General features: G+C 41.8%; 2 protein-coding genes, 1 long non-coding RNA gene and 2 pseudogenes across 9 annotated transcripts; 2 read left to right on the forward strand and 3 right to left on the reverse strand.

Annotated features, from left to right (window-relative positions):
• Positions 1 to 32,087: 32,087 nt before the first annotated feature.
• LOC109253311 (uncharacterized) lies at positions 32,088 to 68,980 on the reverse strand. Of its 3 annotated transcripts, none has more exons than XR_008417184.1 (4): positions 68,526 to 68,980; positions 46,813 to 46,901; positions 41,189 to 41,249; positions 32,088 to 34,011 (listed from the first exon to the last, which is right to left on the reverse strand). It is a non-coding gene; the product is annotated as an uncharacterized LOC109253311 (long non-coding RNA). The 3 variants fall into 3 exon arrangements; XR_002074337.2 differs by having other exon boundaries at positions 41,189 to 41,252; XR_008417183.1 differs by lacking the exon at positions 68,526 to 68,980 and adding an exon at positions 53,216 to 53,326 and having other exon boundaries at positions 41,189 to 41,252.
• LOC128773004 (60S ribosomal protein L32-like) lies at positions 45,577 to 46,929 on the forward strand (annotated as a pseudogene).
• A 2,788-nt stretch (positions 68,981 to 71,768) lies between the features above and the next one.
• On the reverse strand, positions 71,769 to 76,255 carry NKX2-1 (NK2 homeobox 1). Of its 5 annotated transcripts, none has more exons than XM_019426122.2 (4): positions 75,948 to 76,255; positions 75,430 to 75,661; positions 74,364 to 74,749; positions 71,769 to 73,398 (listed from the first exon to the last, which is right to left on the reverse strand). In XM_019426122.2, the coding sequence occupies exons 1-4, from the start codon at positions 76,018 to 76,020 to the stop codon at positions 72,662 to 72,664; spliced, it is 1,428 nt and encodes a 475-aa protein (XP_019281667.1). In that variant the 5' UTR covers positions 76,021 to 76,255; the 3' UTR covers positions 71,769 to 72,661. The 5 variants fall into 5 exon arrangements, with proteins under 5 accessions (XP_019281667.1, XP_019281668.1, XP_019281671.1 ...); XM_019426123.2 differs by having other exon boundaries at positions 75,568 to 75,661; positions 75,948 to 76,253; XM_019426126.2 differs by lacking the exon at positions 75,948 to 76,255 and adding an exon at positions 74,847 to 74,991 and having other exon boundaries at positions 75,430 to 75,539.
• A 41,684-nt stretch (positions 76,256 to 117,939) lies between these two features.
• LOC109253284 (60S ribosomal protein L39-like) lies at positions 117,940 to 126,019 on the forward strand (annotated as a pseudogene).
• A 10,169-nt stretch (positions 126,020 to 136,188) lies between these two features.
• On the reverse strand, positions 136,189 to 138,348 carry NKX2-8 (NK2 homeobox 8). The gene is made up of 3 exons (XM_019426074.2): positions 138,227 to 138,348; positions 137,762 to 138,023; positions 136,189 to 137,097 (listed from the first exon to the last, which is right to left on the reverse strand). The coding sequence occupies exons 1-3, from the start codon at positions 138,323 to 138,325 to the stop codon at positions 136,532 to 136,534; spliced, it is 927 nt and encodes a 308-aa protein (XP_019281619.2). The 5' UTR covers positions 138,326 to 138,348; the 3' UTR covers positions 136,189 to 136,531.
• Positions 138,349 to 144,179: the final 5,831 nt, after the last annotated feature.

The following is a 144,179-nucleotide window of genomic DNA, read 5'->3' on the forward strand; positions in this document are numbered from 1 at the left end:
TTTTTTTTTAAATTACAGACTTTTATTCTATAATTCCTGTAGTTCTTTTCTCTTTTAATATCCCTTGGGAGGGTGGCATCTTCATTCTGGTATCAATACTTTGATTAAGACAAATATCCACGTATTCGTTAAAAGTTTCTCTCATATAAAGGAATTCAATTTTTTGTTGTTGTTGTTGATTGGTGCTAGACTCACAGACAGACAGAAATAAGCTGCCATTCTTCTATTTGATAGCCAGACGCTGCCAGTTGTAGCCAGGGCAGTCATGCTGTTAAATTAGGTCTAATGAAGGAGTAATTGCTTTAGATATAGTGAACCATTTCAAAGAAAACAAGGATTCTAATTGATTTGCAATTTGTTTGGCACATTGCATTGTCTGCAGCTATTGATTAGTCTTCTGGATTTCACACTGCATGTGTTTCCCTTTATTAAGGGAATAACAGGTTACTGATTACTTTCTTTCTGGGTTTAATGTAGCGGTTAATGTCTACTTTGTTCTTGTGTCATGTCACAGGCGAGGAAGGAATAATAGGCAAGTGGGTGGCCCTTTGCTAAGCAACTTCCCTGCTGTTCTGAGCTGTGTGCTCTGAGACAGGCTGAAAAGCAGATCAAGAGAAAGGGTTAGAATAGCAGGACTCACAAGTTACAGCCTGAGTCAGGCTAGACCCGGCTCGAAACTTGGCTTTCCCTCCCAGTCAAAGCATAGCATGGGATGAAGCAGCTGGTGGTAGATTTGTTCTTGTATCATTCGATTATTTGTAGACAGGATATGAACCTATGCCCATTGTTTTGTTTAATAGGTATGCATACTAAATGGGTGCGGAAAAAGAATATTTGAGGCTGAGGCCTTTTGGTTCATTTAACCCTTTGGGAAGTGACATTTTGTTGGCACCTGGGAAGCACTTGTTGCTGAGGTGTCGATATGATCATCAAAATGGCTCTTATGTTTATACCAACTGCAGGGGAGGGAGAAAAAGTTCTCAGGGTTGTAGTCATTTCATTGCCCTCAAAGCACAGCAGGAATTATTAGCTTACCCTGGCGTGCCCCTTTGTTTTCCTAGGGCTTTGCTCCTCCAGCAGATACTCATTTAAGGCGAATCCACTGCTTTCTGAAATGTGTTTTGCAATGGTGCACAGAACAGGCACTCACTTAGCGGATCTAATCCTTTCACGGCTCAGCTTGTTAATGTAGCCAACTGCTGAAAATGGGAAATGGATTCTTTAATGAGACAGGTCTCTCTGTGGCTTTATTCTCCCAGTCCAACCCCCAGGCATTCATCCAAGCCCCCCTTCCCTTCAAGCCAGGATCAGGCACCCCCACTTCCCACCCAGCAAGCGACCCGTTTTCCAGCTCACAGTCCCCCATCTCTAGGCCCCTCGCTGCCCAGCCACCTTCCCAGAGCTCACAAATAACAAACGGGTGTGGGCAGTAAAAGGTTCCCCTTTCTCTGCATCAGTTACCTCCTTCCTAAGCTAGAGCCCATCTTTTCCTGAGCTCCCAATGTCACCAATGAGGTTATAAAGAGGAGTTACATTCAGAGTAGCAAGTGCCCAAGGATTGCATCTAAACTTTTCAAGTAAACACAACTCTGCTCTACTACCCGAGACATTTTATATAGTTAATATTTTTCTTTAATATAGTTTTTGTGCTTAATGGGCTTTATACAGTGATCCACACTGCAAGGGTTTGAAATGGAGCAAAGCAGTTAAGGTAAACCTGGGCTCTGGTCTTAAATTTTTTCTTTTACCATTTTTGTTCCTGTGAGTCTTCCTGAAGCCTGTGTTTTTCTCCTCCAGAAACTTCACTGCTTCCCCCTTATCCCACCCCCCAAATTTTAAGCAGGTAAAATTCAGGTTAAAAGGAATATTAAAGGCAATTTGGAAGTCATGATGGGGTAGTCTGCGGTTTGAAGTACATATTTACCAGAGAAAAATGGGGATAGTTCTGCCTGTTTTGCTTCAGACTCAGGTGATTTGGGAAGTCAGTTAGATATACATGAGTTCAGGTCTTCCTTTAGTCTGAGTTTTTAACTTTTTCTCCTGCGTGCCATGGAATCCTTTGGCAATCTGATGAAGCTTGTGGACCTCTTCTGAGAATGATTTTTTAAATTCACAAAATAAGATACTCAGAATCACAAAGAAAGCCAATTACACTGAAACAAAGTTATCAAAACACTAAAAAAACAAATTTATATATAGCAATCCCTTTATTATTATTTATTGTTAATGATTTAATTGCTTTAAATAATAAGATCTATGGATAGGTCTAGCAAGTCCTGTAATTTTGAAATAATAGTGAGAATTAAATTTTGAATTTCAATAACTTTAATATGTTATTTTTAAAAATCTGTGATTTCTCTTGATGTCACAATCACAAGTACTGATGGTTACTGGTTTTTGTTGCCTGAGCCTATAACTAAAATAGATTATAAAGATGAAGATATATGTTTTTTTCCATCCAAATTCATGGACTTCCTAAATTTTATCCACAAATCCACAGGACCCCTGCCATCTACAGTAATAGCCTCTTGTAGTGTTCAGTCAGGTGCCCAACAGCCTGTTGTTATAGTTCTAGAAAAGGGAAAGAGAGAAGAAATGAGCACTGGAGATGCCCAATGGCTGGTGCCCGGATCTGAGTCCTCCACCATATAAGTATATACTAAATTTCATTGGGCGAGAATGTCCTCCATGCTTTCCTAGACTTCTGCTCCTCCAGTGTCCCCCATCTATGAAACTCGGGTCTATTGAGGTTAAGGCCATACACCATGGACACACGGAGAGGGGAGAACCTGGCAAAAGCAAAATAGAACAAGCACATGAATTGTGCACCTTTTCATTATATGAGTCTAATTACAAGACCTACAAATTCACAAGACGTACAATTAATAAATAAAGTCTTTCTGGGAATTGGTAAGATGACAAAGTCACAAAGTTAAAGATATTATCATGGAGAACTCAGCTCACATTTAGTTAACTAGGGTTGCCAGATTTAGCAAATAAAAATACAAGTATTTCATGGAACATACTTACACTAAAAATTATTTCTTGTTTATCTGAAATTCAGATTTAACTGGTTGTTTTGTATTTTATCTGAAAATCCTAAATTAACATATTGTATAAAGGCAAGTAAATCTAAGCATAGATTATTTATTAAGTGACAGGAGAGAACTTTTGTTTTACTGGTCAATTTGAACTAAACGACGAAGTGGCAAGTTTTTGGTGATTTGTTTTAAAATCAAAAAGGATTTTCAGGATCAAAGGGCAGTAAAGAGATGAGAAGGAAGGAGATGAGTCAGAAAGCAGGAGGAGGGGTGCCTGGGTGGTTCAATCAGTTGAGAGTCCGATTCTTGATTTTGGCTTAGGTCATGAGCCCCACATCAGGCTCTGTGCTGACAGTGCACAGCCTGCTTGGGATTCTTTGTCTCCCTCTCTCTGCCTCTCCTCTGCTTTCTCTCTCTCTCTCTCTCTCTCTCTCTCTCTCTCTCTCTCTCTCTCTTTCTCTCTCTCTCAAAAGAAAAAAAAAGGCAGGAGGGAGGGCAGCTAAAGACAAGCTAGAGAATTCAGGGCAGGTCAGCTTCTGGTGGGACCTTTAAGTGTTGTCTTCCTCTCTCTGGACCAGCACGCTGCCCTGACTCTTTTGAAATGGATAAATCCAGTGTTGCTTAGGTTTCTGCTTAATTCTCACAAGACATAAGGGAACCAAGGCTCAGGGAAGTTAAGCAACTTCACATAAGCACCAAAGACTTCATGCTTGCCACCATACCTCCCTACCTCTCTCAGAATTAATACTCCAGGATTTTATTCTCCTTGATACTTCCATTGCCACCTCTCCTATTTACTGAAAAGGGGGTTGAAGCTGTCAGGGCTGGTAGGTTTGTGTTGTATGTCAAAAAGCTATGAAAGCCCCACTCTCCAGAGGCCTTTCCATTGTCCAAGGGAGAGCAATTAAATTAATCAGTTGGAAAGCTCACTTCCTGAGAAGGAAAAGGCAAGCTCAGTCTAGTTCCTTATTAACAGCCACAACAACAGCAATGGTAACAACAACAATAACAAAGCAAAGCCCCACGTGACAGAAGAGCCCAGCCTCTCCTTTATTCCCGGGTCCTGGAAATTTAGATCTGGAGTACTGAAACTGAAGAGGGCAGGTTCCGATCTCAAGAGCTGCCTGTGGACTTGTGTGCTCTGAAATGGCTCGTCTCTCCCATGGTGATGCTACATCCCAGAACTGCCTGGGGAACCATGTTCTAGAGGACCCTAGACACAGAGCCCTTACAGCAAGGGCAAGTGTTAGTCTATTAATTCTTTTTATGCCTCAGGGCACAAGGGCAGAGGGAACCACAAGCAAACTTCAGACCCTGTCTTTGGAAGTCCAAACTTGCTATAAATCACCTCAAGATGGCGATGCCTATGTCAGCTCAACCAGGGCGTGCCTGTGTTTAAAGCTGCTCCAAGGAAAAGCTTCCCCAAATGACGTCTCAACCAGCAGATCCCCTCTTAACCTGGGATCCCACTGTCCTGTGTGGATATTCAGATATTTCCTCCCTTTGTAGAGGCATTTTCTCTTGCTTTACCACAAGTGGTATCAATAGGTTATTTATATTTTGAACTCTTATTGAAAAGAGGATTATACCAGGACATTTAATTTTAGTTAAGAAAATATAGAAATTACTCCCATGTATGAAAAGCAGTGCTTTAAAATGAAAGAAAATAGTTCACTTCTCGCTGTCACAGCAGTAGCACTGCTAAGTACTTCTAAATTGCCCCACTTTGCTATTGTCTGAGGTCCTTGATAAGCATTCTGCATTTTAAGCTTTATCTATTTCTCATCATTAAAAAGCTCATTAGTTAGTCAGCGTACTGGTACTTTCTTTACAGTTCATAAATTCAGATTATAACCTTGTGTCCTATAAATGGTGCCACTCATTAAATCATCCAAAACACTAGTGTGGAGACATTTAATGGTTAGATTTAAAATTAGATTTCTACATTTAGAAGTGTCATTAAAATACCCTGACAGCCTAAAGTTTTTAAAGGGAGACAGGAAATCAGAAGGATTTTATTGTGTGAGCTACTGCAAAGCCTAGGTTAGGTAGCCTGGGGTCAGCACTGCTTATATAGTACCTGAAAGAGGACGTATGGAGTTAGTGAATCCAAGCTTAAATTCTTGATGCTAAGTTCTTCTTTTCCTGATCTAATAGAAGTAGTATTTCCTATTTCCACAGTAGTCAAATTTTGTAGTGATCTTCCTTCTAATATGGCTTTATTGTGAAGCTAATGTCTCTTCATTTGAACCTGGGATTCTTGAGCACAATTAGGACAATCCATATACTAGAAAAAGCCCATCAGTCATAGACTGACAAGCCATGGGTCAGATACAGACCCAATAACTCATTGACCTTGATCCCACCCCCAGGTAACCTCAAGATGCAGGAAGTCCTCCAAGAATATGGCACAGTGTTGCATGTCTCGTTCTGATAGTAATTTATTGGGATGAAGAGAAGAAGGTGACAAAAAGCACATTGGAAAAGTGGAATCCAGACAAGACATTGTTCTGTCATCCTGGCTTAAACCAAGGAGCAAATGCAACTTCACCAATCTAAGTTCTAAGTGGAAGCAGAGGAAACTAAGTTCCAATAAAAACTGGGATTGACACCAAGTGAAAAAGAATCAAGAGAGCAAGCATTTCTGAGGGTCCCTAGAACACACGCACACACTCACACACACACACACACACACACACACACACACACACCAACTCCTCTTCTTCTTTTTGATATTTTGCCCTGGACTGGATACCATTGATCTCAATGGACTCATAATACATTTATACTGCCATCTTTCCCTAAAATGACCTACCCAACTTCTTTTTTTTTTAATTTTTTTTTAATGTTTATTTATTTTTGAGACAGAGAGAGACAGAGCATGAACGGGGAAGGGTCAGAGAGAGGGGGAGACACAGAATCCGAAGCAGGCTCCAGGCTCTGAGCTGTCAGCACAGAGCCCGACACAGGGCTCGAACTCACGGACTGCAAGATCGTGACCTGAGCCGAAGTCGGACGCTTAACCGACTGAGCCACCCAGGCGCCCCATGACCTACCCAACTTCTAATGCCACTCTGTGTCTTCTGATGGTGAGCTATCTCCTGGTAGAGAGGAATGAAATATTGAGGCTAAACAATGACAGCAGAGACTTGGAGGTGGGGGGCAAAGGTGCAAGTTGTTCTGTGCATGCAGGACGTTCTGTGCATGCCTCTGTGAGGCATGGCATTCCCCAGCAAAATGCTCTAGCTGGGTATAAAGTTTCTTAGGCTGGAGAGTTTCAGGAATTATGCTTTCTCTCCTGTGCTGCACTTGACAATAGACAAATTAAGTAATTTGAGCATGAATAAACTTGACTGTTTATTGCCCCTCTCACAAAAACTATCTAGAATGAGGAGAGTCATCCCTTCCCTGGCCACTTAGCTCCCTTTCCTTCCGTTTCATTTCTAATGACTTTTGACAATTTGCCTTCCTTCAGCCACCCCTGAGCACAAGGTAGCATTCAGTTTAATAATTTTTATTTGTTGAAGCCTGTCTTTGAGAATCGTCCATGATGCTTAAGACCTGGGATTACATGGTCCCCTGTGTCATAAGGAGCATATACGCTCCTCTTTGGAGTTGGCCTCTTTCTCTTCCCTGTCACCCTATCCCCACTGCTCACTTTACCACCTTCCATGACCACACCACAAGGATGTTGGAGGCAACATCCTCATTTTACTCCTATCCCATATTGTGAACATGTAGCCCAAAGAGACCAACATCAGGATACATTCAGGAATTCTAGGTTCTATTCTCTACTCCACCAGGCCTGCCTCTGAAAAACCAAACTATTTTCTAACACACTGTGTCTTGAATTCTGTAAATGAAAAAAAAAAATAATGACCTGAATACTGAATACTAGTGAGGAGCCAACAGTGAAGAAAGTGCCAGGTCACGGATAATGACAGCTATATGCATGCTCTAAGCCAACTTAGTTGTTCCATAAAGCCACAGTCATTCTTACATGAAATAAGGGAAGTCCTATAGTGAAATGTCTCCTTATTGGAACACATTTTTCCTTAAATGTATTGCCCAACTTTATTGCCTGCATTCTAATGATCTTGCCTTACCACCAGAGACGTTTAGTCTTTCCCAAACTTCGTCTCCACATTTTGGCCAGCCTCTTGATTGAGGCCGACGCCTTGAGATGTTAGCAAAGCATTAAGTTTCAGCTCCATGTTTCTCCAAAATTTTCTTGGTCTACTGTTTTTCAAGAGCCTTAGCTTGAGTGGATGACTCACTTTATGCAACAGATATGCTGTGGGGGATGGACAGTACATTTTTGGTGGATATAATTCTGTTTTAAATACACAAGAGGAGCTCACTACATCAACAACCTATTTGATGAATTATTTTGCAAAAGAAAAAAATCCAACACATTTCTATTTAGAAAAGTAGATTTTCTTATGACAAGTGACAGACACCTCAGTACCCAATCTCTTCTTGTTGCTTGGCAGGGGGCCTCTGAGACTCTGTGAGATCCACCTCAGTTAAACTCAGTGGTGATTTGTTCTCTGGATGTTTGATTTCTGACTGCCGAACTGTTCTGTGCAGACTCTGTTCATCTAGTTTCCTTCCACTTAAACAATATACTGCTGTATATGCTGCCACCAGCCAGGCCCTAACCTCTGCCATAGCTCACTTCCCTAATTTTTCCTGCTAAGTAAGCCAGGCCCTCCTCAGCCTGTTCAGCCTGCAGCCGGTCCCACAGCCTGATTCCCTGGGCATATCAAAGTGTCTACTGAAGCCCTTCTGAGCCCTGACATTGAGCTCACACTGATGTGCAGATAAGGTGTCAATACTTCTCAGGAATCCAGCACTTTGCGTCCCCCATCCCTGCATTTTAGAAGTCAGGGCTGGGCTGCGGTGGGCAGTGTTTCTTCATGTGGTTCAGAGTTTCTGTGGCCAGCAGTCCGTGTCACTTGTTCACACAGTCAGCAGCATACTGCATCCCAGCGCTGTAAAAAAGCATGGTACACATGGCAACAGCTGTTAGCCAGGCTAAGCCTGCACTCTAAAAGGCAACACTCTTATCGAGAGAGTAGAAAGGTGCTCCAGACCAGAAGCCTGGGAGCAACAGGACAAAGGATGGCCTGCATTGGCACTGAAGGGGAGTTAAGAAATCTGGCAGGGGAGGGCCATAAGCAGTTGTCATCTATGGAAGCCATGGAAGTCCGTTAACCCCCGACCCCATCCTGCCCCCCTCCACTCCTAAATAATGCAATTCCTTGACGTTAAATGTGCAATGACTCATTCACAACTGTATAAAAGCACAAATTTACCATATGTATAGTTTTCATTGGTTTGCCTGATAGGCAGAATAATGGTCCTCCAAAGACGTCCACATCCTAATCCCTGGAACCTGTAAATACATGAGCTTACATGGCAAAAGAGATGGTGCAGATGTCATTAAATTAAGGACCTTGAGATAGGGAGGTTAGTCTGGATTATCCAGGCGGGGCCCAGTGTATCACATAAGTCCTTACAAATGGAGAATCTTTCCCAGGTATGATCAGAGAGAGACGTGAACTACAGGTGACTGTGGACAGAGATGTGACGTTGTTGGTTTTGAAGGGGCCACGAGCACAGGGGTGTGGGCCACCTCTAGAAGCTGGAAAAGCGAAGGACACTAAGCCTCCAGAATGGAATGCGGCTCCGGGGACTCCTGGATTTGAGCCCAGTGAAACCCATTTTGAATTTCTGACCTCCAGAACTGTAAGAAATTGAATAGGTATTGTTTATGCTACCATGTTTGTGGTGACTTATTGGCCACCATAGGAAACTAATACAGTTTGGAATTGAAGTTTGTTACATTCGTTGCTACAGTTGATCTTATTGAATGCCTCAAGAGCCTTCATCATATCTCCCTCTCCCAGAGATTTTCTAGAGACAAATTACTCCTTTGCCTTTTAATTTTTTTTTCTTTCACATGTAGGCTGAGATTTATTCAGGCTTTTGCCACTGAAAGGCTCTAGCAATATTATCTCAGCATATAGCCCCAGACAAGAACACTCCTCACAGGATGCTACATTTTCTCCCGCGGTAAGGCGGGCAGGGTGGAGGGCGGTGTGTGGGGGCGGGAATGCATTAACCAAAGACACACACCAGGGAAGAAGGATGAAAAGAAGATGTTTTGACCAGCTTGACTGTGGCACTCCATCCCTTGAGTTGTTCCCTTGAGTCTAAATTGCCGCTGACTGGGCAGTTTTCCTTCTAAAAGCTTTAGGATGGCCGAGTGTGCTGCCCTGGGGAAGAAGACAATAGCTGTGAAAGACTCCTAGATCTCACCCTCACCACTGCACTCCCCAACGAAGAAAAGTTGAGAAAACAATCAAATGTGTGCCTCAGAAAAATGCCTAGTCAGGCTGTATTTTCACCCCTGCCTGTTGAACATTTGGGTCGTCCGATGCAAGTGTTAAAGCTGTGTTCAAACCAGAAAAAATAAAAATAATAAGCTGTCAGAATAATTACTAAGAACATGCAAGGATTATACAAAGTAAACTGCAGCCTGCAAAAAAGAGAATTGCATGTTAGCTAATTGTTAATTTTAGCAATCGCAGTGGCTAATTACCACGGCACACATTGACTATTAGCTTGATGCCCCGGCACCTGCTTTCTCCAATGAACAGATTTCTTCATCGCTAGCACAGGAGCAAAATGTGTAATTATTGGCCATCATTGGGGCGATTTTTCAGTGATTCTTTTGTGCGATGTGAATAAAGCATAATGACATATTTTATTAGAGGGCAAATAGCTGTTTGTTAATGGAAATGATTTGAAATCCAAAAAACTAGAAGCTAGGAGCATGTTTTCGGTATCAGCGTGAATTCAAATGTATTTTCTTTTAACTCTTTATAAAAGGAGCATAGAAATCAAATCTAAACTGAGTATAATATATTTAATGATATGTACAAACACAGCATTGATTAATTACCTCAAATGCTTTCAGTGGTACACCATTTATTTTGTTTCAGTCATGTATTAAATTTTAGTATTTCATATTTAAATTCTTATTTCTTGGTCCGAGAGTCTTGGTGAAGCTGGCCTGCGTCACACCTCATTTCCTGGAGAACTCTCTTTTTATTGGTATACGTGGCACTTGCAAAGAGTGGTCTAAAAATCTAGGCTTCGTTGCTTTGAAAGCTGGGCACATCAGTGTCTCCCTGATGAGCATGAATTAGGTTATCAACACCCAACTGTCAGCCACCGGGTAGATTGTACGTTGTAAATAAGTTGCTCTGAAGACAAGACTGGAACTCTTTTAGACTTGGAAATGACATTCTTTTTCCTTTCATGACACAATTAATAGATCTACTACAGGAGCCTATCAGAGAATAAAAGCAATGTCTGTCTTCATCCAAGACAGATGAGTGATCATATATGGGTAGGTGTGTGTGTGTGTGTGTGTGTGTGTATCTACTGGAAAACAGTACTTCTGTTGGTAATGATGCAACACAGGAAATAGGGTCTTTTCTTTCAACTTTGTTTTTGACAAGATTCTCAAACCTCTTTCTGCCTCCATTTTCTCCCCCTCCCCTGCCACACTCTTTGTATTTTTATAATAGTTCTAAATATGGTGCTATGGAGCTTGAGTCTAAAGTTCTCTGGAACTCTCAAATGAAAGAAAACCCTTTGAGAATGGATCAATGAAGAATTCATATTAATATGATCAACATATCTCTGTTGTTTTGATTAAGCTCAGGGAAAAAAAAAGCTGGTTTGAAGAGAGTGTTTAATTGTGTTTAATTCCACCACGTCTTTACACCTTATTTGTATTTCTAACTCCAAACACTCTGTGCTGAATTCTTCCTAAACCATAACATGAGAAAATGTGCCTCTTGTTCTCGACAGGCAAGATTAAAGGGCTGCGCTTGAGCTGTGTGTTTGCTGAGCTTTCGTCACTCCATTCCACTTGTAGGTTCAGTTATGAAAATCGTGTATTTTCAAAGGTCATTGGAAGGCAACACACCTCTGTTTTCTGAGTGTGGAGAGCTTGCTCCTAATTGCCAAGCTTATTGTTTTATTACCACTGTTTACAAACAGGGAGAAACTCCCTTGAATGGGCACTTCCTTTCTTACCACAGGCTTCCCCACTATTTTAAGATGTAGATAAGTTCAGTATTCAGGTTCACTGTTTGACCCATTAAACTGGTATTGAGGTATAATTTGTGTGTTTTCCCAGTACCATGGCACATAGAATGGGGTTCATTTCCACACGTTTGAATAAATTTATCCAGTTCAGTGAACCTGTTGTGAAGCTCAGCAAAACTCAGTAGGTGGCTCTAAAGTCCTGTAATTAGCCCATTACAGAAAATCTGTACTTTGGATTTTTGCACATTGGTTAATAAGCATAACATGCTTCATATATAAATAACATTACATTAAATGATGCAATATAAAGGAATTAAAGGCCAATGGAGTTAAACAAAATACTTGAAAGAGACCTCAAATTAGCATGTTTAATTCCAACTCACTGCACAGGAAAAGCCTCTTGCTCTTACTGTACCAGTTCCACACGAGCTTAGAATAACACGCACTGTGCACAAGGTGCTGGGCCCGCTATTTCCATATCCTACCAGTCTTTCGTCAGCTCTGTGAAGCTGGGGCTAGATTTACCTTTACCTTGTTTCCTCTCATTTCTGATCATAGACAAGGAGACAAGTTGAAGGGGTAGAAGAACAAAAACTTCCCAGCTGTGACTTCCTGAGATGGTATTTGCATGAGCACTTCCTCCTTGAGTCACAGGAGGCCGAGTGGGTCTGGCTCTTCCATCCTCTGCTTTTCTCAATCACGTGTGTTTGACAATCACTTCGGAATGAAGTACTGTGTGAATGTCACATATTCAAGAACTTACCTTCAGACGTTTAATCACTTTATAAGAACATTTACCAAGAAACAACTCTAATACTGCCTCACTCTGGCCTATTTGAAAAAAAGCTTTTTCACCTTTCTATGGAATGAAGTTATATTTCCATTTAAATGGCCCCCAAATATAGGGTAACAGCAAAGTAAACCTGTTCCTGTGAATTTAAGAACAAGTACACACATAGATGAAGTCACACTATAGTTGTATAGCCAATAATAGAAAATTCGTGAACTACAGCTCATCTAGAATATAAGCTTCATGAAGCCAGGAGCACTGATGGTCTTGTTTCCCTTTGAATTCCCCTCACCCAGCACAATTCACTCGTTCATTAACTACTTATTGAGTACCTTCTGCAAGCCAGGCACTGCAACAGGTTTTGAAGTTACAGCAGTAAATAAAAGAAACCTCAAATAAAAGAAACTGGACAATTGGCCAGAAATGAACCTTGCACAATCAATTAATCAAATGCTCAGTTTTATTTTATTTTATTTTATTTTATTTTAATTTTATTTTTTTATTTTGAATTTGAAATAGAGCACACATGAGCCAGGGAGAGGGGCAGAGGGAGAAAGAGAGAGACTCTTAAGCACACTGAGTGTGGGTCTGACTCATGGCTCAGTCCCATGACCCTGGGATCATGACCTGAGCCAAAATTAATAGCTGGATGCTCAACCAAGTAAGTCACCTAGGTGCCCCAAATTATCAATTTGTCAAAGTTACCAAATGCATATAATTTACAGCAATTTGTTCGTATGGTCTTAGTTGATCAGTTTTCTTTTGCTTTTTATAGCAGCATTTTGAGGCATTTTACTTTAGTTTTTTTTTTAAGTTTGAGAGAGAGAGAGAGAGAGTGTGTGTGTGTGTGTGTGTGTGTGTGTGTGTGTGCGCACATGCAAGCAGGGAAGGGGCAGAGAGAGGGAGAGAGAGAATCCTAAGCAGGCTCAACTGACAGCAAGGAGCCCCTCATGGGGCTTGTCACAGGGCTTGAACTCACGAACCATGAGATCATGACCTGAGCCAAAATCAAGAGTTGGATGCTTAGCCACCTGAGCCACCCAGGTGCCCCTTGAGGCATTTTAATTTGTCAAAAGCTAAAGGTAAGTTACTCTTCTTATAGACACATTTTATATCCATAAAGTATTTCATATTCTACCCCAAATTTTAGTGGGGTATTCAGTCTCCTATAGATTTCTTTTTTCAAGTTATTTACAGTTTTGCCAACTATTTAGCATTCATAGGATTGTTTTTGCCTGTTTTCTAAAAGAAATATTGTCCTTGGTGTATGATGTTGTTGCTTCATTATTTCCTAGTTCATTTCTTATTTTAGCTATCTTTTAGTATCTTTAGCATTTTTAGCCAATCTTTTAAATCTTTTTTTGCAGATTTTAGTTTTATGATAATATATAAATCAAATTTGAAATTTTATCACTTATTTAATTATTATGCCAATCCATTCTTCTGAGCCTCCTTACTTCCTTTATGCATATTTGAACGTTTGCCCTTTCATTTCAAATCTCTTACCTGCATACAACTGAGATATCCTCCTTGCGAAAAAATAAAAATTGAGCATTTCATCTTCAGCTACTTGTAATTTCTGTAATTTTATAATTTTTTCAGATTGTAAACATAATAATATTTTTATTACAATTTCTTGGTGGCATGGTAGACTTAATTCTTGTTCCTAGCAATTAAATTTTAAAATTTCAGCATTACACATGGGATGAGAGTGTTTGGATTGATGTAGAGTTTTTCCCCATCACCCTCCCTCCTCTTCCACCCACTCCCCATCAACCCTCAGTTTATTGTCAGTTTTTAAGAGTCTCTTATGGTTTGGCTCTCTCCCTCTCTAACTTTTTTTTTCCTTCCCCTTCTCCACGGTCTTCTGTTAAGTTTGTCAGGATCCACATAAGAGTGAAAACATATGGTATCTGTCTTTCTCCCCATCTTTCTTAATGTCATTTAGAATTTCTCTATGACCATTATTCCATTCTTTCTTTTTAAACATTTTTTTAATGTTTTTTTTTTATTTTTGAGACAGAGGGAGACAGAGCATGAACGGGGGAGGGTCAGAGAGAGAGGGAGACACAGAATCCGAATCAGGCTCCAGGCTCTGAGCTGTCAGCACAGAGCCCGACGCGGGGCTCAAACTCACGGACCGTGAGATCATGACCTGAGCCGAAGTCGGACGCCCAACCGACTGAGCCACCCAGGCGCCCCGACCATTATTCCATTCTTTTACCGATGCCTCCAATGGCTTATCAGCCTTAATTTTTTTAATGTTTATTATTTATTCTTGAGAGAGTTGGAGAGACAGAGCATGAGCAGGGGAGGGGCAGAGAGAGAGGGAGACACAGAATCTGAAGCAGGCTCCATGCTCTGAGCTGTCAGCACAGAGCCCAATGCGGGACTTGAACCCATGAGCCACGAGACATGACCTGAACCGAAGTCGGACGCTCAACCAAATGAGCCACTCAGGCATCCCTTATCAGTCTTGATTTTATGTGACTAGTGATTAATGTCTAAATCTCTGCATGTTATGTTGATTTAGTTCCTCTGAATCCTTCTTTAGCAATTTAATATTTAAAGGAATGAATATTAGAATTGGAGTACTAATCTTAAGTAAAGTTTTTGTTATTGATTATTAAATACTCTTTCTGAATATTAAATATTTGCTCTAAAAGGCTAAGCCATACTATGACCTTTAGGTGTTAACAGTCAAACATTCCTTAAAATACTATTTTGAGGACAAAATTAAAGCTTCACAGAAATCATCAAACATTCTAATACAATTTGCTGTACAATTTATAAACAGAAACATAATCCACTCTGCTAACTGGTACATTGCTAAATGTGGCAAAGTGTCATTCAGAAAACTGGATTTCAGGAAATTATTTTTATGAGCAACTCAATGCTAAAACAAAAACAAAAAACCCCAAGCACGTTCCCTGCTTTCATGGAGCTCACAAGTGAGGGAGGCAAGCATTAATCCAGGAACTCCATTTGTAGGTTAATGATGCCATGAGGGCATATCTGGGGGAACTGACCTCATTAGGGAGGCCAGGTGTTGAAGAATAAAGTTAACTAAGCAAAGTCGGGGATAGTGGCCTTCCAGAAAGTAAGAAAAGCATGTGCATGACCCAGGACCTAGCACACATACATGAGGCGTCTACAACTGTTGAATGAACGATGTTCTGTTGTAAGAGATTTCAGATGCTCTGCCAAGCTCTCTTTCAAAAGATGGCCCTCCTTGAAGCTTCTGCCTGCCTCCCTCAGAGTGTGCCTGGAAGGCCTGTTCAGCTAAGACCAGTAGGGAGCACAGAGGTGCATCCTCCCACCCGCACACAGAGAAAGCTTCTCGGCCTCTCATCCCACCCTCAGTCCTATCTCAAACTTTTCCTAGAAGCAGGTGTCGCAGGAGTACAGGAAACTTTTTGGTAGCAGCTTCAGACATTGTTGACCGCCACCAGCTCTCCAAAGAAGAGCATTCCTACACAAGCTTCATCCTAAATAACCCCACAGAACATCAGCTCTGTGAGCACTTGCCTCACTCCAGGCTTGTTTTCTCAGAATTTACTTCACCGATCAAGGATGTGAGAATCTCTCTTGGTGTCATCTAAAATGCACAGTCCAGGAGCTCACCCCAAACCTACAGAATCAGACTTTTAGGAGAGGGGATCTGGGTATCTCTGGGCATATGCATTTTATTTGTTTGTTTGTTTGTTTGTTTGTTTAAAACCTATTTATTTATTTATTTGCTTATTTATTTAGAAGTAATCTCTATGTCCAGTGTAGGGCTTGAACTCATGACTGACCCCAAGATCAAGAGTCGCATGCTCTTCTACCTGAGCCCACCAGGTGCCCCTGGGTATATGCATTTTAACAACTCTCCCCCCATTATTTTACACCCTAAAATTTGAGAACTGCTAGTGCAAATGTTGAATAAATAAAAGTTGAAGAGAATATTGTGGCTGAGTTATCAAGATGGGGTTTTGCCTGTTTCTTTGAATAAATTGTTTAGTCTAACTCTCTCCCTTACTGTGGAAAATTTGTCAGGGTGAGGGGCATCACTGTTCTGTCTGTCCTAACACCACACAGAAGACTTTTCCAGGCACTGGGTTCTGGAATCCATATATCAGCATGGATTCACCTTGCACACACTGGGGTTTTGGGTATTCTGGGCTTCAGGTCCAGAGCCACAACTCCCAGGGGGGCTAGGGGATCCTGTCTTTCACCCCTCAGTCCACCACTGGGGTAGAAGCCCATTTGGTTGCTTAGTTGTGTGATAGCACCCTCCCTCAGAAGTGAAGAGAAACGTTTGTGCCTTCACTCAGCCTCTTTTCCTTCCCCATAACACAACCCATGTTACATAAAATTAGGGACAAATGTGATCTAAGGCAATTATTTTTGGTTAAAAATGGTATTTTTGGTGGACACCCTGGGGCATCATTGCCCATAGCCCCTGGAGTTTGGTTTACTCTTGGTAAGCAGTTTCCATAAAGGTGGATGAACACCATCTTCAGTTAAAAAATTCCATGGAAAGTGCAGTAAGGAGAGGGGTGAAGGAAACTGCGAGGCTGGATTTGTGTGGGAATAGGAGTAAGAGCTCAGGTTATGGATCTAAACAGACCTGGGTCCTGATTTTGCTCTTTCCCAGAATGGTAATATCATTTGGAAAGCCATCTGACCACTCAGCTCAGTTCCCTCCCGGGGATATGGCGGCAATAATAGTTTCTCCCTCATGTTATGTTGTGAGGATCAACTAAGACAATATTTGCAAAAACTTCGGTACAGCTCCTGGCAGAGAACCCTCAAAAAAATGTTAGTGACCTTTTACTGTGTTGGATTTTTAAAAATTATTTTTAATAAACTTTTTCTGCCAGATAACCAGAATGGCAAATAAACATGCATGAAAGAAGCTGTGGTCCATTAGAGTTTATCTACCTTTAACCAGACATGGGACAAAGTAAGAAATCCCATGATGGCACTCCGTATTATGCACCAACTTTTTTGCCATAGGCAGAGGGGTGCTGTAAGAACCTGGCCATTTCACTAGGCACAACAAATGTACAATGTGTGTACCTTGAAGTTTTTAGACCCTGAACAATGTGAAAAATCAGGCTCAATAGAGCATAAGCATCAGAAAAGAACTGGGGGAAAACCAGTTTAAATTTATATTGTAGTTACTCAATATAAAGGAATTTTTTTTAATGTTTAAAATGTTGAAGGAAGGAAAAACCAAATTATAGGAAATTGTTCTGAAACAAGTTCAAAGCCTAGGACACTGATCCAAGTGGAGAGACCATTTGACAAATCTCCTCTGCATATGTCCACAGTCTTCATTCTTAATAGGTAACAAAAGCTTGTTCTGGTATCTTTCCAGGAGTCCTACCCCAGGGAAGTATCCAGAATGCCACAAATAAGACAATCATCATTGTGCCCTCAGGATAAGGAGGCAGCAAGCTCTATCCAACTCAAGGCATTATGCAGATTTTCTTTTTACATCTCAAAGATTCAGAGCCCTTGGTACATTTAAAAAATACTTTAGTCACATAATGTACCCTCAATACAGGAGAAATTGATTTCCATCAATAACACCATCTCTCAATAATCCAAGTTTAAAACAGAGTAAGTTGTATTTCATAAGTATGTGGATGAGCTCTCACTTTGGTGTATACACGTGTGGATGTGATATTTCTTTTTTTTTAATTTTCTTAATGTTTATTTTTGAGAGAGAGAGAGAAGACAAAGCATGAGTGGGGGAGGGGCAGAGAGAGAGACAGACACACAGAATCTGAAGCAGGCTCCAGGCTCTGAGCTGTTGGCACAGAGTCTGATACAGGGCTCCAACTCACCAGCCATGAGCTCATGACCTGAGCCGAAGTCAGGCACTTAACCGACTGAGCCACCCAGGCGCCCCATGATATTTCTTTTTATACCACATCTCAACCTGTCACCTCTTGGGTGTGTTGAGAAGAAACAAGTAGCTAAATTGTAGTAGAGATACATACTCAACTATTCATTCATGTAACCAGCTTTTATTGAACACTTACTATGTGCCAGGCCCCAGTTAGGCCCTGGAGATACACAGAGAAATAAGATTTGGCCCTGCCCTTATGTTGTACATAGTCTAGAGGCAGAAGTGTTTTCCAATTTTATAGCGTAGTGAGATATGAGTTAACAAATTAGCCTGATTCCTCAGAACTTTCTCAGTTACAGTGCCAGAACTTTCTCAGTTAAAAATAAGAGGGATCCATCATCATCATCATCATCATCATCATCATCATCATCATCATTGTTATAAGCAAGATCCTGGGCCATTATGCACAGTTGAGTATAAAAGAGTACCACATTCTAAGGGGGCACAAGTCACTTTATAGACTTGGTGTTTATTAGATAATTTTAGATAGATGGGAAATGGATGCTTTTTTCCAATAAATACACAGGGCATCATGTACCTCTTGGCAGTCCAGCCTAAATAGTACTATTTTCCTATCCATTAGGCACTTAATCATTTAACCCTTCAAACAATTGTGAGGAAGGCATTATTGTTTACAGATGGGGAAAACTGAGGTTTAGAAAGATTACCCAGCTTGTTTAAGTTCACAAAGTTCCGTCCAAGCGATGTTCATGATTGAGGGCTGTTTAAAAACTAATTCATATTCTAAATTGCTTTGCACAGCAGCCCTAGAGGTAGCAAAAGATCCAGCTGAGTTGCATACTAGTTTGTCTGATTCAGACAAAGCAAAGGCACAGGAAATTGCCTGTCTGGAAACTTACAAGAAAACCAGAAAAGCTCAATGCTGTGTTCTAGAAAAGAGATCATTCCTGGAATGTTTACATTTCGTTGGTTGTTTGTTTAACTCGTCACCATCTATAATCATGGATCACTGACCAGAATCTTATGGTAAAATCTATTAACTCAAGAGGTATATATTGAATGTGTATGGTGTGTAAGGCATCGTAATTGGCTCAGACATGGATCCTAATTCCAGGAAGCCTACAGTCAAGCAGAGACGATGAAATGTACTTAAATAACCACAAGGTAGAAAGGTAAATTGCTCTCATTGTTCAGAAGAGGGAGGGATTCCTTCAAAGTAGGATGACAGAGAAAGCTTCATGGAGGAGAGAACATTTGACCTAGACCTTGAAAAGTCTAGGAGGAGAGGGAATTGGATGACCAGAAGTGAGAATGAGGAGAAGATCCCAAAAGATCACTTCATCCCAAGTGAAGGCAGGATATAGGAGAGCAAGAATAGATATGGGAAATGGGCAGTCATCCAGCCTGAGCCCACTGCATGGACATTTCCCAAGGCAACTCTAGGAATTTCTTGAGACTTCCCTGGTGTAACAGGAAAAGAAGTTTCTTTCTTGGTGTAGATACTCAAAACAGGAAGTAGCCCCTACATAGGTGCTCTATTCCATGTTTGGAAGAGAAAGTTTGTACCTTGGTAAATGTTCCAAGTGAAAACATTGTTATTAGATGTTATGGCAGTGATATAATAAAACTCACAATGGTGTTGAGAATAAAAGTTCAATGTACAACAGATTTTCACTATTTGTGTCATCTTTTTTTTTTTTTTTTTTCTTTTTTCAATGAACTACAAAACCTCCTATATACCTCTCAGGATGTGGTGAAGATTTGTTAGATGAGTATAATGACATGAAATATCTTACAAAAAGAATTATCCAGCATCTGACTCTTGATTTTGGTTCAGGTCATGATCTCACGGTTTGTGAGTTTGAGCCCCCAGTCGGGCTCCTTGCTGACAGTGTGGAGCCTGCTTGGGATTCTCTCTCTCCCTCTCTCTCTGTCCCTCCACCTCTCTCTCTCTCTCTCTCTCTCTCTCTCTCTCTCTCTCAAAATAAATAAACTTTTTAAAAAAGAAAAGAATTATTCAGGTGATCACCATGACCAGGGCAATATTCTTTAATAATAGCAATATAAAAACACAGTTGACACTGCTCTCTCTCTCTCTGTTTTAACCTACCAGTGTCTTTACTCATACAGTTATATATGGCATTTGCATATGCCTCACAAAGATATGGATTAAATATTACCCTTAGTCCACCACATTCTTCTCCTTTGGAAGGTTTCAAGAGGAACATTTCAAGAAAGGAATAATTAGAAAAATTTTATAACTCACATTCTTTCATTTCATATATATAATTTTAAAAATTAAATTTATCCTTGTTAGTCAGCTACCTGGGTTTACTATAAATCATTTTCAAAACTATGATTGTGGATCATGAGGAGTTAAAATAGGACAGAAATCATGTCCAATTCTGGCCAGTGGCTATGCATTGTTTACAGATCTTGAGCATAACCATCAGATAAAGACAGCAATATAATAACCCAGCCCCCTCCCTGGGCCTTGTTGTGAGGAGTATAACTTGTGTGTAGAGTGATGGATTGGTAGCTCCTTGCTATGTGAGAACATCATTTTACCCAGATTAGAGTAACAGTAATTAATTGGGGCTATTTCCAATTTTGTAGTATCATGGGTTGGACTTAATACATAAGTTATGTCATTTGATGATGGGTTACCTTCAATATAGCCCTGGAAAAAGAATTTCTGGCATCATTCAATGATAGAAAGAATATTAGTTTGAGTAAAAACTTGTATGTGCTTAGGTCTTAGGTGAAATAAAAATTGGGGTAGACTGTCCAGTCACCCAAAAAATAATTGAAAACCATGATTTTAAAGACAAAAACTTCTTGAACTAGAAAAATTGTGAAGGAAAAAATGTAACAAAATTCTTGAAATTTAAGATATAGAATATGTATGATTAAAATATGTAAGCAAAGTGTGTGGAGGACTAGAATCACAAGAAAAGACGTCAAAATGTGGGAGGAGAACATGTAAGAAACTGGCTAAAGTAATTGCATGTGGATGATAATCATGACTTATACTTTATTTGACTGTATATTATCTTTGAATTTTAAAACTAAAAATAACTTTTAAGACATTAGTCAGGTGTCCTTGGTATTTGTAGTGTTTACTTTCTATATATATCATTCACTCTGTGCTTGCCTCAAAACAGTTTTTGGAAACTGTTGGATTACCAATGATTAGTGAATAAATAAATACACAAAACTCTGTGAGAAAGCAGTTGGGGTGCAGTAGGCTGAGGGCGACTAAAACAAAGAATTTCATTGCTCTGACTTTTACTCATCCCTCTTTCATATTCTGCATTCTGAACCTCATAGAATCTCTCTGAAGATTTCATAATTTCAGTTTTACCCAACTCATCCACCTTATAATTATGAATATATGGACATAATTAACTGAATCACTTTGAGAGAGAAAAAAATACCCTACTTAAGGCTAATTAGATGAATCATGAATGCCTGGAAGAATGCATTTCAATAAGGTGAAAAACTTTGGATAAAAATTTAATGAAGTTTCCAATTGCATTTGACTACAGAGGATATTGATAAATGTTCATTCCATGCAGATTATTAAATTGTATTGGTTTAGGATCTCAAAGTCTAAATACCGCCATTGCCTCCAGAGGAGACCTGATTGCACTTACATGTCACATTCATAAAAAACATAGTGCACTAATTGGGAGTCTCCCGCCATCTGCACACTTGCTTCCAGGCGCACATAAAATGATCAATGGGAAAGCAGGGTCAATCCAGGCAGACTGCGAGTGAAATTAAAATAATAAAATGTCCAAACATTTAACTGCAAATAGGAAATCTTTATACCCACCCACACCCTATTCTGTAGCATAAAGCTAAGGCACAATTATTCATATACCTCAAGTAATTTGCAGGCTCCATACAAAATCTCATTTAAAATAAGAAATTGCTATTTCTGCACATTTATTCTACCAAATGCCAGCTAATTGCTGCAATGGCCATTATAAAGAATAATTTTCGCTTAGTGAAAAAAAAAGGAATGAAGAGAACATTTTCTGGTTTTGTTCCTCTGCGAAGGCTCTATTCAGTGAATACTGAATGCACAGCGTTTCACTGCTACATTTATTATGCTGAGAGGTCAAGTATTACACAGCATCTTGTATTACGCTTTGCATGCTAAGTATTTCACTTCACAAATTGACCCTCCGGTGTACTTGCTACATAATGCTTTAAAAACCCAGCTAAAACGCAGGACAATTAGCAATACTTTTACTCCCAGTTAACAATGGGAACACCAATGTAGGTGATTGCATTTACAGTGTAGCTTTCTTCACAAAACATTTTTGACACATTAAGGTACTTCGGAATTGTGCAGTACCAGTCCTCTCTTGTGAATGGCTTTCCAGCATTTGCAGAGAGAAACAGTTACTGTATGTTAGAGCTTAATTGAAAAGAATTCAACCACGGCCTATGAAGCACCAATTACGGTGATATTATATCATAAAAAGCTGTAATATCCATTTTCAGACTTACGCATCAGCCAATACAAAGTAGGACACAATTAAAAAGATATACAGTTTAAACTCTTGAAACTGTTAAATTTAATTAGGAGTTCAGTACGAGGGGGAACAAAAGTGTGTTTGTGTGGGATGGGGCTGGGGTGGCAGAGAAAAGGAAGTTCGCTGCAGGACTGGAGACCAGCAAGCACTAGCAGCCCAGGAGGACCACGGAAGTTGGTCCTCTCCCTTTAAACCACTTTTAGTTGATGTACATCAAGTGTGGGGTGTTCGCCTTGCCCCACTGACTAGTTTCTGAGGTCAGATGAATATTCATGCCAGTCAGGAAGTGCTGCTGTCCAGTAATTCTGGTGTCCGCTGATGTCTGCAAGGGAGAGGAGGCAGGACCATGGAAGCGAGAGTGTGGTATTGATGTTCTCTTGCTCACACAGATCAAACACAATTAAAAGAGAGTTAACTGCATTGCTTTTCATGAGAAAAGACACAGATAATTGTGAAGTAAAATGGACGTGGCCAGATCAGCATAAGTGTCTTTGCAGGCTTGGCTCTGAATGTAATATTTAAATACTGGAACCTGCATGAAATCCCACTTTGAGGTGACAGCCGGCAGGTAATTATCAGTAAAACAACATTATCAAAGTTCTCGTGCGTAGCATGTTTGACTGACTGGAGTGCTTCTCCTTACAAATCCCGCTAATATCCATTTCAATCTGCTTTAATATGTTCACAAGTTGGGGCTTATTTTGAATTCCACTGGGTAAATGAGGACAGCACACTTTGAATTTGCATACTATACACATTCCTTTCATTTGTGGAAGGTTTCCAGAGTATTTTTAAAGGAAACTGCTAATATCCAGAATCCAGAAAAACTTTTTTGCTGTAACTAGAATGAAAATAGAAAACAGCTCATGTATCTGTTGTATTTATTTCATTTGAAGCTATACAGGAGGTCTATGAAAATGATCCTTATTACGTTTGAAGAAGGAAGGTTATTTTAAAATTTACCAGTGATATGCAGTTTTCTAAGGTATTCAAGGTATTGAAACTAAAAGTTAATTTTTTAAAAAGTCTGTGTTTGATAGCCAAATTAAGGAGTCTAAATTTCCATCAATGAATGAATGGATAAAGATGTGGTTTATATCGGGGCGCCTGGGTGGCTCAGTCGGTTAAGTGTCTGACTTCAGATGCTCAGGTCATGATCTCACATAATCTCAGGTTTGTGAGTTCGAGCCCCGCGTCAGGCTCTGTGCTGGCAGCTCAGAGCCTGGAACCTGCTTCAGATTCTGTGTCTCCTTCTCTCTCTCTGCCCATCCCCCACTTGTGCTCTGTTTCTCTCTGTTTCTCAAAAATAAATAAATGTAAAAGATGTGGTTTATATATACAATAGAATACTACTTGGCAATGAGAAAGAATGAAATCATGCCATTTGTAGCAACATGGATGGAACTGGAAGATACTATGCTGAGTGAAATAAGTTAGAAGAAGACAGATAACATGTTTTCACTCATGTGTGGAATTTGAGAAACTTAACAGAAGACTATCAGGGAAGGGAAGGAGGAAAAAATAGTTAGAGGGAGGGAGGCAAACCATAAGAGGCTCTTAAATACAGAGAACAAACAGGGTTGATGGGGGCGTGAGGGCAGGGGGAGAGGGGAAAATGGGTGATGGGCATTGAGGAGGGCACTTGTTGGTATGAGCACTGGGTGTTGTGTGTAAGTGACGAATCACAGGAATCTACCCCCAAAACCAAGAGCACACTGTATACACTGTATGTTAGCCAATTTGACAATAAAGTATATTTTAAAAAAAATAATAAAATAAGACTGAAAAAAAAAAGTCTGTGTTTGAGAGGAGCCTCGGTGGCCCAGTCAGGTGAGCATCCGACTTCAGCTCAGGTCATAATCTCGCAGTTCATGGGTTCAGGCCCAGTGTCAGGTTCTGTGCTGACAGCTCAGAGCCTGGAGTCTGCTTTGGATTCTGTGTCTCACTCTCTCTCTCTCTCTGCCCCTCCCCTGCTCATGCTCTGTCTCTCTCTCAAAAATAAACATTAAATATATATATTATATATATATAATATATATATATATAATATATGTATAATAAGAAGTCCATTTTTGAAAAATGCAGATGGAAAAGTCCTCATCTCTGGTTTGAGGACTCACTCTCTTCAGTCCATGAGGTTACTTCAGGCCTTTTTAAATTTCCACATCTTTCCTGTCCAGTGAAAAAGCAGAACTAAAGTGACATTTTATTGATGAGATAAATTTGAGTTTGGGATTATCTAAAATCAAATATTCCATGTTCCCTTCTTTCTCAACCAACTCTTCATGACCTTTAAAAAATCAGCAAACAGAGGTATCTCATCAAAGATCCAAGGATGGCCCACTCTCAAACCTAGTGACAATTCCTGATAATTCAGAAGACATAGTCATTACTTTGGAGCAATTCAATATCTTGAATTAAATTAGGACACTAATAAAATAGTTACTGATATCATGGAAACCTATAGTAAGTTACATTAAATTGTACAGGCTGTTTTTGTTTTATTGGTTGCACATATACCAAGAGGCATATTTTTTACTGGGAGATTCTGCCTTTGAAAACTAGGCCAGTTATCAGACTTCCGGGTGGTAGTGGGATCAAGATGTTTTCTCTTTTAATGAAAATGGAGCCCAAATGATAAACATGATTAGCGTAAGAGGGATTTTAAGAGACATGAATGTGTAGGAGTTTAGATAATGCCGAAGCAATTGCATAGGAATTATACTCTGAACAATCTGGATTCTAGACTTTTCTGTCCAACCACTTTTCTGTGTTAGATACTCTTTTCTAAATGAACAAGATGGGGGAGGTTCAATTAGAAGGTTTTATTGACAATTCGGTAACTTGTTGTATCAAGATTCTTCCTAAGTGACAGGATTTTGCAAATGTTTTCCCAAATTCATTTTCTGACTAATGGTTTTTCTGAAATTCTCACCCTATGAAGGGGCTGAGAGAATCAATTATCCCATGTGGTCTGGAACTGAGTTGATGATGAAAATTGCTGCAGAGGTATCAAAGATCTATTTTTATTCTTTTCTGCAGGAAGAGAAATGTCTTTTCCTCTACTAACCAGTTTTGTCAAAAAGATACCAAAGGGCTTAGACGTCAGTACCTTATTTTTCCTTCCTTCCATAGTGAGTTACATTCTTTGGACCCAGACCTCACTGTACCCTACTACTCAAGAAATAATCAAATTTTCATTCACTACAGCCAGGGGTCACACATTCATATACAACCCTGGACCTGTGGGAAATGTAAATGGGCAAAGTGGACTGAGTGTAAGAAAACAAGTTGGGGGGCACCGGGGAACTAGAAAATGTAGTGATTCAGCTCTGGAGATTTGGGTCATGCAGAAATATAATCTCATAGTTGCAAGGTCTTCCAGTTTTTCCAAGAGAAGCCAGAAGTGTGTGTGTGTGTTTCCTTGATTTTAAAACATTGTAATCAAAGTAAAACACATCTATGGCCCATGTTTTTTGGTGCAATGGGCCATCAGTTTGCAATCGCTGATATAAATCATCATCTTCAAATGTGTTCTAAGTTTCCTTCCTTATGTTAATGGACTATCATCTTATCATTGTGAGATGGTTTGCATTTTTATAGGCATTAAACTTTTAGCTACAATATTTAGCAGGCAAGTCAGATATTTCTTCTGGTACATGTGTCTTCTTCATAACCTGACATTAAACCATATGGCCAGAGGGGCACCTGAATGGCTCAGTCAGTTAAGCGTCGGACTTCAGCTCAGGTTATGATCTTGAAGTTCTTGGGCTTGAGCCCTGCATCAGGTCTGTGCTGACAGTGTAGAGCCTGGAGCCTACTTTGGATTCTATGTCTCTGGCTCTCTCTGCCCCTCCCCCCTCCTCTCAAATAAATAAACATTTAAAAAATTTAAAAAAAAAACAATATGGCCAGAAAGCCCTGTCTCTAGACTTGAGAGTGGCTTCATTATCGTTGCTATTTGCTAGGAATTTTAGTTATATTGCCTAACATTTACTGATCTGTAACTTGGTTCCAAGTTGCTTTAGAACATGTGTTTTTCCATGTATTATCTGACCCAAGCCTCGCAACAATCCCATCAGTTAGAATGAGGTAGGTGATAGGCAATAACAACCCCACAGCTCTGTGATTTAACATAACCAAAGTTTATTTCTCACTGATTCTACATGTCCAACATGGATCATGAGGGTGGCTCTGCTCATCATTGTCACTTAGGAACCCAGGCAAAAAGAAGATTCCATCTCATCAGTGCTTCTGCCATCACCAAGATAGGGAAGAAGATGAAGCACATTATTCTGGCTCCTAAACCTTCTGTCCAGGAGACACAGCTTTTGCTTACACTTATTGGCCTTAAAGTTTACTTAAAGGGACAAATGCCTGAAAATATAACCTGATCGTATTTTTTTCTCCTTTTTAAATTTTAATTCCAGTACAGTTAACATAGTGTTATATTAGTTTCAGGTGTAAAATATAGTGATCAACAGTTCCACACATCACTCAGTGCTCATCATGACAAGTGTATTCTTACTCCCCTCCACCTATTTTGCCCATGCCCCTGCCCACCTCCCCTCTGGTAACCATCTGTTTGTTTTCTATAGTGAAGAATCTGTTTCTTGGTTTGCCTTTCTCTTACTCTTTTTTTTTTTTTTTTTTTTTTTTTTTTTTTTTTTTTTTTAAATTTTTTTTAACGTTTATTTATTTTTGAGACAGACAGAGACAAAGCTTGAACAGGTGAGGGTCAGAGAGAGGGAGACACAGAATCTGAAACAGGCTCCAGGCTCTGAGCTGTCAGCACAGAGCCCGACGCGGGGCTCGAACTCACGGACCGCGAGATCATGACCTGGGCTGAAGTCGGCCACTTAACCGACTGAGCCACCCAGGCGCCCCTCTCTTACTCTTTTTTATTTCCTTCGCTCGTTTGCTTTGTTTCTTAAATTCCACATATGAGTGAAATCATATGGTATTGTCTTTGTCTGACTAACTTATTTCACTTAACATTATACTCTCTAGCTCCATCCATGTTGTTGCAAATGACGAGATGTAATTCTTTTTTATGACTAAGTAATATTCCTTTGTATATATACACCACATCTTTATCCATTCATCTATCAATGGACACTTGGGCTGCTTCCATAATTTGGCTATTGTAAATAATGATGCAATAAACATAGGGATGCATATATCTTTTTGAATTAGTGTTTTTGTATTCTTTGGGTAAAAATCTAGTAGTACAATTGCTGGGTCATAGGGTAGTTCTATTTTTAACTTTTTGAGGAACCTCCATACTGTTTTCCAGAGTGGCTGCACCAGTTTGCTTATCCACCAACAGTGCAAAAGATAACCCAATTGTATATTATATTTTTTAGTTTAGAAAGAGAGAACACACGGGGGGGAGGGGCACAAAGGGAGAGAAAATCTTAGCCGGGCTCCATCTCACAACCCTGGGATCACGACCAGAGCTGAAATCAAGAGTCGGACACTCAACCAACTAAGCCACCCACGCACCCCAATCCAGTCATATTTTAAATAGAAAGAAAAGAAGAATAGTTAGGCATAACATCCATAATCAAATATCAGACAATCTCATAAAGGCACTAAAAACAAATCAGATATTTGCATAAGAATAGATAAATCAGTAGAAAGGATACAGAATCCAGAAATAGATCCTGAAATATACGAGAATTTAATATATGATGAAGGTGATAGACCAGTTCAGTGCAAAAGGGTGGATTATTTTTAAATTGTATAGAAAAATTAAGTTGAACCCCCTTACAGAAATGACTTTAGATGGGTTAAAATCTTAAGCATACAAATAGGGGCACCCGGATGGCTCAGTCACCTGAGCTCTGGACTTCAGGTCATGATCTCGCGGTTCACGGGATCGGAGCCTGCTTTGGATTCTGTGTCTCCCTCTCTCTCTGCCTCTCCCCCACTCACGCTCTGTTACTCTCTCTCTTTCTCAAAAATAAACATTAAAAAAATTAAAATAAAACCTAACAATAAAAATGTTGTAAGAATGTACATGTTTGGGGACATTGTTCATAACTAAGACAATAAACCTAGAAGCTGTAAGAGAGAAGATAGGCACTTTCAGGTATATTAAAATATGTATTTCAAATGAGAACAAAAATAAGCAAATGAGAAATTTAGAAAAAGTTTTGACACAAATGAGAGATATAAGATCATTATGCAACGAGTTCTTCCAATATACAGCCCAAAATAAAAAGAAAGTAGCCAACTTGCAGAGGAACAAAATCAGATAACCTACAAATTCATGAAAAGATTTAAATTACTAGTAGTTAGGGAAATGGAAAATAAAGTAACGAGTTTAAGCCCATTAGTCTGGCAAAAATAAAAAAGAGTAATATCCATTTTGGTATGGATGCAGGGACAAATGACGCTATCATTCCTGGTGGAAAGGAGAATTGTTAGAACGTTTTTTGGAAAACAACCTGGCAGCATTTATTAAAATTAAATAGCCACACCCTTTGGCTCAGAATTCTCGTTTCTAGAAAGCTATCCTATCAAAGTAAGAGCCCCAGGACCCAAGGACAAATGACCCAGGGAGTTAATCCCAGCATTGTTCAGTACAGCAGAAAACTGCAAATGAAGCAATCCGTGGTACATCTACACCACAGAAGTAGTAGAAAATGAAGTGGAACTATGCCAGTTGACTTGGAGACCTTCTCCTGAGGTATTTCCTAGCGAGAAAGACAAATGTAGGGCAAAGGGTATATAATATGATCTGAAAGGGTATTTACTATGATTTCTAAAATATGGCTCCCAAAACCCATGTATGGGAATACATATACCTTCTGCATACATACATATTTTTGCATAGGATTATATAAGCATGGGTAAAAAATGTACAAAGATACAAGCTAGTTTGATAGCATGGGTTGTTGTGGGGTTGGGGATGGCAGGAAAACAGAAGAGGAGGGAGGAGGTTTACAAAAGGAAAAAAAAAAGTAGTTTGCACCCAAAAACCCCAACATGTATGCTATAATCCCATTTATTCATTAATGCAAAGATTTATATATAGTGTATATGTGCGAATAATTGCTGAATATAATAAAAATATATAAAAACAAACAAAACATCTCAAACTAGTTGTACTTGACTATGACATAGGCTTTAGATTGACGGAAGTCAATCACTTGTCCCATTGAACATTATAAATGACTTCAGTTCTCATATATTTCAGGGTCATGGGCTCGAGCCCTATGTTGGGTGTAGAGATTACTTAAAAATAAAATCTTTAGGGGCATCTGGGTAGCTCAGTTGGTTAAGTGTCCGACTTCAGCTCAGGTCATGATCTCGTGGTCCATGGGTTCAAGCCTCTCATCGGGCTCTGTGCTGACAGCTCAGAGCCTGGAGCCTGCGTCAGATTCTGTGTCTCCCTCTCTCTCTGCCCCTCTCCTGCTTATGCTCTGTCTCTCTCTCTGTCTCTTAAAAATAAATAAACATTAAAAAAATTTTAATAAAATAATAAAATCTTTAACTGATATTACACTGATATTAACTGATGTTAACTAACTAGAATTTAAATTAAAACTTGAAGCGAAAATAAACAAAAACTTTTTTTTTTAAGTTTGTAATGGAAATTGGTGTCCATTTTGATGGACCTTCGATAGGAACAAAACCACTCATTTCACAACAAAGCAGACTCCAAAAAGCTGTTGAACTTGGATGCAGCCTGGAAGTTTTAATAATTAGTAGTCTTTCTATAGATACTAAGTAATTTCTTTTCTTTAATCATGGACTTTGTTACCGCTGCAAATCCTTTTCAGCCTCTAGTCAACCACACTATAAGCAGAGAGATCTTCACCAAAGAAGACAATTCCATTCTTAGTGCAGATATTCAGGTGTCTCTCAAGGCTGCCCAACAATTCAGAGTAATAGAGAAGCCAGGAAAGGAGCTCATGGATTTTGGATTTCCATCACCTAACCTAAACTTTCTCAGTCAAGCCGGTGAGACAGAGAACAAGAGATTGAGTCTAGTGCCAGCTCTGCAGTGCTCAGCTCAGTGCAAGTCACTGTCACTCTCTACAGTCTAGTGTTGTCCTGTACTCTCTAACACGTGATCTCAGAGGATCCTGCTCTTCTACTTAATAATGCTCATAAAAATATGTAATTATATTCTTATGTGTATGATTGTGGGTTTCATTGCTGTTTCCTCCACTAAAACATAATTCCTCTACGGACAGGGACAATATACTATAACCTCAACACCTAACACACTGGCCGACACACACTCAAATTCAATAAAAAAGGTATTAATTTAATGGTTAAGTGAATGTATAAAATGAGAGAAATGATCTCAGAGTCTCCCACTGACTCTTAACGGTATATGATTCTCTAAATGCAAGAAACTTTTGTGTTTTTTTTTTAATTAGGCCATAATTCTGTCACTCTACCTGAACATCATCTAGTAGATTAAATGCTTAAAAGACCACAGCTCTGTTCTATGTAGTTAACTCAAAAAAATAAAAATAAAAAAAACCTAGACCTGTTAGTCATAATCCCATATCTCTGTAGGGGTCTGTAAGATGCCACTTCACCTATAGCTTTTAGTAGAATTATAGTTTGTGCAAAATAGGTATCTGTTGTGTCTTCTAAAATATCTTCAATCTCCCTTGCTGTTTCATTTCTGGATCTTGAAATCCCAGAAGTAATTGAAGAATTATTAGAAGGAAGAAATTCACAGAAGGAAGAGGACTTAGAATTGTCTAGCTCAATGGTTTTCAAGTTATGTTTTATCAGTAGAACCCTATTTTTCAAAAAGAACTATTATACAGAAACTTGCGATTTCTGTATGTTAAATTATATTGATATAAATATGTATAACTTTGGAAGGAGGGAGGAAAAGAAGGAAGGAAGCAGAAGAGGGAGAGGGAGAGAGAGAAAAAAACAAAAGAAGAAGGAAGGGAAAAAGAAAAAGGGAGGGAGGAGAGAAGGAAGGAAGGAAGGAAGGAAAGAAGGAAGGAAGAGAAAGAAAAGGAAGGAAAGCAAAGATTTGCCTTGGTTTAAGTGAAAAAGGGAACTAGAGCCCTCCCTTCTCAAGCTTTGCCTTGATCTTCACATTGGGCCATCACCTTCATCACCCTCCTACCCTGCCTGCTCCATAATGCCCTCTAATGTACCACCTAGACCAATTTGAAAGCCATCAGTTTGAATGAGTATCTCCTTTTAACAAATAAGGAAACTAAGACTTGATGACTGAGTTACATTCTTTAGTGTTCCAAATCCTTTCTTCCAAAGGTAAATCCATTTTATTTTTGTTTCTTTTTTAAAAGTTTATTTTGAGAGAGAGAAAGGGAGGGAGAGCACAAGCAGGGGAGGGGAGAGAGAGAATACCAAGCAGGCTCTGTGCTGTCAGTGGGAAGCCCAATGTGGGGCTCACAAACCGTGAGATCATGACCTGAGCCAAAATCAAGAGTTGGATGCCTGACTGAGTCACCCCGGTGTCCTTATTTTTGTTTCTAATTAGTAGATGATTCTGTACAGTATTCTCCAGAATAATTTTATATGAATCCAAATCATCATTGCTCATCATATTCTTCTTTTACTTAAACCACCATAATTTAATTCTACCCTTGTGATTTTTTCCAATAAAACAATTTTGAAAATATCAAAATTCTATAAGCATTGCCTTCTTGTGGCAAAAATATAAAATTTATTTTAAAAATTTAAAAAGTTGACCTTCATAATCACAAGTCTACATTTGCTCATGTTTATTATGAAGACACAGAGGTGAATTAAAAGAAGATATCATGTAACATTATCAAATGAAACAGAGTGTACCCAAGTGGAGAGGAAGTCAATGTGGTTACTCAATATAAAGCAAAAGCTATGTCTCCCAAAGAGCAGACATGCAGTTATTGATCTAGAATTGGCACAATGACAAACTACTCTGCAAATTTTCCTCTTCCCAATTAAGGTGTCTCTCTTGAACTGATTGAAAGCCGTTCGATAAGTATACTTTTTTCAAGATGGTGTGCTCAGTTGGGGGTCTTTTTATTAAACTGAAATTCCATCATTAGCTTTGACTAGCACCAGCTGCTTTATAAATTCTGTGTTGATGTAGGCCTCCACCAGTATTCCAAATATTGCAGGTGAATCTCTGACTCCAAAATCATCAATCATGCAGTATGAATAATTAACATCTGATAAATGCAGAATAGAAAGAGCTCTCATTAGAAGACACAGTAGTGGGGTCATAATCCTATCTCAGATTCTCAGAGCACTGATCCAAATAGGACTTTAGTTGTTGTTGTTTTTCTTTTAAGTATTTCTCAATCTCCCCACTTCCTAATGTTTCCCTATACCTGAACATAAATGGGAAAGGTAGGACCCAAGATGAAACGTTTTTGTCCTGCAGTAAGATCCAGCACATTCTAATGGATGTTTACTTGACTGTTTTAACTCCAAATCAATTCCCACGAATCTGGGGCTTACATCAGCCATAATTATTCTCCCTTCTAAATAGTTTACAGTCTATCACTATTTTAGTGATGCAGTCTATCACTACTTTAACAGAAAATAGAAACTTTCTATTCATGAATCTAATATTATTTCTGTGAGATACATGGTAAAAATGTAGCACAAAATAAAAGTTCCTTGTAATGTTGCATTTATAAAAACATTTATTTTGTGTACTAGGTGTGCCTAGTAGGGCTTTTTGTAAATACAGTTGGCATGTTCAGGAGATAAGTTTTAAACCATGATAAATTTGAATTTGTGAAATAATGAAATACATTAAAAATGAAACATAGCATGATAGTTCAGTGGTTGAGAGCAGAACATTCTGCATTCAGTTCCTGAGCCTCAGTTTCTTCATCTGTAAAATGGGAATAATATTAGTGTCAGGCTCATGAGGCTACTTCAGGTACTGAGAGAAGGCCTATATGGTAGTTAGCACGGCACAGTGTATTCATTTTCTATAGCTGCACAACAAATTAACACATACTTAGTAGCTAAAAGCAATAGCCATTTATCATTTCACAGTTTCTACAGGTGAAGGCATGGCTTAGATGGTCCCTCTACTTACAGTCTCACAAGACTGCAAGCAAGGTATCATCTGGACTGTGTTCCCACCTGGAGGCTCAACTGGGGAAGAAATACCTTCCAAGTTCACTCACATTCTTGGCAGAATTCATTTCCCGGCAGCTCTAAGATCAAGGATCCCAGCTTCTTCCTGGCTGTTGTCTGGAAACTGTCCACAGTTTCTCACCATGGGGTTTTCCCCAACATGGCCGCTTATCTCATCAAGCCAGCAAGGACACTCTCTAGATTGAGTCTTCCAACAAGACAGAGTCTTTATTATGTAATCAATCACAGAGGGGACATTTCATCACCTTTACTATATTCTGTTGGTTAGAAGCAAGTCATATGTATCCTGCCCACACACATGGGTAAACACCAGAAAGCAGGGCTCACTGAGGGCTACATATGCATCTGTATGCCACAAATAACAAAGTGAATGAATAAATAAATGTGTAAATGAATGAAGAAATGAGTGAATGTGTATACCAACCTGGGTATAAATGGAGTAAGCCATAGCCTCTCAGACATCAGCAAACATAAGAAATAGTTCTAAATCCAGGATAAACAGGTGAACAATGGACTCTGTAGGTAACTGCTCTGTTAAAGTCATAGGAAAAATAAAATAAAAACAGAGAGGAAGGCAAACCATAAAGAACTCTTAAATACAAAGAACAAACTGAGAGTTGATGGGGGTAGGAGGTGGGTTAAATGGGTGACAGGCATTAAGGAGGGCACTTTTCGGGATGAGCACTGGGTGTCATATACAAGAGCTGAATCACTGGGTTCTACTCCTGAAGCCAAGACTACACTGTATGTTAACTAACTTGAGAATTAAAAAAAATAAAATAAAATTCAATTTAAAATTTTTAATTAAATTAAATTTAAAACAATAAAGTCATAACACAAGTGTTCAACCTTTGTGAAAATAATATATTGAAGAGTTATGGGACGTGGACTCCCAGGCCCAGAGAACGTCAGTGTAAGATCTCAAGGATGGTGGGGAATGGAATCCTCAGGGAAAATTAGGGGTTTTAGTCCCTTAATTAACTTTAAGGTGATAATCTTCTTATAATTGAAGCAAGAAAAGAAATGTGAAGTGGAATAAAATGGTCAAATGTAGTTATAAAAAATTTTAAACTTCTAAACAACAAAGTAACAATAAAAACAAAAGACTATTCACCACAAATGGGAAACTGTTATCATCTTCAACCATATGAAAATTTATTCAAACATATTTATGAACATTACCAATTCAAACACATTTATGGGTAAGTGGGCAGAGGACGTAATTATGTGATTCAGGCACAGGGTATATTATTAGTAAATTACATTTGAAAAAAGTTTAAATTTCATATGGATGGGACAGAAACATTACAAACAAAATTTTTTTAAGTACTTATCTATAATTTTTGTTTTACTAGCTGATCACTCTGACATGAGAGAGTAAACAGTAAAATAAATTGCATTTGTATTATTAATTTTTTAATGTTTTTTATTATTTTTGAGAGAGAGAGAGAGAGAGAAAGAGAGCAAGCAGGGAAGGGGTAGAGAGAGAGGGAGACACAGAATCAGAAGCAGCTTCCAGGCTCTGAGCTGTCAGCACAGAGCCCAACATGGGGCTCAAACTCACAGACAGCGAGATCATGACCTGAGCCAAAGTTGGCCGCCCAACCAACTGAGCCACCCAGGCTCCCCACATTTGTATTATTCACCACAGTTGTCCCAACTTGTAACTGACCCTCGGTGGATGGGTATTTGATGATAATTAACTCTCAGTCAGCAGTAAGAGAGTTCATATGGATGACTGCAGTAGCCAGATCATCAAAAACTTTCAGATTTAGGGTCATATTAGTATGAAACCAATTTAGGGGATGGGAAGCTATTTAAATTTCTTTTTAATTTACTTCCACTACCCTCATAGCTGAAACACATTAGAACAGATCCAGATCAGACTCAAGAAGAACAAAAATATGAGTCAAAAGGACTGGATACTCCACAGGATGAGAATCTGCCTAAGAATGAAGTCAGTGCCTTTATTTTAATGAATATTCTTAAGACAAGACCTTGACCTCTAATGGCCTCCTCCTTTGTTGCTGGCTTACAGATGTAGCAAGGCAAACACCATTCCTGGACTTGGCACAGAAGCAGTGAGGCAGGTAGGTTTTCTGCTTTCTGCTTTCCTCTCCTGTAGGCCTGTTCTGGGTCCACAGGGGGCATTAGTTTTGATGCCAGTGATAATGTGCTAATACATTTGTCCACACGTGTCATCGAATCTTTTCAGGAGTAGGTTATAGCATATCCCTTGTCATGGCCAGGAATGGAAGAGCCAACAATTAAATGAATGACAGTGAGCACTCACTAAATATATGCTGTTGTGAGTAATGTATCTTCAGTGGGAATGAGGCAGATAAGGATCATTTGTTCCTGGAGTCTAGATGTGCTTTCTTGTGGTGTCAGGGAGGCAGGTACTGGGGACAGCTGCAGTGGAGGGTGGTAGTAGGCAGCCCAGCCAGATGAACACGGCACCTGAAGATGGTGGTGACAGATGGGCAGCAGATAGTGTCTGGGAGGTCTGACAGCCACAGTCAGGGCCTGTGTTTGCAAACACAACTCCAGGCTGGCTGGCTCTGGGAGATCTGGTAAGCTCTTCAAACCAGTGCCACCCACCACCCCCACTCATCAAGGGCAGGGTATTCAATGGGGGGGGTGGTCGAGGACGTGAGGCAGTGCTGGGGGCCAGGAAGGTAATATGGTAATGGGGCCAGGAAGGTAATAAGGGTCAAGAGGGAAAGCGGGGAGGAAGTCACAGAACCAAGCAGGCTGCTCTCAGAAATGTACTGGTACAGTACGTCTGGTGAATCTTAAGCATGCATGCCTGCATCAGTCTTTCTTGGACTGTAAACTTTTAAAATGCAGTGATCAAATCTATGTAGTTCTCCACAAATAGTGTGTAACACTATAAGCAATAGGTGGTTAATATTTTTAAGATGAAGAAGATGATGCCCAGTTTAAAGAAATTAAAACTGGAAATAATATATAATATATATTTTCTGGGTGTGGTTTATGCCAGAAAGATGACCTGGGGCTTCAGTTCTAGGCATGTACCTCAAGAAGAGTCCTTAGCCATACATTGAAAGATTGGTAAAATAATGCACATTTATATAATATTTTATTGAGGTGATATTCACATAACATGCAACTAACCATCTTGAAGTGTACAATTCAGTGGCATTTAGTGCATTCACAATGTTGTGCAACCATCAAGTCTCTCTAGTTTCAAAACTTTCTCATCACCCCAGAAAAACACTCCTTAAGTAATCATTCCTCATTCTCCCCTCCCCGGTTCCCTGGCAACCTCTAAACTGTTTATGTTGAAATAGAACAATTAAAGCATGTAGATAACATTTTTTTAATGATTCTCCACTTTATTGACTTGTTTGATTAATCTATTAACTATTGATCTAACTCAAGCCGGATGAGTGTGCTATCCTTACAGCTCTATTATTTTTGTGTATTTAGTTGCCTGCCTCCCACCCCCAGGCATTGAGTGCTTTGCAGCAAGGTGGTGTTCAAGGTGCCTGTCCGTCTGTGGGTCTACAGCACCTGGTACAATGTCTGGCATACAATGTGCTTCATATTTGTGGGATTACTTCACATTACCAAGAAGTCAATTAATTTGTCTAAGGACTTACAGCTAGTAAATTATGAGTCACAAGTTAAGCGTAAGTCTCTCTCACCACGCACTAGGTCGCAAATGGGGCCTGTTTGGGAGGCAAATTTAGACAGCATTCATACCAGACTTCATACTGAGGAGGGTTAACATGTACCCAGTGCTGTTCTAAGCCTTTTTCAAGTACTACACTGTAATCCTCCTAACAACCATACAAGGTAAATAGTACTATTAGCCCAGAAATTCTGGAGTGGGAAGTGGCGACGCCTGAATCCAATCCAAGTTCTATAGGCTTTGAGGAAGACTTTGAGTCTATGAGTAGCTTAGTCAAATGCCAGGAAAGACCATCATTTTATTATTTTAGTAACAACCTATGGGACTGGTTTTAGGGAAGAGGAAATAGGTATGATAGGTGAAATGGAGCCCGCTCTAGAGTTTGCCCTCTTACACACACGCGTGCACGTGCGCGCTCACGCACGCACACAACCTTGGATTGTGTCTTATGCTTGGTTATAGTTACTGTGGAAGATGCCATTTTTATGCTTTTATGCTGTTAGGTACCACTGCATTTTGCAGGTACAACCATGTCTACTCTAAACTTAATGCTGCTGTCTCCCTGCTAGGTCCCACTGCTTTTCAGGGCTTCCCCATGCCTGTGCCTCTCTGGGAACCACTGCCCTCTGCATTATCACCAGGGCATCCACCCCTCTTCTGGGCACCACCACTGCACTTATGCTGGGTGCCACCTCAAACCCCTAGAGCACCAGATGGGCCAATGCTGCTCAGAGGTCTGTGGCACAATGGAGAATACCTTTCCATTTTCTCTCTGCATCAGATGTTACCAAAGTAATATTGGCTAGCTCTTCGAAGTCTCAAGAGGTTTGGGTAAAAATGGGTCTTCTAGTTTCTATTCACAGTCCTCTCTCTCTTCCAGGACCCAGAAATGAGTCCATGGAAATCTGGGCCTGGGGCCAATGTGACTGACCCTGAGGTACTTGAGTCACTACTCTGCTCCAACACTATGGCTTGTAACTGAGCTGTGCTTTTTCCACTTGACTCTCCGCCCCTCTTTGTCTCAGGCAAGGTTAGATGATTCTGAATTCTAGAGGTGGGGACATTTTTAGCCTAGAGCTGGGACTCCATCTCACTTAGACTCAAGACCAAGTGTAGAAGTAAGTGACAGAAAAACACTTTGAGACTCTGTAGGAAATGGAGCTCAGGATTTGGTGAACCCTTGACGTCAAAGGCTCTTAGCACTCATTTATATTCTGAATCTCTGCAGGAAAGCGTTGTCTTTTGTTCAGAAATTTAGGGAGTTCTATAAAGGGAGATAAAGAAAGTATGAGAAGTGTAATTTTTAAATCTAGTGGCTTAATTTCTATCCTGTCCTGTCATTACAGAATAACATTAGTGGGCTTATGCTTACTCTACCACTTTAAGCCTTGGTTGAAATGTACTTGTTAAGAAATCCCTCAGAGCAGAACACCAGAAAGGGCTTCTCTGCTGGGTTCAGACGAAGTAGGATAAATTCTGATCCCTCATGGTTTAATTGCACATGTGGGGACATAGGGCAACCCAAATGAGTATTCCAAATTTCTGTAGGGAAGAGTTAGGGGTGACTGTTACATTATTCACCTTTCTGCTTATCTACACTCTCTAATTTTCTGTAACACACATGTATTGGTTGTGCAGTTAAAAGTGAAGTAAAATTAGGGGTGTCTGGGTGGCTCAGTCCACTGAGCGGCCAACTTTTGATTTCAACACAGGTCATGATCTCACAGTTTGTGGATTCGAGCCCCACATCCAGCTCTGTACTGACAGCACAGAGCCTGCTTGGGATTCTCTCTGTCCCTCCTCCGCTTGCACACAGGTGCAGATAAATTTGATAATCTTAAGAAACTTAATAAATAAATAAATAAATAAACAAATAAATTTTTAAAAATAAATAAATAAAAGTGAGATAAAGTTAAACAAGGATGAATACTCTTCAGTCAGAGTTGACATCCAGTGCCCTCATGGCTTAGTCCTCCTGTAGCCTTCAGCATTCTCTTTGAGTGAGGAGTGGAAGTGCTAAAGGGAAGGAGAGGACCTCTGGTCAAATCTCTTCTTTTGCTCCCTCTGCTTTACCACTGGGCAAATGGTTATACTTGGTACCTCATGAAAGCCTTCTCTGTGTATTGAACACTCCCAGCTGCTATGTTAGATAATAATAATAATAATAATAATAATAATAAATATTTCTGAGGCTCTTACAAAATAAATAGGCTGGTTGTTGAATGACTGTTGACCCAAAATAAAAGTAAAAGGCTTTAAACAAGTGTTTCTCAGTGTGCCTTTCTGTTATCCATTTTTTGATGTGACCTTAAATAAATAAAATATTTCTACCCTAAACATCTCATTTTTTGACTCAAAATCTTTTAGTAAGCTTTCTTCCAAAAGTATATGGAATTGGACTGACTTTGGTGTTATTGGGTGTTTTTCCTTTTTCCAACCTGTATAAGAACAATACTCTTATGTATATAGTTATTGTGAACTGAGTAGGAAGTAAACATTTCAGAATCTAAATTAAAGTATCTCTTTAATAACTGACTTTCTCTAATGCCTCTTTACATCTTTTGGCCACCATTTTTATCATCATCATCATCATCATCACCACTGCAAACATCTAGTCTAGTCTGGGCTTAAAGTTTCCAAATCATTCCTATCCACAGTATCTCTCTTAATAGTTGCCCTATGATCCCCATGTTATTGGGGGGTAAACTGAGGTTTCTGGAAACTGAAGGACTTTCCTGGGATCTTTCAGCTAGTTCGGGTCCAGAGCCAGGCTTCAATCCCAAATCTGCCAGCTCTACATTTTTTATTTATTCTACCACGCTGCTATTCCATTTCCTTCGTTGCTGGATTTTAGTAGTGGTGGCATTTGTCTTGAGTCCAAAAATTGCAAATGAAATCTTTGGGTAGCTATCTTTATCACAACTCCAAGAGAATAAGCCAGGGGTACAAACTTAGTCTGAAAGGAGCCCTTCTATCTTATTCCACATCTGTCCACACTTTTAAATCTAGCATCAAATCCTAAAGACATGCCTTTGAAAAATCTAAATTGGTGGGGTGGGGGCTGGAGGTGGGGAATAAAGTCAGTTTTATAATTTTATCTAAAACTCTATTATAATTGTTCCAAAGTAGCTAATGTCTCTCTCCAGTTACTAGTGTTTAAAATATTTGAAAATATGCACTATGAATAAAATGGTCCATTTAGAGAAAGCAAGCCTAAACAATAGAGGGTGAGGCAGTATCCAAAAGGAGAATCAAACGATTAGGCTAGATTGAAATTCTGGATTTGAGGGTTTCAAACCTGCAAGGTATCTTGTCTCAGAGAGTAAGCACATAGGAGCTAGGGCATATGTCTGCCTTATGTATGTTGTATGCAATATTTGAGACATATTTAGGCTGTAAGTTATGATTTACTTACCTGAAATTAAAATTAGCTGGCATGCTGTATTTTCTCTATCAACCCTACCATAGAGATTAATCCACAGGGCAACCTTGGGCCAGGTGCAGAGAATATTTGCTTGGGAACATTCCTGATAAGCCAGGAGCTGGACCTGGGATGATATGAGCAAGTCTGGATTGAGTCCCAGGTTGAGAACATTAAGAACATATCTTTTTCATGTGTTTCATCATCTGCTTGGGCCTTTTGTCTTTGAAAGTCTCTATAAACTGTGCCTAAATACTATGGCATTAATCATAAGACCCCTGAAGTATTTTCATATTGTATGTAATAAATGCCCATATACTTAGTATTTAAAATCAGAACCACTTACTGCAATATTTAGTTAAAATTACAAAGGGAGTGGGGCACCTGGGTGGCTCGGTCAGTTGGGCATCCTACTTTGGCTGAGGTTATGATCTCTCAGTTTGTGGGTTTGAGCACCATGTCGGGCTCTGTGCTGACAGCTCAGAGTCTGGAGCCTGCTTTGGATTCTGTGTCTCCGTCTCTCTCTGCGCCCCCCCTCAAAAATAAATAAATATATTTTTTAAAAATTTTAATTACAAAGGGAATACACATAAAGCCATCGTTTTGTTAAGGTGTATAAGTCTACTTACCCACGTTCTTACATGTATATTTGCTGAGTCAAGACTTTCACTGATAAAGTATTTCAAGTAGCTGCTAAAGGAAATGCATTTAAAGAGTTAAAACTCACATACATTTGGGCTAAATACCTATAGTCATTATTGTCTCTCACCTGAATGTCTTTTATTGATGTGATGTCACAAGTGGCTCTGATTGCTGGCAATAGCTTCCTTAACATGCTCATGTGTTCTAAATCGAAATCTAAATTTTTCAGACCCTTTCCACAGGAGTGATTTGAAGCCAGCTGAAAGAGCAAATGATATTTGGGTGGGGGGAGGGGGGAGGGAGGAGGCAATGACAGAAACTGGTGAATGGAAGGTGGTGAGTCACTGGCCTTCATGGGCACCCACCTCCATGTTTCCACACACTTACCACTAGCTTCCCAGGTAACCAGAGCTTACCACTTGGGTGTAGTCATATGGCCAAAAATGGCTAAAATGAACTGAAAAGGCAGGGACAGTAATAGTAGCGGTAATAGTGGCGAGGAGAATCGGTGCTGAGATATATTGGGGAGTAAAATCCCTCCTCAACACCCGTGGCCTTTTCTGGCCCAGTGTGGCTTGTGTGATGATTCTATCACTCTTCAACAAACTTCTAACACTGTCTCTTATACTCACGAAATCATCATCAACATTGTTTTTCTTGTTATTTATTCTCTACCTCCTTATTTCATAACTGCATAATCTCAGTTCATGGAAATGACCAGAGAATTCTCAAAACTAATTCTATCCCACTATCTTTCTCCAACTCACCTGAATGTGGTGTTCTGAAAAATTTACAGAGTCACGTCCTTGTCAAAGAAAAGTAGCATTTCTGTGGCAAGGCAGCCAATCTCTCTTATTTGTAACTCAGCATGAGGCCATTATTTAAAGCTTAAAGAAGAAAATTTTCACATTGTTCCATTTTATGACTTAAGCAGATCAACTGAAGGTATGGGCAAATCATGTCTTTCCTATAAAACTATCATGAGAAACCAGAGGGGGCCACTCTAAACAGCCTTATCTGCAGGAAATTTAAAGAATGAAATCTACTTCTAAAACTGTTCCTGTGTCAGACAGATATACTGTTTGTAAGATATCCCATCTCTGAAAACTTTGTAGAGAAAGGTATTCTTCCTCATTCTGCTCCAAATCATTTTCATGAAAGAGTGGGTCTAAGAATGTAGTAAGAAAAATCCAGCAGTCTCTAAAAAGGCTTCTTTCTCGTGTTCAGAGCCTCCCTGTCCAGTCCGCTGTAATGTTCTTTATCCCAAGTAAACATAGCTAAGCATTTGCAAAGACCTCAGAGAATTCAAAGCTCTGAGAGGGGGAATTTTATTTTATAACTTAAATTTATTTAATATAATTTTAAATAATACATTCACATGGCTCAAAACTTAAAATGATATAAAAAGGTATACACTGAGAATCTGTTTCGCCTCCTTTTCCCATCCACTCAGTAATCCCTGATGCCCACTCCCACCCTATAGATTAGCACTTGCATTGCTTTCATTTTTTTTTTAAGTTCATTTATTTTGAGAGAGAGAGAGCAGGGGAGAGGCAGAGAGAGAAGGAGTGAGAGAATCCCAAGCAACCTCCATGCTCAGCACTGAGCCTGATGCAGGGCTCAGTTTCACAACCCTGAGCCGATATCAAGGGTGGGACTCAACCAACGGAGCCACCCAGGCACTCCGCATTGGTTTCTTAAGGGGTTTTCCACTTAAGGGGTCTTTTTATGCATATACAAGCAAACATTAATACATATTCTTATTTTTCTACATTTCTTATATGGGAGGCAACATACATGTTCTGCAGCTTGCTTTTTTCATATAAAAATATATCCCAGGGGCACCTGGGTGGGCTCAGTAGGTTAAGCGTCCAACTTCAGCTTAGATCATGATCTCACGGTTCACAAAATTGAGCCCTGAATTGGGCTCTGCACTCACTGCATGGAGCCTGCTTGGGATTCTCTCTCTCCTCTGTCTCTGCCCGTCCCCTGCTTATGCTGCTCTCTTTTTTTTTCTCCCAAAATAAATAAAGAAATAAACTTTAATATATATGTATATATATTAAATGTATATATGTATACACACACACACACACACACACACATACACATATATACACATGCATATATATAGCTCCTGAAGACTACGCTATATCAGTACATAGACAGCACTTATTAAACCATATAGTGCCCTTGTTGATAGATGCTCAGGATGTTTTTTTAACTCTTAGTATCACAAACATCTGCAGCGAACAACTCTGGCTTGTGTGTCCTTTTGTACGTGTACAAGTATATCTGCAGGATACAGATACTTCATATAATTTTGATTAAATACCTCTGTTTTGGGGCACCTGCGTGGCTTGGTTGAGCATCTGACTTCAGCTCAGGTCATGATTTCATGGTTTGCGAGTTCAAGCCCCGCATCAGGCTCTGTGCTGACAGCTTGGACCCTGGAGCCTGCTTCGAATTCTGTGTCTCCCTCTCTCTCTCTGCCCTTCCCCCAGTCACACTCTGTCTCTCTCTCTCTCAAAAATGAATAAACATTAAAAAATTTTTAAAAATACCTCTGTTTTTACATTTATCAAAGAGTGGTGTGTGTTTTAGTTTGTGCTATCTCCTCATTATTTTATGAGCTTCTAGAAGGCAGAACCGTGTCTCATTCATCTTTGCATCCACAGCCCCTACCATACTACCTGGCATGCTAATGTTGAATACAAAATAAACTTCCTAGTGTAACTATAACCTTGAGAATATTAAAGTAACCCCTCAATTTAAAAGGCTGAGATCTAGGGTATAGATGAAGAGGCACTTCTAAGTTTCTATTTTAAGGATGAAAATGGGACTTATAAAATGCCGGGCCGAATGAAAATATTGAATAAGGAGTAGAAGTTTCAAGGATGAAGATGTCTCTTCAGATCCAGGAACTAGGACAATGTCATGTGTGTTTTCCGGGTTATCCACACGCAGAGAAGCTTAATGGTAAAATAGAGAGGGAGCCTGGAGGACTCCTGCCTGGTGAAGATCAGCCAGGAATGTCAGAGAACAGTCCTTCCCTAGCAACCCAGACCAAGACAGGGTGTAAAGGTGAATGCACACCTGGACTGGAATCTGAACAGAGAAGTGTGTGTGTGTGTGTGTGTGTGTGTGAGAGTGTGTCTGTGTAACATGGTTCTAATTCACCTTCTTTTCCATTTTTATGACAGTCTATGTGAATGGCTCTTAATTCTGCTCTGCAGCCCCCTCACTTGTCTGGAAAGCTGCTAGCAAAGAGACTTGGTGAAAACTCAGACTTTTCCTAAACTGACGGGCAGCCATACTTCCCAGCTCTTTCCCTCCCTGCCCCGGTGCTGTCCCTCCCCAGCCATCACTGCTCTCCCAGCTCCTAAGTCATAGGGGCACTCTCTCTGCACTAGGTCATCGCTAACCATCCCTGCTGCCCCTCAACTGTGTTTAATCAGGTTTGAAGAGATGGAATGTCAGGCAGATAACGTAACACACAGAACTCAGCTAAGCCTGTTTCCAAAATCCCTGCCTCTCAAAAACTTACAGTGAAAAGTAAACTGGTGCAATGTTTTGGTTGTACCAATAAGGTGGCAACAGCATTCAAAACTTGTGAACGTGTGTTTTTATATAGCAATTTCACTTCAGGCATTTAATTCTGTGAATACACTTAGAAAAACACAAAAATGTGCACATGTTTGTTAAAGTATTATTTAAAAAAACAGAAAGACAAAAAATAACTTCAGTGTCCATCAATATGGGAATGGTTATATCCATGATAGCATATTGTTTGGTATCCTGTGCAGCTGCTAGAAGAATGAAATAGACTCCTATGTAGGGAACGGAATGATAGCCAAAAACACTGCTAATCAAATAAAAGCAAATTCAGAAGAGTAGATATATTATATGATTTATTTGTGACTTAAAATAACACATGCTTGCATATGAATGTAAAAGTCTATTAATTGGGGTGCCTGGCTGGTTCAGTTGGTAAAGCATGTGATTCCTGACCTCAGGGTTGTGAGTTCAAGCCCCACACTGGGTGTAGAGATTACTTAATTAAGAAAGGGAAAAAAATTTAAAGGCTCTTAAAATATATGAGAAACTTGGGGTACCTGGGTGGATCAGTCGGTTAAGCTTCTGACTCCTGAATTCAGCTCAGGCCATGGTCTCACAGTTTGTGGGTTCAAGCCCAACATTGGTGGTGCAGAGCCTGCTTGAGATTCTCTTTCTCTATCTGCCCCTCTCCCTCTCTCTCTCTCAAAATAAATGGATGAACTTTTTTAAAAATATGAGAAATTATTATTAATGGCTACTACTAGAGAATGGGATTGTGGGAGGCTAGGAAGCAAGAAACAATTTTTTTAAAATTCTATATGCTGTCTGTGTTGATTGCAAATATGATTACAAATATTGATTACAAAATATGATTAAACCTATTAATTCTTAGGTTCCCATGGTGTACAGATTACACAAGATTTAATGATCATTTCTTACTTAGAAAAGCCACTACTTTAGAAATCCTCCAGCCCTTCTTCGACCTGCCCATGGAAGTGGCAGCCGTCTCCTACTCTGGATCATGGCCGCCCTCAGACCTCCTGTGAAGCCCAAGATGGTTAAAAAGAGGACCAAGAAGTTCTTCTGGAAACAGTCAGACCATAGATAAGTCAAAATTAAGTGCAACTGGTGGAAACCCAGAGGCATTGACAATATGGAGTTCTCAGAAGATTCACAGACCAGATCCTGATGCCCACCATTGGTTATGGGAGCAACAAGAAAGCAAAGCACATGCTGCCCAGTGGCTTCCGGAAGTTCCTAGTCCACAACATCGAGGATCTTGAAGAGCTGCTGATGTGCAATAATATCTTACTGTGCACAGATTGCTCACAGTGTCTCCTCCAAGAACTGCAAAGCCATTGTGGAAAGAGCAGCTGAGCTGGCCATCAGAGTCACCAATCCCAATGCCAGGCTGTGCAGTGAAGAAAATGAATAGACAGACAACTTATGTGCATGTTGTATTTGTGTTAATAAAACCATAAAACCACAAAAGAAAAGAAAAAATAAGAGAAAAGAAAAGAAAAAGAAAACTCTTCCAAAGAGTTCTTTGTGGTTGTGATTGACTTTAATTGAGGTTCACAGAACCAGCTTTAGCTTTGTGGACATAAATTAAAAATTCAACACATTTAGAAAACTAGGTAAAATTTTCTGGGATTATAAAAATCAATGTGTTTAGCCTTCAGACTGATGAGATTGCCAATAATTTTTTTAAATGTTTATTTATTTTTGAGAGAAAAAGAGACAGTGTGAGTGGGAGAGGTGCAGAGACAGAGGGAGACACAGAATTCAAAGCAGGCTCCAGGCTCTGAGCTGTCAGCACAGAGCCTGATGCAGGGCTTGAACCCACAAACTGTGACATCATGACCTGAGCCAAAGTAGGACACTCAATCAACTAGTCACCAGGCACCCTGAAATTGCCAACAATTTTAATATCACTCTTGACTGCCCACAAGTTTGTGTCATATTTTACAAGGTCAGGGAGAAGTGAAGAAGATGCCCCCATATTGTGTAAGTGTCCTATTGCTAAAGAAGAGACTGCTTAGGGCCAACTTACACAAAACAGCAGATTCTGATATTAGGTTTTCAAATCCTGATCATTGGAGCCATTCAGTCAGTCTCTGTGCCTGATCCTGAAGAAACAACCTGAGACAAGAAGCAAGATGAGAAAACGTCAAGGCAAAAAAAAAAAAAAAAAAAAAAAAAAAAAAAATTGGTAGATACAATTGTCAATAGATTCAAACAGGCTCTTTGGAGGCAAGTCTTTAACCAAGAATCTTGAACCTGCCAAAATTTCCGGGCCACCTACCTTTTCCATGACTTCCTGTTGCTAAGATGATGATGTCTTAGGTTACTGATCTAATAAGGTTTTTCAGGGCCAAAAAGTTTTAGCAATTTGCCTTTTTATTCTGCAGCGTAGGAAACAAAGTCATGGAATGCCTTATTTGATTCCTCTTCACTCTGGAATAGTATTTTGTGTTTGCAAATGTAGAGAAAACGACACTTTCTTGGTAGTAAGATGGTAGGTCTCTACTGGAAGCTAATAGACATAACAAGCAAATGGATAATTCATCTTGCTGTGACTATAACCAGGTCTAGTTTAGGGAAATAATCCAAACATGAAATTCATAAACAATCTTAAGGGATCTTCAGGACCAAAGCATACTTTTGAGGTTAGCCCCCAAACCTATGAGAACTTCCATTTTACAACTAAATGCTGAGGCGCAATAACCATTAAAAAAGATCAGCAGATGAGTTAGAAATAACAGAAAGTAAGAGAAAAAGTAGTCATGTAGCAATAATTATGCCTTTGCTTGCATAATTCACTTATTACCAAGCAATTCATCTTCAATTACAAGGATGTAACTTTCTAAGAAAAGTTTGCTTTCACAAAGTGAATAGTTCAAAGCGTGTTCGGTAATTTAATTTCGAATATATGTGTTGGTGTAATTAGGGGCTTTCAAGGCACTAGCCTCCGATATTTAGATCCAGGTATCCAGAAATAAAGTATTTTGATAACTAACTTGAAGTCCAAATGCACATTGGCCCCAATTATTGGAATAATATGGGTGACAGTATATTTTTGAACCCACTCTCCAGATAACTTGGACGTAAATATCCAACAGAAGTTCACAGAGTTGGGATACCTCTTCAGATTCGTTTTGGTGTAGAATATTTTCTCCTTTGAACCACTAATCAATTTTATTATGTGCAGTTTCTACAAGTCTATTTGCCCCAATGTCTTAGCATTATAGTACCCTCTCATCAGAATATTGGTTAGATTCCCTAGTGTGAATCACTTATCCAGTTGCTCGCCTGATTTATTCACATGTTTTTGAGGTTTGTGAAATGTGGCAGATAAACAGGTTTATGCTGTGTGCAGCTTGGAGGGCGGCCAATGTCTGTCTGCCTATACAGTATATTTACTCTCGTTCCTCAAATCTCTCTCCCATACAAAGAAGCTGTACTTTAAGACTCAAATCAGTGTAGAATGCATCTAGTAATGTCACTGCAGAAAACAGCAGGTGCTCATCCTCTCATTTGCAGTGATTCTTGCAGTGAAGAAAGTGAATCAATGATTCACCCAATGGACAAAGAAACGTCACAGCGAATATTTGGAAAAGTCAAATGCAGGAAAGGACCATTCTCATCTAAAGGTGTGCTCTGATTTTAGAAAGTAAACCCCCCCCCCCTCACAAGAAAATCAGGAATTTTGCTGAAGTGCTCTGATTGTACCTGCAGTAAGCAATGGCATGTTCCCTCTCTCCCTGCTTCTTCTCTTTTATTGCTTTTGTGTTGTACTTCTAAAATAAATATCAATAAATCATTGCAGTTAGATACTCTAATATAGACAGAAATGTACTTGACTCCCTACAGTCATTACAATTGGAGGGGACTCTGATTAGGATGCTTTACTTAATTAAGTGATATCGTCTAAAGAGAGTTCTTCCCTCCATTTTCTGTTTAACAGTCTTATAAAACACCAACAGAGGAAATTCATTCTGTTGTTTGCTTTCCTTATTGTAAATGGTTTATTCTCATTCATAGTTTACAGAAGATGTTGTGTTAATGAAATGGCTAATAAGCCAAAGACTGGTTCAGCTGCATACAGAGCCTTGTTCAAATCAGCTCAAGCTATAGCAGCCTTGAGAACATTTTCTCCCTCAGTCCCAGAAATATATTTTAAAAATTTTTTACAAGATCTGTAACATAAAATTAAGATGACTCAAATTTTATTTTTCTGAGAAATCGTGCTTCCTCTGGTTTATGTATGGTTCAGCAGAGACCTTAAAAATCTGTTTCTTTGAAAAAATAGGAAAAATTGGGCAAAGAATAAGCAATCCTTATGCATAAGATGTTATTTGTGAGGCACTTTAATTTTACTGAAAGAAGTCATTAAATTTGGATTGCCAATACAAATATGATTATATATGTTTTCTAAATAAAATGTTATTATGTTGCAACTGAACTCATCCATTTATTGTTTGTTTACCTAATGCTCAAACGCATGTTTTATTCATAGATGTCTGGGAGAAAAAAAATTTTGCTTGATAATCACACCAAGCATATTTAACAAAAGCAATTCTCCTTTTATTAGTGAACAAGTTTAAGCAGAATGATTTCATTTTTTTTCCATTTAGTTAATTCAGACTTGCAGAATCCCCAGTATACAGCTTTTGTTTCTCCCCTTGCTGCCTTTTATGTCTTTAATATATGCATGCCTATCCACTGATGGGAAAATATCATTTCCTGCAACTCTTCCTTTTTCTTTCTTGAATATTCTCTCAGTTGATTTCTGGTTTTGGTTAGTTTTCACTACTTAGTTCTGTCAAATCATATAGAAGACAGAGTGAAGCCAAGTAAATAGTTTACTATCCTGTTGAAGATTTTAAACTCTGTTTCATTACAGGAAATTTGAATCCTAAATATATTTATTCATTCCATTAAAAATAAATAATATGTTTGTATTTTAAAAAGAATCAAAAATTGATAGAAAGTAGTAAAGGAAGTGAAGATTTATTAATATTTATGAAATTGTTTTCATTACCAAATAAAACATTTTAGCAAAATGCTTGCAACTTTAGCAAAATTACGATGTATTAAATGTAACAACTTTGTTTATTAAAAAGAAATATAAATGTAAACACTCTCTTAAATGAATTCAGCCCGTTTACAATAGATTTTTTTTCTTACTTAAACACAATATGCAGCTAAAAGCATTTAATGATCACGAAAATTTAAATATATTTAAGTCTCAAAATGTAAAAATGAATATTAATGAATCACATGCAAGAGACTTTTAATTAATTGCTAAACTATTAAAAAGAACACTTTATAACATTGCTAAGAACCTGAATTATTTTGATTCCTGATCTACATAGCTTGGTCATTTTTCAAGCAAAAGAATAATCATAATAACAACCCACATTGCTAAATGAGTTAATTAACATTGTATGACTATAAGGTTTTTGTTTTTGTTTTTAACTGCATAATACTAGTCCTACATAAAACCACTAGCTGGAAACATTCTGAAGTTACATAAGTTTTCTTAACTCCCAAGTTAAATCGGCTCTACCATAGAAAAAGAGTAAAACAATGTACCCCCTGGACATGCTACCCAAAGTGAATTCCAGAAGTTGCTCATAATTGTTTTTTTTTAAGATACTTTTTATTAAAGACTAGCCTTATATTAGTTCTAAAGTTCACTAAACATTAGTTATGTTCTTGTTTTGTAATATAGATAATTTTTACAACCAAAAGCTTAGTTAGCCCGCTTTCTATTAAGCAAACTTCTTCATCGATTTTCTTTAAGCCCTTCATTTAAAAAGGTGCCTTTGTCCTGAAACTAAGCATATGACATTTCTGTCTCTTAAGAAATTTTTTAAAGAACTGAATAACAGCAAGTAAATTCTGTTAGGGACTTTATTCTCTTTTCCTGTATTTGTTCATTTCTTTAAAAATAAAGTAATTTTTAAAGAATTAAAAATGTGGATTTTTTTGTAAGGCTTTCAGATGAATGAGAATTGTGTCTAATGAAGTACCACTGAAGTAAGAGTAGCTGCTAAATCATTATCTGGCAGAAGAATGTGAGTATTATTTTGTCCAAATCAATTATTTTTATCAAATGACTTTTCTGTCTAAATTGTTTGCTTTAAGAAATAATGATGTTAGAGATAAGCAGGTATTTTAATATGCATTTTTAGAGCATTATTATTCCAATTCCTATAAACCAAACTAAATGCAACAGAGCCAATTTCAGGCTGTTCGTTACTGAACTGCTTTTCATTGGAGCAGTGAACGTTTGTAGCTAATGCTCCAATCTTGATGAGCAAAAATACCAGAGTTTAAAATTTTAAGCACAAATAGTACTGTGCATGTAATAGGCTCTTTAGTCAGAAGAAAAATATTGACATCCTAACATAGCCTTTTCCTGAACTTGTAAGATGTGTATTCTAAAGTATTTATCATCAAAGCTATTTGTCTCTATAAAGCAGCAGAAAGAGTAAATTCCCTAACGAGAACCTAGCTAAGAGACACCCTCCTGCAATGAAGTAGATCAAATCTGTACAAAGAAGAGTACAAAAAAATAGTTTGGTGCCAAAGAGAAGATAGTTCTTTGAAACTATTTTTTTTTATTCTACAGAAAAATGTAATGAGTGCTCTAGAAAGAACATGCTTTTAGCAAAAAGCTTTTTTGGGGAACAGGGAGAGAAAAAAAAATCTTGTGTGATGTGAGAGGAGAAAACATACAGACCAAAACAAAACAAACAATAAACAAAAATAGTTAAAACAAACCAAATGTATTTTCTTCTAAAGCATGTTTTCTTTCAGCAAGAGATGACTATAGTCTGAAGAGAAAATTCCTCTCATCAGCGAGTTGTACTTTATAAATACAGGAGAACAAATCGTAGACTTTTTTGGAAGACAATTCTCTTATTAATAGCACTGGTTTCACAGCTATTTTTGCCTCTAAAAAGGGCGCCTCCTGGACATTCACAAATAAGCTTTTTTGAGGGAAAAAAAGTTGTAAAACTATTGCCAAAATGTATATAGTTCTGATTCATGCTAAACATTTTTAACAAACCATTTTACGTGTTTATGTGTTTTGAAGCACCTCAGTGGCCCAGAGCGAGCTCTACCTTTAATGTGAGAAGACAACATAACAAAGAATCTGTCACACAGACACAGACACACACACCCACACACACACACACACCAAAATGGAAAAAAAAAAAAAAAGGATGCAGTGGGCGGGAAGAAAAAAACAAATGTTACTTATAATGAACAGATTATGAACTTCATAAAAATATGACAAAAGCAACATTTTTGCCCTAGTAAAATAATTTCTGATGTCGAAAAAATGAAACTAAAGTAAAACTTCTGAGTAGAATCAAGCATTGAACAAATTGTAGAAAAGTAATAGTGTTAAATATTGTACATTCTTTTAAGACTTCTATGATACAGCTGTTAATATAGTTAACTTAGTTCAATATTGTGTTAATATGAAAATAGCTATAATATAGTACTTAGTTATTTGTAATATAATAATCATTCATAATATATGGCCCAACAGTCCAGGAAAAGCCAGCCCAGTTATCTTTTACAAGTACTAACCACACATAAATCATATAACAACTCAAATTCATGCCCTAAATTTTATTTTCAAAAATTGGTATTTTTCTCATATTCAAATGCATACAAAATTAAAACAAAAATGTAAGATTAACACAAATAGAACAACCTTTGGGGATTTTCAAGATCTTATTTTCCTAACAATAATAACTAACTAAAAATAATTATTAGTAAGAGTGATTGAAATATACATTCTATATTTTAATGACTCAAATATTTATTTCTACTCCTTTTTGCATCAAGACTGTGGGAAATTTTTATTATAGCGATCAGATGGTGCGCTGATGTGAGAAATGTTGCAAAGCATCCTGTTGATTGCTTCTAATTAACTGCAATGCTCTTGTGTTCTCAGTTTTAGCCAGCCCACACTACACAATGCCTTTTATTTTGCTTTGAATGGATTTTTAGTTAAAAACAGCTGATCTCAATATCCACAGCATTTTGGCTTTTTTTTTTATCTCTTAACATTTTCATGGAATATTTTCTTTTCAAGTTTAAAAGATAAATTTGAAAACATTTCTAAAGCATGAAGTATAATCAGTTAAATTAACAGCACTCGTGTGGTCTTTCACATGTATTTTGCATGTTCTATAGTACGTGATTACATTCTCAAACCACATTTCAATTCCCCTTTAAAAGTTATACATCTGAGTGATAGTTTAAGAAGGCAAATCTGAAAAGCAGTTTAGAGCATGCGACTAATTTTTAATTTTAAACATTTTTGTTAGCAGACTACTAAATAGAACAGAACTGAAACACAGGACCACAAGCAAGGGATGGAAAGGATTTCAGAACTAAAAGTATTAAACAAAATTCTTTGCACTCACCTTTCTCTGATGATTTAAGCTTAAGCAGCCCTGACAGAGAGAAGTCATGAATTTTCATCAACTTCACACATGTCATACATTTAAAAACATTTTGATTTGCCCTGGGACCCCTGCATGTCTCTGAAGCACAGTAACAGTGCTGTGCTGTTTTGTAGGTACAAACCCTATGAACTCCCAGAGCTCTAGAAGATATATTACCAATGTAAACAGCCTCTTAAGTGAAAAAAAAAGAGCATTAAATAACACGAAGTTTCCAAGGAAATGGCAGAATTTAAAATAGAATATTACTAGAAACAGTGCACTTCCTATAATTTTAAGTGCCAACTTTATCCATACACTAGCTTTCTAAGAACATATCCTTTTCTGACCCAAGAAACAATCATTTTGGAAAGGAAAATTTATAACTTAAAAATTAGTTACTAATTTGGTCTAATAGATGTTGAAAGTGATTAAATAGTCCTCTTTTTGTGCATATGAAGATAAAATGTGACTCATGCAACTAGAAACGCCTAGTTTCAAAACGGCTGCCAACATCCTAATACTTCCAGGAGAAGGCTAAGTACACTAAGTATAGTGCAATAAAAACAGAATGTCCTGGGATTATCTTCCAAATACTTCTGTCCCTCTTAAAATTGTGAGAAAACATAAAGACAAGGTAAGAAAGAAACGTTAGGAGAGATTAACAAGTGCAAAGTTGCAAATCATGTAACGATAAAAATCAAGTGGCATTTCAAATAATTTACACTGTGCCCCTCAGCTTTACAACTGAGGAAAATGAAGCCCAAAGAGGTAAAATGACTTCCCCAAGGTCTTACAAAGACTAAGATATAAAGCTCAATTAGAGGCAAGTGTCTTGACTTGTGGTAGCACACTTTCTACAACACTACACAGCCTTTCAATACAGTGACAGAAATGTCAGCTCAGGTGGATGTCAGTCCTACAGTAAAGTAAAACAATGAGCAATGCACAGGACATACAAAATTAATTTGCAATATTTACTCAGTGGGAACAGTCATTTTCCTTAAAAAGATGCCTCTTGGAAAATATCTTTATGCCTTCCTTTTTGCCAGGGTTTAAGGATTTGTACCTATTTAATAAAAGGTAGTTCTCTTTAGCACTCTTACACCAAGCGGGCAGGTAAAAACAACCACCAAATAGTCCCATTGTCACTAATTTGTCCCTTTTAATCCAGTCTCTAATCTGCTGACTGCATGGTCTTTCTAAAATGCACATCTGATTATGTTTGAATTTTTTCAGTGCCTTTCCATCTGCTGCAAGATAAACCTACACTTCTTAGCCTGGCATTCAAGGGTCTTCAAAATGTTTTGCCCATAGCACCCCTTCAGTTTTACTCCCAACACTCTCCTCACAGTTTCTCCTCCAGCAATACAATCCAGGTATGATTCCCTGAACAGGACATGCTTTTCACTGCCTCTGGGCCTTTGCACATCCTTTTTCCTCTACCCGGAATACCTGATAAAACCTTGTTTCTCCTTCAGGATTGAATTCAAGTGTTACCTTTTCTCCTTCTGCCAAATATAGATGCTTCTTCCCTCTGGATCCCACTGCATGTTGCACAGACTTCAGATTACTCCACTCATTGCATTGAACTGTGATTGTCTATTTTCATGCTTGTCTCTCCAAACACAGTGTCTTTGGGGTTAGAGACATATCTTTTTCTGCATGCGTAGAACTTTGCCTGATGTAAGTGAATCTTTACTGACTGAATAAATAAATCAATAAATAGGCCATATCATAAAATATTTATGTCTTAGGGTGATACTGCCTAGTTCTTCTGTATAATGTCTAAGCTGGATATGCACTGACAACAGGATATTATATCAACCTCTGTTTTTGGTTTCTATCAAAAAAGTATAATTTTATAAATACTCTTCCACTATAGTGAATTGACTTTGTTATGAACTTGGTGATGAAATACCAAGTCCTATCTATATGTGAATAAAACAGAGAATTTTTGGGAGAGCAATGGGTCATCATTGTTCCAGACACTGGTAAAGAACATTTCCTTTTAGGAATCCATTTCTTGTTAGAAACAAAAGTTGAAGGATTAGCTGTAACCCACTAAGAGTGTAAATGCATATTTAAACTGCATATAAACAGGAAGCAATATCTGTATCTTCGTGCCAAGTGAGTGCTTTAAAAGAGGATGTTTGATCTTAAGTAAATGGAATTTAGATTCGAGATTTAACTTATTTAGGGTTCTGTTGCTGTTTGACTCCTTCCAGTCTTCTTAATTTTTCTGAGCAAATGCTGCTGAGGTGCAAATACCGCCTAGGGAGCCTACTCAGCTGAAGCCAGGGACATCCTTGCTATATAAGCACTCATTTCCACTTGAAATAATATCCTCATACTCATTGATGAAAGGTCTCACATTCAAAATGGAAAAGAATCTGCCAGTATAGTCTTTTCTTAACAGGTATGTAATCTTGAACCAGTCCCCAAATCAATGAAGAGAGATTCTAGGAGTTGTTTGGGCCAACACAAGGCATAGTGCATCCCAACTCTGAAGCTACTTCCAATCTTTTGATTCCTCCTGCCTTCACTCCACTGGTTCCATTGTGCCCCAAAGCTATAGTCCCTAATCAAATGTGAGAGGTGCTCACTAAGGAATAGAAGTTGGGAACACAGCAATAGTAGCCATCGCTCTTGCATAATAGATTCCTCTTGGCCATTCCGTAGAGCAGCCCTATGTGGCATTATCATTAACAATCAACATTAGTTCTTATATTCTTTTCTAGTAGATAAGACCATACTGGCCAGTTCCCACTCCCACTCCCAAAAGAATGATAGGATTTGTAACCTTCTGTTTCCTTCACCACTTCAGAAGATGGCTACACTTTAGAATTTTAAAGGTCTCAAGAAAGATAAGTATGCCATAGAAGTTTAAATCTGGAATGTAAAAAGAGATTAACTCAAAGGACTTTCCAAGTCATTAATTTTTAAGGTTCATTTTGTGTTACATCTAAGCTTTGGGGGTTTTTGTTTGTTTTAAACATTACAGTATTACCTCAAACAGTTTTCATTTCAATAGGCAGGGAAATCTTAAGAGATTCTTCTCTTGCTAACTAGCATAGAATGGGGCCGCTTTTCTGTCATTTTAAGTCAAACCCATCGAGAATTTTAACAATTTTTTATTCACATAAATAAAGAAAAATGTTAAGACTCCTTTACCTTTATATTTTTCACATCAGAAAAGATTACACGGTAAATAGTGAAAGTGTTTCATGAATTCATTTGTTCAGCAAACTTATCAAACTATCGTGTGCAAGGCACTATACAAGATACTGACTAACCCACAGATACACAAAGAAAAAAAAGAATATGGTTGTTTACAGCTCTAAATTTAAGAATGTGAAATGGTGACCACTATCAAATCACAGAGACTTGGAATTTCCTTCTGTTCACTTGCTATCTTTTCTTTTAAAAGAAAAACTTCTTTGGCAGAAAGTATTAGTCAAGATGGAAAATGCTCATCAGCATAAATTCCAACTTTATAACTTAATAAGCAAGAAAAAATATATCTGTCTTCAAATTGGATGTGGCCATTTGAAAGTTCTTCACAAACTTGTAAAAGGACATAGGCTTTGGTTTTCTTGAGGGTCTGAAATGAATCCATTACATTAAAATGGCTCTTAGTAGCAAGAGCAAATAATAATTTGCATTATAAGCTAATAAAATGGAGGGTTAGGCATATTTGTACAAGATCCTTTTTTATTCACTTTTATAGATATTCTCTCCCATTCCTGCTTCAATGAACTTGGAAGATTGTTCATCACTCACTATTGTTTAAATTATAAGGCACATATCTGCCACCTGGTTTTTAAATTTTTTTCCCCTTTGGTAATGTAGATGAGTAATGTCCATCTCCATTCTTTAAGAATACACTAATGTAATGATGGTATAATTTTGGGAGAAAAAGTTAAATTAGTTTTTTTATATCTCACATCTAGGAACCTGACATATTAGAAAATATAATATTCTTCAAAAAATACACTTTGCTAGCCTTTATGAACACTCATACTTCAGTGAATTGTACCTTTCTGTTCAAAAAGTGCAACAAGGCCTCTCCCACAAGCAAATCCCCTGAAGAAAACCTCACTGATGAAGTCAGTCTACTTACTTTTTCATGGTACCTACGAGTAAAAGTTATGGCTTTATCTCAATCATGATAGTTAATCTAGATCACAAAGCTACTTCCAATTTAAAAGTATGAGAAAAGAGCCTATCCTGCCAACAAAGGGGACCCAGAAAGTCTTGTTTCACCCATAGATTCTTTTGTGTTAGACTCCTAGATTTTATATCCTCAAGGAAAAGTGCTAATATTAGAGAGATTTTGCTTTTACAATGACCCTGTGTGCCAAATACCTGCTTGTTTCAATTAGAGATAGGAATAAAAAACTATTTTTATATAATATTAGATTTATATAATTTCTCTGAAAGTTGAATGTCTAAATCTTATTAAGTTAGCAATAATTTCTCTATTAAAGCAAACATGAAAAGGCAGAAGTTTGTTCTATTGACAAAAAGGGATAATCTTACAAATTTTATTAAAAGCTCTTGATTCCCCCCCCCCCACTGATAAGGGACACTTTTCCTGGTTTTTGCTCTTGTTAGTAACAAGAATCCTATTTCTATTTATGCCTGTTTCAAAATTGGGACTATCAAGTAATGCACTTACAGCTTACTTTTCAAGGAAACTGCTTGAGAGCTCCTGTATCCATTCCCCTCCCCACCTTTCCCAGTAGTGAATTCCCCCAGAGGGATTTATTACAGATATGAAGTGGAGAATTTAGAAACAGGGCTGATTGGTGGACCCTCCTGCTGCCACTAAAGTTTTCCTGATACCTTCTAGATGCTACTGTAGGATTACGACTGATTCGCTCCTCTCCTTGTCTGCTGGCAGCTAAATGGGAATACTGGCAAGCTGCCAGAAGGGTAGGTAGCCAACCTGCTCACCCTTGATTGTGCCTGCCAGCTTTTTAATAACAGAAGTAGGGTCAAGTAAGTGAAATCACGAACTGAGGGGAGTATTCTGAGAATGCAAAGGCAGTTAATGTCCTTCCAAGCCTCAGATGGCTGGCAACCCTTGGCAGAGTAATCTATGATTTGTGGCACCTGACCCTTCCACTGTGACTGTTATCTGTGTATTCACTAGAAACATATTTACAGAATCTCTCCATTAGCAAAGATGCCTTGTGTGTGATTACCCAATTGTCATGGTCACACTAGGGTTTTGATACAGTTCCTATTCACAAATGAAAAACTGTACTAAACTGCACACAGGGTTGATTTAAAGCAGGGATCTTCAATCAATAGATCAAGACTTCTTTTGGTAGATCTCAAAGAGACTATCACAGTCTTGCTCCCCCTTCTTCCCTACTCCAAGACCACATTCCCACCTCCCCCCAATCCACTGGCAAGACAGAATCTCCCTTATTCCCTTAAGCCCTTACGAATTCTTAATAAAGTTAAGAATAGCTATTAGAATTATCCCAAAAGATGAGCCTGTTTAAAGCAGACTCCACCCCAGAAAATATTGGAAGAGAGCACCATTTGCTTAAATTAGTTTGCACTGCTCACATTTATATAGTACCTAAGCGGCGGTAGAGTACGTTGTCCTCACTTAAAATGTTTTAGCTACGCAGGCAGAGTGAAGTTGTAGGCTGGCTTTCCTTCGTTCTTATGGAATCAAATATAAAAAACATTAAAAAAAATTTTTTTTCTCTGACATGAGTGACAATGAGAACACTTGCTACTAAAAAGTTTATTAGGAAGTTTTAAAAGTGGCATCTTCCCTTCCCCCTCAAATAAATGGCATTGAGGTCCTCCCGTGCCAGAATATTTCTCTAGTTTACATCCTATGTTGGCTCTCACCTTAGTATTACTCATAGAGGCGAAGCAGTATTTTAGGGAACCAAATCAAACTCACTAGGACCCAATAAGTGGTCATGAGTCAAAATGGACAAACGATGACCAAGGGTCATTGTCATTATGTGTCTCCCCAATGAGATCCTCCGAGAAAATAAAAGTAACAAAGTCGCACGAGATAAATAAATGAAGGCGATAAACTCACCACAGATCAAGCAATACTACTAAGGTGACCTGACTTGACAGTTAGTAACCGCAGGCGACCCTTAGGAATTGCATCGGGGTTAAATGCCCTGAGAATTGCCGAGATCCTGACGACCTGGGCCACTGACCCTCCGCAGCCGGTCAGACGGCGGCGCACAGAGGCCGGCGCTCTAGGCCGCTGGGGCCTGGCGAGGAGAGGCTAGAGGCCGGCCCCGGGCGCTCAGGGCCCGTAGGACCGCCGGAGCCAAGCCGCTCGAGGCCCAACTCCGGCCGGTCCGGCACCCGGGCAGAAGACGACCCCGCAGAGGTGAGACCACCTCCCCCAACCTCCTGGGGCGGACTGTGCGCGCAGCAGGCCGCAGGGCGGAAGCCAAGCCCACGTGGAGGCCACACTGAATCCTAAGGGCAGCTCCGGGACGGACGCCGCGGTCCAGCTGACCGGGTCCCGGCAGTCGCCCTGCGGCGGGGCGGGCGCCAGGCGCCTTAGAAGAGAATCAGCCGCAGGAAGCCAGACGCTGGACGGGCGCCCACTGCCCGGAGCCCACGCACGCCGCGTGGCCAGCGAGAGTGGGAAACCTCCGCGCTGGAGCGGGACGTAGGCGCTCTGTCGGGGACTTGGGGACTCCCGGAGCTTGGGCGCCCCTAGCAGCTGGGAGTCATCTCGACGCATTTCTTCCCAGGCGACCTGAATTCAACCCTTAAGAAGATAGATGCTCCAGACATTAGCGAGTAACAGGGAAAGGGGGAAAAAGAGAGAGAGAGACAGAGAGAAAGAGTTATTTAAATGGGGGAGGGGCGGGCGGGAGGAGTAGGAGGAAACCTTACAGGAAAGAAATCCCCATCACCACCAAAACCGTTTCTGAGAAGTCCTGAGGTTTTGCGCCTGGAGATTTCACTTTAAAGGCTGAAAAAAAAATATTCCTCTGCTTTTAATTGAAGTAAACAAAGTGCAACAAATCCTAACTCAAATATGATTGCAGTGAGATTAGGGTCTAATTGCTTAGGGTTCAGGTGGAATCTGCGGGCTAAATCCTACAGGGCCAATCTGAATTTCACAATCATTCTGTCAAAAGGAGAGCGATGAGAGCCCACACGCTTCCTAACAAGTCATTTTTAACAGTTACAAGCTTCACACAAAGACCACACAGGGCGCCTAAGAGATGCAAATCTAATCCCTGGTCATTCTACAGGCCTTCAACAAAGATGTGCTAAACCCTAATAGAAAAGAAATCAGTTCTCTGTCACCAGCCCCTAGTAAAATCTATTAGAGAATGGACAGAGCCTCATCTACAGCAGTTGCTGCAAAGGTTAAGGACAAGTACAAATAAGAGGGACCCAGTTTTGTTTTCCGTGTGAAATATCGGGAGAAGCTAACCCCAAATGAGTGACGGGATTCGATCCGTGGCTTCGCATTCATTTCAACGCTAGAAAAAAGTAAACACACACATTAAGACTTTTGAAGACTCCGTTTCTGAATTTAGGAGAGATGAAACAAATTCCCCCAAAGTTGAAATCTTTGCCTCCGAAATTACCGAAGAATATAAAGGGGAAAGAGAGGCGATTGCGCGGGTCCAAGAAGGAGGATTCGGGCTTCTGGACCCGGCGGGGCTGACGTCGCGCTGCAGCACCCTTTGCTGAGAAAAGCCCCGTTAGCGGAGACACCGCCGGGCGGGGACTGGAGCTGCGCGAGGCCTCTTGCAGCTGGGGCGGAGCGGTGGGCGCCGACCGCAGGAAGTCTGGACCGCCGCCCTCCCTCCCCGACCGGCCGGCATTCGCTCCGGGTCCCTCTCCCGGACCTCACCCTCGGCCTGTGCTTCACAAGTTGAGAAGCTTCTCAGATGTGCCCTTCTGCGGTCACCACCCAAATGAAGTCCAAATCAACACCTGTGTCATGCCGGGGTAGTAAATGGGTTAATACGTTGCAGCTAAAATATATCACAGAGCGTGTGAAACTCCCAAGAAAGCAAGGGCCCTGGGGCTCCAGGCCCCTTGGAGAAACCCCAAAGTGGCTGGGAAAGGGAAGGGGGCGGTGGAGGGAAATGACCGGCCCTGGAAGGTTGTGTGTAGTTTTTTGGGGGGTGGGGGGGATTCCCTTCTCCCCGCAGAGCAGAGGCCCGGCGACAGGGCAAGCCTGGTCTCCTCCCGTGCCGCAGCCGCGGGACCCAGAGGCTGGGAACGCCCCGCGGAGCCTGACCCTCCCGGGGAGCGGGCGGGAGGAGAGATTCCGGCTCCGCGGAGGGATCTCCGGGGCAGCCGTGGCCCCGCCCGCTGCGCGTCCGCAGAAGGATGGGGCCCGACTGGGTAGCGGGGAACCGGGCGCCTTCTCAGGACCCGCCTTCTGTCATGGGAAGCTGTACGGGGCCCGAAGATGAGAGCTGGGGGGGGGGGGGGGGGCGAGTTCGGCTCTTAGTCCCAGTGGAATCGCCCTGCCATTTTCCCAGGCAGCTGGGGCTCCCTCCACGTGGTACCTCCTTCGAGGCCGCGCTGGCGGGGACAAAAGAGGGCGCTGTCCAACAGCCAGGGTCGGAAAAGACCTAGAGTCTCCCCTTTCTCTTAAGGCCCCTCTCCAACTGCAGGGAGGAGGGGTGGGGCACTTGTTCGAAAGAAAGGATTTTTGTCTGTTTTTCCCGGAAGTTTCCAGGAGCCACTATTTCTTCTCCCAGGGCCTTCGCCCTCTGCCCCCAGGCTCCGCTGAATTTTTTCCTTCCCCAAAGTGTAGAGCCCAAATGGCCAGGCTGGAGTTTGGAGGCGAACAACAACAGTTCCTGGCCCCTCAGCTCCCTAGCCCTTTAATTTGCTCCGGCATAAAGTTTCTATTCTTAATGTCTAGCAGGAGGAAAGTAAGAGGTTGCTAGATTTGCCTCTCAGTTCAGAGACAGATGACCATATACACATCTGCTTCCTCCTCATCCCTTTCTATGCCTGTCCAGGCCAGGCATATGTGTTAGGTCGGGGCTGTATTCCTTACTTCGCATCTATTGACATTAATTGAATTTCTCTGCACTGCTGCCTCTCTTTGCTTCTGTCACTTTTTTCTCACTAGTCCTCTGATAGGCTGACCTTGGTGGCTCACTGGTCCTTTCAGCAACACCTCTCCACACCACCACTACCACTGGCCTCCCATATGGGCTTTACTGGCTTTCATTCTATATGAGTTAGTGCATCCACTTTGTTTTCCCTTTAGCGCCGACATGATTAGGAAAATGATACCGAATTGCCTTGGAAGTATGACTGCAGCTGTGAGGCTGGAATTGGACAAGCAAGCAAGTAAAACATAGGTGTTGAAATGAAGAAATGGAAAATGAGTGGGATGAAGTAACAAATAAAAAGTAGATGAAGGAGTCACATCAAGCTATAAATACAAGAATATAATGCTCCCGTAGGTGATCTTTGGCTCCTAATGAAGGTGTCCCACATCTGCCTTGGGAGATAGGGAGAGGGCTCCCTGAGGAAGGCAGACTGAGGTTTCTTCTCCCTGATTAGGATTGCTCCTGAAGACGTGGACCAGCAATCCCCAGCCTGTGTGGTTTTGGTCTTCAGGGAGATCCTGGAGAGTGGGAAGAAGTCACCACACATCAGCCACCACTCCTAGAAATGGCCACATAGTCACCATATCTCTGTGGAGCTGTCAGGTGGCTGGGACTTCCTGCCCTGGGAACCTGCTCTAGCTCTCTGCTGCTCTGGGACACATCCCTGTGCACCCTCTCTGCCTACCCAGCCAAGACTAAGCCGGGTCCTGTCCTCATTTGGGTGAGCTAGCTCCCCTTTACCCTAGCAGGTTGGGTCCCACTGGTCCCAGTCTCACCCTCACCTCCTGTCAGTTTTAGGAGTTCTGTGTTCCCCGTCTGCAGAAATAGGGAGCCTGAAGGCTCCCTGTTGTGGGAGGCCTGACCTTCCCACCTGCACCCAGGATGGATTAATGCCTCAGGACCACTCACTCCGCTTAACCACAGAATGAATTCTAGAGAGCGGGGGGGGGGGGGGGGGGGGGGGGGGGGGGGGGGAGTGCGTTTACAGCTGGGGTGTGTGCGTGTGTGTGAAAGGTGACTTTAGATCTTTATGGTCTCTGTAACTTGACATCTGTTAAAGAGAACATCGGGGGGGCTTTTAGGAAGAGTTTTGCATTAGATTGAGCAAGCCGGTGGAAGCTGTGCAGATCGTCCCCACCCCCTACCCCCCATCGATTGGTTCTCCTGAGATCTTCTCAGAGGTGAAAATGCTTTGCAAGGGCGTTTAAAAACACAACGCCTGCCTAAGAGGCACTAACTTGAGGAGGTTAATAAATTATTCCCTTTTGAAATAAAAATGGAATCGGCATTAAGCACATACTATTATTAGACTGGGTTTCTGCCTGCCAGAAAGTTTGTTAGATGTTCGTATCTAGGCAGAGGCGGAATCTCTCTTTTCCGTAGGAAAACTCGTTAGGGAAACAGCAGCAGTTCGCTGGCTTTGTTTGATTTTGTTTATCCAAATAAAGATTGTGTTTTCAGATCGTTAAAAAAAAATCCCTTCAGGTTAGGGTTTTGATCATCATCGTGACCCAGTGAACTAATTATCTGTATATTCTGGGGTCAAACTTCACGGGAAATTTCTACTTATCCTCACACCAGACTTCTTAGTGTGGTCTCCAGAAGGGGTTAGGAGCCTGTCGGCAGACAGCTCAGAGTATAGGCTGTTCCCAGCGTGAACTGAAAACGGGCTGGAGAGTCACCTGCTAGCCTTGCCGAGGGTGGGGGGTGGGGATGGGGGGTTCGAGAGGTTGGGTGGGAAGAGAGCGCGTGGCCGCAAGCTGCGCGTGGGAGGGAAGACCTCGGGTGGGCGGGGTGACGCCTAGGACTGGGGTTAGAGCGGGAGGCCGAGGGGGTGGGGAGTGCAGAGGCCGCGGGCAGGAGGGGGGAGGTCGCCGACAGCTGTTACACTGGGTTCTAGAAACCGAAACTTTTTACGACGAAAGACCGTAAAATAGCCGGAGATTTTAAGTGTCCACATTTGCAGCTGGGTCGCCTGACAACAAATTTGAAACCGCGGGGCCGCTAGGGGCCCTTAGGTCTTTGGCGGTGCAACTGGGAGGCCGCGGAGCCGCCCGTAGGGCTTCGGTCACAGCTCTGCGCCCGGGCCCCGCAGACATCCTGCTGGTCCCCGAAACACCCCGCCAGGGCTTCACGACTCCAACGCGCGAAATTTTAGCCCCGAGCAACCTCTTCTGGCGGCCCTTCCTTTAAAAACAAGTTTGAATTTCACATCAAATCTTTTGCCCGTCTACTCTTCACTAAATGACTATCAATCAGCAACGAGAGGAAGCACAAACATGGTTTCTCTCTCACCTTTCCTGCTGTTTCTTTCCCCCCTCCAACCATGGAGTCTCAATTTTCTAAGCAATTAAATTATATATACAACAGGAATATTCGATTTCAAATACACCGGGACTAAAGCCTGATGCATACGGCCTGAGGCTAGAAGAAAATATTTAGTGCTTGCCTGTAGATTCTGTCACCCATCATCTGCTCAGAAAGCGCTCTGTATCTTTCAGCGTGTCCGGCTCTTATGATTGCAAATGGCCCTGTTTTCAAATGGAAATAAGACTTGCAAACTGATTATGTGTATTGAATCGGAATCACTCCCTAGATCCTCTTGTTGAAAATGTATTGGAAAAAAAAAAAGGATGATGGCTGCAGACCTCTGGAACTGGCTCCCCTTCTTCTCAGGGAGGCCGATCTATTTTGCAACTTTTTGCCTTTTGAGCTTGTTTCAGCTAGGTAATTATGTTCCCATTGTGTTACACTCCAGCCAAGAGGTGGGACACACATTGCCTTTCAGCCGGCCCCCCTGCCCTACCCACCAGTATCACCCACTAAAAATCACATACAGTACACACTCATCCATCTGCCCCAACCCTTGGACCCAAAGGCCAGTATGACTCAGCTGTCAAAAACACCAGCAGAACTCCACACACTGTCACCAGGCAGTGTTCCTCTCTTCTCCCTTCCCCTCCTTTCCAGTCCCCTCTCCTTTCCTCTTTTCTCTTCTGTGCAGAACCACACACACACACACACACACACGCACACACAACCCTCCAGCTTCCACAGAACCTAAGTATTTAGCTCTGTTGAGAATTTTCAGTAACCAATTTAGGGTTGGTATGGCATACGGTTGTTAGAAAACAGTTCATACCGGAAAGTTAATATCAACTATTAGGGATGCCTGAAGCTCCGTGTATGCTACCATAGATCTCATAGATGTTCTCTTTAACCCATCCAGGGCTAGATTATGGCTATGGGTTGACTTTTTGTGGAATATTTCCAAAGATTCTCCCATTGGATTTCAGTACGAAGCCAACGTGAAGTGCACATAGATAACTGAACTCTCCCTGCTATGTGAATTGTATATAATGATATGCTGCGGTACTTCCAAAGTTTACTACACCCAGGCCTCAGTCTCAGCAGTCCTGCCAGGAAATGGTAATCAACATTTCAGTTCATAGTGCAGGTTAGTGAGTAGTAATGAACTGGCTACAACTTGTGTCTACCCTGGCTCGGGATGGGGATGTATGCTCTGTGCATGCCTTTGGTGAAAGAGTTGCAATTCTTTCTGAAGCACACTCAGAAGGGGAGGAGGAAGCCGTCACTGCCCAGCTCCGCACCCACCCCACCCCCACCCCCCATTAGTCCCCACCCAGAAAACAGTGCCTTGCAGACCTCAAGGCACCGTCGAGTGGCCAGGCGGGGAGAGTGGTTTAATCCTCTTTGGCTTCAGAATCTCCTCTGAAAAAGCCTGTCGCTCCAAACCTGTTTAGAAACCCAGTGCTTTGGGGGCGCCCGCGGGGACCCTAACCATGCCGATTTGCTGTATACATCAACATAGCCAGATTCGTTAAACCATTGACCTGTTCTCCTAGGTTAGAACAGAGCGAACAGCCAGCTCGGAGGAGTCAGCTCCCAGTCCTCTTCGTGTCATTACGGTAATTCCCAGGTTTACATCTGCGCGCGCGCACTCAGCTGTGTGTGTGCCGAGGAGATCAGGTAAATCGGCAGCGCGCGAACCAAATAAACCCTTGTTTTCCTAGAGCTTTGGACACCTTCGAGCAGCAGTATTGAGAGGGGAAATGCTAGGCAAGGTGGAGGCCCTACCATCCTGGGTGATTTTCCACAGAACGGCTCCAGGGCAATAGTGACTGGGGAAGGGTATCCAAGCACACTTTTCATTGCCTAACATCTTTGATTTTGTAGAAATGACATTATCAACAATTGCTGAAAACCCTAGAAATGCAATGTTTGACCCTCTACCAACAGCCTGGTGGTTACTGACAATTATTGACAATTTCATCTAGCAAAGACAGGATTCCTGGAAATGTAGGAAATGGAGGGAAGGAGAAAAAGTTGGTCTTTTTCCTTGTTGCCGGACTACACTCAGACCTGCCCTCTTATTTCCACTACTCTGTGAAGACCAGAGTAGGAGGGAAGTTTGCTACAAAGGAGCGGCAGAAACATTTCCATTTGATTTTGTTAGCTGGCCAATAGTGTTCATACTAATGATATCTATTAGTGGATAATGGAGATGTGACAAACGATAATTTTTCTAAAAGATTGCCTCAAGAAGTCTCATCTACAGCTGTGCGTCTCAGACAACAAGTTCATTTTCTTTAAGAACAAATTTTAATATTTTCCCCAAACATAATTCTCCAGAATTTTGCATGAAAATAAATTAATATTCCAATTTAAAATGGATAAAGCTGAAGAAAGTTTTTCTTTACTCGTATAATTTTTTTAAGGGACACTCGGTTTTATGTGAATCTTAATTGAGGCAATGAATGCATTCAACTTTTTTGCATCTAACAGTTTCCATAAGATGCCCTACTGAGAGAATCCTACATTAAGTTTTTTTCTATTTTAATACCTTCTAAAATAGATATATGAGATAGATACATATGTGTATACTTCTATAATGCATACAAAGACAGATGTCTCTATGCAACCATTTATACCTACATACAGAGTTGGCAGAATCAGATGTGAATATTATGTTGGAGGAGAGTCCTCTTTAACAAGACCTATTGCTTGCAATTAAAAAAAAATTGTTTATTTGCATTTCAAGTAGAGCAATAACAATAATCAATTTATATTGCAGTGTCCTGCAAGTAACTAAAAAAATAAATAGAACAGGAGAATGGATTTAAATCTCATCCTTTCCAAAACTTATTTACAACTCAGCATAACAAAGACAATAAATGTTTAAGAAGCAGAGATCAAATGGGAAACATGAAATAAGAAGTCTGGGGCCATGCCTAGATGCCCTCCAAGTACGGTATTAGGTCACTATCAGAGAGAAACTCAGCCTGCTACTTCAGCTGTGGCTTCAGATGAGGCAGAAACTGTGCTGTCAAGTTGCTAAGCCTGCTTCTCCTCTGCTCCTTTGAGAACCATCAAGTTGAGAAACACAACTACGTGGGAAGAGGGAGCATGCACGCCCTGGGCCTCCCTTTCAATAAAACACATTCTTCCCACTACTCTTATCCATACCCAATATATCCAGCCACTTGGGTGGACAAACTTGCCACAGAGGGCAACTGGAGATAGGACACTCCTTCCAGAAGCTCCTGGCCAAAGCAGCGCAAGAAAATTTTCTGCGCTCCTAGTGGAGGAGGGAGCCCAAATCGAGCCCCACAAAGGGTGGGCCTTGAGCTGAAAAGGACCCAACTACACAACCACAAACACACCAGTCAGGAAGTCAGGGAGGGTCAGAGGAAGGTGGTGTCCAGCATCTCTTAATAGGAACCTGGCAGAGCAAAGAAAACATTCAGCTTCATCCCTCCCAACACTCATGTCTGTCACTTTCCTTCCATTCTAAAAGAAAGACACATTTGAAGCAAACAAGCCAGCAAACCATGCCTAAGAGCCATATCATCTCAGATTCACATTTCCCAACAGGCTTTCTAGTTCTCCACAAATAATATCCTCCCGCACTCTGCTCCCAGCTCTAATAATTGGGGGAGGGGGTGAGCCGTGTCTAGAGAGACTGGAGACATTCGATCAGAATTCAAGGCAGCTTCTCACAACTCTCTTGTTTATAGAAAATGAATGTCTGCCTGGCTTGCTTTTAGTTCTGGAAAGGGGTCAGTCTTTATCAGTACGGTTCACACAGATCCTGGATTTTTTTTTCCCTTATCTTAAATTGACCCGCTTTTAAGATAAAGACATAATAGAGAAAGCATTGACCTTACCTGGTCCCTAATGAGTTGGAAGTCAGAAAACCCCGCTCTCATTTCCTCTTATCTCCAGTCGCCTGAGAAGAGACTCGCGCTACCTTTTGTGCACTCGCGCCTGGAGATAGCCCTTCACCGACGCGCATACGCCGGCGAGCGCGCTCGGAGAAGTGTGTGGCCTCAGTATGAGAATTCCTCCCTGGGGTCTCAAAACCCGAGACCTTGATGCCAGCCCCAGGCCTGCCCCTGACCCAGGAGGATTTAAAATCCTCGGAAGGCTCCCGAGCAAGTCTTCCCTTTTGTAAGGCCAAGTCCTAAACAGCGGGAAGGAGACCTGCCTCCTGCGAGGCCCTTGGACTGGAGCGCGCGGGGCCTCCTCCGCCTCCAGGAGTAAGTGCCCCGACCGTTTCTCGCGCGGTCGCCTCGGGCCTGAGTCTGATTTCACTCGAGGGCCCCAAGCTACCTCCCTCAGGGCCAGCCCCTATCCCAGAGCCCCTGCCCGGCTGCTGAGCATTCCCTGCCCCCACCCACCTCCAGGCCTTGACAACTCCAGCTGTACCCACAAGTGTCTCTGTTGGTGGGGGCGGGGGGGGGGGCGGCAGCCGGGTCTCCCTTCTCCCCTGCTCAGAGCATCTCTGGCCGACTCTTCTCGCCTTTCCAGAACCCAGTCCAGTCCCCGGCCTGGCCGACTGAGAGGGCTGCTTTCCTCCCTCTCCGACCCACAGCTCCAAGTTCCCAGGCTGGGGAGGGGGGTGGTGTGCCGCTTTGGGATGCTAAACATCAAACAAGCCAAGCCTGGGGTTTCAGGCCCCAAGCCACTAGAGCCGCTCTCCAGGGCTCTCGAGAAAGTCCCCGTGTTTACTTGGCAGGGTGGGGTGGGGGAGAGGAGGTATGGGGGATGCTGTCTGCAAGATCTCCCCCACTCTCCTCACCCGTCAGGGTTTAGGGATGGGTGGGGTGCATAGGCGGGGGCGCTCAGCTTCTCTGGGATCTTGGGGCGAACTGCGCTGCCCCCTACGTGGGAAAGCTTCCGGCTCATCCAGCATTCAGGGCCAGGGACATCCCCAGAAGGCTGATTTCTCCGGGCCAGAACCTGGGCCAGAGATGCTGGAGACCGAGGGGAGGTCTACTTCAGGAGTAGATGATGACAGGCGTCGCAGAGGCTCTTCGAGATGTGGGCTGGGGAATGTTCCCAGGCTGGGGTCTTTAGCTGCGCCCAGCGCGCACACGTTTCCCTATCAAAAAAGCTTCAGCTTGCGTTCCACGGCTGCTTCCTGAAGTTACTACACTCTCCCGGCCAGAGCGTGATGGATGGAGAGAAGCAGCCAAGCCTCTATTTGTCTCGGTCCCATCCACAGACCCGGCTGAAATCACCTCCTTCCCCCACCCCACACCTGAACAAGTAAACAGACTTCAAACTAAGCCGACCCTAGACGGCAGGGAGAAGAATGTATTTGAGAAAATTCCATCCAGTGTGAGGGTGATAAGGCCGAGGGTACCACAACCCACTAAAAATTGTGACTCTCAGGCGCCTGCTCCCGGCTAGGAGTTGGGGGAGCAGCCATCCTTGCCAGTGTCCTGCCTCGAGCCCCACCTGCTTCCCCTCCCCCGCCCCTGGGGCTTGTGCTGGGCCTGGGGCAGGTTGAGTGGAATCTCCCATCCCCCATGGAATTGGGACCTTAGAGCAAACATCTCCCTGGCAAAGACCCGGCCCGAGCTGTGACTCGACCACCTATGCACCCTGTCCCGGGACCACTGCTGCTCTTTCCAACACAAGTGTTCAAACTTTACTGATTTTTGCTTGTTTACCAAAATGTGAGGCCTGCTGAGATTTTCCCCAACCAGCACACTCTGTAAACCCAACCAACTATCCTCGGATTCTCCAGTCTCTTCTGGATATTGGAAACCATATCTCAGCAGCCAGACCCAGGGGAGGAAGCTCACCCTGGCCCCCAGTCCTAAGGCATTCGGGGAGAGGAGCCCCCAGGAAGTTAACAAAGAATACTGCTGGTCATGGAGCAAGGCCTTGGTCTATGCAATTTCCTTCACAAGTGGGGTATGGGAAAAGTCCGGTGAAAAGAGAGATGGAGACAGAATGAGATGAAAAGAAGAGAGGAAGAAAAGATGAAGAGAGGGAAGAAAGGAAAAAGAAAGATGGAATTCTGGGCATGAAATGAGTAAATGCCAAGTATGAACCCCACAAGCACTTTCAGGCTAATAGGAGCTCACCCGGCCACTTTTGTTGGGTAGGTTTATCAAGGGTGACACTGAAATCGGCAATAGCCCATCTAGGGACTATGATTTCTCTCTGTCCACAGCCACTCCTTCCTCCTCCCCTCCTCAGGGCAACCTAAGAGTTCCCCAACAACCACATCTGGGTACCAAAGAGACCAGGAAATTAGAAGGAGGGAGAAAGGTCAAAGATGATTATTTTGCTGGGGTGGTGGTGACAGGGGGTGGGCAGCGAGAAGTAGAGAGTTGGAGACAGGAAAAAGATTCCTTACTACAAAGATATTCCAGAGATGGAAACCGGTGGAACAAAGAGGGAAAGCCCAGCTTCCAAAGTCCTGCCTTTGGTGTAGCCCAGTCAGAAACCTCCCAAGACCAGAAAGACCCTGAGAGGCTTGGGATCCATGTCTAACCCTGCATGGGGGATAGCTGTTTTAGAACAGAACAGAGACCCAGATAAACTTTCCCACTTTTGAAAATAGTCTTCCCCTGAATTCCAATTCTGACGAGGCTCTACAGCAGATTAGAAACAAGGATTGGTGTTGAAATCTACAGGGACCATTCGTTCAGTAAAAATGATCCCTCATTCAGATTATTTAAAATGCATGTTATTTAAACATTTTAAAGTCTTAAACGTTGCCTTAGCTGTATAAGACCACAGTAGACACTTCTGAGGTTTCAAAAAAAACCCAAAAAACAAAAAACCAGAAGCCTGGTGCTGAAAACTAGTCCTTTGGTCTCTTTCTCTTCCTTTCACCCTTTCCCTCCTGATGGAAGTATTTAGTTTTTTTCCTTTTGGTTGTCAAGTCCCAGGACTGCTCAAGGTTTGGTTCTACTCAATCTGGAGACAGAACAAAACTCTGTTTCCCTGTGGGACAAGGACTCTGGGCCCAGCTCTTTAGCTGGTTTAGTATCCTGTCAGCCCCCAAACAATTCCAACCCCATCAGGCCAATGATGAGCTGACCCCACCACCACCACCAAAAAAAAAAAAAAAAAAGCCTTTTAAAGCCAAATTAAAACCAAACAAAAGGTGGACTTTTAATCAGAAAAAGAATCCTTTTAATTTGTATAATTTATTAGAAGCTTCTTAGGAACTATATTTAAGCCAAATATCTACATAAGTTACAACAGAAAAAGACTGACGCTGCAAATACCAAACTGCCAAATAATATACACAGATTTGTCAATGCCCATAAAAAATATGATGGGCTGGGGACAGGGGTTGGTTTTGTTTTTGTTTTTGTTTTTTTACAACAAAATGTACAGATTACTAAAAACTAGGCATGTAGTCCAACTTTTGACAGCGTTTTACAGCTACAAGTTCACATCAAACATAAAACAATTTTAGCCAGGGCTTTTCCCCGGGGCTGAGCCTGGGCGGCCAGAGGGCGCTGGGAGGGGGCATTTCCTTTGTGTCAATGACAAGTGGGTCCTGTCGAAGAGTCTTTCCTCTCCCCAGCCCCCATCATCCCTTCAAAAGAAATCCGGGTATTTACAAGCGAGTCCGCCTTGCTGGCACAGTGTACCCAGAGTGAAGTTTGCGATCTTTAGAGTCCAGAGCCAGTCATCGTGGAGCCCTCTCCAAACTGCACCCTGCCTGAGCAAGTGAAACCATTTCAATCACCAAAAAGACACCCCAAAAGCTGTTCTTGTTATGTCCTTCTCTTTTTAAAGACTCCTTAAAGAATTGGATTCACTTGGATGTTTTTATTTTCTTTTTTTAAAAAATCCCACAAATTTTAGAAAAAAAAAAAAAAAAGACGTCCAGCAGTTTGGCTTTTGTGTTTTTTCCCCTCGGTCTAAACGGGACAGATTATTAAGAAAAGTCGAAGCGCAGGGAGCGGCGGGTAGTTGGTGATTGTGTGACCGGCAGGAGGGGAAGCGATGAGGCAGCGCGCTGGGCCCGGCCTGGCCCGGTGTCCTCTCACCAGGTCCGACCATATAGCAAGGTGGAGCAAGACATGGTGCCATAGTCCGAGCCCGAGGAGTTCAGGTGGGACAAGCTGGAGACCTGGCCCTGAAGCGCCGCGGGGCTGGCGGCGTGGTGTGCCAGGTCCGGAGACTGGCCTGCGCTGCCCGGCTGGTGGCCCGGGTGTGCACCCAGGCCAGGGCCACCGCTGCCCACTGAGATAGCCGCCGCGGCCGCCTGAGCAGCCTGCGCCTGCTGCTGCGCCTGCTGTTGCGCGTGGCCTTGAAGGCTGCCGGCACCAGGCGCGGGGGCGCCTGCCTGGCAGGGTTTGCCGTCTTTCACCAGGACCGGCACTGCCACGCGGCGCGGCGACTGCTGCTGCGCTTGCTGCTGCTGCGGGCACCCGGCGCCCCCGCCGCCGCCGCCGCTGTCCTGCTGTAGTTGCTGCTGTGCCGCCTTGTCCTTGGCTTGGCGCTTCATCTTGTAGCGGTGGTTCTGGAACCAGATCTTGACCTGCGTGGGTGTCAGGTGGATCATGCTGGCCAGGTGCTCCCGCTCGGGCGCCGACAGGTACTTCTGTTGCTTGAAGCGTCGCTCCAGCTCGTACACCTGAGCCTGGGAGAAGAGCACCCGGCGCTTCCGGCGTGGTGCGCTTGGCAGCGGGGCCATGTTCTTGCTCACGTCCCCCAGCGAGCCCAGGCCGCCCATGCCGCTCATGTTCATGCCGCTCGCCGGGCCCATGAAGCGGGTGACTGTAGGCGACAAACGCACAGCGTCGGCGGGGACCGGGCCGGGCCAGGCCACCTCTGCCTTCCGCGGCCTTGGCCGGCCCTGCCCACCCCGACGGCTCCCTCCTCACCTAAGCTGCCTCCGCCCTGAGAGGCCTAGGTGTCAAGGATGGCTAGCGCCTGCCCCAGGCCTTGCCGTCGAGGGATTTACTGGAAAGCTCCCCACCTCAACCCCGGTTGCCTCCCCAGTCTCAGTGCTCCAGCCCAAAAGCAAAGTGGAGAAAGGCCGCTTCCGTTCCTTTCGTGCCCATCCCCGGCCAGAGTCGTGGGGTTATCGGGGCACAGGCGGTGAACTGGGCCCACACCAAAAGCTGGGGTCCCACGGTAGACCCCAACTTTGGGAGCTTAGGAGAGTGGAGTCTTCACTTTCGGAAAGCTAGAACCCCAGACGCTTTGCCTCTTGGCCGCTCTCTCTCCTGTCAGCCCCAGTGAGGGCACTTGCTCGTTCCATTTACAGCCCCCTCTGGAGCCACGCGCGCCCTTCCACCTGCCTAGACTGGAGAGCCAGCCGGGCCGGACGCCTGAGCGCGTCGCAGTAGGGCAGCCTCCGGCCCGGCCAGGCCGCGCCTCTCTGCTCCCTGCTTGCCCCCAGCTCCCTTAGGGGTTTTTTTGGGGGTGGGGTGGGGGGAGGGAGGCTCTCCCTCGGCACTCCGAGGTCTCCTGCGCCGAGCAGAGCTCCTAGTCGGCCGCACTGGGGAGACGCCGAATACTGCTCGCAGGACCCCAGCGTTACCAAGTGTCTCTTCTGGGACACCTCAATCCAGCAGGGGAAAGAATCCCCAGCTCCCGCACCCTACTCCCCGGCGCGGCTGCCGGGCCGCCCACCCTGACGCCCAGTGCGCAGCTGGCAGGAGCCGCGCCTTCTGGGCTGCTCTCCCCGCGCCTCCCGTACTCAGCCCGCGGCCCGGCAGTGGGGCGGCCTCACTTACTGGCGGGGAAGCGCGGGTCTGGGTTGGCGCCGTACCATCCGGGGCCCGAGGCGCTGTTCCGCATGGTGTCCTGGTACGGCGGCAGCTCACTCATGTTGCCCAGGTTGCCGTTGCAGTAGCCCCCCACGGCGGAGTGCGAGAGCTGGGGCACCCCTGCCGCCGTCATGTGGTAGGCGGCGGTGACGGCGCCGTGGTGCCCCACGGCGTGCTGCTGCATGGCCGCGGCCGGCGGAGCCGCCTGGCCCTGCCTGTAAGCCGCCAGCGGAGCCCCGAGGCCGCCGCCCTCCATGCCCACTTTCTTGTAGCTTTCCTCCAGGGGACTCAAGATGTCAGACACTGAGAACGGAGTCGTGTGCTTTGGACTCATCGACATGATTCGGCGGCGGCTGGAGGAGGAAGGAAGAGGAGGAAAAAAAAGGGAGAGGGGGAAGGCGAAGCCTCGCTGCTTTTTTTTTCTCCCTTTGCCAAATATTCTGGTGTTACCTTAACGCCGATCTTGTTGGATGTACACGTAACCGAGTGGACCGAGTCCGCCTTAATTGGCTTGAGTGGAGGCTCGGGGGCTGCCTCGCGTTTGTTTTAGCCCGGCGCCAGGTTTTAGGCAGCCACCAGAGGCGGGGCGTAAGCGCTAAAGCAACAAGACAATAGAAGCCTACATCTTGCCCGAGATAATTAGCTTACATGCTGATGACAAGGTAAACACCTTTAAGTTTCACTTGTCAGGATTTTTAGGTCTCAAAGAGGGAGAGAGAGAGAGGCAGAGACACGACCCAAAGCATTTCTTTCCCCCTCCCCCGGACACCCCCACCCCATTTTTTGTGGGGTGCGGGCGGCGCGCGGGGGGAGACAGGGGAGGGAAAGGAGGAGGGAACCGAGAGAGGGGAGGGCAAGAGGTGGGGTGAGGAGTAGCCGAGGAGGGGGGATGGTGGGGAGGAAGGAAGGTGAATGCTGCTTTGCAACCAACTTTCGGAGTTACAAAGTGAACCACTTTCCAATATAGTCGGGGTTCCCGGGCGGGGACAAGTCTATAGAGGGAGGGGGCCAAGGGACAGGGTAGGGGTTTCACCTGAGCCTGCTGGGGCTGCTCCTCCCTCCCGCCGCGGCCTCCCAGCCCCGCGCCTTCCCACTGCCTCCGGACCACATCGGGCTTCGCGGCGCTGAGCCCCAGTCACCACCAAACGAGCTCGCGAGTCTGGGGACGAACCCTGGGGCCGCACTGTTGTTCTGCGTGTCTGTCCGTCTGTCTGCCTCTTCTGCCGCCGTCAGAGGGACACCTCTGCTCCCCGCCCCCTTTCCCCCTACCCGAGAGAGAATCCCAGCGGGCGGAGGGGACGCTGAGCAGGGGATCGGCTGCCTCGGAGAGGCTGTCCCAGATCCCCGCGTCCCCCTCCCCCCAGCTCAGGGTCTTCTCAGCGGTCCAGGGCCCCCTGCATCACGCCCCCCCCCCCCAACAACCCACCCGCGGCTCCCTTTCCCCACCCCCATTCCTGGCCAAGACAAGCACACTACTGGCCGCCAGAGCTGGGAAGCTGGGGGGCACTAACCCGAAGGGCCATTGCTGAAGTTGCCCCACCTCGAACAAACCTGGTGTCCCCGACCCTCGCCCATCGCCCGGACACGCGGGGTTCTGGGGCTGGAGCTGACTTTCCGAGGACATCACAGCCCCAGCACCCGAGCCCAGGGCCACGCTGTTTTCCCCTCTGATGCTTCAGGGAGGGCGCGGGCAGGGAGCGTCGTAAGTACCCGCCCGCCTGTTGCCGGGCGGAACTGAGCCTGAACCCCGGCGGGACCAGCTGGCCGGGAGGGGGCGAATCCCGAGGCGCGAGCAGCCCAGCAGGCGGGAGGCTGGGCTGAGGCTCGCCTCCGCCCGGAGCTCAGCCATGCAAAAGTGCACTTGCTTCCCCGGGAATAACCAAATATCTTTGTTTAAAGTGGCGGCGTAAATGGCCAGTCGCTTTGTGGCCACGCTGGATATTAGTAGATGAGGATCATTCTGCTTCAATTGGGCGCCTCTCATCCGGCGAGCAAGAAACTGCTTAGGAGGAAGTGGGTTTCCTGTCAGCGCGTTCCCAGGCTTCAAGTGTGAGCCCCGCGCCTTGAGGGTCCTTGGGCGCCTGGAGAGGGGGAGCTGTGGGCTTTCGCTCCCCAGCCGGACCAGAGGCACCGGCCTTGCTGCTCCGGCCAGGCCCCGGCCTCCAGCCCAATGGACTACAGTGTCGCGCCCTGCGTGGCACAGATCCCGAGACCCACTCCGACTTTTCCCCCTGAGATTCCAAACGTTTTGTCGTTGTTTTGGTTTGGTTTTTCTTTGGCTCTTTTAGCCTCCTCTCCGGCTAGAGGCTGGGAGGGTGGAAAGCTCCTTGTCCAGGCTGGGGCCTCCAACACGCTGCCAGGGCCAGTTAAGGGGGCTTCTCGAACTTTTTTTTTTGTTTTCATTTTCTTTCCCCACCTTGTAGAGAAGGAACTCCCAGTGATGAACAGGCACTTTTGAACGATTTAATTCAGCAGGTTAGGCGCCTTTTCCATTAACAGCAATTGTAGTAAGGAAACTTGTTTTGTTATTGGCTTTTTAACATTTCGGTTCTCTCCTTGAGAAGTGCTCTGTGCTCCCTCAATACAAAGCCAACTTGTATACTAACATTCGGTTTCCTCACCACCTACGTCGCTTATGAAGGGTGACAAAGCCCAGGGCACCCCCTTCCTCCCGCATGTGCCCACGTTTTTGCGCAGCTCCCCTGGCGGCTTTGGGGCAGGCAACCCTGCACTTGGGCTCTGAGACGTGCTTGTCCGCTGTACTGTGAAAGACAAGCGCCAGGCTGGTTCCTTGCGCTTCTTCCAAGGGGCTTGTCTGGGAGGGTGGGGGGGCGGCGCTCTCAGGAAGACTCAGGCTCCATCAACTGCGCGTTGATCTATGTGATATTTAAGCCCTAGGAGCAAGGAGGGAAGACGACGCTGAGCTCAAATGAACCGTCGAGGAGAGCAGACAAAACTGAATACAGATCTTGTCTGCAGGCGGCCCAGAATCCCGGGCTTTTGTTTTGACTGGGGTCTTATTGCTAAGGCGGGGTGGGTTTCCCAGTCACCTGTCTTCTTTCTCCCTTTCCCTCTCCATTATTTCACATTACTGGTAAGTATAAGAAACACCAAGTATAGAATGGTGTACGTCTCTCTCGGTCTCAATGCCGTTTAGAAGTGTAGGTAATTCTTCACAAGGTTTCTCTGAGATTTTCAGATAAGATGGGGCACATAAAAGCTCTCCGAAAGCTTTAGAAAATTTTTAATTTCATTGCCAGAGCGCCAGATTTCTGTATTGTCGTTAGCACACCCCCCACCCTGCCCTGCCTTTAGGCCTTGAGTGAAGGGGAGAGTTGGGTGCGTCTTCCGCAGGCCCTGAGCCTGGGCCTTCGTCCCTCCGCAGCTTCGCAGTCCCGCAGCAGGCTCCGGCTGCGCACGTGGCTGGCAGCTCCCCACCCCCACCCTCAGGCTTGCAGAATGGACCTCGACCCCCAGCCACGCAGCAGGCATTGAGTCTCCGCACTGAGCTGGAGCTGGGCCGGGAGTTGGGGGGCAGAGGGCGGCGGCTGGCCGAGGCTGCTGCTCCGCCCTCCCCCCTGCACCCCCGCAACCAAGATTATGCTGCACCTCACCGCCAGGCGCGCGCGCACCAGCACTAGCTCTGGACTAGACCTCGCCTGGGCCTTTGCACCACCTTGCGGCACCCCACCCCCACCTCTTCTACCCTTGCCCCTTACACACACACACACACACACACACACACACACACACACAGCCCCACACTCTCTGCACTGCCAACAATAAGCCTGAAGGACTGAGGCGTCTACCGGAGGGAAAAGGCATATATCTCCATCTCTGCTCTTGCCGGACCAAAGGCTTTGAGAGTCCGTCCCTGGCCCCAACACCTCTTCCTAACCCAGGAGTGTCCTTTCTTTTAGTTACCTCCCCCTTCATCTTAAGTAGGGTGACCGAGGTTAACCTAGTAATTTCTTCATGGCTGCAGGGAATACTTGGGAAGCCTGAGATCCTCCCTGTAGGTCCCCGCGTCTTCAGTAACTCTCTCAGGCAGAGTGGGCGCAGTGGGGTCCATTTCGGGCTTCTCAAGGAGCTTTCCCTGGTGGGGCCGCACACGCCCACCTCAACCGCGGCCACATAGCTTTGCTCTCTGCAGCTTGGCCTGGAATCTAAGGAGCCCGGGCGACTGGGGCTCAGGTCCAGGCCCGGCCAGGGACGCGTTGAACTGGCACCAACCTTTGCTCACCACCCTTATGGTGGGGGGAAGCGCCTTTCTGTCCCTCTGGAGTCACTTCTTTGAGAATTTAGGACGGAGGGCTCATACAAGGCTGTATGACTCGGAGTCTGAAGCTTGGATCGCTAGAGAAATGAAAAGTCCTTCCCAGTCCTCAGCGCCACATTTTTCTAATTCTCTTCATGGTCCTTCACACCTCTCTTAGGACGGTGAGCGGCCATGTTCCCTTCTGGTGTTATTTTGCTCTGAGTTTTATCGCAATTCGTGATTTATTCAACAAATGTTTGTTGAGTACTGGCTCTGTGCCAGGCTCCGTGCGAGGCCTAACAATTCAGCTTTAAAGAAGCTAGATGTGGCTCCTACCCACACAGAGCTTATAAACTAACAATAAATCACCCAAATAATATGTACATAGTTACTTTGTGACAATGTTACTCTGGGATCCAACCAAGATAGAGGTTTTGATGAAGTCTCCTGGCCCCAACACCTCTTCCTAACCCAGGAGTGTCCTTTCTTTTAGCTACCTTCCCCTTCATCTTAAGTTGTGTGTGTGTGTGTGTGTGTGTGTGTGTGTGTGTGTGTAGGACGGGGGTGGGGAGTGTTCTTCACCATAGCCCATCTTAAAGTGCTCAGGGGTCATAGGCAGAGCATTTGAGTACAAGTCAGAAGTCCTGGGACTGGAGCCCTGGCTTTGCCACGTTTCAGCTCTGTGGTATAGTTCTCCTGGACTCCCACCACACCCTGGAGCCGCTCTGCCCACAGCCTGAGTAAACTAAGGTGTTGCTTACTGGCCTCCCTAATTTAGAGTGAGATCCTGTTTTATTTATTCTTGAATTTTCCAGTGTCTCAAGAAATGTTGAATTAAGGAAACAAAGCCTCTTAGCACCTGATTCCTGAACGGCAAAAAAAATAGTCATAATCTCTCCTTGTGTACCTCCCAGGTTGTACTAGGGATCCAAGTATTTAAGGATGAGATCCATGAGTTTGTAAAGCATAAAAATTGCTAGCAAATGAAAGGGATTATTACTTAGGACTCTGTATCTTGAATTTATAGAAACTATGAATCCAGGCTTCTAACTCTGCATGAAGCTCTCTGGGCCCTCGGCTGTTCCTGTGCCTAGCCCCCCCAGAGGGCAAGCCTTCCTCAGCCAGGAGCAGGCTCCCGAGCCTGGCTGAGCTGGGTTCTCGGGTGCCGTCGAGGCAACGACACCCAGGAAGAGAAAGCAGGAAAGCAGCCAGGCGCGGGGGGTCGCTGCTCCCCAATGAGATCCAAGGAACGGAGAATCCGGAGCCCCCTCTGGAGGGCGTCTTTCTCTCCCTGAAGGATCTCACCGGAACCCCTTGCGCTTTTTTCCCAGGCACCAGAATTGAGAGCCTCTGAGGGATCTATTCGAAGAAGGTGGGTGGAGGGCAGGGGCTGTAGTAGGGGGCTTTCCTGAGGAGGCTTTCGAAGAGGCTGTTCGAGGAACAGATTCGGAGCTAAGGCGCGCTCTCTCACTGCTCCCTGTCTGGACTTGAGCACCTAGGGTCTTCGCGGGCCACCTTCCTTTTCCGGACACCCTCCTCAAGCCGTGGCTTCTGCGCAGGCCCGGGGGGGGCGGGGGGGAGGCTACGCTGGGATGTCTGAGAGTAGCTCCAGTGTCACCTTCTCCCTGCACTGGCGCTGTCTGGTGTTCGAGTGGGAGTCTTCCCAGGGAGGAGAGTCCATCCTCCGGCCTTTAGTGTCAAAGAACCTTTTCCTCTGTCAGGTCAAGTCTTCCAAGAGGTTCACACCTGTGGTCTCAGAACTTGCCTATTTTCATGTCACACGGTTCAAGCCTAATTCAACTTGTCCCAAGTTACAGCCAGAGCCCTTATAGTCAAGGCGCCCCCTGGCGGGAAGAGATCTTGGGTAGCAGCGACTTCGGGGATTGGTTTACAAAGTAGAGAGAAGGAGGAAATTCAGCGCTAGCAGCATCCTTTGAAATGCGGAGAAACCGATACTGGGGTGGGAAGTGGGGAGGGGGCCGACCTACAGCTGCTGGGAGACCCAGCGAGGCCGATGCGGGGCGCCCTGGAAGACAGAGGCATAAGTAGAGCCAGAGCCCTGTAGCGGATTGGCTTGTTTGCTCCCAGTTCTTCGTTCCTGTTTAAATTAAAAGCCTGTAAATGGGCGAGACAGGGTGGACGGTGGTGATTTCGCCATACTCTGGACAGGTAGGAAGCCCCCATCCTAAGGAATGGGAACATCCTAGGAGGCGCGTGCAGTTCGGAAGAAAGTTTTGGAGCGACTGCTGAAGCCGAAATGACAAGATTCAAGAAGGTTCCTCGCGGCGCCGCGGCTGTTTCGCCCTAGGACCTGTGCAGCTGCATTCAACTTTAGATAGCTGAAGCCTGCAGCTCTTCCACCCTTCGGTCTCCCATCAAACCGAAGCCCCAGCAGTGTGAGCCCGAGGGCCTATAGTAGTCGTGATTTCCTCAGAGTTGCCAGCAGCGCTCTGGGGTTTATTTCTCTGTTCCTTTCCCCTCTCCAATCTCCCATCCTTCCCCCCAACCCCCAACACTGGGTCCAGGCAAAGTTTCAAGCAGCCGCATTTAACACCCCAGCCAGGCGCTCTGCGGAAGATTTCAGCAGCTTCGGGTTTTCTGGGAGGAGACCTTGGCTTCCCCACCCCTCGCCTCCCAGGACTCTGGGTCGACCTCGGACTTTACCTGACCAGTGCGATCCGCAGCGCCCTCTTCCAGCCATTCGGAGAACTGCACCCTCAGGGCCGTCCTGGGGGAAGCAAGCTTTGTTTCCAGGTCCGCCAGGCAAGACTGGTAGCGTTCAGACTGGTAGTGGTTCATCCTCCACGAATTTGCCCATATCACTATTCATCATACTGTCTACCCGGCCATACGCCTGGCTGCTAATCGGTCCACCCAGAGCCACTGCAGTATAGATGTTATGATGGATGCTTGGGATCTCCCAGTCTCCTGCACCTGCTATTTGAAAAAGCTCATGTGTAGATCAGGGCCATGGAAACTGCTGTGATATCTAAAGCTTTCCTCTAATTATGCTTTCCCTTGATATCTAGTTATAATCTCCTCTCCGTATCTGACGGCAATTCGACACGTATTTGGTGGCCCCTGTAGAAGCTTGCACTTTCTGCATGTCCAAGGTCTGCAGAAAGCAGTGGCCCCACTGGCTCGACACAAGGGGGCTCTCCTTGCTATTGAAGCAGTAGGTAGATAGCACCTAGAAAATATACCGGATCGGGAATACTTCTGGAACTAGTTACACTCTGACGGGTGCCCTCCAGCCCTCCAATCTCTGGCACAAACTCACCTAGCCAGGCTTTCTTCCCAGATAGTCACCCCTTCTTAGACTCTTGCCAAGACTGCATCCTTTCCACCCCCTCTCCTCATGTGCCTAAATTACTCAGCTTTTGTTCTTTTTCACTTAGAATATCATTTCCACCTCCATAACTAAGTCATGCCCTTCTTTTAAAAAAGCCCAATCGCCTCTTTCAAAAACGAAATGTCTGACACACAGTAGGAGCTCAATATGTTTGCAGAATAAATGGATGGATCTATATTGCACTTGTCTGTTACAGTAATAAGACAATTTACTCTAATTGAATGATTTCCTAATTGTTTCATATGTTTGTGTTCTCCTTTCAGCTAGACTGTTGGGCCCTTGATTTCAAGGGTTGTGCCAAACACTTAGACAGGTCCCCAGAAATGGGCTCAGTGCACTGCATTTGATCCTGTTAATCATCTCTTTTCAAAATTCTCTCATTGGCTTCAAAGTCACTACTCAGTTATGGTTCTCCTCCATCTCTGGCTATTTTATTCTGCATTGTTGAACTTCTTTCCTCCTCTGCTTGCCCATCTCCATGGCTTCAACTACCACCTACTGCTGATGGTTTCCAAGTATGTACTTCCAGCTAACCACTCCCCAGAGTTTCATACATAGATTTCCAGCCGTTTATCTTCTCATATAAATGTCTATGATTTAGACATCCCAATCTTGAGATATCCCAATCTGAACTCAAAACATTGCTGCAACTGGCTTCTTGTTTTGTGTTCTTGATCCAGGTGAATTGCATGAACATGTCCCCTCCCCATAATCCCAATCCTCCCATTGGCTCTTGTATTAGTCTGCTTGGGCTGCCATAACAAAATAGCATAGACTGGGTGGCTTAAACAACAGAAATTTATTTTTTCACAGTTCTGGAAGCTGGGAAGTCCAAGATCAAGCTCTTGCCATTTAGTTTCAGGTGAACTCTTCCTGGCTTGTATACAGTACCTTCTAACTGAAGGGAAGAGATCTCTCTCTCTCTCTCTTCCTGTTTTCATAAGGCCACAGTCCTATTGGATTAGGGCCCCACCCTTATGACCTCATTTAACATATTTAACATTAATTATCTCCTAAATACCTTACCTCCAGGTACAGTTATATTGATGGTTAGGGCTTCAACATATGAATTTGGGGGACAAATTCAGTCTAAACCAGCTTCCAAGCCATCTATCTGAATATCATCCTTTTCCTGTTCCTCATCCAACTAGTTATAAAGTCATATCAATTCCACATCTTAGATGTCTCCCAAATCCAGCCTTACTTCTTCATAACCAGTTCTTCCCTCCTTACGCTTCTGTCAAGGCCATTCATCATCTATTGCCTATCATGTAGCTCTTGTTTCTACCTTTAGGCTCTCTCCACTCTAGTCTATGGTTCTTGTCCACAGGACAGAGTCCAACATATTCCTCCAAACTAATTTCTCCCTGCCTCACTACCTACCTCTTCTCCCCCTTATCTCCAGCTGCCCTAAACTTTTGTTGAAGGAGGTCACCGAGAGGACATGACCACTGGCTGACCTGTGAGCTGAACTTAGGCAATCAGGTGTTCCTCATCCCCTCCCCTGTGTATGTGTGTGTATATATATATATATATATATATATATATATATATATATATATGATAGCTTTTTTTTTAGCAAGGGACTAGGGAGAGTGTTGTAAAAGGAAGTCACATCATTTTTTTGTCAACTTCCTTTAGTTGAATCTCATATTTTTGAAATTACTAAAATTTTTCTTTCACCAGTTTATCTAGATCTACTTTTTTGTCTTGAAAGTCTCACTGAAGATTTCTTTCCAGCAAAATGAATATAGCCATTAATAACTCCACAATTGATATTTGTGGCTAGTTGATATTTTCCAACATGACTTCAAGAAGGAGAAAGACATTTCTCTCATATATTATCATATCTGACAGGTTGGTTGCTATGGTAAATGCTTCCCAGATATGATACCATTGAGTGTTTGTTTTGTTTTGTTTTTTGTTTTTTGTTTTGCAGGATCTGTGCTGCTTGGCCAGAGAACTCAGTGGAAGTTCTATTCAAAGACTCACTGGTTCGATGCCTGGTTAGTCATATTTCATGCTGTTGTGGCTGAAAAATATCCAAAAGAACTGGGCTGTGTCCTGCTTAAACTTCTGGGCCTTAATATCCTGATGCATGTAACAGTAGAAAATACTTCTCATGCATTTTACAGCCAAGCTCCTACGTCCTTCTCTTTTCATTATCAATGTGACTACATGCAAGGGTTTAAAGCCCAAGTCCAAAAAGCACAGTATAGGCTGTACTGGATCTTGGTATTGTGGTCATCATCATATGTTCTAGCGGAAAAGACACCTGTGGTTGGACCTTGAAACACCAGCAATATTAACTTGACAATTCTGTAATAATATTCTGATTTATCCCACAGCGTTTAACAATCAGATCTTAGGAGATTAATGCTTTTAAGAGGTTCATAAACTGAGAGAGATCTTAAGAAATTGGATGAAGAGGACATGACTGCATCAGGTGAAGCTGCCATTTCAAATTATTCATTCTAATTATAAGCATTGCAACCTAAACTTAATGCTTGGTCTGGACTCTGTCTTACTCCAGGGCCTTCCACCTCACTTTGGCCAAGAGCCCCACATCCTTACCATATGTTCAGGCTGTGGACTTGCCATTTGATTCTCACTTATAGTTTCTGTTTGTTCATTTACTACAAGTATATTTTCCTTTATGTCCTTGAGCACAGTTATAATAGCTGCTTTAAAATCCTTGTCTGCTCATTTCAACACTAGGGTCATTCTAAGGTTGGTATTCATTGATTATGTTTTGTGTATGGGTCTCATTTTATTTTTTCTCCATAGTATCATTGGGATTGCATCCATCTTGATGATTCATTGTAGAAACTCTGTAGCTTTCCAGCTAAGGCTTAGTTGCAACTATGGCTTCTCTTTAAGAAAAAAGCAAAAAAGTCAAAAACTTCTCCAGTTCCATTACTTGTTAGAACTTCCCCATCCAGTGTGAGCTATGGAAACTTTTCACTTGACAGATCCATTCATTACTTAGCCTTCTGGAATCCCATCCTATTTATACACTGCTTACATTCAGTCAAAAACTCAAGGATATGTTATGCGTATTTCTGGAGCTCTTTTTTTGTCATTGCTCTGTCCTCTCTAGACTGTTCCACACATTCTACCTACCTTATCCTCCTCAAACTTTTTTTTCTTCTCCTCAAACTTTGATCTCTATATGCTGCTTAAGATCCCTTCTCTGTGTCCTTGTCTAAATGGTCCTTGCATCCAGAAAGCTGGGGTGATTATACAGCCCTCCTCATTTGTTTCTCTATTTTCAAGATCACAGTTATGAATTAGTTGTGGTCCAATGTCTGAAAATTTGTTTCACATGTTTTGTCTAGTTGTCTACGTGCAGACAGTGAGAAGGCATGATTGGCACTAGTTAGTCATGGCTAGAAGTGGGACCAGTGATCTTTTTCTTAATTCCCAGAAATCTTCAAAACAAGAGCTAGAGTCAATAGAGTGACATTTGTATGGACATAAAACATATAGAATTAGATTTGGGCTGACAATGATTTCCCTCCCAGGAATCAGCTGTAGAAAATATTTACATAAGCCCCTGCACCTAAAGCCCTCATGGATTGATCATTGCTTCTGATTTACTAGGCAAAGACAATATCACGGGCCCAAAAGGCAAAGGAGTTTCTGTTAAATGAGGTGCACATTCAACTGAAAGTCACTGAGTGTTGTAGTGAAAGCCCTTTCCTAAGAAACAACAAAATAACCACAAAGTTAAATTGAGACTTTGGGAGAAGCCAACCAGAATTCCCAAACTTTGAAGCAAAATAACAGGAACTAAAGTGGGTCATGGATCAGATGTGGAGCTTTTTTAGTTGAGATTCAATTAAAGAAGCAGAATCACTATGAAATATACATGATAGATAGATATGTAGGTAGCTAGACAACTAGATATAGATAGCTATACTAAGATGTATTTCAGACACACACACAAATGTCTTTGTTATAGGAATTTGACCTCAATTGTAGAAGCTGCTCTAGAAGTCTTTGTAAGGCTGTTGATTTTACCTGATGTTAGAGCTTGAAGTTCACAGGGTAGATAGGTGGGAAGGGAAGATGAATTTATTTTATTTTATTTTATTTTATTTTATTTTATTTTATTTTATTTTATTTTATTTTATTTTATTATTTTATTATTTTATTCTTATTTTTTAATATTTTATTTTTTAATTTTAATTTTATTTTTTATTTTTTTAAATTTACATCCAAATTAGTTAGCACATAGTGCAACAATGATTTCAGGAGTAGATTCCTTAACGCCCCTTACCCATTTAGCCCATCTGCCCTCCCACAACCCCTCCCATAACCCTCAGTTTGTTCTTCATATTTATGAGTCTCTTCTGTTTTGTCCCCCTCCCGCTTTTATATTATTTTTGTTTCCCTTCCCTTATGTTCATCTGTTTTGTCTCTTAAAGTCCTCATAGGAGTGAAGTCATATGATTTTTGTCTTTCTCTGACTGGCTAATTTCATTTAGCATAATACCCTCCAGTTCCATCCACATAGTTGCAAATGGCAAGATTTCATTCTTTTTGATTGCCGAGTAATACTCCATTATATATATATACCACCTCTTCTTCATCCATTCATCCATAGATGGACATTTGGGCTCTTTCCATACTTTAGCTATTGTTGATAGTGCTGCTATAAACATGGGGGTGCATGTGTCCCTTCGAAACAGCACACATGTATCCCATGGATAAATGCCTAGTACTGCAACTGCTGGGTCATAGGGTACTTCTATTTTTAGTTTTTTGAGGAACCTCCATACTGTTTTCCAGAGTGGCTGCACCAGCTTGCATTCCCATCAACAATGCAAAAGAGATCCTCTTTCTCCACATCCTTGCCAACATCTGTTGTTGCCTGAGTTGTTCATGTTAGCCATTCTGACAGGTGTAAGGTGGTATCTCATTGTGGTTTTGATTGTATTTCCCTGACGATGAGTGATGTTGAGCATTTTTTCCTGTGTCGGTTGGCCATCTGGATGTCTTCTTTGGAGAAGTGTCTATTCATATCTTTTGCCCATGTCTTCACTGAATTATTTGTTTTCTGGGTGTTGAGTTTGATAAGTTCTTTATAGATTTTGGATACTAACCCTTTATCTGATATGTCATTTGCAAATATCTTCTCCCATTCTGTTGGTTGCCTTTTAGTTTTGCTGATGGTTTCCTTCGCTGTGCAGAAGCTTTTTATTTTGATGAAGTCCCAGTAGTTCATTTTTACTTTTGTTTCCCTTGCCTCCGGAGACGTGTTGAGTAAGAAGTTGCTGTGGACAAGATCAAAGAGATTTTTGCCTGCTTTTTCCTCAAGGATTTTGATGGCTTCCTGTCATACATTGAGGTCTTTCATCCATTTTGAGTTTATTTTTGTGTATGGTTTAGGAAACTGGTCCAGGTTCATTCTTGTGCATGTCGCTGTCCAGTTTTCACAGCACCACTTGCTGAAGAGACTGTCTTTTTTCCATTGGATATTCTTTCCTGCTTTGTCAAAGATTAGTTGGCCATACATTTGTGGGTCCATTTGTGGGTTCTCTCTTCTGTTCCATTGAGCTGAGTGTCTGTTCTTGTGCCAGTACCATACTGTCTTGATGATTACAGCTTTGTAGTATACCTTGAAGTCCAGGATTGTGATGCCTCCTGTTTTGGTTTTCTTTTTCAAGATTGCTTTGGCTATTCGGGGTCTTTTCTGATTCCATACAAATTTTAGAATTGTTTGTTCTAGCTCTGTGATGAATGCTGGTGTTATTTTGATAGGGATTGCATTGAATATGTAGATTGCTTTGGGCAGTATCAGCATTTTAACAGTGTTTGTTCTTCCTATCCAGGAGCATGGACTCTTCTTCCTTTTTTGTGTGTGTCTTCTTCAATTTCTTTCATAAGCTTTCTATAGTTTTCAGTGTATAGATTTTTCACCTATTTGGTGAGATTTATTCCTAGGTATTTTATGGTTTTGGTGTAATTGTAAATGGGATCGATTCCTAGATTTCTCTTTCTGTCGCTTCATTGTTGGTGTATAGGATGCAACTGATTTCTGTGCGTTGATTTTATATCCTGCCACTTTGCTGAATTAATGAATCAGTTCTAGCATTTTTTTGTGGGATCTTTTGGGTTTTCCATATAGAGTATCATGTCATCTGCAAAGAGTGAAAGTTTGACCTCCTCCTGGCCAATTTGGATGCCTTTTATGTCTTTGTGTTGTCTGATTGCAGAAGCTAAGACTTCCAATACTATGTTGAATACCAGTGGTGAGAGTGGACATCCCTGTCTTGTTCCTGACCTTAGAGGGAAATCTCTCAGTTTTTCCCCATTGAGGATGATATTAGTGTTGGGTTGTTCATATATGGCTTTTATGATCTCGAGGTATGCTCCTTCTATCCCTACTTTCTTGAGGGTTTTTATTAAGAAAGGATGCTGTATTTTGTCAAGTGCTTTCTCTGCATCTATTTAGAGGATCATATGGTTCTTGTCCTTTCTTTTATTGATGTGATGAGTCATGTGAATTGTTTTGCGGATATTGAACCAGCCCTGCATCCCAGGTATAAATCCCACTTGGTCGTGGTGAGTAGTTTTTTCAATGTATTGTCGGATCCGGTTGGCTAATATCTTGTTGAGGGTTTTTGCATCCATGTTCATCAGGGAAATTGGTCTATAGTTCTCCTTTTTAGTGGGGTCTCTGTCTGGTTTTGGAATCAAGGTAATGCTGGCTTCCTAGAAAGAGTTTGGAAGTTTTCCTTCCATTTCTGTTTTTTGGAACAGCTTCAAGAGAATAGGTGTTAACTCTTCCTTAAATGCTTGGTAGAATTCCCCTGGAAAGCCATCTGGCCCTGGGCTCTTGTGTTTTGGCAGATTTTTGATTACTAATTCAATTTCCTTACTGGTTATGGGTCTGTTCAAATTTTCTATTTCTTCCTGTTTCAGTTTTGGTAGTGTATATGTTTCTAGGAATTTGTCCATTTCTTCCAGATTGCCCATTTTATTGGCATATACTTGCTCATAATATTCTTATTATTGTTTGTATTTCTGCTGTGTTGGTTGTGATCTCTCCTCTTTCATTCTGGATTTTATTTATTTGGGTCCTTTCCTTTTTTCTTTTTTGATCAAACTGGCTAGAGGTTTATCAATTTTGTTAATTCTTTTAAAGAACCAGCTTCTGATTTCATTGACCTGTTCTACTGCTTTTTGGTTTTGATAACATTAATTTCTGCTTTAATCTTTGTTATTTCTTGTCTTCTGCTGGGTTTGGGTTTTATTTGCTGTTCTTTTTCCAGCTCCTTAAGGCATAAGGTTAGGTTGTGTATCTGAGATCTTTCTTCCTTCTTTAGGAAGGCGTGGATTGCTATATATTTTCCTCTTATGACCGCCTTTGCTGCAACCCAGAGGTTTTGCGTTGTGGTGTTATCATTTTCACTGGCTTCCTTATACTCTTTAATTTCGTCTTTAACTGCTTGGTTAGCCCATTCATTCTTTAGTAGGATGTTTTTCAGTCTCCAAGTATTTGTTACCTTTCCAAATTTTTTCTTGTGGTTGATTTCGAGTTTCATAGCGCTGTGGTCTGAAAATATGCATGGTATGATCTCGATCTTTTTGTACTTGTTGAGGGCTGATTTGTGTCCCAGTATATGGTCTATTCTGGAGAAAGTTCCATGTGCGCTGGAGAAGAATCTATATTCTGCTGCTTTTGGATGAAATGTTCTGAATCTATCTGTTAAGTCCATCTGGTCCGGTCATTCAAAGCCATTGTTTCCTTATTAATTTTTTGATTAGATGATCTGTCCATTGCTGTGAGTGGAGTGTTGATGTCTCCTCCTATTATGGTATTACTATTGATGAGTTTCCTTATGTTTGTGATTAATTGATTTATATAGTTGGGTGCTCTCACATTTGGCACATAAATATTTACAATTGTTAGGTCTTCTTGGTGGATAGACCCCTTGATTATGATATAATGCCCTTCTGCATCTCTTGATACAGTCTTTATTTTAAAGTCTAGATTGTCTGATATAAGTATGGCTACTCCAGCTTTATTTTGTCAACCATTAGCATAGTAGAAGGTTCTTCATCCCCTTATTTTCAATCTGAAGGTGTCTTTAGGTCTAAAGTGAGTCTCTTGTAAACAACACATAGATGGATCTTGTTTTCTTATCCGTTCTGTTACCCTATGTTTTTGATTGGAGCATTGAGTCAATTGACGTTTAGAGTGAATATGGAAAGATATGAATTTATTGCCATTATGATGCTTGTAGAGTTGGAGTTTCTGGTCCTTCTAGTCATTGTTGCTTTTGGTATTTATTTATATATATATTTTTTCATCTTTCCTCCCCTCAGAGAGTCCCCCTTAAAATTTCTTGCAGGGCTGGCTTAGTGGTCACAAATTCCTTTAATTTTTGTTTGTTTGGGAAACTTTTTATCTCCCTTCTATTTTGAAAGACAGCCTTGCTGGATGAAGAATTCTTGGCTGCATATTTTTCTGATTCAGCACACTGAATATATCCTGCCACTCCTTTCTGGCCTGCCAAGTTTCTGTGGATAGTTCTGCTGCAAACCTGATCTGTCTTCCCTTGTAGGTTAGGGACTTTTTTTCCCTTGCTGCTTCATGATACTCTCCTAGCCTGAGTATTTTGTGAAGCTGACTATGATATGCCTTGATGGTGGTCAGTTTTTGTTGAATCTAATGGGGGTCCTCTGTGCTTCCTGGATTTTGATGTCTATGTCTTTCCCCAGGTTAGGAAAGTTTTCCACTATGATTTGCTCACATAACCCTTCTACCCCTATTTCTCTCTCTTCCTCTTCTGGGACCCCTATGATTCTGATGTTTCTTTTTAATGAGTCACTGATTTCTCTAAATCTTGAATCATTCTCTTTTGCCTTAATCTCCCTCTTCTTTTCTGCTTTGTTATTCTCTAAGTTTGTCCTCTATACCACTGATTCTCTGTTCTGCCTTGTCCATTCTTGCCGCTGCTTCATCCATCCGTGATTGCAGCTCAGTTACAGCATTTTAAATTTCATTCTGGCTATTTTTTACTTCTTTTATCTCTGCAGAAAGATATTCTAATCTATTTTCAACTCCAGCTAGTATTCTTATTATCGTGATTCTAAATTCTGGTTCAGACATGTTGCTTGTATCTGTGTTGGTTAAATCCCTGGCTGTCATTTCTTCATGCTCTTCTTTTGGGGTGAATTCCTTTGTTTTGTCATTTTGAAGGGAGAAAAGGAATTAATGAGGTAGAAAAATTAAAATTAAAAAATTAAAATTAAAAAATTAAAAACACACACACACACCAAAATCAAATAAATGATGCTAGATTCTAGGTGTGTTTTGGTCTGGGTGTTGAAAGTGGTTTGACAGATTAGAGAAAAAAAGGGGGGGGAGGAAATTGAGAATTTAAAAAATGAATACACTGAAGTAGACTAAAATGAGATGATGGGAGTAAAATAGAATTTGAAAAAATATACACAAAAGTAATGAATAAAGTAAGAAAAAAAATAAAGAAAAATATTTTTAATAAAAATTAAAAATAAATATGAATCCTCTCTTTTTGTATTCAAGAAAAAGAAAAGAAATGAAAAACAGAAAGAAGATAAAAAAAGAAAAAAAGGAAATCGTTTGAAAATTTGAAAAAGTGAATACACTGTAGTAGACTAAAATAAAATGATGGAAGTAAAATACAATTTGAAAAAATTTACACAAAAGTAAAAATTATAGTGATAAAAATTAAAGAAAAATATTTTTAATAGAAATTGAAAGTAAAAATGAAGTTTTTCTCTTGCTGCATTCAAGAAAAAGAAAAGAAACGAAAAAGAGAAAAACTAAAAGAAAAAAAAGGAAATCGTTTGAAAATTTGAAAAGGTGAATATGCTAAAATAAAATGATGGACGTAAAACAGAATTTGAAAATTTTACACAAAAGTAAAAAATATAGTAATAAAAATCAAGGAAAAATATTTTTAATAAAAATTGAAAATAAAAATAAATTTTTTCTCTTTCTGTATTCAAGAAAAAGACAAGTAGTGTAAAAGAGAAAAAAAAGAAAGAAAATTGAATAGATGGACCTGCTAACAGAATGAGGTAGGACTGACATTACTTCGTTTTCCCCTAGAAGTCAGTATATGTAGCGTTTCATAGTCCATAGACTAAGCCAGCAGTGAGACTTGTGTTATTGAAGAGTGAGGTTGGCCCACTTGAGCGGGGCTCAGTGTAATAGCTCCGCTCTCCACTAGATGGCGCTGCTATCCTACTGGGGTGGAATGTTGCGGGGTTCCTAGGTGTGTATGCGCATGCGCCGGAGCGGTAAAAATGGCGCCACCCCTTACCCGATGTGTTCTCCCGGATCAGCAATTACGCCCCTGTCCTCTGTCTTCAGCTTTCATCCACTCCCTGCTTTTTCACTCTCCGTGACCAGGCCCCAAGCCTCTCTTCCACGTTTTGACTCAGATGTGGTTGTTTCTGAAGGACTGCGGCTTTGACCTCTTCCGCCCCTCTGCAGGAGGGTCTTACCGAACAATGGCTGAATGAGCAATGGCTGAATGTCGGCTGCACCCAGGAACACTTGATGGACCCTGCTGCTGCCGGTGCCCTGAGACTGTGGCCGGGTGCCAGCGCGCCCCAGTAAAAGTTTCTGAGACAGTGTAGCAGCAGCTTATCAGGGATTATGGAAAATCACAACACACATCTGGCACCAGGCTTCACCCTTAATGACTTTGTTCCAGCACCAGCAAATGTGGCCGCCTTCGGGGGTCTGCTGGGACCAGGTGGCTTCAACAGTCTCTACCAAATGTCCTTCCAGAAGTGGAACCGCTTTTCCCCAGGTGGCCTGAGAACCTCCTGGACCCCACTCTGTTCCTGGGGATTCGCCCTTCCCACCAGAGCACCGCCAGGTATTGAGCTGTGGAGTTGCAGACTGCGCTCCCCTTGTTTACAGTCTTAACGAAATTTAAACCCTCTCCTTTCTCCCTTTTTAGTTTAGTCCCTGTGGCTGTTTCTAATTTTCTACTTTCTCTCCAGCTGCTTTTGGGGAGGGGTGATTTTCCCATATTCTCCCTCCCACCCCCAGTCTCCATCCTCTCTCCGCTGACAAAAACACCTCCCTTCCTGTGTCTTCTCGCTCCCCAAGTTCACTTCTCTGTGCCGCGTACCTGCTGAATTCTGTGGTTCAGGTTGTGCAGATTGTTGTGTTAATCATCCGGTCAGTTTTCTAGGTGTGTAGGATGGTTTAGTGTCGGTCTGGCTGTATTTCATGGACACGAGACACACAAAAAACTTCCTTGCTGTTCTGCCATCTTGGCTCCTCCTTTATTTTTATTTTTTAATTTATTTCGAGAGGGGGTTGGTGCAGAGAAAGCAAGGGAGACAGGAAATTTCAAGGAAGTTCTGCGCTGTCAGCTGAAATCAAGAGTTGACACTTAACTGACTGAGCCACCCAGGTGCCCCAATGGAAGGCGAATTTAAAGTGCAGGAGAGAGGGGCGCCTGGGTGGCTTAGTCGGTTTAACATCTGACTTGGGCTCAGGTCATGATCTCACGGTTTGTGAATTCATATCCTCTGTCTCCCTCTCCCTCTGTACCTCCCCAGCTTGCACATGGGCTCTCTCTCTTTCAAAAATAAATAAACATTAAAAAAAAAATTTAAGTGCAGGAGAGAAAGGATGAACTGGGACCGATAAGCACAATCTGAAACCCACAAAGGTGAACTGAACACTGTGTCAGTTCTCACGGTCTCTGGTCTTGATCACATGGGTGTCCTGCAGGAGAAATTGGTAACTGGCTTAGGAGTTGGAGAGGATCCAGGTGAAGATGGAGCTGCTGCAGACCAACAAGGTAAGCCAGGAGGTGAATAAAAATGTACGGAAGCTATTAATAATAATAAAAAAAGGCTGTGGTGCCCATTTTTGCCCTTTAAATCTCATACAAGACTGTCTCTTGTGGCTCACTGTAACTGGAAAACATACAGGAAAGAGAATTCTGGGAAATGTAGTTCAGCCCAGCCAGTTGATACATTAAAAAACCACACAGGAGCACTTGGTTCCATGGAAACTACTTGGATTCTATTTCATCAGTGCAAATCAGCAGTTATTAAAGAGAGTGGCAATGGGAAACCACCAAGAGCAGAGCTGGCCAAGCGGCAGGATCTTGAGTCCCATGAAGCAGGCAGTAGTTGATAGGAGACCCTTAAGTACTTGCACTTAACATGAATTACTGGCCCAATGAAAATAGAATATTAGCACTCTAGATACAGAAGTTTAGCTTCCAGTATAGCAGCTTCAGTAGACACAGTGGAAAGATACTATAGAGAAGAAGTTCTTCTGCTTGGATTTTTCAGTGTTTCCATATCTTTCTCATGGGTCCTAAAATTCTGGTTTACTAAAATTTGTATTAACTAGACTTTGACTGGAATGAAAATATAACAACAACCTGGGGATAATGAAGGAACCAAGTAGAATATACCTTCCCTGATTACGGGGGAAACCAGGCCTGATAGTACCTTTTTATTTTAAGGACAATAATTAGAAAGAAAGTGAACACTGGGGATAAGAAAAGATTCTAAAAAATGGAAAAATGGAGAAAACAGTTTCAAGATGGGTAAGAAGAACAGGCTTTTAAAATAGATTTTCGGCAAGAACAGGACATCTGCTTAGTGTTCTCAAAAAAATCCTTAAACTTATTCTATAAAATAAGACATAAAAGATAATATAAAATAACAGACTGAGATGGAAAGAAAGCTGATTGAGAGGCAGGCAGAAATATAGAAAGGAAGTGGGGTGGATTAAGGAAAAACAAACAGTAAAATCTCATATATTAAATCTGTATTAAAAAAAAAATAAAGTTTATGGGGCTCCTGGGTGGCTCAGTTGGTTAAGCGTCCGACTACAACTCAGATCATGATCTCGCGGTCCATGAGTTCGATCCCCGCGTCGGGCTCTGTGCTGACAGCTCAGAGCCTGGAGCCTGTTTCAGATTCTGTGTCTCCCTCTCTCTCTGACCCTCCCCCATTCATGCTCTGTCTCTCTCTGTCTCAAAAATAAATAAACATTAAAAAAAATTTAAAAACAATAAAGTTCAGACTTATTTTTGCAATTTTGATACTTGATATTGTGGGATGTTTAAAATAGATACATAGTGGAGAGATCAATGTAATAATCACCATTTAATCATTCAACTTAGTTACCAATATTTTGTGAATTATTTCATTTTTTAAATTTGTTTTATTTTTTAAAGTTTATTTTTGAGAGAGGAGAGAGAGAGAGAGAGTACGAGCAGGGGAGGGAGCAGAGAGAGAGGGAGAGACTCCTAAGCAGACTCCTTGTTATTAGTGCAGAGCCTTATGTGGGGCTATGATCCCACAAACCATGAGATCGTTACCTGAGCTGAAATCAAGAGTTGGACACTTAACCAACTGAGACACCCAGGGGACCCTGTACTAAAATATTTTAAATCAAATCCTAAAGACAATATAATTTCACCTGTAAATACTTCAATAAGTATCTCTTTCACATGAAGTCATTCTTTCTTCTTTTTTATTTTATTTTTTAATGTTTATTTATTTTTGAGAGAGACAGAGAGAGAATCTGAGTGGGGGAGGTGCGCAGAGAGAGAGAGAGAGAGAGAGAGGGAGACAGAGGATCTGAAGCAGGCTCTGCACTGACAGCAGGGAGCCTGATGAGGCTTAAACTCACCAGCCTCAACTCAAAAATGACCTGAGCTGAAGTCAGATGCTTACCTAGTGAGCCACCCAAGAGCCCCCTTTCTTCTTAAAAAAAAAAACAAAAATGTAACCACAATTCCACCATCACACTGAATAAGACTTATAATACTTAGTACATCAAATACCTGGATGATGTTCAGATTTCCTCAACTGTCTCAATAATTATTTCTTCAAGTACTTGGCTTATGTAATCGGAATATGAAACAGATCCACACATTATTTTTAAGTGATATGTCAATAAAGAATTGAACTGACACCAAAGGAAATCAAATTAGTAATATGGAGGAAATATATGAGAAACTTGCTAAAATTACAAAGGAAAGGATAAAGAGATGAAAATGACAAGCGAGAAGCTGGTGATAATGTAAGGCAGAGCATAGAGAGACTATATATGGATGGTTGGTGTTACGAAGATAAATCATGAACACTTGAAACACAGGCAATGCAACAATGAATTGTTTTATTACAATAAAGATACAACAATGAAAAATGATTTTAATAAGCTAAATAAAGAACTGTGTCTGCAGATGGAAAGGGTTAACTGAAAATTAATTAAAATATACTAATATGTGAGCTAGGGATTTTCAACTTCAGGTTCTCCATAGATGAGTTTCAGGATACTAATGTAATTTTAAAAATTAGAGCAAAAAAGGGACACCTGGGTGGCTCAGTCGGTTAAGCGTCTGACTTCGGCTCAGGTCATGATCTCGCGGTCCATGAGTTCGAGCCCCACGTCGGGCTCTGGGCTGATGGCTCAGAGCCTGGAGCCTGCTTCCGATTCTGTGTCTCCCTCTCTCTCTGCCCCTCCCCCGTTCATGCTCTGTCTCTCTCTGTCTCAAAAATAAATAAAACGTTAAAAAAAGTTTTTTAAAAAAATTAGAGCAAAAAAAAACTGTGTGGCCATATTTAATCTATATCTTGACCCTAAAAGTGTTCTTTGAGATATATCAAGACAGAGGTTCTTAATCCTTTTTATAGGTCTTATATCCCCATAAGGATTTAATTAAAGTTACTGCTTTTCACTCCAGAAAAATGTGCATATATTTACTTTTTAACCAAATGCCAAACTAGTACTCCACTTCAGGTACCAATTTCTCTTTTAGTTAACTACTGCTGTATAATGAAATGTCCAAAACTAAGTGGATTAAAACACAGAAATTATTTCTCATGATTTTGTAGGTTGGCTGGGAGATTCCTCTGCTGTTTTCACATCGGTTAAATCAGTGCAGGAGCTGGCTGGACTAAAAGTCACAAATCATCTCACTCTTATGTCAGATAGTTGGTTCAAACTGTTGGCTGGGGCACCTCAATTTTCCTCGGTGGGGTCTCTTATACTCTAATTTGGAGGGCACAAGCTATGACCCACAGGTTAAAACCAATCCTTGGCCTATTTTTGTAAATACCTGATTTATTGGAACACAGCCACATTCATTTGTTTACATGTTTTCTATAGCTGCTTTCACATTACAATTGAAGAATCAAATAGTTATAACAGAAACTGTACAGGGGCACCTGGTTGGCTCAATCAGTGGACCATGGGACTCCTGATCTTGGGGTTGTGAGCTTGAGCCCCATGTCAGATGGAGAGATTACTTGAGAATAAAATCTTTAAAAAACAAACAACCCCTCCCCCCCAAAAAACTTCAAAGACTAAACAGCCCCACAAAGCCAAAAATATTTACCATGGGGATCTTGACAGAAAAAGGTGTTGGACCCCTACTTTGGTTCACTGATCTCTAAAAAAAATTTTTTTAATGCTCATTTATTTTTGAGAGAGAGAGAGAGGCAGAGCATGGTCAAGGGAGGAGCAGAGAGGGGGAGACACAGAATTGGAAGCAGGATCCAGGCTCTGAGCTGTCAGCACAGATCCCTACATGGGGCTTGTACTCATGAACCATGAGATCATGACCTGAGCCAAAGTCGAATGCTTAACCAACTGAGCCACCCACGTGCCCCTGGTTCACTGATTTTTAGATCATAGGTTGGCACATGGGAGAAGCCTTATTCATATCTGAATCAGATGCAGATAATAAAATATTAGATCTGATAGTTGTATCAAACTTTTAGAGGTCTTGAGAAGGAGTTAAGTGTCTTATATATGTTGGAGAAATGTAAATAATTATGGCCAGATAGTGGATGGGAGTAAATATGGCCACAAATTCTTGGGGGGATATCTCATCAAAAATTGTAATCTAATTTCTCACCCATTCAGTCTGAGTGGGTGTTGTAGCGACCAATAGAATGTGGTGGAAGTGAACACTGCCACAAAAAGAATCCAGTCTAGCCAAATGGAGGATGAGAGGCCTCATGGAGGAAAGTAGACTCCACACCTGACAGCCAGGAACAACTGCCAGACACGTGAGTTAGGTCACTGTGTATCTTTCAGCCCAGCTGATCGTTCAAGTAAATGCAGTTGTTCAAGGGTGCCACGTGAAGCCAGCAGAGAAACTGCCTAGCTCACTCATGGAACCCTGACAAATAATAAGTCATTGCATCTTTAAGCCACTATATTTTTGGGGGTTTTGCTAAATACAAAATATTTGCTAATTATAAAACATAAAAAATTCTAGAAGCATTTAGATAGAATTAAGTTGTCTTTGAAGAAATAAGTCATGTTATTCCCAGATATACAAAATTAAGTATCTGATGATAATAGGGTGATTGTCTACAGAATTTAGAGGAAAATAGTAATGTTAAGATGTAAAATGTAAACATTTTTAAGAATGTGTCTTAGAATCAATGAAACACAGCAAGTATGGGGAAAGTAGGATCCAGATAGCTCTTGGAATCTCAGAAGTAAACATTTAAGGACTTTTTCTTTGGGTCTTAGTATTTGACTAAAATAGGTTCTTATTGTCTAAGATGCTTATTGTCTATTCTTATTCTCATGCCGTTCTTAACTTAAGGACACATAAGGTAAAAAATAAACATGTATTCTTTAAGGATAATGAACAGCTTCAAAGTAGTATTGTGCATGCTGGCAAGTTTGAAAGTTAAAGAAAAAGTGTTTCATTGTGAATGTATTCTCTTACATGCTCCATACAGTACATAACATTCTAAAAGCTAATGATATTTTTATTTTATTTTATTTTTTTAAATTTTTTTTTTAACGTTTTATTTTATTTTTGAGACAGAGAGAGACAGAGCATGAACGGGGGAGGAGCAGAGAGAGAGGGAAACACAGAATCTGAAACAGGCTCCAGGCTCTGAGCTGTCAGCACAGAGCCCGATGCGGGGCTCGAACTCACAGACCGTGAGATCATGACCTGAGCTGAAGTCAGACGCTTAACCGACCAAGCCACCCAGGCGCCCCATAAAAGCTAATGATATTTTTAAAAGATGGTAATAAAATCCTACAGTTCTAATGGTTTTAATATTTTCTTTTCTTTTGTGAACATTTACGAACCTTTGTCTTTTAGCTTTTCAAAATGTTTCCAACACATCAGACAGATGATAACATAAGTGATAAAGTAATGGTTAATATACAAATTAATAAAATTTAAAACTTGTTTCCGTCAACATTAAAGGTTTATTATTGAGTTTTTCTTAAAGGAACATTGTATTAGAGACATATAAAAGCTTAATTAGCCTGATGGTTTTGTGATAAGTATTTAATTTGGATATCCTCCTACTTTGATGGAATTTTATTAAGGTAATTATAGAAAATTTATTTAATTTTGATAATTAACTTTTTTTTAAGTTTTTTTATTTTGAGAGAGAGAAAGAGCACGTGTGCAGGCATGAGTGGGCAGGGGAGGGACAGAGAGAAAGGGAGAGAACCCCAAGCAGGCTCCACACTGTCAGCACAGAGCCTCACTTGGGTCTGGAACTCATGAACAGTGAGATCATGATTGAGCCAAAATCAAGAGTTGTACGCTTAACTAATGGAGCCACCTAGGTGCCCCTAGACAATTTATTTTTAGACAGTTTCAAACACAGTCCTATATTTTTGTTTTGAAAATTTTTATATCATTTTACTATATAACTCAGAACAGTGGTAACTAGAAATATAGGTCATAAATCACTATTCTTAGCCTACCAAAACATAAAACCCAGCAAACATTATTTAAAACCAAAAAGGTATTGTAGGGGTGCCTGGGTGGCTCAGTTGGGTAAGCATCTGGCTTCAGCTCAGGTCATGATCTTGCAGTCCATGAGTTCAAGCCCCATGTCAGGCTCTGTGCTGACAGCTCAGAGCCTGCAGCCTGCTTTGGATTCTGTCTTCCTCTCTCTCTGCCCCTCCCCCTGCTTGCACTCTGTCTCTCTGTGTTTCTGTCTCTCTTTCAAAATAATAAATAAACATTAAAAAAATTTTTTAAACCAAAAAGCTATTAGATCAGTCAGTACAGATTATGCAGTGGTAACAACAACAAAAAATCTCAACGGCTTAAAACAACGTGTCCATTGTGATTCAGCAGGGTGTTCTGCTCACTGCGACCACTGGGAAATCCAGGCCGTGAGAGCAGGCATAGTCTCTAACATAGCCCATTTCCATGCCAGAGGACATTAAAAGTGCCACATTTCATTTCTGCCAACAATTCATAGGCCAGAAATAGACACATGGCCTCACTGAACCATGAAGGGGCCAGGATGGACATTCCTAACATGCTCCAGAAGTGTGAAAATATTTGATGAATGGCATTATTGACTACAACCCTCTTTTTTATAGGCTTTGGGATAGAAGTTCAATTAAACATAGCTTTTGTCATTTCTTTCAAGACCAGTTCTACTCCATCAGGGACAAGGGAATTAGTCCATCACAGTAGAGACTAGACTGGTAGAACCCCAATGGTGTTGCCTGGAAGACTGTAGTGAAAAGCAACTTCGACTTGTACAGACATGGCAGACAAAACACTCAGTCACAAACCTTATCAACCATTTTGGCTCCCACTTTTCTCCTAGAGTTAAAAACTGGGATACAATTTCAGTTTATAGGGGATGAGCTTTTACGACTCCGGTCTGGATGTTGATTCACACAGATTGATTAACCAGAGAACTAGTTTTTCTAGGGTAAGCAAACTCTGAAAGCTTACCCAATGATTGCATAAGACAAAGCAGTTAGACTTTCCTGGTGGCTCCACTGTTATACTTCGTTGCCCTCATCCTTCAGCTTCCTTAGGTTTTTTTTTGTTCTCTGCTTCTGCCCTCCTGACTTCCCCATCCTGTCTCCTCAGACTCCAGAGAATTTTTCCCTCCCCCAGATATACCAGCCCAAACTCTCATCCCCGAGGCCAGAGGAACATGGGCTCCGGTGGATAAGGGTGGTCTGTAGAGATAGGCATCGTGATCATTTACCAGCAGGAGGGCAGTCAGTCAGGGCCAGTGAAAAGACTCTAGGTCCACTATTTGCCCAGATAGCACTTTTGTACAAATTAGAAAAGGGTGCTCCCTCCTTCCTCCAGAATAGATGTAGTTCCATATTCTAGTTATAGAAAATTTTTGTGACTCTGTAACAGGAAAGAAAGGTTAATAACAAGTGTGTGAGTCCATTGTCTGTGCTCAATAAGGTGAGAGTCAGTTAAGCATAGAGGTGCCTGAGTTCACTCTCAGTGGATCACTTGAGCCCCAGTTTCCTTATGTGTAAAATGGGGATGATAAGCTGTTATGAAGATAAAATGAGATGTGTGTAAAACTTCTTATTCTCAGCTCCTTCAGGCACCACAGTGGGAATTCAATAAAATAGTTTTCCTTTCCTTCCTTTTGCACAGGAAAAGCCCTTATGCTGCAGCAGCTGGGGCCCATTGTCTTCAGGAGTACTGGAGGGAGGAGACACCACTGAAATGACTCCCAGATTTGTTCCCCCAAGCACTCTACACCCACTAAAGGGGTTATCTTTCAGGGTCATTCTTGTGGAAACCATGGCAGTCTAGTCATCTCTCAAATTCTCTTGTGCCATTCTTTTGCAGTCAACTCTTCTTACCCTTAGCCCCTGGCAACCACAGATCTATTTTCTGGCCCTATAATTTTACCTTTTCCAGAACTTCATATAAATGGAATCACATAATATATAGCCTTTTGAGTGTGGTTTCTTTTACTTAGCATAATGTGTTTGAGATTTATCAATTTTGTTACATGTACCAGTGGTTCATACCTTTTTACTGCTGAGGAGTATTCCTTTGTATGGATGTACCATAGCTTGTTTATTCATTACTTCACCAGTTAAAGAACATATGGGTTGTTTTCAGGTGTGTGTGTGTGTGTGTGCGTGCGCGTGCATGCATGCAATTAAGAACAAAGCTCCCAGCAGCATGTAAATACCGATTTCTGTGTTTAATCACACAATCACTAATCAGTCATTAGTATTCATTTTTCTTAGCTACCTCTCTAGGCATGGGATTGCATGCTGGGTCATATTATAGGTTTATATCTAACTTTATAAGAAACTGCCAAACTGTTTGGCTGTACCTCCTTGGATTCCCACCAGTAGCATATGAGAATTTTTGCTCTGCAACCTTGCCAGCAACTCTTCAAATTCAATGTCTAATACCTGCCAACGGGAAGAAAAAGAAAAGAATATAGTGACAATAAAAGTGAAAGATAGTGGTAAAATTCTTTGAAAATTATAAAAGCACCATATAAATATGTAAGATGTATGGTGACATCTTTAAGGTAAACAATTGGGTAAAATGGGTTTAAGGGATACTTAAATTCACAGAAAATATAATTTGGCCAAACAAAGCCTACAACTTTTCTAAGGAGTTTGGTTTCCTATAACCATAGCCATATATATATATATATATATATATATATATATATATATACACACACACACACACACACATATATATATATATATAAATTCATAACAGACTGAATAACTCATAATTCAGATTATTGGGAACCTGGTTTTGGCCATAGAGGATGAATACAGTATATTCAGAAAACTATAATGTTTGGTTCAGTTTCAAGCATAGGCAAGAACAATAACTTAGACTTGGTTCAAGTTTGCCTTTACTTTGATTTATTAAAGCAACCAACAAGCAGAGCAAAGTTTATACCCATGATAGAGATACAGGTAGATAGATATGGCTTCCCATTGTCTCCTTCACATCACACTAGAAGTTTAATGCCTTCCTGTTAGCTTGCTGAAAGTAAGATACTCCACCCAACTGGAGAAGTGAAGCCTTTTAAACTTCCAGCCACACCAGCACACTGTGTGTGCTATATCATCCATGCCTAATATCCAGGTTCTGGACATTCAAGTTCTGTCTATGACAACACTGGCAAAAATCCCCTTATCAACCCCCACCCCCACCTCCACTCACTCTCTATCATATCCATTGGGCAAGTCTAGCTTTGGGCTACCCAATTCTCCCTGTCCCACATTGCCTGTTTCCTCCAACTGACAGAGAACAGCTTAAAGTGATCACAAATCAAGTGTTTTTTTTTCTGGACTCTCCTGGGATATCTGTACCTATATAAAAGTGCTTTTCAACCAAAAAATTTTCAGCAAGCATCCAGTGTTTTTGTTGTTATACACAGTTATTTTGATTTGTCCTAGTTCTTGCTACTGATTTGAATAATCTCTTCTTTGTAACTCAGTCCTTCTTAAGGACTGGGAAAATCCTACTAGATTTTAATAAATATTACACGTATTTCTTAAAGAACATTTGGATAACAAATTGAAACCAGCCTATGAACATTACTTATTTGAACTTAAAGTTTTGAATTTCTTATTTATTGTATAATCCCAACCAATGGCACAGATTCTAATACATCCTAGATTCACAGAATTAAGTGTTACTGAGTTTATTTTTGCAGCGATAATCCCTACTAGTTTGAGTGAATGAGTCTTTCCTCAAGTCATATCTCTAAGTTCAGAAGCTCGTATCATTCAGTGATCTTTTTTATTTTTTGTAACACTATTTAAATTTAACAAATTGCTGCATGTGACTTATTTTGAATTTAATTACAGAGCCAAAATGCCATATATAATTATGGATGTAAGTAGCAGTCAATTCTTTATTCTGATGGCTTGAGAAAGGCTACAAAGTGTAGCATAGTCTTTCTACATAATCTCCTATGAGCCTTCTCTTCCCACCATTAAATCAGTGCTGACAAATGAAGTATCAGAATAGCAACTAATAAGAGGTCATGCTTTTGTGAGGAGCCCACCCCCTCGCTTCTCATTCATGTTGATGCTAATGGGATGCCATTTAACACAGCTCCGGAAAATTCATAAAATCAGCCTGCTTGGGAAGAACATTTGATCAAAGATGGGCAAATCATAGCACTCCAGGGGGTGGTTTAAAATAAGTAGTAAGATGACATATTTCCCTTTGTTATGAGTTAAAGCTCTAAAGTATATTTTCATTCTCTGGGGGAAGAGACTCAGCAATCTGAACCACAACAGGCAAACGTAAAGAAAACAACTACTTCATTGATGATAACTCTAGTTTTAATGCTATACCATACAACTAGTGGGTTCTAAAATGGAACTTTGGGTGCCCTCTACTCTCTGGGATTTAGGCTGTAGAAGTAATTTTTCTGGGGTTCTTCACTGAATGAGAGGTCTGATTACACATATGGAGATTAGTTTACTAGCTGTGAGGCCTAGGGCAGGTTATTTAACTTCTCTGAGTCTCAATTTTTCTATTTGTATTTTAGAGATAATAATTGCCCATAAGATTGATTGTTGCGTTGATTAGCTGAATGTGTGTAAAGCACTCAGCAAGCACAGTGCCTGGTGCATATCAATGGCCAATAATGGCAGTTGTTAGTATTAACTTATATTTAGCTTCTCTCTATTGCTTTTTTCTAGTTCAGGTCCAGCAACCAGACAAATAATATATGTTTAGGGACTGTTTATGTAACCAAAGATTTTTTAAATATATTTTTTAATGTTTATTTATTTATTTATTTATTTATTTATTTTTGAGAGAGAGAGACAGAGTGTGAGTGGGGGAGCAGCAGAGACAGAGGGAGACACAGAACCTGAAGCAAGCTCCAGGCTCTGAGCTATCAGCACAGAGCCCGATGCAGGGCTTGAACCCATAAACCAAGAGATCATGACCTGAGCCAAGGTCAGATGCTTAACTACCGAGGCACCCAGGCATCCCTGTAGCCAAAGTTTTGATACTGTCAGCAACTTTGTCCCAGTGCTGTGAACTCTGGGGGACTCTGGTGCTGTCAGCTTGGAGCTACTATAACAAACATACCATATACCGGGTGGCTTAAACAACAAACATTTCTCACAGTTCTGAAGGCTGGGGAGTCCAAGATCAAGGTGCCAACAGATCCAGTGTCTGGTGAGATCTGCTTCCTGGTTTGCAGATAGCCATCTCCTCAGTGTATTCTAATGTGGCAGAGAACAGAGAGAGAAGCAAGTTTTCTTGGGACTCTTGTTATAAGGGCACTAATCCCATTCATGAGAGCTCCACCCTCGTGACCTAATTACCTCTCAAAGGCCCCACCTCCAAACATCATCATGTTAGGTATTAAGCTTCAACATATGAATTTGGGGAGGTCACAAACATTCACATCATAGCAGCAGCCCTATCTGGGGTCTCCTCTCTTCTCAACCCCTGCCTTGATATTTTTCATAAAATAAGCAGATTTTCATAAAAACTTAAATAAACTTTTCATAATTTATTAGGCAAATTTTCCAACTTATGGAAATGAGGGAGGATGTCATAAAACAAATCATAACTTCATACTTTAGTAGTTGTCCCTACTCAGATTTTCATGTATTAAATGCATTTTTAAAAAGAAAACTTGTGATGTTCTTGAATGAGCTTTAGAAGGCTACTCTAGAAGGAATAAAAATAGAAAGTGGCAAAAAGGAAGAGAAAAGGAGAGGTTAAGAAGAGAAGAGCTGGAATTAGATTTTTATGTCCAACAGAGGCTCATATACATTGATTTTATTTTTAAACACTTCATTGAGATGTAATTTCCATACCATAAAAATTCCCATTGTGAATATGCAATTCAATGGTTTTAGTGTATTTGCAGAATTGTTCAGCTGTCCAATTTTAGAACATTTCCATAAGCTTGGAAAGAAACCTCATGTCCATTAGCAGTCACTCCCCATTCCTTCCCCCAGCCCTAATCAATCACTAATCTACTTTCAGTCTCTACAGATTTGCCTATTCTGGGCATTTCCTATGAGTTGAATCATACAACATGTGGTCTTTGTGTTTGGCTTCTTTCACTTAGTATCATGTTTTTGAGATTTGTCCATGTTGGATCATGTATCAGTTCTTCACTCCTTCCATTGGATTTTTTTTAAGTTTACTTATTATTTATTTTGCAAGAAAGAAAGTGCACCCACAGGGGAGGGGCAGAGAGAGAGAGAGAGACAGAGAGAGAGAGAGAAACCTAAGCAGGCTCCATGCTCAGTGCAGAGCCCAATGTGGGGCTCGAACTCACCAACCATGAGATCATGACCTGAGCTGAAATCAAGAGCTGGTCACTTAACCAACTTAGCCACCCAGGCACCCCTCAATTGGTTTTTTTAAAGAACATTTTATAATTTATTTTAATTTTCAGGTAAGAGAGTCTGATTTTAAGTCTGTGCTGAGAAATATAAGACAAGAGATTTAGTAACTTATAAAACAATAACTTATAAAATCTGCACAAACTAGTGTACTTCAATCAAGCCCCAGGGACTTGAATAAAAAGAGGAAATAGTTTCAAACAGACAGAAGAATTGACCATTAAAGGATATTTAGGGTTTCTTGGTACTAATATTAGCTGAGAAAAAATGTCCTGGATAGAGGAATTACAAAAGATAGAAGAGAGAACCTATTTCCTTGGACAATTAGAACAGAGCTTAGGGTAATGAAAGCCTCTTTTTGGGTGCTAGATAGTGAAATCTTCAGCACTGAAAGTTTCCAGGGACTCTTGGAAGAAATGTGAGGAATCAATAACTAATATAAGACGTAGTCACAATCTGTTCAAGGAAGCATGGTGGGCAAAATTTGTCAAGGAGACAATCTCATTTCCCATTTTTAAAAACAGACTTTACTTTTTAGAGCAGTTTTAGGTACACAGCAAAATTAAAGGAAAGGTACAGAGATTTCCTATATCCCCTGCCCCTATGCATGCATAGGTTCCCCATTATCAATATCCCCCACCAGAGGAGTACATTTGTTACAAGTGATGAAACTACACTGACATAACCTTGTCACCCAGAGTCCATAGTTTAAATTAGAGTTCACTCTTCATGTTGTGCATTCTATGGGTTTGGACAAATATATCATGACATGTATCTACCATTATAGTATCAAACAAAGCAGGGTCACTGCCCAAAAAATCCTCTGTGCTCTGCCTATATTCATTCCTCTCTCCCCACTAACTTCTGGTAACCACTCATCTTTTTATTTTTTATTTATTTGTGTTTTTAAGTAAACTCTGCCCCCAATGTGGGTTTCGAACTCATGACCCCAAGATCAAGAGTCCCAAGCTCTACTGCCAGCCAGGGGCACCCGACTAATCTTTTTATTATCTCTGTAGTTTTGCCTTTTCTACTATTTCATTTAGTGAAATTGTACAGTTTGTAGACTTTTCAGATTGCTTCTTTCTTTCACTAATATATAGTTAAGTTTCCTCCATGGCTTTTCATGGTTATTTATTTATTTTTAGTGCTGAATAATATTCCATTGTCTGGATGTACCACAGTGTATTTATCCATTCACCTACTAAAGGACATCTTGATTGTTTCCAAGTTTTGGCAATTGCTAATAAAGCTGCTTTAAACATCCATGTGCAGGTTTTTCTGTGGCATGAGTTTTCAACTCCTTTGGGTAAATACCGAGGAGCTTGATTGATGGATCACATGGTGAGAGTGTTTAGTTTTATATTTAGTGCCTTTAGTGGCACTGAATTCCTGCTGTTGGAACAAAGTGTCTGGCATTTTAATTTTCACTGTACCCTGAAAATTATGCACTGGCCTTGCCAGGAACCCATTTAAGGGACAAGGAACTGAGCTGGTGACTAGGAGCTACATCTTGGCTGGGAAGGAACAAAATAGCCAAATGAGGGTCAACCTTGGAGGTCGTGGATATCTAACTGAGGCAAAACTTATGGTAGGATAGCTGATGTGTGGACATGAACGTAAAGGAGAATTAAAGAACACGTAGATATCTTGCCACATTTTGGTAGTTCTAAATGTTCAGTGCTGGATTTAATTAATTAATTAATTAATTTTTATTATATGAAATTTATTGTCAAATTAGTTTCCATACAACACCCAGTGCTCATCCCAAAAGATGCCCTCTTCAATGCCCATCACCTACCCTACCCTCCCTCCCACTCCCCATCAACCCTCAGTTTGTTCTCAGTTTTTAAGAGTCTCTTATGCTTTGGCTCTCTCTCCCACTCTAACCTCTTTTTATTCTTTTTTTTCCCTTCCCCTCCCCCATGGGTTTCTGTTAAGTTTCTCAGGATCCATATAAGAGTGAAAACATATGGTATCTGTCTTTCTCTGTATGGCTTATTTCACTTAGTATAAGACTCTCCAGTTCCATCCACGTTGCTACAAAGGGCCATATTTCATTCTTTCTCATTGCCACGTAGTACTCCCTTGTGTATATAAACCACAATTTCTTTATCCATTCATCAGTTGATGGACATTTAGGCTTTTTCCACAATTTGGCTATTTTGAGAGTGCTGCTATAAACATTGGGGTACAAGTGCCCCTCTGCATCAGTGCTCCTGTATCCCTTGGGTAAATTCCTAGCAGTGCTACTGCTGGGTCATAGGGTAGGTATATTTTTAATTTTTTGAGGAACCTCCACACTGTTTTCCAGAGTGGCTGCACCAGTTTGCATTCCCGCCAACAGTGCAAGAGGGTTCCCGTTTCTTCACATCCTCTCCAATGCTGGATTTAATTTAAAGAGGAACGATGAGGTGTGCCTGGGTGGCTCAGTCCGTTGAATGTCCAACTCTTGATATCGGTTCAGGTCATGATCTCATGGTTGTGCAATTTAGCTGAGCACAGAGGCTGGTTGGGTTTCTCTCTCTCCCTCTCTCTTTGCCCCTCCCCTGCTTGCGTGTGCATGCATGCTCTCTCTCTAAACAAATAAATAAACTAAAAAAAAAAAAAGGAACAATGAGCTGCTACTATGATTTTCAACTCCTTCCAGTTTTTTTTGCTTTAACAGCCTAAGTTAGTTACCTTTATTCTTCTAACTCAACAGTCTTGAGGGCCCAAATGGCCAAACAATGAATCTCTGAGAGGTTTAAAACTATGGCCCACAGGCCAACCTCTGCTGCCTGTTTTCATAAACAAACTTTTGTTGGAACAGGGTTATACCCATTAGTCTATTTTTTGTCTATGTCTGCTTTTACAGTGCAACAGCACAGTTGAATAGTAGACAGGGAGACCACACAGTTTACAAAGCTGAAAATATTTACTACCAGCCTTTTACAGGAAAAATTGTTTGCGCTGTTTAAAAAGACAGGCCAACATACATCTAGTTTCAGAAGAAAAATATTGTGAAATAAGCATCATATCACAATTTTGTCCATTTACTATTGTCATTCATTCATGGAAATAAAGCATACTTTTCTCATTGTTCTGTTCTCAAGGCAAGTTAAAAGTATAAAACATTGCACAAAGTGATTCAACCCCAAATATAACTTTTAAGCTGAAGAGTCCTCTCATAGTGCAAATTCATTTCAACCTTAAACTGTTGGAGGAAATTAGGTATAAGACCCCTTGTTGTAAGTCTCCATTTTTCTTTATATTTCTTTAAAATTATAAAACTAAGGTTTGGGACTTCAAATTTTTTTTATGTTTATTTGTTTTTGAAGGAGAGAGAAATAGAGTGTGAGTGTGGGAGGGGCAGAGAGAGAGGGAGACACAGAATTTGAAGCAGGCTCTAGGCTCCCAGCTGTCAGCACAAAGCCCAACACAGGGCTTGAACTCACAGACCACAAGATCATGACCTGAGCCAAAGTTGGATGCTTAACCAACTGAGCCACCCTGGTGCCCTAGAGCTGGGACTTCAAATTTCAGTTCACTCTGAGGAATATTCTCATTTGAGTTTCAAAGGTGGCACAAAATTAGCTTCAAAACCCTTTGAGTTACACAGGGATAAATCATTCTCATTTTACAGTTGAGGTAACTGAACATCAGAGTTAAGGGTATATTTAAAGTTCAGTGTTAGTAGGGGGCAAGTTTTTTAAAATTTTTTATGTTTTATTTTATATTTGAGAGAGAGAGAAAGAGCGTGAGTGAGCACGAACAGGGGAGGGGCAGAGAGACAGAACAGAGACAGAATGTGAAGCAGGCTCCAGGCTCTGAGCTGTCAGCAGAGCCCGTTGTGGGGCTCGAACCCACAAAATATGAGATCATGACCTGAGCTGAAGTCAGATGCTTAATCCACTGAGCCACCCAAGCACCCCCAAGTTTTTTTTAATGTTTATTTTTTCATTTTGAGAGAAAGCACGAGCAGGGGGAGGGCGGCGAGAGAGGGAGAGAGAATCCCAAGTAGTCTCCATGCTGTCAGCATGGAGCCTGATGTGGGGCTCAATCTCACAAAGCTTGAGATCATGACCTGAGTCGAAATCAAAAGTTGGATGCTTAACCAAATGAGCCACTCAGGTGCCCCAGTAAGTGACAAGTTTGATCTTAATCCAAATATTGTTGCCTGGTTCAGTGGTATTTCTAACTGCCTGTTAACATCTATTTTGTTTTACGGTTAATCGTCGCATATACTGTTTTTAGTTCCTGAGAATCTGTCATTTGCCAGGTGGTTTATCTACAATGATATTTGATTCTCACACAATTCTTTGAGATGGTTGGTATTATACATATTTTATAGAGGGAGAAACTGGAATCAGCAAGGCTAAGTAACTTCTACAAGATCATACAACCAAGTAAATCTGTCTGACTCCAAAGTGCAGACTCTTTCTACTCCACCACTGCTGGGCTTCAGCGCAATGCTAGATTAAAATTTGATGATTCGGGGCACCTGGGTGGCTCAGTCGGTTAAACATTGGACTTTGGCTCAGGTCATGATCTCACGGTTCACGAGTTCTAGCCCTGTGCAGGGCTCTGTGCTGAGAAGTGGGAGCCTGGAGCCTGCTTCAGATTCTGTGTCTCCCTCTCTCTCTCTCTGCCCCTCCCCTGCTTGTGCTCTGTCTCTGTCTCTCTCTCTCTCTCAAAAATAAATAAAAACATTAAAAAAATTTTGATTATTCAAAGGGAAAAGGAATTTGTTCAAAGTCTATGATAATGGAGAAAAACTTTCAACTGTTTAATAATCAAACTACTCATTATAATTTTTTACTTACACAAATACTAAGTAAATATAGATGACCAAAAATTAAGTAAATAAAAGCAATAAAGAAGGAAATGATTTTTTTAAGTTCAAGATTTGAGATTTGGCACAGATTGATCTATCACTCATGTAGGTAATTAGCTATCTGGCTTCTAGCAATGCAGTAGCTAACATGCACAGGGACAGGAAAAGTAACAAAACAATTCATTAAACTTGGTTATTGATAAATAACTATTATTTATTTGTTTTTTTATCTTGTCACATATTCCTGTCAGTTAGGATGGCAATTTCATGAATATACTTTACTAATTTTCTCCACAGGGAGTCAGTCATACTCAATAAATCACCTAATACTGTCTATAATTAAAAGTATTAGAAATTCTTCAAGCTGATAATGATTCTTCACATCAGAGTCCTCATCAAAGTTATGGCTCGATAGTTTCACCGTTTTTTTTTTTGGCCCTATTATTGTTATGGTTTGTCTTAGGTTGTAAAAGAGAAGATCTTTTGTAGGGTAACCAATTGTCTAGTTGCCCAGGACTGCGGGTTCCCCCGCATGCAAGACTTTCAGTGCTAAAACCAGAACAAGAGGAAAATTTAAAACAGTAAGATACTGCATAATGGGGTACTGGAATTTTTTAGAAATATTTTTAAATTTTTATTTATTTTTGACAGAGAGCACCCATGTGAGTGGGAAAGGGGCAGAGAGAGGGGGACAGAGAATCCGAAGCAGTCTCCACGCTGTCAGTGCAAAGCCTCGCGTGGGGCTTGAACCCATAAATCATGAGATCATGACCTGAGCCAAAGTCAGATGCTCAACTGACTGAGCCACCCAAGCATTCCTGGAGTACTAGAATTTTAAAAATATGGGTCTCTAATGTCATTTTTTGGTCTCCAATTATTGAGAATAAGGCAATTTAATATTTCATCTAAAAAGTGAGAATATTAGTATCTATTTTATATCTTTTTAAAATTTGAGTATAATAGACAATGAAACACAGTGCTACATTAGTTTCAGGTGCTTATATCTTTTTTTAATAAGGTATAAAATATATCTTATATTTTTTTAAGGAAAATGGAGATTTCAACTATAAACTTTTTACAGAGGATATCCATACCTCTGGCCTCTTTTAACTGATACAATCTTTATATCAAAAAGTGAGGGGTGCCTGGATGGCTCAGTCTGTTGAGTGACCAACTCTTGCATTCAGCTCAGGTTCTGGTCCCAGCATCATGAAATTGAGCCCCAAATCCTGCTCCGTGCTGGGGGTGTTACCTGCTTGGGATTTTCTGTCTCTTTCTCTCTCTCTCTCCCCTTCTGCCCCTCTCCCCTGCTCCCACGCTCTCTCTCTCTCTAAATTAAAAAAAAAAAAAAGATTTTTTTAAGTGAAATTGGAGGTTCCCAGTGATTTATTGAGAATAAAATAACTCCGGGGACACATGGGTGGCTCAGCCACTTAAGCAGCCAACTTCAGCTCAGGTCGTGATCTCATGGTCTGTGAGTTCGAGTCCCACGGCCGGCTCTGTGCTGACAGCTCAGAGTCTGGAGCCTGCTCTGAATTCTGTGTCTCCTCTCTCTCTGCCCCTCCCCTGCTTGCACTCTGTCTCTCAAAAATAATAAACATTAAAAAAATTTTTTTTAAATAAGATAACTCTAGGCAGATTTAAAAATTTTTGTGGGGTATGCGATGGAGATCTAACCACGTTTTCTTCTATATGGGAGATGAGTTTTGCCAAGATCATTCATTAAACTATTCTTTTCTCAGTGAACTGAAATGACACACTTATGAACTTGGATCTAAGGCTGAACTTTCTCTTTAAATTTTTATTTAATGTTTATTTATTTTTGAGAGAGAGAGGAGGGGGGATGCAGACAAGGAGACAGAATCTGAAGCAGGCTCCACATTGTTAGTGCAAACCCTGACGTAGGACCTGAACTCACTAACTGTGAGATCATGACCTGAGCCAAAATCTGACGCTCAACAGACTGAGCCACCAAAGTGCCCCTAAGGCTGAACTTTGTAATGAGTTCTCTGACCATCCTAGTTATGTGTCATTGTCATATTGTTTTGTTCATAGCAGCTTTATAGTAGATTTTTATGTCTGGGACACATTTTACCAACTTTAAAAATCTTTCATGGCAATTCTAATGTGTTTATTTTCCACATGAATATGTGTGTGTGTGTGTATATACATACACATATATACTTTTTTAGCTCTAAGAAAATCCTATTGTCATCTTCCCATCCAGAACATAGTATGTCTTTACATTGATTCATGTTTTGTTTATGTACTTTATTTTTTTTAATTTTTATATATAATTGTCAAATTGGTTTCCTTACAACATCCAGTGCTCATCCCAATAGGTGCCCTCCTCAATGCCCATCACTCACTTTCCCCTTCCCCACCCCCATCAACCTTCATTGTTCATGTACTATAATACAATGTCATGATTTTTCTCTATAGGTTCTTTCCTGTTCAAGTCATACCTGAGTATGTTTAAACTCATGGTCCAATTCACTGACATTATCTGAATGTAACTCTTCCAAGGCATATACTAAATCTGCACTGCCCAACATAATAGCCACCAGCCACATGTGGCTATCTAAATTTAAATTAGTTAAGATTAAATAAAATTTAAAATTCAGTTCCAGTTTTAGTTATTACTATGTTTTCTTTGAAAATTTATACCTAGCTACTTTCTCAATTTATTCTCATTAATTCTTATTATTTATAATAGAGTATCATTGATTTTCCAGGTATATAATCAAATTATCTGCAGGTATTTAGGAAGGTATTTGGACAACTTTGAGGTGTGGGAGGAGAACTGCTTATATAATTTAGAAAACTTGAAAGCCATTAGTGATGGGCCTGGCTACATAGGACTTTAAGATTTTTACATACTAATAATAGCAGCTAGCATACCCTGAGCATTGTTTTTAAGAAGTTTACACATTGAAAATGCTCAGAATATGCTAGCTCAAAGTTGGTTCTATTAATTTTGGCAACTATAAGGGTCAGCTAGCAGTCTTTGTCGTTGGTACTTTGGGAGTTTTCAGTCAAGAAAGCAGGAGTTGGGATTGAAACCAAGCAAAGACAGAATATAGGAGAAGTAAGAACAGCCAGAGAAAGGAGAGGGAGCCCTCAATTCCCTGGACAGGGAACGTAATAAAGACCATAGTTTGGGTAATTATGGCTTTTGATGGCTAAAGAGAAAAACAAATAGTATAGCAGGCAGTAGGATCAGAAATTAACCAAATATATCAGCAAGCTCCATTTTAAGAAGCACAGTTGAAGAGAGAGAAAAGATAAAATCTCCCCTTTTAAACTTGATATAATGACACCAGTTTACCTTAGCTTTATGGGGGCAACTGTGTGTGGTTGTAGGTCAGCAAGGGGGTAGAAAGACCATTGAAGTGATCAAACAGCTATTATCTTGAATTTAGGTGCAGACTTCCTACAAGCTATATCGTGTCTTAATTGATGTAATACAATTTGATACCACCATCCATCCTGATGAATGCTTTTTGGCCTGCCTGGGGCCCTAGGACATTTCATTAATCATGCCAGACAATCCAATGCAGTGTTTTAAACCAGTTTTCACTGTCCTGCTAAGTGTCCTGTCAATAAACTAGTAACAGAAGCGTGATATGACTACAGTGAACATCAATCGATTTAATAAATCCCTGATTTCCTCATTATTCCATCCTGTAATACCTAGAAAATTTGACACCTAGCATCAAAATATGTGAACAGTCCTGAAATGTCTGCATTTTAGGGGAAAAAAATCACCTACCTTTCTTTAAGTTGTGTTGGTGTCCTGCAGATAACAGTCCCCTCCACCAGGGGTCTCTAGCTCACTGACATTATATGAATCTAACTCTTCTCTGGGATATACTAAATCTGTGCTAATACGATACGATACGATACGATACGATACGATACGATACGATACGATACGATACGATACGATACAATAGCCACCAGCCATATGCGGCTATCTAAATTTAAATTAGTTAAGAAGATATAAAATTTAAAATTCAGTTCCACAGTTATACTAACCAAATTTTAAGTGCTCAATAGCCATATGGCTAGTGGTTCCCCCAGTGGACAGTTTAGATATCTAACGTATCAGAAAATTCTAGTGGACAGTGCTTTACTAAGTCCTGTAAGTTTAAATCATCAGTGTAGAAATACTAGTTCAGGATCACACTACTGAAAGGCAAAGGGGCAGCACCTCTCCTGGTGGTCCCAGCTAAGTCTTGAGTAGTATGTTTGAATCCTCCTTTGTCTAGGTGGTGTCCTGGGTGGGTGATGAAAACATTCTTTGTGATTACATTCAACTAACTCTCCCCTCAAAGCCAGCATATTATATCATTTTAAAAGTCCGTAGATATCATTTTTTTTTCTCTTATTGAGAAAATCAGGACTAGAAAATGGTAAGAAAGAGATGTGGTTTAAAAAAAAAATCAGAGGTTGCCTGGGTGGCTCAGCTGGTTAAGTGTCTGACTCTTGGTTTTGGCTCAGGTCATGATCTCACAGTTAATGGGTTCAAGCCCTGCATGGGGCTCCACACTGCCCATGCTGTGCATAGCCTGCTTGGGATTCTCTCCCTCCCCTCTCTCGCTGACCCTCCACTGTTGACACTCTCTCTTTCTTTCAAAATAAATAAATAAACTTGAAGGCCTGAAGTTTAATCCCCAATTCTGCCCCTAATAAGCCGAGAGACCTAGACAGAGTTGATGAACTTCTCTGGGTCTGCATTTGCTCCTGGATAAAATGAGTGGGATAACCAGATGGATGTTCCTAAGATCTAAGATACTGAAAGTGCAGCAGAACTATAATGTGTACTCCTGATAAGTAAAATGAATCTCTGACCCATACAAGATGTTCCAGTAGGCCTAGAATGTGTGAGTAGTTTCTGCCTTGCATCACAGAGAAGCTTTAAAGTTACAGAATGGTGTGGCTTCAGAACCATTTTGGTAAATAGAATTAACCATTTGTTTAGACTATATGAGAGCATAATTGCTATTTGTAGCATAAATATTTATTTCTGGTATAAATATCATTTTCCATCTTAAGATGAGATTGTGACCTTAAGAGATAATACTAATTCCATCCTTTGTTGCTAATGTATCACAACTAATACATCACTTAAGTGAGAATATTTCAAAGTAACACTGTGGCCTTATTCTAGGGATCTCGATTATAGCCTTAATCTAATCTTGTGTCATTAAAAACAAAAACAAAAATGCCCTAGATGGCTCCCTGAATCATTCCTCTCTGTAAGATACCACAGACATGGGCTATATTCTCTGTTCTACACACACACATTTTAAATAAGTGGTTTAAAATATATTTATTTTTTTAAGTTTATTTCATTTATTTTGAGAGAGAGAGAGCATGCTCATGCAAGCAGGGAAGAGGTAGAGAGAGAGGGAGAGAGAGAGAATCCCAAGCAGGCTCTGAGATGTCAGCACAGAGCCTGACATGGGGCTTCATCTCACGAACTGTGAGATCATGACCTGAGCTGAAATCACCAGTCGGATGTTCAACTGACTGAGCCACCAGGGTGCCCCCCAATTTTTTTTTTATTTTAAAGAAAGAGATGAGCTTCTTTTCAGGTTTAATGTTCCCACTTCTCTCAAACTCTAGATGAAAATAGTGTTTGTGCCTGGGATTTCTCTTGCAGGTAGCGATTCATTCTTCAATGAGTGGACCAGATCCATACCCAGTTACCTGTAGTTCATTGTTTATCATGTCTATAATCCATAGTGGGCTGAATATGAGGAATATAAATGATGAGATGAGATTGAAGGAGAGAAAATTATGGGTAGGAGGAAGCAAATGATTAAGATGGAAATGGTGGTCAGGAGCCTCGGTTGTTCCCCCCAGGTGCTTTGTTGACAGACAAAAAAAACCCCAACTTTTCTATCAAACTCCACCTGAATTCTTTCAACTACAATGATGCAAAGAAAATGCACGCTAATTATGAGCAGGAACATTATCTATTAATATGTTAATGAAGCAGGTTTGCTAATGGTAAAAGACTTGAATTTTAATAAAATTTTAAGAGCTTCTTGATTACGTGTTTGTTAGTCGATATGATCATTTAAAATTATCTCTAGGTGGCTTTACATGGAATAAAACCTACATTAGAACTGTATTCTAAACAGGCCTTAATGAAGCAGGTGAGGATACCATCTGTGACATAAACACTGTCAGCCAGAAATTCACTTCAAAAGAAATGTAAACTAGTTAACAGGAAACATGTTATCATATCTGCCAGTAACAGCTTTCAATGTAGGTAATTTATTTATGCATTTACTTGCTAATTTTTTCAAACATATTTGCTTATGAAAATAATGTTCGATTGAATTAATGGATATGACCTTTTAATATTGGGATTTTTTCATTAAGAAAAAAACAAAAAAAAATCCTCTAGTGTCCTGTTTCAACAACATCACATACATAGATACAAATAGTTTTATCTGCCTAAACCAATGCAGTTTGAGAAAAGATGGAGAGTCACCAAAAACCCCAAAGTCAAATCAGAATTAGCATAGATGCTAGCTCCTATGAACGGGAGAAATTGTGTTACCTGTTCTCCCAGGTTCTCTACTGGTAATCCCTCTCTGTCTAGAAGGTAGGTGAAGTCGTTTGGCTTCAGCCTTCATTTTGCACATTCGAATCTGCACAAGGTCCTGATTAGTGTTTGAACCTGGATTACAACCCAGGGCTTGTGAAGACAGGGCAGTTGCTGAGGAGGCTGAATGAAGCCCCAGGGGTAGAACAGGGTGAGGTCGGCCTTGGAGTCTCTGAGGGGTGTGTGCAGTGGGCTTTGTTGTATCACGGAGGGTGGGGAATGGGGTCCAGGTGTTGTGGGCCTGTGTCTTCTCCATTACATATGAGGCAGTGATATAGGTGTTAGTGAGGGAAAGTGAAAGTTAATCCTGGAAACCAAGGAAGGGTGACTAAGACCCTGGTCTCAGATACATGAAGTGCCCATATGTTACTGGGCCAAGAAGGAAAGCAAGCGGAGCAGGTAGGGGATGGGGTGAGGAAGAGCAGGTATCACTCACTCTCGCCTCGTCACTCAGAGCTTTGAAGAGAGGCTTCGAGGAGAGGTTATGACAGGAAATCACTTTAGAAGGAGCGGCCCCATCTGAGAAACCAGAGGTGCTTCTTCCTGAGAATTCCTTCAGTAAAGGTGAGGATGATTCACCAGTTTCTCTTAATTTTATGTCATGGCATCAATAAAACATACTTCTATGGTAGTCATTAGAAATTGCTAATACTCTCTTTCATTCTTTAGTGTTATTAATGAGGTTTTTTTTTTAGGTCTTTTTTTTAAGGTTGTTAAGAAACAATTCAAGAAAATAATTGGCCATTTAAATGGCTTCTAATTGGGCCCTGCGTGAGTTTCTTTGAGGGCATGCTGCCCTCTAGGGGTTGAAGCACACAGCGGATGGGAGGATTTCAGAGGGGTGGGAGCCTTGTCTGAGGGGATGAAGTGCTTTCCAAGACGAGTTTGATTTTTCGTAAAAATGATTCAGTCTTTTTGCATTTCAGCTCTAGAAAAAATTTATTTTATAGAAAGTATCACCTATTCTAAAGGCCCTAAATAAAGCAACATCAGATTCACATACATTCCTGGGATTTTTCCTTTCTTTTTCTTTATTTAAGATTTAGTATTTCAAGATTTAGTATTGTATTTTTAATATTTAGTATTTGGTTGGGTGTTGGGGGGCACAGAGAAAATGTATAGGCATTTTTGAAACCATAATTTTGCCCCAATTCCTAATTATTCAGTGCAAATTCTCCTGCCCTTTATTGGTGGTGACTTTCTGGGGGCCTTTCCATATCCAGCCACATTTAACTCTCAATTTTACAGAGCTGTTAAGAGCCCGAAGTCAATGAAAAGCAGGCCCTCTATCTGAACCCAAGTTTCCTCATTCCAAAATCAATGCACCTTCCTTTCTGCTGCCAGAAAATACAACTGGCTATCACTTTCTTGTAAACAACTTGTTAACTCTTTTCTTTTTGCACAATACTCATGGCTTTAGTTGTTTGTTTGTTTGTTTGTTTGTTTGTTTGTTTGTTTTTAATGACAGGACTTACAGATAGACAAATATATGACAACCATACAATTTGTCATTTGGGGATACATTTATCCAAAACCTCAATTTTGCCTAGAAAGGAAACCAATCATGAAAATTAGTATTGCAGTACAGGCCAAGGCCCAGAAAGAGAAATTCAGGTCTAAGAGATTCAGGGAGTGTCCAGAAAAACTTAGGATAACCATTGAAAATAAAACTGCAGGCACAGGGTAGACTATAAGAAAAAAATGGCAAAAGATAGTTAAATAGTACAATTCTGACAATCTGCAGCTAAAGTGCTTCCTACATCATAGAGGCACAAATCAGAGAATTGTGGAACTTTCTAGGTGAGATCTTTGCCCCCTCCTCAGAGGGTGCTCCCAGCTGGGACACTTCTCTTTCCCCCCCTCCCCACCCCTCCCCATTCTAACAACATCAGCAACAAAAAGGTCAGGAAAGGCCGTAAAACCCTTCTTGTTGCTACAGATGCCGTGTTGGTGGAGAGTTTGTGGAATGGAAAGCCACAGCACGGTGAAGGGGCATTCTCAGAGTAGGAAGTAGCTGCAGCTGGCATTTTACACACAGTGTACCCTATACAGACACACACACACACACACACACACACACACCCCTGCATCAGGAATCTTAGATTTGAAAAGGACATTACCAATTGGTTTTCTAAGCCAACTATCTAAAATGCACAAATCCTTGTCTGAGCTTCCCTAGTCTAATGCTCTCAATTTTAGCAATTTCTTGCTTAAATTACATTCACTTAAATCTGCCTTTATCTTGAAATCCATTAGTCTTAGCTCTGGTTGGTGCTGGTGGATTCAACAGCAAACATTTACAGTAAGATATATCTTTCCTAAAGCCTGGCTCACAATACATAATAACAAAGAAAAACCCTAGGTCCTTCCTATTCCCCAATTCCCACCATCTATTACTAACATATTATACAGAGTACCCACAGACCAGCATGGTTGCTTTTCTGATATTGGTGTTGATGTTATCAGTTATTTTCACTCTTTTTTCAGTTTCTGAAAGCATCTCTTAAAGTGGAAAAAACAATGCTGACATATGTTCAAACGAGCAGTCCAGCTGTAGAGGGTCCCTTTCTTTTGCAAAAGGAACCGCTAGAGGGAGAAAAAAAGTCTGATATTTAATATTTGAAGGTGCCTTGGAAAGTGGTCTGACATATGCTCTTCTCTTCTGAATCAGAGCTTCTTTTAAACAAACTAGGTATAAATCAATCTGCTAGTGTGTGTGTGTGTGTGTGTGTGTGTGTGTGTGTGTGTTAACAGAGAGAGAGAGTGATTTGGGTCTTTATTCCACACTTTCCCTTCTGGCCTAACCTAATACATCTTGCTACAATTTCAGGCCAGTTCCTCTTGTCCAGACCTCAGTCAAAACTGACTATAGCTACTTACCACCTCCACACCCTCCTCCCCAACTCTTCTTCCTTTGTAGGTGTTTGAGTAACTTCTCTTCCCATAGGAAGTTTCCCTTAGCCTTGGAAATTTCACTCTCAAATCTTTCAAAAATTTAATTATCTTTTTCTGGGAAATATGGCTTCAGAAAAATGGAGATGTAATATTCATCACCTTTATCTAATGTTGAAATTAAAGAGAGATATCCCAAAGTTTATAAAGTGTTAGAATTTTTATTGTTTCTTAACACTGGATTTCTTATAGCTCATCTTCTTTTGTCAAGTGTAGTCATCCCTCTCCTCATTTTACATCTTTTTTTAAAGTTTATTTATTTATTTTGAGAGAGAAAGAGTGCAGGAGGGGCAGAGAAAGAAGAGAGACAGAATCCCAAGCAAGCTCCACACTGTCAGCCTGGAGCCCGAGTCGGGGCTCAAACCCATGAACCGTGAGATCATGACCTGAGCCAAAATCAAGAGTCAGTCGCTCAACCAACTCAGCCACACAGGCACCCCTCATTTTAAACCAGTATAAAATCACAGCACTATTACTGATAAGCATATCAACTTGTTTGGGCATTAAAAACTAAAGGGCCCAAAGTAAACTTACTGAGAAGAGATCTCCCAAGAAAATGCTATATCTCCTCTTGCTTGTTCCCCTGGAGATTGGTTTTGTTCTAATTCAGGACCAGGAATGAAGGTTTATGAATTCTCCAACCCAGGCCCAACCCCACTCATCCCAGTGGAAAAAATGTTAGAAGCTTGATGCACTTCTCAAACCAGTGTCTCTGCTGAGGCCCCCCTGGGGACACTCAAACCCAGTTTACCTAGGCCTGGTCTTAGAACTCTGCTGCTTTGTGCATTCAGACACATTGTACATACATTTCTCAAAAGACTCATGTGCCAACCACTGTACTAGGTGCTGATAATACAGAGGTGAACAATTTACGTGGTGCCTGTCTTCAAGGAAGATGGGAGAAGTAAATAGGCGATTATAGAAATGTTGTTAGACTGTGCCGTGGTGGGGAAGCAGTGAGTGCTGTGCAAAGATTGAGGAGGTCCCCTGAAGCTGAGTTGGATTGGGGGACAGTCAGGAAAAACCTCTCTGAGGAGGATATGGTTGAATCAAGGTCTGAAAGATCCTTTGAAGAGGGAATACTCATGAAGAACTAGAAAGAGTTTGATGTCTTTTTTTTAAAAATGTTTTAATGTTTATTTATTATTTTTGAGAGATAGAGACAGAGCATGAGTTGGGGAGGGGCAGAGAGAGTGACAGAGAAGAAGACACAGAATCTGAAACAGGCTCCAGGCTCTGGGCTGTCAACACAGAGCCCGGCACAGGGCTTAAGCTTGGGAACTGTGAGATCATGACCTAGGTCAAAGTGGACACTCAACTGACTGAGCCACCCAGGTGCCCCAAAAGAGTATGATGTCTTTAAAGAACTAGGGGAGGTTCAGTATAACTGACTATACCATGTGTGGAGAGGGGAGATTTGGTGAGTGTAGGGCATTGAGGGGGAAGAGTGGTTTATGGCAAGAAATGAGACTAAATTATATTTCATGTAAGGAAGTTTGAGAGTGATTCTATGTAGCGAGTAGCCACTATAGGGTGTTAAGCAGATAAGCAATGTGATCAGACATGTATCAATTAAACATCAGTGGAGTATAGCGTGGAGAAGAAAAGTAAAAATAGAAGCAAGGAGGAGACTGCAATAACCCAGCTGAGAGAAGACAGTGGCCCATATACTGCAATGAATCTGGTGCCCTGCCTCTGGGCCTATGACTGAACCAGGGTCTCTAGAAATCATTATGTCTTCCCTCTCTCATTCCCTGAAGAAGATAAGTCTTTGTAGGGTGGATCAATTTGTTATTGTTGTGTATTAATGTTTCTTATGATATGTATTTTATGATGTTTTGACATGTTGTGTCCTTGTGGACAGGGGAGGGACTGCCCTTCCCAGGTTTAGCTAATTCCTAAAGATAGCAACTTGCCTTTCATATGCATACCTATTGTATGCAAACTAACAAATCCAGAGACTGTACTCAAAAACCACCCCATCTTTCTCACTTTTATATTCCAGGAGGCAATATTCCTTTGCCCTAACTACCCCAGGGCTAGGTACTGGACACCTAGGGACCACCCCTATAGACTAGGGCCCACTGAAACAATTCAAACTATGCAGCCCTATGCCTGATCAGCTGTTTACCCTGCCTTACTCATTCCTTCCCACACAAACCATAAATAAAGGCTTTTGCCCATATTTCCCCTCGCTCCTTCTGCCTCCTATCTGACCCTGTGCTTCCCCATGTTGCCCTGTGTGGTGTGGAATATCTCTCTCCTCTTCAAACAGTGAGTAACAAACCACCTTTTCAATGGCAATTGTCTCCTGTTCTGTTGTCTTCACCATTCCTGAATAAAAATCAAATCCTGGGTATGTTTTAAAACAAGTTGTATTTCACCTAGATGAGCTTCATGCTGTCTAAGAAAGTCTTGAGAATCCATGACTAGTTTTCTTTAGACCTAAAGTGCTATAGTTTTATTCAGTGCTCTTAACATGCCACCCTACTTACATCATCTATCATAGTTTTATCAGTTCTGGAGGGGACTTAGTGGTCTTTTGTGCATCTTAAATTTTTTTTTAACATTTATTCATTTTTGAGAGTGAGAGAGACAGAGCGTGAGTGGGGGAGGGGCAGAGAGAGTGGTAGACACAGAATCAGAAACAGGCTCCAGGCTTTGAGCTGTCAGCACAGAGCCCAACGCGGGCTCAAACTCACAGACCAGGACATCATGACCTGAGCTGATGTCGGATGCTTAACCGACTGAGCCACCCAGGTGCCCTTGTGCATCTTACATATAGGTAGTATTAGATTTAACAATTTGGAGATCATTAGTGGCCTTGATGCAAAGAGTGTCAGCAGAATGCTGGAGCAAATGCTGATTAGAATAAGTTTAAAGGAGAGTATATCCTTTGACTATGAAAGAATTAGCAGCAATAGGAATTACCCTTCAACTACAAATAACTAAATGCATGATAAAATAGATGAAACAATGGTTTTCAGACATTGGACAAAAGATAGCACAGGACTCTGGTCACTGAGAGAAGGGAGATGAGATGAGCTTTATGATCTCCCAGCTTATTGTTCATAGCCAGTTTTCAGGTCATACTCTAGGGAGGGGGAGCCCAAAGAGCCTAACACTCCTACTGAATTGAAGAGATTAAGATCAAAATTCAGGGATATCAAGATAGCTAGGATTTTTAAGGCAACATACTGAAAAGGAGGTGCTTCACAGAGAAAAGCCCTGAAGATATCCACAGGAACCCTCTAGAGTCTTTGGCTAATATTGATCTGCACTTAAATGAAACTCCCCAAGGCCAGGGAAAAGAGCCAGAACAATTTCTGGAGATTGCATAGTGTTGGAAGGCATTCATGTTCCCACCAATCAAAATGAGGAGATCCCATAATACATTGGTTGGAGTCCTCAGAAGGGTCTTGGCTTAGTGATAGAACTAAATTAGTCCAGAATAAAGCCTGTTCTGGACCCACTCTAAGAAAGCTTAAAATCAAACCTTTTTCAAAAGGATCAAAATTATCCACAAGTACCTTAATTGGATGCCAGAAAAAATTCAACAATCTTTAATGGAATACAATACAGTACAGTAATAAGTAAAGCAAAATTCACAACTCTTCATCCAATAAAAATTACCAGGCCTTCAGAGGCACCTGGGTGGCTCAGTCAGTTAAGTGTCTGACTCTGGATTTCAGCTCAGGTCATGATCTCACAGTTTGAGGAATTGAGACCTGTTGCACTTTTAGTGCAGAGCCCGCTTGCGGTTCTCTCTCCCTCTCTTTGCCCCTCTGCTGCTCTCTCTCTCTCTCAAAATAAATAAATAAACTTTTAAAAAATTACCAGCCCTTCAAAGAATCAGTAAAATTTGATGTACAATCAGATTAAAAAACAATCAATAGAAATAGAACCAAAAATGACAGGGATCATGGAATTCATAAATAAGGACCTTAAAACAAGTACTATAAATCTTATAAACATGATCAAGGATGTCAAGAGAAATGTAAACTTAATTAGGAGAGATATGCAAGATATATATATATATTTAAAAACCAAATATAATTTCTAGAAATAAAAAAAAATACAGTACTGGAAAGATAAGTGAATTTTAAGACACTGTAAAAGAAAGTAAACTTGAAGCACAGAGGGAAAAAAACCCCACAACCTCAATGAATTGTGGGGCTAATAAAAGTGTCTAATATATGTATAATTGGAGTCCCAGTGGAGAGGAGACTTGGGGAAGAGAAGAGGACATAAAATATAACTGAAGAAATAATGACCAGAAAAAAATCCAAATTTCTTGAAAGTGACAAACCCATAGACATAAAAAGATCAAGAAACCCCAAACAGGGGCGCCTGGGTGGCTCAGTCGGTTGAGCGTCCGACTTCGGCTCAGGTCATGATCTTGCCACTTGTGAGTTCGAGCCCCGCATAGGGCTCTGTGCTGACGGCTCAGGGCCTGGAGCCTCTTCAGGTTCTCTGTCTTTCTCTCTCTGCCCCTCCCTCACTCACACTCTGTCTCTCTCTCTCAAAAATAAACATTAAAAAAAATTAAAAAAAAAAAAAAAGAAACCCCAAACAGAATAAACATAAATTAAACTGCTTTCAGGTATATCATAATCAATTGTTGAAATCCAGTGAAAACAGGAAAAATCTTTAAAGCAGCCCAGGGAAACAAGACAAGAACGACAGCCAACTTCACACCAGAAGACAACAGCACAGTATCTTTGAAGTGCTATAAGAAACAAAATCACGTCAATCCAGAATCCTATGCCCAGTGAAAATATTTTTCAAAAATAAAAGCAAAATAAAAACATTCTAAGACTGCTCTTACTTCCTGACTCTACCACTGTGATGAATGCAGTTGACTCTGTTCCTCAGCAGGTTTTCTCACAAGACTTTCAGGATCGAGCAATTCTTGGCCAAGAAACAAAAGCAGAATCATCCCATTCCCTAATTTGGATGGATTTGGATGAAAACTGGTAACAAAATCAGGTACAACTCCAAGAGGAAACACTGGAGAAGAACCAAGCTGGGTCTCTGAGGAATAGCACATGAGATGGCCTACATATTGTATCTGTATTATAATCAGTAGTGTCTTATCATATCAAGCTGAAAACATCACCACTATCTGAACAGTCAGATGTATTTTATTGGGAAAATGATTTTTCTCCGTGTTTCTATGCTTCTTTACTGTTAGATTGGTTCAGTAATAACTATGTGAGATCTTCTGTTTGAAAAAAAAATTTAAGGCCAACAAAAGCTAAGATTGTTTATTGCCAGTAGCCCTATGCAGAAAGATATAATAAAGGATTCTTGGATGTACACAGAGAAAGAAGAATGCCAGAAATGGTAAATATGTGCATAAATACAGAAGTGTTTTCTTATTAAAAAATTCTTTAAAATATAATTCTTTAAAGCAAATCTACCAACAATGTATTACAGGCATACAGAAGCAAAGTATATGAGAACGACAGTACAAAGGAAGAGGGGAATTTGGAAATATACCATTGTAAGGTTCTTAAATTATATGTGATATGGTATAATATTTTTCAAAAGTAAACTGTGATATATTAAAGATGTATACTGGACTCCCTAGAACAACCATTAATCGAAAAAACCAAAACAAGTATAATTTGTAAACCAATAGTGGAGATAAAATGGAATCATTAAAAAAAAGGCAGGATAAAAGGTGTGTGGAAACATTTTGCAGATGATGGAAATGTTCTATAACTTATTGTGGTGGTTGTTATATGATGTTTACATTTTTCAAAACCCAACAAATTGGTGAATTTTATTGTATGTAAATTATACCTCAATGAAGATAATAACAAGAGAGAATGGAAGGAGAGAAATTGACAACTGTGAATACAGACAAGTATTTAAAGAGTTTTGCTAAAAGGGGATACTTGTTGGCAAGGGAAGGGTCAAGAGAAAATACTTTTATTTTTAAAATGGAGAGACAGCAGTATGTTTGTATGCTGATGGGAATGATGCAGTAGAGAGAAAATGATAATGTAGAAGCAAGAGAGCAAATTGCTGGAGTGATATCCTTGAGGTAGACCATTCATCTATGGTAACAGTTGGGAGGACAGAATATAAGAGCAGTTAAGACAGTGTTGTGTGGTAGAACTCTATGGATTCTCTCCCTTCTGGTTACTTCAGTTTTGGTGAAATAGGAACCTGAGTTTAAGACTGGGGAGCGGGGGAGGCGGGGGAGAGGTGGGAAGTTGATGAGAAACAAAATAGTATGAAACAGGCAAGGAGGATAATGGGAGGATGACTGGTCTAGAGATATCTAGCATGCTGGCCTGGAAACATTAAGGACTCATTTGAAGTTGGTGGCCATAAATTTATTATTTTTGTTTTGTTTTGTTTTAAATTAATTTTTTAAATTTCAAGTTAACATACAGTGGTTTTAGGAGTAGAACCCAGTGATTCATCACTTCCATACAACACCCAGTGCTCATCTTAACAAGTGACCTCTTTAATGCCCATCACCCATTTAGCCCATCCCCTCACCCAACACACCTCCATCAACCCTCAGTTTGTTCTCTGTATTTAAGAGTCTCTTATGGTTTGCCTGTCTCTCTCTTTTTTATCTTATTTTCCTTCCCTTCCCCTATGTTCATCTGTTGTGTTTCTCAAATTCCACATGAGTGAAATCATATATTTCTCTGCCTGACTTATTTCTCTTAGCATAATACACTCTAGTTCCATCCACATTGCTTCAAATGGCAAGATTTCATTCTTTTTGATTGGCCATAAATTTAAAGTGAGACCAGTCGATATGATTCTGTGTTCTTCTCTGGCCATATTGTGATGGCCACAGGTGCAGAGTAGATGGAGAGTTGGATTCTACAGGAGTTACAGATTTTGCCTTGAGTACAATGAAGTGAGAGGGGTCAGAAGGTTGAGGATATGTTCAAATGATAATGTTTGTTGAGGAATTTGAGTTGGATAAGGAGGAAAATGAGGGCATCAAAGGATTGGGGGATACTGAAGGGTGGGAGAACCAATGGATTGGAATCAGAAGACTTAAAGATGTACATACCACTTCAGTCAGCAATCCGTATTTAGGAACTTATCCTTAGCAAATATTGATACAGATGCACCATACCTATAAGAATGTTCATTTCAGCATGTAACAGTAAAAATTATATTATATAATACAATTATACAAGTATTTATCAGTTGAGAGCTGATTGAATAAATCTTGGTCCTAAATTAAAAGCAGGTTTTGTGTGGTTGTGTGATTATCTGTCAGGTAATATACAAGGCTATGCTGTGGATTTAGCTGGAAACTGGATCAATGAATTTATTTCCTGGCATTCCAAATTACTGTTGCTTGTCCTTCCATTGCTCTAATACCCATATTATTTTATAACTAGACTTTCTAGAATAATAAGGAATAAAGTAAATGAGAATGCAATTAGTCCTCGCAATGGTTTTTATCACCTACAGATTAGTCATAGAAGAGTGGCCTCCACGGAAATAGCCCTCAAATTGAGCAGGTAAACACAGTGTCCTTTCTCAGTCCTGATGATCATTGCTCATGGTGTGTTCTGGTGCCCTCCTACTTGACTGTAAAGTTGGGTGTTGACCACTCTCCCGAAGGTCACCGAGAGCCTACGGTTTGGGGTTTTCAAACAAACGGGAAAATACCTAGCTCCTCTTCTGGAGTCTATAGCAAAGAACATATAGTATGTATAGCATATATTTTATAGTATGAAATGTCACACTGTGATATTTCTTCTTCTGGAAATGTAAAGGAATAATAACAAATAATAATTGTAAGCATATATAATGTTTGGTCATAAATTAGACATGTGTGAATCACAAATGTGGTAGATTGTTTCACTATTAAAAAATATCCATTGTCCCTCTCTCCCTGTTGATAGTTATTTAAATGTGAGAAATGATATATGCCCTTTTCCATCAGAAGCTTTAACAGCCATTGTATGATTCTGCCATGTTCTCTTTCTCCTCTGAAATGTCCTATATGGGAGATTATTCCTTTTGCCTAAGTCTGAATGAAAACAAAACAGTGAAGGGCTGTAGGGACATGTAACGTAAAAAAGAAACAATAGTTTGTAATTAAGCTACTGAGGTTTTGGGGTTATATGTTCATAAAACTTAGTCCAAGCTGACTTCTATGATAAACTAAACAAACCAAACATTACACTGGATGTATGTAAAAGCCTTAAGTGCATTCTGCAGAACGGAATAAGGACTACATTTATTCAGTGCCAACTATCATACACTATCCATGCATTCAATACTCATATTAACCATATGTGATACATGGTGTTATCTCTAGATGAAGATTGAAGGGAACAAAGCTAGTAGTAATTTCACACAGTTAGTATGACAGCCAACATTCAATTGTTTCTTTCCAAATCAAAGCTCAATCAATTCCCAAGTCCACATTCTTTGCACTCTTTCATACTGCCTTCTGAGTAAAGGAATTCTGAGTTTAGTTGCAGCTTTAGATAGTATGGACCTAGGTGAATTCTTTACTTGTATTCCAACTAGTGAGGGAAAAATTTGTAGACAAGGTAGGAGTTCTACAATTGGAGTCATGTGCAGAAAGAAAAAGAGCTAGACTTGTAGTGTAGGGCATTTCTCAGCAAAACACAGGCTAAAACCAAGTTCCAAGGCAGGAGTATGATGGCTGGATGATGAAGCACAATAGACTTTGAGATGGTCTGCAGATTCCAAGCTTTAGCGTGTGAGAGTTGTGGCAGGTGAGGCAGTCTTGCTGAAGACCCCCTAGAAATAGAATGAAGGGAAGTCCTGAAGAGTCATGGGGTTATGGGAAGGTAGAACCTTGTTAAAGCGACCATAGATAGCTATGTTCATAGGATTAAGGGTCAACTTAAAGAGAATTAATTTGGATTTTGGGGGTAAATATTTTGGCCCTGGTCTTTCTTACATGCAATGATGATCTATTACCACATTTGTGCAGAACTATGGAGGTATTAGCTGCTAGGAAGTTAGAGTAATCAACCTTCTTTGGATCCCAAATCCCCACACTTATATTCCTATGCTTACACAAGTTTCTTAGCCTCCCTCTGCTGTCTACAGATTAGCTGGTGGAGGCATCACATAGTGGCAATGATGGGAGAAAGCTCATGTTAAATAGTCTGCAAAGGTGCCTTTTCAGAGGGCCTGAAGGCAACTAAACATTCTAACATCAATTTAGAATAAATCATTCCTTTGCCTTCTAAGGCTTCACAGACATGGGTTTTGGGTAGTGAGCTTTCTGAAGCCTTTGACTGACTGGAAGCTGGTGAATTACAGCTTCCCTGGAAACCTTATTGCCCTGTTTGAACTCATGCCAAGTTTGAAACAAACAGCCAGATTCTTCTGTCCAAGTCCTTTTGTCCTGCTTCATAGTCTGGTTTTTACCTTGCTAATGGCAGAAATGGCTGTGATTCCCAATGCATGACTCTTGATAGGGGGAACAGTCTGAGGCTGCAGAGAAGAAGGAACTGAAGGATAAAGGGGAATTGTTCTTTCCAAACATATATCATCTCTATCATTTCTCTTTGTGGTTATAATCTGCAGTGACACAAATGAGATTTTCCCCCTGTACTTTTAATAGCTTACTTGAGTCTCCTACTCATTACACTATTGTATTAACAAGAACTCAAGTGTCATATGAAAATAGCTACATTTAAAATCATAGCTTATTTATACATTTCTGTATTTTTCATATTATCTTACAAAGAAAATATGTTAGTTCTGGAGTGAGAAAACCAGTATCCATTCTAAGTAGGTCTGACAAGTGAGGTTATAAATTAGAGTTTTTCTTTCTCATTAAAAGAACTGAACATTCCCCAAATCTGCTTCATCTCCACTTACATATGTATCACATGCATGTATAAAATATTGACAAACTTAAAGTTTAAAGGTTAGCAGGACAGTCGTGGAATTAGGTTGTTCAGTTGGTCGGCATACCTAACGTATTTGAGGGCACGTTCACGTTCCTCTCAATCAGTGACAAGTTAGGTGAAGAAAGAGAACATTCTTGTCATGTTTCCCGGACAACAAAATTCTGGGAGCTCTATTTTATTCAGTTAGTCCCCTCTGGCCCCATACACCAAAATGGATAAAATGATTACCTTAAGATAATGTTTCATCTACAAATACAGAAAATAAGAAAATTCTACCCTATCTCTACATTTTGGCTCAAAAATGTAGCATTTCCTGTAGTGAATCAGGAGCACCATTGACTGAGTCCATCAGTGTGATTAGGCAGTAAAAAGAGTTTCCCAGAAAGGCAGTTACTTCTTTACTCCCCACACCAGGTTTCTTTTGTCATTTCCTGATATGCTGTGTTTCTTGCTCTGTATTTCAATTTTATTGTAAAAAAAGCTCTTGTCATTGCACTAATGCTTTTCTGACAGATTCTGACCCTGACATATGATGATTCAGGTTGCCTCTAGTTGAGAATTTACCTCCCAAGATGTAATGTAAATGTAAGCCAATAACTTCCTTAGGAGGAAGAGCTGATTGCTAAACACATTATCCTTCAAAAAAGCTGGAGGAGGAAGGTGTAACAGACATCTCAGGTGAGAGATTCAAAGACCCTTTTAATGGATTGTTTCGCACTTTTGTCTCCAGTTTAATTTGCAAACAGCCTCCATTACCCTCCTAGTAAATTCTGCCAAGTATGCTATCCAGCCCCTAGGAAAGAAGGAATGGGTGGGGGGCAGTTGGTATTGGAAGGAGAGAAAAGGGACCATCCAATTCAGAGCTTTTAGCTAGGAAACCCATTTGAAAACCTGTTGACTCATAAAAGACCACCCAGTCAGAATGCAGAAGGAAATTAAGCATGACCAAGGTCCCCTCAAATGTTCTTCCCATAACACTACTCACAGAAGCTATATTGAAACTACAGGATCTTTTGAAATTACATGACCTCAATAAGACCTAGAGATTTTTATTGGTCCATAGGGCAGGGTATTGAAAAGAAAATGTGCTTTTACCTCTAAAATACGATGTTACCTTTCTGGATAAACAATAAAAATTTTCCACTGGACATGGTTAGAAAAAATAAGAATCCCTGTGTTTTTGAAATTTGGGGGTACATGTGTGACTATTTAATAGTCTAATTGATTCTTCCTGGTTAAATCACCACTCTATGGATCAGCATTGAAGAGAATGCTGTTTGTTTTGTTATTGAGCATGAATGGTGGGTACAAAGAAGAAAGGGGAATGTCATATACCTTTAGTTATTAATCTGGAGTGGGGGATTAAAGGTGAGTTAACAGATGCAGAATTGGAATTCTAAAAATAATTAAGGAACCATTTAGTAAATCCTTTTCTACATCGTGATTTGGGAAAATGATGAGTGACCTAGAACAATAAAATTTCTCATGCAGATTTTGAAGAGTAAACAATGCAATCACATCCATAGAAATGATCATGCCCTGAGGGAGGGAGAGTACTTTCTCAGCATTTCAAAAAGTCCTCTGACTATTGTTCCTGTTCACAGATAACCTGCTTAGGCTGGTTAACTGAAACATGCAGAACAGATAAACATGGTTAACAAACTATTTACCCATGCTAAGCCAATAATTATCTTGCCTGAACATTTTATTCCTAAGTCTAAAATGCTTTAAAGTAGTAAAGTGTGTGTGTGTGTGTGTGTGTGTGTGTAAGAGACAAGTTAATTGTGTGTGTAAGAGGCAAGAGAATAACAAACATCTAAACACCATTGTTAGAAAGGAAGGTATAGGTTAACCCAGGCTCAAACAACTTCCTTCTACCCATCAGTAGCACATTATCTAAGATTCTAAAGTGCTAAATTGGTCAGATAAGAGACTTGCTAAGATGTAAGATCCTCTGAACAATGAGAAAAGAAAATTGAAGTGAAAATTGCAATCTCCACCCACAAGACACTTAAGTGAGATGAAAAGTGTTTACAGTGGAAGAAAAGAGAGAAAATGTGAAGAGGATGATATTTAATAATAAAGATAACACTGGAGACCCAGAAGGGAGAAAGATGATTGGGGAAAGGGCTAGCAAAGCCAAAGTCATAAAGCTCCACAGAGGTCTGGGCCTGGGGGTTGGGAGAGCTTAGAGGAGCTTATCAGAGTCAGCAGTGACTCTGCCAAACCCTGAGTGGACAATTGGTTTCAAGGAAGCAGCAGCAGCAGCAGATGTTTTTCTGGAAGAAGAATGGTGGAATGATAGTCACAGGAAAATATTGTGACCTGCAACAAGAGCTGTGTTTCACTGACAGCTGGGCGAGAATGCATACAAACGAACACAGGGGAAACACAGAGGCTGTGTGCAAAAGCCGGAGGTTTGGCAGATGAGGAGAGAGGGAGGGAGGAAGGCAAAAACAGACACGGAAAGATGCTGAAGAACACGTCTCTTAGAGAAGCATCTGTAAGGTAATGAGGACTACCCACTGGGAGAAATAAAATATAAAGAATGGGAAATGGGTCTGCCACGTAGTGAAACATGTGGGATCTGAAACTAGAATGCTCTCGTTCAGACCCTCTCTTGTCACTCACTAGCTGTGTAACCCTGGACAGGTTACTTATAACCTATTTGGCCTTTAGTTTCCTCATCTGTAAAGTAGGAATAGCAGTACCATCTCATGGGGTTGTTGTGAAAACTGAATGAGTTTACTGAGTAAAAGAACTTAAAATATTGCCTGGTGTCCGGGAAACATCAATAACATTAGCAACTACCGTGATGTCATGTCAACAGCTTCTGTGCACGGCCCGTGGTAACCATAAGACTAATTTATGATGAGGGCAGCTGGGTGGCTCGGTTGGTTAAGTATCTGACTCTTGATTTCAGCTTCAGGTCATGATTTCACGGTTCTTGAGTTAGAGTCCTGAGTCTGAGCAGAGCCTCCTTGGGATTCTGTCTCCCTTTCTCTCTGCCCCTCCCCTGCCCACACTCTCTCTTTCACAAATAAATAAATAAACATTAAAAAAAAAGACTAGTTTGAGATGGTTGGGTACTTTATATATTGTCACATCAAGATCACAATTGTCCTCCTTAAAGGCAGTTTGCATGGTGGCTAAATGGGAATTAAACTAAGGATGATGGTAACATTTTAGGAAGTTTACAACTGCTTTAGACAAGTCACTTACCCCCAACCATTGAGCCTCAGTTTCTATCTGCAAAATGGGGGTATTAATATATACAATACATAAGGTTTCTGTGAGATCAACGGTGAAAGTGCCTAGAACAATGCCTGGAAGACAGTAAGTTTCAACACAGAGTGTGAATCTGCCTTGTGATGTTGGTGATGGACGACAGGTTTGAAACACTCTCATCTAGGGAGGAAGATCAAAACTGTTCTCACAGCTGCTTGTAGAGAGGCCTTGGGTTTAGCTTCTCTCATCAGAGCTTGGAAGAACTGATCTTTTAGGTCACACAAAAAATTGACATTTACCTTTCTCAGCTTATCTCAGGTGTGAACAGACGACACATGACAGCCTGAATCTCTAAAATGGGTCAGTAGTGATAGGAATACATTTTAAACTCCCCTACAGCTTTTCCTCTCTAAAGGAAAGGGCCTCAAGGAAAAGGAGCAAGAGGAAGCAGGTAAGAGTTTATACACGAAGGCTCCTGATGCTAAGGTCACATAAAATTTCTGTCCTCCTCCTGCCCAGGACACCAGTTGGCTAGCTGGTGGGCATCTGGCTACAGCTTTGACCACCTCACTAGGAAGCAGTTCTTTCTTAGTGGTTAGACCTCTGGATGAATTTGGCTGAGGACATGCTCTTCCAAAGAGCCTCCTGGGAAGAGTGTCTCTCCATAATTCAGATCCCTCAGTATAGATCTCATATTTAACAGGCTCTCTCCACTTTGCACACCCCAAGACCTACTTTCTCTGGAACTCCAGGAAAAGAAAAGGCAAATGGTGATAATTTTCACTTTCTCTCGAAGAATATTCAGGTTTTTGCTATCACCAATAGCAGAAAACAAAGCTACAAATCTTTACCTCTATTCTTGGAGAAAACATCCCTTTCTGGAGGAAGGGCATGGAAGAGCCAAGCACCCAGCCAGCTGACCACAGGGCAAGTCCCAACCCAGGCTGTCTTCAGAAATCCTTTCCTCCTTTTCTTTCCCATCTGCTCTGCCAGGGCTAACTGGGAAGCCCCCAGGGTGGTTTCCAATATATGTCTTACAATGTCCAGGCTCCCTCCCCAGCAATCATTTATTAGAAAGAGGTTTTATGATACAAATTTGATAATCTCCCATGCACACTGGCACTGTTCTAATTGAAGTTGTAAGCCCATAAAATTCAAGCCCTTTGTCTTCCTGAAGGCCACAAGGTTTAAAAAGGTTTAAAAAGATACTATTGTCCTCTCTAACACCCACGACATTGTCACCAGGGACTGATTAAACAGAGTCCTGAATCGAAACAGTGCGGATTTTGTCTAGGTCCTTTTCAGGCCTGACAATGCCCTTTTCAGTTCCCAAGACAAAAGGAGGTTTAAGGATCGAGATTCTTCGTAGATAACCGCATCCATATGGAAGGCAAGGTGGCCAGCAGCTGAGACCCAAACACCCCACTCCCTTCCCCCTCAGTCCTCTCTCACTCTCTTCCCACCCCCCAAAATCCCAGGTGATACCGCTGCCTCAGTCACCCTACCTCCCCCTGGGGGGGACCAGGGTCTCGGACGGGCCCAATGCCTACTCCTCACAGGCCTCATTGAGCCCTTGCTCCCTTCCCTGGATCTGCTGCCTGAACCTGCTCTCCTCAAGCGCATCTCCCGGCAGTGGGCGCCAGGGAGACAGGTCGTCACTTTCCCGAGAGTAACCACTTGCACGGGAGGCCCTGCCGCTCCGGATACCGAGGTGAAGGGCAGTTGCAAACCCGAAGGGTGGAACACTAGATCTCCTAGCCTAGTGTGCATTGGGAGTGCGGGTGAAGCGAGACTCACCAGCAGATCACACACCTACGTTGGCCCACCAGGGCTCTCCAAAGTGATCTTCCCTCAACTGGCAGCCCTGAGGAGGGTCATTCCCCACCACCCTTTGATTTCCTCATTGCCCCACCTCCTCCCCATTCCACTCCTGCCAGGTATGGAGCTAAGAAGAGGCAGGAAGTCACAGATGCCAAGCGAGGCATTCGCAGGCTTAATTGGGGTGTATAAAGTCTCCGGGTGCTCGGGTGCTCTTCGGGCCCCTGTCTTGGGATGCCGCACTCCAGAAAGGGACATCTTGCAACCAGGCCGGCGCTGCTCCAAAGCAGTACACTCTGCCCCCAGCCCAGATGGCGCGTCTCCAGAGAATCCTTATGGAGAAGCTCAGTATGCCCTATCGTGGCCAACCAACCGGGTTGGGCTTTTGGTGTCCGAAACGCCAGCAGCTTCGGGAGCCCAGAGAGGGGCCTCCAAGTCACTTTGGGCCCAGAGCAACCTCCCACAGACAGGGATCCCAGCTGTTTCCTCTGCTCCACAACCACCCCCCCCCTCCTCCACTCTCCTTCCACCCTTCTCCCTAATGATCTTCCTAAAGTTGTGTCGACGTTGGCAGCTGCCCTCCCACCCAACCTGGGACAGGGGGAATATACTGGCGCCCTGCACTCGGGTCTGGAAGCATAGCTTCCACTTATGTTCCCGGCCAGTGCTCAAGGGACCCAACCACACACATTTCACTCTCGAACCACAAAGAGGAAAAATATTCTATTTCTTTCAAAATAAGTTGCTTCCCATACAAATAGCTATTTAAAAATATACAAATAAGGTTTAAGCAATAAAATCTAGCTCTGGGGCTGGCGGTCGAGGCAAGAGGCGAGGGGGAAATCTTGGCGAAAGTTCCCCGCGCATTGGCTGGGGAGGGCGGGGCAGGGGACCCCTGCACTGTAGGACGTGGAACCTGCAGAGAGATGGGCCCTGGGTGGGGGGCGTACTTTGCGGATCTCGGCCTCCAGCCCCGCTTTGGCCGCAGAGCCACTCCAAAGTCCGGGGTAGCCCCAAGTGCCCGCCCCCCCCCCCCCCCCCCGCAACGGTCTCACCAGTTCCAGGAGACCAGGGCTGGGTGCGCTAAGTGCTGGTAGGCGGGGAAGAGGCCAAGAGCCGAGCAGGGCCCGAAGGCGGCGTAGCCCGGCAGAGGGCAGGCAGCGGCTGGGGACGCGCCGCTCTTGTCCTGGGCGGAGGCCGTGCCCGTCTCGCCGCTGCCGCCACACGGCTGACCGTCGCGCACCAGCACGGGGACCACCACGCGGCGCAGCAGGCCGGGTGCGGCGCGCAGCCCCGCAGCTGCTGCCAGGTCAGGCGACTCCGCCGCCCCCGGCGCGCCCGGTGCGCGCGCGCGCTTCAGCTTGTAGCGATGGTTCTGGAACCAGATTTTGACCTGTGTGGGCGTGAGGCGAAGCAGGCGCGCCAGCTGCTCGCGCTCGGGCGCCGACAGGTAGCGCTGCTGCCGGAAGCGCCGCTCCAACTCCAGCGTTTGCGCCTTGGAGAACAGCACCCGACGCTTCTTTCTCTTTTCAGCGTCTGAGCCAGGAGACACCGGCCGAGCGGACGGCCGCTGCGACGAGTCGGGCGGGCTGGTCTCTGGGCTGCTCTCGTCCGAGGCTAGGGACGGCAAAGGAGACACGGCCTGATGAGGCGCCGGCCCCTCCGAACGCCGGCTGCTTCTCGCGCCCGCCGAGCCACTGGCCGGAGGGCGCCCCCACTCGCCAGCGGCTTTAGGGGTGCGATCATTTCTTCCCTGGGCCCACATCTGGACACCCACCTCTCCGAATTCAGTGACCTCATTTATTCCACAACCTGAGACCGCGCCCCCTAAGGAACTCACCCCAGGGACCTCTTAAAACAAGTTCATACCGGTAGCTGCGCTAGTGGACGAATTTACCGCAAGCTGGAGCACCAACCCAGGCCACCGCCGGGTCTACTGCACGCCAGTTTACTGAGGTTTGCAGAACCTTGTAAAGCTAAGTTCTCCAGTGCTGCTCATCTCAGACCGAGGCCTGGAGAACGTAGCCGTGTTGTTAGACATTTAAGGGCGGTTTCTTAAATATTGTGGCCTCTAGAAACAGAAATCCAAATCTCGGGCGTTAGTGTCAGGCGCAAGGATCTGCCCCCAAAATGTGCTGACTAGAGCACGAATGGAATAGGGGTTGGAGGAGGACAGAGCCTCCGGTTCCAAGACTGGTTTCGACTTCCCAGTGGCGCATGGGCCGGGAGCGTGGTTCTGCTCCCCTCTCCCCACTCCCGCGGTGGTCCTCCGCTTACTCACAGGGGTAGTGGCCGCGCTCGGATTCCAACCAGGTGGCGCAGGGGCCGGGTTGGGGAGCGCATAGCTCCGGCTCGTGCCTCCGCAGGTGCTGCGCGTCCTGTTCGGGTAAATCCAGGAGGCTGCGCACGGTGAAGCTCAGGCGTCCAGAGGTGGCCATGGCCAAGGAGGGGAAGGAGGCGGGGGGCGGGGCAGGCTGGGAACCGAGGGGCGGCCGGGACGTAGCTGCTACGGGTGGGCGCCAGAGGTGCACGCCATGCGCTGGCTGCTGGGATATTAGCGCGCTTACAGCGGAATCCCTGTTTATATAAACAGCTCTTCCCACCCGGGATGCTTTGAAAGCCGAGGTCCGGGTCTCCAGGGTGTTAAGTACCTGAATGAGTGCTGGACCAAAGACCCCGCGAGCCCGGAAGGTGCCACCTCCGCCCCCCGCCCCGCCCCATCCCCCGCCCCTTGGCGCCCCATTACCTCCCAGAGGCGGCAGGAAGCAGCTCTCGGCATTAGCGATTCTGTCTGATTAGCCCAAAGTGGGGACAGATAATGGGGATTGTTACCAATGAATAACATCTTGGGTGGCGAGCGGTGGTCACCACCCGCCTGTCCCAGCCCTGGCTTCCTCCTCCTCCTGGCTGACACGGGGCCTGGCCCCGCAGGAGCGCCGGCTAGGGTGGGGGAGGCATGGGTGGGTTTATGAGTACCCAGGAATTTATTCCCTGTTTGCTTTATTCCTCGAGCTTGTTTGCTGGAGTGTTCGTTTCCCGCAATTATCCGGGAAGTGATTTACAAGGCGGCGTTAAACTAGGGCGCGCTCTCTTTTTGGTTTGGGTCCCTCTAAGGATTCAGAGGCGAGAAATTTCAGGCGGGCACAGAACGAGTGGCCTTGTCCGGTCGGCACCTGGGCTGAGGATTTTGAAGGCCTCTAGGAACCACACCCCAAACGTTCCCCACCTCAAGGTGTGCTGGGGAAGGGCTGGCAGGAGCTCCGGCTCCGCGCGGATTTCCCCAGACCCGCAGAACGGAGGCGGAATCCGATCAAGCTGTTCTGGTCCCAAGTGCCACCCTCCTTGGCCCGGCCCGACGGCCGCTACCGGTCCTGGGCCCAGGCCCAGTGGCTGCGCTCCTCAGAGCCCAGTCCGGGCCCGCTCTAGGAACCCCGGGCAGCGGGGTTTCACGGGGAGGCCCACGAAGGCTATGAGGCCTCCTTGGCTTCGCCAGACCCCCAGGTGCCACTTGTGAGCCTCTGCTGTTCGGCCCCAACGTCAGGCCCAGTATCGGGGACGGTGGCCTCTGCCCCAGGGCAGGCTTCCGACCTGGGGTTTCCTCTCCAAGGTAGCTGGCCAGCCTGGTCCGATGAAGGACGGATCGGGAGAATTAGGACTGGGCTCGTGGGCAGAAAAGACACGCTGCTCGCTGCTCGGGGTTTCTCTGAGATCTAGTTACCACAGACCTACCCAAGCAAATGATCAAGCTAGAAGGCGCTGGGAGCCTGCCGGTGTAGACGGATTTTGTTGGCCCAAGGCTCCCGCATGGCCCCGCTTCGGTCTAGGGCTCAGTGAGGACACTCTTAGAGGCTTCTTTTCCCCCGAAGCAGTGGTTTGGATGTTTGGTTGCTAAATTTTAGTGAGGGGCCCGGCGCTTGGGTGGCTGCACCCGATATCCTAGCTCCACCTGAGCTTAACTCGGACCTGGCTCCTGTGCAGTGGCCCAGGCTCGCTGACCCGGTGCACCCGCCCCATCACCTCCCTGTCAAGCGTGCCCAAGGCGCCCCGGGCTGTCCAGCGCACTGGGTGGTCGGGCGGAGGCAACCCCAATACAGGCCAACTGCTAGGCCTCGGACAAAGGGGAAATGGAGCTCGACGCCCCGGACCTGTTGGAAGCATTTGTTCCAGTCAAGATTTTGCATTTGTTCAGTCCGAAATAATGCGTGATTGACGCCTGCTCACAAAGCTCTTTAGCACGCCGGGATAAATCGGAGCTTGTCCTGTGTTGTCATGGTTTTCAATGGGGTTCAATGGGATTGGGAGCACGATCGACTCTGCTGGCCGTCTCTCTGCCGCCCCGGCAATAGATTTATTAGTTATGTCTTTTTAAATAAGATTAAATTGGAATGACTTGGCCGTGCTCTTTGAGATGGGCGGCAGAGGGAGCCAAGAGAAGACAGGGGGCGGCAGAAGCCGGAAACTCGGTGCCCACCACTCCCCAGCACCTAAGCTCCAGCGGCCCAGAGATTGAGCAGGTCACAGATTGGCCTAGGGCTTCCTGGCTTCTCTCCACCCAGAGCCTAATTCCTGGCAACCTCTGCTAGCCCATTTCCTGAGACAGGTGGAAAGGGGGCACTGACAGAGTGTCCTGGGGAAGCATTAGGATAGACTCCTATTCCGGGGTCTGAACTTGATGGCTGTATCAGGGAGAAGGAACTCTAGCCTCAGGGTCAGTTGGTAGCCCATCTGGCCCCTACCTAGCTCTAATCGCCTCATCACACTGAACCTCTTTGAATTTGTTTTCCTCTTTTCTGAAACAGAGGAGAATAGATATGGTAACTTTAAGGACTCTACCAGTTTTATTATTACACATTTTCTGGAATTTTTCTAAAACCATCTTCGTTGTATTAACCAGCAACTTCGGTCTCTCCCCTCCCTCCAGTTCTGGTACTCATCCCCAGGACTCTGACTCCACATTCTCCAGAATGTTCTAGGAGAGGAGGTGCCATCTTCCAAATTTCCAGAGGACCTTCCATAAGAGTGGGGATGAGGTAGATAACAATTTTGGAAAGAGAACCAAGTCAGGAGATGCAAAAGAAGAGTCTTTCCTGGAGTGACTGACCTCTCTTAGCCTTTTAATCTATTTAACATCCTAAGCCCACACTGACTCGTAGAAATAAGTAAATGGCACTCTTCAATTCTTAAGAGCTCTTCAGCATCAAATATTTGCTTTTACTCTTAGTATTTGGCTCCCGAAGAGGAGATACTGCCCTCCCCCCCCCAATCCCAACTAGCAGTGGTGCTCTGAGAAGGATCTAGCTCTGGGATTAGCTCCAAATATTACTTCTAACCTTACCTTCCCTGACCTGGCAACAGTGTTCCTGGGTCCCAGTCTGTGTTCTGAATATCCTGGGAAAACTCTGTACCTCCTGGTTCTAGAAAGCATTGCAACTTTCCTGTGTCATTGTGGTTTCCTCCCTCCTCCATAAGTGCCTCTGCAGCCTACTCCAATCATCCTCTCAACTGGGCTCTGGCACTTTATCTAAATTATCTCCAACAGCCAGAGCCTGGGGACTCCAGGAGGCTGCTCCATGTAAACTGTGCCTTCTGAAGTAATGGGGGAAAGGAGGTAAACAGCCAGAATTATTAGTGAAAGCACTTTCTTTATTGCCTCTTCATATCAGATGAACTCAAAGACACAGGAGGAGAAAATTATTTTGATATTGGGTCAATTGGAAAAACTAGGCAAGATATTAAGTTTTACACACACTAGAAATCTTTATATAAATTGCCTTCAATTCATAAGAGATTCTTAGTTTCACAAGTAAACATCTAACTGAATAACCTTTCTAGATTTTAAAATATTGTTTGGTGTTCTGGACATTTGAACTTATTTTGCAACTCAACATAGCTTGTGAATATTATTATTTAATTAGATAAGTATTTGTTTCCCTGTAACTGGATGTAGTGCATCTCAATCCTCGTAAGAGTTTTTAATCGTTAGGCGTCTGCGCTACAGTGAATATATTTAAGCAGTCTGCACTAATCGCCCTTTCAAAAGTATTATCCAAGATGATCATCACTGCTGCGTGCTTAAGAATTTAAGACTCGAAAATTCTGAAATAAAACTAAAGTATCTTGATTTTTAAAAATGATTGCATCTATATCTTGCATTCCGTTTTTAAATCCTTCCATTTTGGTTAAGTGTTTCACAAAATCCTGCAAATCTATACAGTATTGAAGAGAGGCAACATTGCAAATTCCCCTTGATAGATGGAGGGCCCTCAACTGCCAGGACATTTTTCTTTGCCTCATAGCAACTGCTGTCCCCTTTTTATCAGTATTCTGGTTAAAAACTAGCAAAAGGAGAAATAAAAATGGGCTTTTGATGCCTCCAGGAAGAAGTGAATGATCTCGATCAGACTTAGGATAGAAAGAAAAAGCAGCATTTAAAATCAGAGGCCTTTGCCTTTCCTTCTGAAAACTAGTTGCCATGAATAAGTAAACATTTCCCTTTTAATGGCTAATAATCAATTGCTAGGTGGTGGTCCAGGCCTCACTGCAACTCATTCTTAGTTGTATTGATGAAATATACATATGGGACAAGGAACAGCAATGACTTTCAGACTGGGGATTTAGTGCATCTTTGAAATGGGCTTCGGATTTTATTGCTTAATGTTAAATGACAAGAGTTGAAAGATCCCATCTTAAGTTCCTTAAAATATTGGTTTTGTATGGATTTTTGTTGTTGTTGATCTCTAGGAGAAAAGTTTTTCTCTCCTACTATGTTTATCTAGTTGTTTAGGTATAAAATGAAAAAATATAGGAAATTACATGGTTTAGTGAATTAAAAAGTAAGGGTATTTAATTAAATATCTAGTGTTTCCTAAAGAGCCAGCAAATAACTTAAAAAAAAATCTAAACTAGTTTCTTAGGTATATCTGGTCATTTCTATACTTACGATGGTATAATTAGGGTAGCGGTGACAGCATGGAATGTAAGTTGTCAGAATAGAAATAATAACACACCTTGGGGAGGGTGACGAATCTGAGTTGTTCAGAGCCGAACTTCTCATCTTTGTCTGCTCTTTTTTTTTTTTTTAAGATGTCACTTTATACTCCTTTGCTTGACTAATATATAGCTTATATAGCATAGTATCCTTATTGATGTTTACACAATGAAGATCCAGGCCCTGAGTCACATTTAGTGTCACATACAGACACTGACAGGGTAGACTGACCCTAGGAACGTACTTTATGGTACTTGCCCCTGTACCTCACATAGGCCTGCCTACAGTACCTGCTTATAACCACCAGCACTTCATTTCAAATTAGTTATTTTTTCTTAAAGTACCCAAGCATTATAACGAGGCCTCTTTTTTATATACCTTTACTTTGAGATTTAAAAGGGTTATATTATTAAAGTGAGATATTATTTCTGTCTTATTTGACAGCAACTTACACACTAAACCAGTTATTAGTCTAGAGAAGTATTTGTTAATATCTGTTGAAGACAAGGACCACAGTCTGATAGGTCTAAAGAATCAGATATTCCATTTTCTTAGAGTGATGATGACAGCAGTAGTAATAAAATATCACTTTACATCTTATACATTTGAGAATGTTGCAGTGTATACTCACATTTGTTGTTGCATCCTGAGTCAGGATGGATTACCTAGGAGAAGCAAAGCTTAAGGAGAGACTTGAAGGAAGATAGACAGTGATGTCCCCAGAATAGAAGAAATTGGTGGGGGAATGAAGAGGATGTAAAAAGGAGAAAGAAAGTCTGTTGTAATAGAAGGCGTTAGAAAATAATGAGTAAGAGGTGAAAGAGAAAAATCTGTGTTGTCTTAGAGCGACAGGTTCAATTTGATCTCATTGACTCAGAAAAAAATGCATGAACCAGAAATTTCCAGTCAACAGTGGCTTCTGTATGCTTCCCCAAAGTATTTATATTTCTAAAAATTAATTACAATAGCTTCCATTTATAAGATAAATAAGTCCCGGGATGTAATGCACAGCGTGGTGACTATCATAAACAATACTGTACGATATACTTTAATAGTTGCTAAGGGAGCAGATTTTTTTTGTTTCAAATTTTTATTTAAATTCTAGTTAGTTAACATATAATGTAATATGCTAAGAGAGTAGATCTTAAAAGTTCCCATCGCAAGAAAAAAAAGTCTGTACCTATGTGTGGTGATGGACATTGACTAAACTGATTCTGATAATCATTTTGCAATATACACAATTACCAAATCATTATGTTGTATGCCTAAAAGCGAATACAATGTTATATATCAATCATATTTTCAATAAGAAAATTAAAAGATAAAAAATAAGTAAACTTCACCTTCTAAAGCATTCAAATTTTTCTAGATTCTATTTAGTTTACTTTTAAATGTTTCTTCGGAAAAACTCTTTTTCTCAAGAGGAAACAAAAGTGTATAACAAGAGCATGAAATGACAACCTGCAAGAATTTACACACACACACACACACACACACACACACACACACACACAAGTAAAAAAAAGCTATACATTTACCGAAGTCTCTGAAAATCCCTTAGCCAGCAAAGGTGGCTGTCTTTGTATTCTTGATTAAATGGGTATTTGCACTGAAGTCACATACCACACAAAAGAAACAAAACAAAATAAAAATGTCCTTCGTGTTCTGTTTTTCAATCATTTGTGTGAAGGAGGTTTTTGGCCTTTATCAC

The sequence above is a fragment of the Panthera pardus genome, unplaced genomic scaffold (genome assembly GCF_024362965.1).
Source record: "Panthera pardus isolate Hobbes unplaced genomic scaffold, ASM2436296v1 HiC_scaffold_24, whole genome shotgun sequence".
Lineage (NCBI taxonomy): Eukaryota > Metazoa > Chordata > Mammalia > Carnivora > Felidae > Panthera > Panthera pardus.

Bases quoted from the DNA above. Each gene is read 5' to 3' on its own strand.
- NKX2-8 (XM_019426074.2), bottom strand. From the start codon at position 138,325: ATGTTATTCATTGGTAACAATCCCCATTATCTGTCCCCACTTTGGGCT. The intron at 138,024-138,226 runs GTAATGGGGCGC...ATATCCCAGCAG, and splicing joins CTTCCTGCCGCCTCTGGGAG to CCAGCGCATGGCGTGCACCT. The intron at 137,098-137,761 runs GTGAGTAAGCGG...TGCCGTCCCTAG, and splicing joins CGAGCGCGGCCACTACCCCT to CCTCGGACGAGAGCAGCCCA.
- NKX2-1 (XM_019426122.2), bottom strand. From the start codon at position 76,020: ATGTCCTCGGAAAGTCAGCTCCAGCCCCAGAACCCCGCGTGTCCGGGC. The intron at 74,750-75,429 runs GTGAAACCCCTA...TTCCTCCTCCAG, and splicing joins AGCAGCCCCAGCAGGCTCAG to CCGCCGCCGAATCATGTCGA. The intron at 73,399-74,363 runs GTAAGTGAGGCC...TGTCGCCTACAG, and splicing joins AGACCCGCGCTTCCCCGCCA to TCACCCGCTTCATGGGCCCG.